The 144,179-nt window shown below is 37.6% G+C and overlaps 1 protein-coding gene across 2 annotated transcripts; it reads right to left on the reverse strand.

Annotated features, from left to right (window-relative positions):
- Positions 1–4,421: 4,421 nt before the first annotated feature.
- Positions 4,422–71,136, reverse strand: LOC124505601 (Putative N-acetylated-alpha-linked acidic dipeptidase). Of its 2 annotated transcripts, XM_047071589.1 has the most exons (19): positions 71,007–71,136; positions 68,458–68,566; positions 64,023–64,209; positions 57,020–57,121; positions 46,594–46,719; positions 45,623–45,809; positions 43,601–43,694; positions 36,663–36,761; positions 36,290–36,375; positions 34,653–34,772; positions 32,185–32,267; positions 26,920–26,983; positions 22,992–23,059; positions 20,264–20,355; positions 18,571–18,661; positions 13,337–13,601; positions 12,983–13,064; positions 8,084–8,176; positions 4,422–4,611 (listed from the first exon to the last, which is right to left on the reverse strand). In XM_047071589.1, exons 1-19 carry the CDS (start codon positions 71,122–71,124, stop codon positions 4,422–4,424), a joined length of 2,256 nt encoding a protein of 751 aa, XP_046927545.1. In that variant the 5' UTR covers positions 71,125–71,136. The 2 variants fall into 2 exon arrangements, with proteins under 2 accessions (XP_046927545.1, XP_046927544.1); XM_047071588.1 differs by lacking the exon at positions 8,084–8,176 and having other exon boundaries at positions 71,007–71,124.
- Positions 71,137–144,179: the final 73,043 nt, after the last annotated feature.

The following is a 144,179-nucleotide window of genomic DNA, read 5'->3' on the forward strand; positions in this document are numbered from 1 at the left end:
CTCATTTTTAAATCACACTCAACAAGAAATATATAACTGCAATTTGTTGAAACACATCTTACAACTATAGTAGGTAGAAATAAACAATAAGTAAATTATAAGGTGCATATAAAAGAATAAACAATAATTCAGAATTTTAGTGTTGGAAATTAGAGTAGGTATCTTCTAATTCAACTGTATCATCATGCTGAAGAGAGAACAAAAAAAAGTGATGCTTATTACCATATTAAGAGATATTCGGAGCACCTGGGTGGCTCAGTCAGCTGAGTGTCTGACTTTGGCTCAGGTCATGATCTTATACTGTTTGTGGGTTCGAGCCCTGCATCGGGGCTCTGTGCTGACAGCTCAGAGCCTGGAGCCTGCTTTGACTTCCGTGTCTCCTCTCTCTCTGCCTCTCCGCTGTTCATGCCTTGTGTCCCTCTCTCTCTCTCAAAAATAAATTTAAAAAATTATTAAACAAGAAATACCATTCCAATAACAATATTAAACATGTTTTGATTACTAATTATATGCTGGGCACTGTTCTAAGTGCTTTGTATGTACCAGCTCTTTTAATCCTTACAGCAACCCTATGAAATATTGTTTAATACCCATTTCATAGATTAAGAAATTTAAGAGTTTTAATAATTTGCCCATAGTCATATTCCAAGTAAAAGAAGCAGCATTTGAACCCAGCAATCTGTCTCCCAAAGCTGTGCTTCTGTCCCTGTACAACCTCCAGTAAATGACAATTAACAATAATGTGTTGCCAACATACTTTATTAAACCATGCAATTGCACAAAGTTTTGGGGGGATGCTTATTGTATGCTTACAACTTAACTGAAAATTCACATAATTTTCAGCACTATGTGGGTTTTTATTCATATTTTAGAATGGTGTTGTTCACCTTGTTCCAGGGCCCATGCATCACCTACAGTATGGTCTGACTGTGTATCACTGACATCAATAAAAGCTTTAGTAGGCATGTTCAGGCAGATCCCATTACAAGGCATTGCTGAAATCCTAGTGCCAAGCACACCACTTTCCAGCCCCACCATTTGCCGAACACATCATCTCCCAGACATAACTTCCTATGCACGCTACCGACTATTCACAAAGGAGTGGTTGCTACAGACTGCATTCTGGTATAGAGGGACCAGAGCTACAGTAATGATCAAGACTTGTCCCTAATGACTGGTAGAGGTAAAGATAGCAGGGAATGGGCGAACATGCCGGAAGTCTTTGCAGAAGAGATGAAATGTGAAGAGTAAGAGGGAAGTCTTGTCTTTTCTGAGGGTGAAGCTCTACATGGCATAGGTGTAATGAGAAAAAATTCAGGTTGTGATATCTTGCTGTGTTAATGCCCTTCCAATCCACGTATGCCTAGGCCAGAATTCTTCCAAAAATGTAAATCTTACCTGCTCTCCCCTGCTTAACTTTACTACATGGCTTTTTTTTAGGCTTTATTTATTTTTAAGAAAGTGCAAGCAGGGGAGGGGCAGAGAGAAGGGGACAGAGGATCTGAGGCAGGCTCTGAGCTGACAGCAGCGAGCCTGATGTGGGGCTTGAACTCACGAACTGCGAGATGATGACCTAAGCCAAAGTTGGATGCTCAACTGAGTCACCCAGGTGCTCCACTACATGGCTTTTTATACAGGAAAATAGTAACACTCCTTAGTGTATCTTCCCAAGCCTTACATGATCTGATGCTAAATGTATAGACACACTCCATTTCTAGAAACACTAAATTCTTTGTATTTCTCTAACCTGCCAGTCCTTCTTATTTCTATTCTCTTATATAATATGATCACTTTGCCATTGGGAATATAGGAGAATAAAACCACTTTGTAACAGTTTCACAGTAAAATTAAAGACGTACATATTTTACAACCCAGACATTTCATTTAGGATAGATGCAGCCCGAAAAGATATTTCTTGTATATTTGCATTGGGAGACATGTTTGTAGGAACAAAAGACAGAAAACATTCCAAACTCCCACCAGCAGGAAAATGAATAAATACATTCTGTTATGTGTCAGCTGTCCAATTTATTGCTTCTCTGCTGCAAACTTACTCTTCATTGCCCGCTCTTTGTAAAGATATCTGGATCCTTTAAAATTTTTTTTTTCTTTTCTGAGAGACATGATGTTAAACTTTGCCAGTAGAAGGCATTGTAGAGACCTTGCAGGAAGGGGCTTTCCTTCCTGGTTCCCATGTGCTCACCTGGGAGGTCTCTGCCTGCAAAGGACTTCAGCGCGTGGCTCATAGAGCATACAAGGCTTCGCCAGTGCTGCCGTCCTGTGGTGCCCCGTCCTGTGGTCCAGGCTGCTCCTCTGGCACTTGCTTCTTGCCATTCATGGCGACCAGAACAGTAGCCAGGAGCTTCTTTTAAAACCACCCATGGTTGGTTTGCTAGTGCAGTGCCTCTGGCAAGACAGTTCCCCACAGTCACAATTCCCACAGTAGCCTAGAGTGCAAATTTCTGAGGAGTTTCACAAGGTCTGTGAGCACAGCACCACAGTGACTTCTCTGCTATTCGGTAAGGCCCGTGGGGTGGGGGAAGTTCATTAGCTGCTCCATCTAAGCCCTAGAGACAGTGACTGCTCCTTGTGTCTGCTACGCTTATATTCTTTAGAGCTCCCTTTGCCTTTTACTAGAAGTATCTCCTTACTGCAATGTTATTGTAACTAATCATCCTTTTAAAAAAAAAAAAACTTAAATCCAAGTTAGTTAACATATAGTGTAATAATGATTTCATCTATGTTCATCTATCTTGTTTCTCAAGTTCCACATATGAGCAAAATCATATAGTTATCTTTCTCTGACTGAATTATTTCGTTTAACATAATGCACTCTAGTTCCATGTTGTTGCAAATGGCAAGAGTTCGTTCTTTTTGATGGCTGAGTAATATTCCATTGCATGGACATTCAGGCTCTTTCCATAATTTAGCTATTGTTGATAATGCTGCTGTAAACATTGGGGTACATGTGCCTGTTTGAATCAGCATTTTTGTGTCCTTTGGATAAATACCTAGTAGTGCAGTTTCTGGGTCATAGGGTGGTTCTATTTTTAATTTTGGGGGGAATCTCCATACTCTTTTCCACAGTGGCTGTGCCAGTTTGCATTCCCACCAGCAGTGCAAGAGGGTTCTTATTTCTCCACATCCTTGCCAACATCAGTTATTTCCTGAATTGTTAAATTTTAGCCATTCTGACAAGTGTGAGGTGGTAGCTCATTGTGGTTTTGATTTGTATTTCCCTGGTAGTGACTGATGCTGAACATCTTTTCACATGTCTAACGAATCACTCTTTATAATAACTTTTCCTGTTTGTGTTGCTGTGTGGTTTCCTTGTGTTAACTGGACACAGACTGATAAATGTTGCATTCACTCAAGTCCACTGGTTTATATCCATGAACTACAGCCATAGTAACACATGTGTGGATGCACCTTCAAAGGTGAGTGAAAAAAAAATCAAGTCTTAGAATATACATACACAGTATGATTTTATTTATAAACAGTTAAAAAACATACACAAAGCCAAAAACACACAAGGGATATATACCATGTGTGGTATAATTATAAATAACAGAAAAACTCACAGAAGATTAAAGGAAGTGAGTATCTCTGGCAGAAGATGAAGGCACACTGGTCAGTGGCACACGGAGGAGTCAAAGATATTGGTAATGTTCTTTTTCTTAATTTGGTTATTTGTGGGGATAGTTCTACAAATGTTCATTTCTTTATTATTTTTCACTATACACGTATTATATATACCCTTTGACATAAATAAAATATTCGCTAATTTAATAAAAGTAATTATCCTTTATGGTACAGAGCGATTATGTTTACCAGCAGTGCGAGTAGACCAGAGTTGTTCCACTGGCAACTAAGATAGTGCTCTCTCAGCCCTGGGTGGCCAGTAGGGCCAACACAAGTGTTGAACTAGACTTGATTCTCTGATAATGTCACATGGGTGTTTTAATATAGTAGATGTTCACCTTAATTTAACATTTAGTTCAAACTCAGAACAACCTTATATTATTTTTATCTACTTATTTATTTATTTTGAGAGAGAGAGAGAGAGCAAGTTGGGGAGGGGCAGAGAGAGGAAGAGAGGGAGAGAGGGAATCCCAGGCAGGTTCTGTGTTGTCAGCACAAAACAAGGCATGGGGTTCAAACTCACAAGCCATGAGATCATGACCTGAGCCGAAGTCGGACGCTTAACCACCTGAGCCACACAGGTGCCCCTAACCTTCTATTATTACAGAATAAAAATTGTCCATCTTTCTTTTTTGATTTGAAGGGAGAAGAAGAAAGAATGCTAAGATGTGTGTGTGTGTGTGCATGTCTATATACATATACATAGTTTTATGTTTTAGTTTATCAATACACCATAGTGATATACCTACCTATTCAACATGGGTTCTATGAAGAACCACCTAGGCTACTTCTCTCAGGGTCCCTGCTGCAGCCCGCACTGTAAAGGCTGCAATAGCAATCTGTCTCTTCACTTCTCCCCAGGCCTTGGAAGGATCATCTTTGTTTTCGATGTCAAACAGAGCATCATAAATTCCTGGAAACGACTCCCCTGCATACTTGTTGTGGCTGCTTGGAGCGTAGATGACATGCCTGTTGATAAAGACAGTGTGTTATCTATCAGTTGTCCAAATGATACACACAAGAGAAAAACAGGATCGCTCTATCAACCCTGGACTGCACAATTGTAATTTCATGATATGAATAAGCCACTCATCAGCTGAATTTCCAAGTTTAGTCACTTCCAAAGACCAGTCTATGAAGTGTGTGTTAATTAACTATGTTTTGACTTTTTTTTGTTTTTTTACGTTTTTATTTGAAGTCCAGTTAGTCAATGGGGCGCTTGGATGGTTCAGTCAGCTAAGCGGCCGACTTTGCTTCAGGTCATGATCTCACAGTACTTGAGTTCTAGCCCCGTGTTGGGCTCTGTGCTGACAGCTCAAAGCCTGGAGCCTGCTTTGGATTCTATGTCTCCCTCTCTCTCTGCTCCTCCCCCACTTGCACTCTCTCTCCCTTTCAGAAATAAATAAGCATTAATTTTTTTTTAATTCCAGTTAATATTAGTTTCAGGTGTACAATGTAGTGATTTAACATTCTATACATTACTCAGTGCTCATGATGAAAAGTGTACTCTTAAACCCCTTCACCTATTTGATCCACCCTCAACCCTCCCTTCTGTTAACCATCAATTTGTTCTCTATAGTTAAGAGTCTGGGGGTTCCTGGTTGGCTCAGTTGGTTAAGCATTCTACTCTTGATTTCCGCTCAGGATATCATGAGATTTCCCCACATCCATGAAATCAAGCCCCACATTGGGCTCTGTGCTGACAGCCTCCTTGGTCTTCTCCCTCTCCCTCTCTCTCTCTCCCCCTACTTTGCATGTGCTCGCTCTCTCTCTCTCAAAAATAAATAAATAAATTTTAAAAGAAAAGAGTCTGTTTCTTGTTTTGCCTCTCTGTCTCTTTTTTTCCCTATTCTCATTTGTTTTGTTTCTTAAATTCCACATATGAGTGAAATTATATGGTATTTGTCTTTCTGACTTATTTCGCTTAGGATGATACTCTCTAGCTCCATCCACATTGTTGCAAATGGCAAGCTTTCATTTTTTTTTAATGTTTATTTATTTTTGAGAGAGAGAGAGAGAGAGAGAGAGAGAGAGAGAGAGAGAGAAATGGAGCACAAGTTGGGGAGGGGCAGAAAGAAAGGGAGACACAGAATCTAAAGCAGGCTCCAGGCTTTGAGCTGTCAGCACGGAGCCCAACGCAGGGCTTAAACTCATGGACTGCAAGATCATGACCTGAATCGAAGTCAGACGCTTCGCCAACTAAGTCACCCAGGCACCCCAAGATTTCATTCTTTTTAATGGCTGAGTAGTATTCTATTGTAGATACATAACACTTCTTCATTATCTGTTCATCAGTTGATAGACATTTAGGCTGTTTCCATGGTTTGCCTACTGTAGATAATAACACTATAAACACTGGGATGCACGTACCCCTTTGAATTAGTTTTTTGTTGTGTTTTGTTTTGTTTTGTTTTTTTATTCTTTGGGTAAAAACCTAGTGGTGCAATTATTGGATTGTAGGGTAATTCTATTCTTAACCTTTTGAGGAACTTCCATACTGTTTTCCAGAGTGACTGTACCAGTTTGCACTCCTGTCAAAAGTGTAAGAGGGTTTCCCTTTCCCCACAGCCTCACCAACACCTGCTGTTTCTTGTGTTGATGATTTTAGCCATTCTGACAGGTGGGAGGTGATATCTCATTGTAGTTTTGATTTGTATTTCTTTGATGATCAGTGATGTTGAACATCTTTTCTTTCTTTTTCTTCTTTTTTTAAAATGTTTACTTATTTGCTTTTGAGAGAGAAAGAGAGAGGGAATGCACAGGGGAGGGGCAGAGAGAGACAGGGAGACAGAGAATCCCAAGCAGGCTCTGCACTGTTAGCGCAGAGCACAGCTCAGGGTTCGAACACACAAACTACAAGATCATGACCTGAGTGGAAATCAAGAGTCAGACACTTAACCCAACTGAGCCACCCAGGTGCCCTGAGCATCTTTTCATGCATCTGTTGTCCATCTGTATGTCTTCTTTAGAAAAATGTCTACTCATGTCTTCTGTCCGTTTTAATTGAATTAGAAAGTTCTTTATATATCGCGGATATAAAACCTTTATCTAATTATGTTTTTATTTTAAACAGATGACTTAACGTGGTTCATAGCAACAAAAATAACAAGAGCCACAATAGTTGGCACCTACTAGGGATCATGCTTGTTATATAATTTGCCTATAATTTTTCTAACCCTTGAAAATAAACTCTACAAAGTTGATTTTAGCATTTCAAAAAGGAGGAAATTAAGATATGAGAGATTATGGGATCAGTCTCAAGTTACATTGCAAGTAAGTACTGACTTTTCACTATCCCACTTTACCCCCTGAAATGTAGCACAGTTGTGATTATCAAAGTCCTGTTTGTGACCTGCCAACTTACTACTGTGTTTTTCTCGTTAAAAAGGAATACACACTAACATGTTAGAAGGCCTACCTTAAAGTATGAAGAACTATTAAAAACAACCTTGAAAGTTTAACATGACCTAGGTAGAAGGTGATGTTTTATTAAAAGACCTATGTCAGGGCATAGTGGCCCTGGGTGGCTTAGTAGGTTAAGTGTCTGACTCTTGGTTTTGGCTCAGGTCATGATCTCACAGTTCTGTGAGCTCGAGCTCCACAATGGGCTCTGTGCAGCTGGCAGCACAGAACCTGCTTGGAATTCTCTCTCTCTCCCTCTACCCTACTCGCACTGCCTCTGTCTGTCTCAAAATAAATTTAAAATCTTAAAAAGAAAAGAAAAGAAAAGAAAAGAAAAGAAAAGATCTATGTCAGTTCATGTAATAGCCCATGAAGGGAAGGATAAGTTCCCAAGCAAAGAGGTAAGAAAAGAGGCACAATCATGCTGCCATTGGGAAATGAGTTACCATGCTTGGATCATGCCCAATTCTGATCCTTTGATAATCTATAAACAGACAGATGGGGCTATTTCTTGTTAGTCAGTGATCTAATTCATTCTGCAACTTTCAGTAGGATCAATCTAATGTTCACCACTGATGTTTATCAGAAATATTTAGGATTGTCAAGAATTAGTAAAAAATGTGAACATTAGGGAAGTAAATATATATTTATTATATACATTTCACATATATTTATTATGTCTTATATACATACATAAACACAAATATATTTAAAATGAGAGAGGGGCTAAAATTATCTAAACCAAAATATAAGCATAAACTAACTGATGGAATTGGGGATATTTTTATTTCCTACCTGTGACTTTGTGAATCTTCTAAATTTCCTACAATGAACATATATTCTTTTATTATCAGAAGTAAAAAAAAAAAAAAAAAGAAAGGTATATAGCCATATTACATTATATGAAGAAATAATATATTTATCATTTACTATATATATTTTGAAATTTTCTATTTGCTTACAAGAAATCAGCTATAGTTTTTCCACAGTGCAAAAAATAAGACAATGATATAACCAATAGTCATATTTGTATCCTTACCTATAGAAAGGCCTGTCTGGTAATCCTAAAGGATCAATAAATGCTCGTTCCAAAAACATCAATTGATCATTCATAATTCTCAATAATATTGGGCTAAAAAAAGAAAATGAATACAGTTGTCACTTCACGAAAATGTGAACACTACACAGCAAACTAAAAATTCAGAACAAAACAGGGTTGCCTGGGTGGCTCAGTCCATTAAGCATCGAACTCTTGACTTCAGCTCGGGTCATGATCTCATGATTCACGAGATAGAGGCCCACATCAGGTTCTGTGCTGACAACGCAGAGCCTGCTTGGGATTCTCTCTCTCCCTCTCTCTGTGCCCCCCCTGGCTCACACTCTCTGTCTCTCAAAATAAATAAATAAACTTTAAAAAAGTAAATAATAAAATTCAGAACAAAACTAAACACAACTAATATATCTTAAATTCCTATGATATGCAAATTAAGAACAGCATACACAGTTACATTTAAAGAAACCTATAAAATACTATTCTCCTGGGGCTTGTAAAAGCACATGAAGTTATACTTTCCAATTGAAAAGATGACAGTAATTTTTATTTATTTTGAAATAATAATGAATTGACAAACCTAGGCATTTAAAAATAGGCAAGACTTTTTTCATCTTAGGTATTCTAGTAATCTACTCAAAGTAGTCACTTCAATATGGAATGGGATAGCTCATGAAGAGAAGGATAAGTTCCCAAGCAAAGAGGTAAAGAAGGATAATCTATTAATGTTAATGTAAGGTTCCTGGAAAATTATACATATTTTACCAAATGACAGCTAATGTTTTCATTGTTATTAAAGATAAACTATAATAAACACAAGAAATGGTGTTTATCCTTTTAACAAGACTGGAATGTCTGCTGTTATCAAATATCAGATACTTCTAGAGGCGCCTGGGTGGCTCAGTCAGTTGAGCGACCGACTTCGGCTCAGGTTATGATCTCACGGGTTGTGAGTTCAAGCCCCGCATTGGGCTCTGGGCTGACAGCTCAGAGCCTGGATCCTGCTTCGGATTCTGTGTCTCCCTCTCTCTCTGCCCCTCCCCCACTCATGCTCTGTCTCAGAAATAAATAAACATTAAAAAAAAATTTTTTTTAAATAGCAGATACTTCTGCTATCACAGAATTCATATTCCAAAGAGGGGGGTGTTATTGTAATAAGAATGATTTGATATCATTGAAAATGTATCAAGTTTTGAATAGTTGAACAATGAGTTATTAAATTCAACATATTAATTCTGCTATAATTTAACTATTGAGAACTGTTAAATAATTTAATTCTTTATTTTGTTATATTTTAGTTTTAATAATAACTACTGATTCCTATATGCCAATTACTATTCTGAATGGTTATGTAATGTCTTCTTTCTTTTCTTTTCTTTTTAAGTAGGCTCCATGCCCAACATTGAACTCACGACCCTAAGATCAAGAGTCTCCTGCTCTACTGACTGAGCAGCCAGGAACCCCAGTAATGTTTTCTTTAATGTTCAGAGCAATCCTGCAAGTTAGGCAGGAAAGCAGTCCCATTCCATAGCTAAGATAACTAAGACTCAGTAGTTAAATAACATGCCCACATTCACAACTAGAAAGTTTTAGAATGAAATAGAAGCTCAGAACTATTCTTTCAACTGCACTATGTTGACAAAAGGAAAAATAAAATAACTAAAGGCCCCATAATCTGGTTTGAGCTATTTTTAACATTTATTTATTCAACATCAAGAACTCAGGTTTTGTGATAGTATCAAGGTAAACTCAGTGTAAACTTTACCTGTGAACACCTCACATAAACTAACAGTGGAGACAACTACATAAAACACAATTTCAGTAAGATACTAAAGGTTTCTGAACCAAATTCATAAAGCATTACAACAACAACAACAACAACAACACATATACACACACCTCTCTCTGGATTTCTGATCTTGAGGCTACCACTGAAAAACCATGCTGTTCCTTGTACAAAGCACAACCTAGTTTGAAATAGCTGGGAGGTAAATGCTGAGAACACGGGACTTAAGTAAATGGGGTTTCTGCATTCCAGAAGTATGCTGACCTTCCCAGGACAACCGAAGAACGAATAAGTCTTCAGGTTGAATACTATGTGAACATGAAGGTACCAAGGAGACAACTTTCTGAATCCTTTGATGGATGTAGGGATTGATTCAGCAGAAGCAGAATTAAAGAAGTGTCTTTTCCTTGGATTTCAAAGTTTGGGTTGAGAAATTCAACATTCAGTTTCATGTACTTTAGCCAGCATTTAGTACTATCATGGGTAATGCATTTTTACAGATGTTTCAGGATTTGTAAACATAGTGCGGAGACACAAACTATACCTTAACTACTATTTAGAGAGGATAGGACAAATACAGAAATATCAAAAGTGAAAGCCAAATGTCCTAGAAAACCATAATCTATGCCCATAAGGCATTGTGCCCGCAAGAAGAAGTATCCTTTTTTTTTAAAGATAAAAAATCAACTTCATAGAATATATGGTGTTTGGAATGTCCTTAGAGTTTATTTCTCGTTGTAGATTTTTTTTTTTTTTACCCACATAAAAAATTTGGAAAGAATTGGAAAGTATATGGAAAAAAAACCCTCATGTCCACCCCAGAATAACACAATTATTATACTAATTGGTTTACCTTGAGTTTTTCTCTATATTTGTTCAATAAAAGTATAATCAAACTCTATTTAAATTTTACATATTTTTGCTTCTTTCACATTTTATTATAAATATCTTACATTATATTTCCTTTATAATCATCTATTTTAATGCTTATAAATTATTCAAATTAGTGGACAACTAATTTTTTTTAGTTAATTTCTCCCCTCTTAGGTAATGACTGTTTGGAATTATTCGGTATTATAATTCCTATCTTTCTCTGAGAAGCCCTTTTTCTCTTTCCAAACTTGAAACTCTTTCCTGAAGAAAAAGTCCAAGAAATGGAAATACTATGCCAAAGTCTAAGAACTCTGTAAACGGCTCTTGAAACATTAGCAGTATGAGTTTGCGCTTTTCCAAAGGTTTTTATTTTTTATTTATTTTCTTTTTCAAAAAGGTTTTCAAAGCAATTCATAATGCTATCAAAAGAGTGTGAGAATGCTGGCTCCAGTGAACCATCTGGGGCAATGTGTATGACCAAGTTTTAAATCATTAGTTGATATGAAGATAGTACAACACTATTTTCATCTGTAATTTTTAACTAGTGGTGAATTTGAAGGTTTTTTGTCTCTGTTTCTGTACTGGTAGTATCTTCTTTTTTAATTGTCTTGCCCATTGCCAACATTTTCAACCTTGTTCTTTTGGATTTTTTTTACCAATTTTCAAAAATATGTTTATGACATTTATTATATTATTCCCTTTCCATATTTGTGGGAAAAGAGGTTTCCCAGTCTTCTATCTTTGCTTTGGATGATTAATTTTCATATTATTAACCATTTAGGTGTCCTCAAACCTCATTGCTTTCTCATTTCCTTGTTGTGTCTAAACTTGAATTTCACTTCCAATAAATTTCAATTTTTAGTAAAGAATTCTTCTATACCCATCACTTATGTTTGCATGTGATGTGAAGTGAGATTTTTGAACTCAACTTCTTATCAGCTGCTAAAAGGTTTACACATCACTATTGTTGAATATGTCTTTCCTCTCCATTTATTTATTTATTTTTTTTTTTAATTTTTTTTTCAACGTTTATTTATTTTTGGGACAGAGAGAGACAGAGCATGAACGGGGGAGGGGCAGAGAGAGAGGGAGACACAGAATCGGAAACAGGCTCCAGGCTCCGAGCCATCAGCCCAGAGCCTGACGCGGGGCTCGAACTCACGGACCGCGAGATCGTGACCTGGCTGAAGTCGGACGCTTAACCGACTGCGCCACCCAGGCGCCCCTCCTCTCCATTTATTTTTGATATATCCTTCATTATAAATACATTCTTAAATGTCACTCATCTATTTTCGGACTGTCTGCTCTTATCTTTCTATGTATTTTTGCATCAGTCCCCAAGGATTTGATATTTGTAACTTCATAATAAGTTTAATATACAGAAGATGTTCACTCTCAAAATTCTACTTTAAAAAAATTTCCTTAATACCTTCCCATTATTTTCTTCCCATCTAAAAATTCTGTTCCAATTATCTTTTACTTCTGCGATTTTATACAGAATTGATCCTAAACGCTTACTACTAGAAGAAAAACGGCTTCACAACACTTGTTATGCTGCATAAAGACCTTGTCAGGTGGAAGTGGAAATGAGGAACTCCGAGGTAGTGACATTAAGAAGAGGGAGAAAGAAGGTGTGCTCTGGGAATAGGAGAATTTGGTGGGAGTATGATGTACAAACATTGAAAGAATGAGATAAAACTAGAAAAAGCTGGGGTCACAGAGCGAAGGACCTTCAGGGCGAAGGTGGGAATTTCATAACTATTCAGCTGATAGTAAAGGGGCACTGGCATTTCCCAGCAGCACAGCCGCCACTCCGAATGTTAGAAATGGGTCTTGGAGATGGGGCACCCGGGTGGCTCAGTCAGTTAAGTGTCCAACTCTTGATCTCCACTCAGGTCATGATCTCACAGTTTGTGAGATCGAGCCCCGCGTCAGGGTCTGTGCTGAAGGTGTGGAGCCTGCTTAGGATTCTCTCTCTCCCCGCCCTCTCTCTGCCCCTCCCCTTTTGTGCTCTCTCTCTCTCTCAAAATAAATAAAAAAATAAAAACTTAAAAAAAAAAAAAAGGAATGAGTTTTGGAGAGATATGGTAGCCCTGTATAGGATGCATTACAGTGGAGACAGAAATCAGCAAAACACTTTCCAAAGACATTTCAGCAACAAACATGTCAATTAGTATCTCTTTTTCATTGTATCTATTATATGCATAACTTAAAAATGTACAACATACTTGTTTTTGTCCAAGCCTTGGAGTCTCTCACTGAACTTAGAAGCAATTTCTGTAAAATTCTTCACAGCAGAAAAAAGTGAATCTGAAATAGAAACAGGCCCTAATGGCATTGATGAATGGCTTATGCAAAGGGAACAATACAGGAAGTTGTCCTCTTTTGCATTTGACAAGGTATTTATAATTAAATATTACAAGATGAGCATCAATGAAATGGAAAGCACTTTTATAGATGTAAACAACGTATCTGATCCCATGGAATGGCAATAATTAATAAATGCACTAAAGTAGGTCATTGCATTTTGGAGATTAAATAAAACCCAGAGATAATGAATTTTGAAAGAGGAAGAAGCTTACCAAATGACACACTGTACATTTTCATTTCTTGAGGATGTTTCATTGAAATATTGTAGATTTTGTCAGCATACTTTCTTAAAACTGTAGCATAATCTCGACAGTCAAATGGGAGCACTGTGGAATCGGCCAGTTCAAACACCATCCCTCCTCGAACCTGGGCCACAGTGAGGTGATACTTAAAAGTTGGATCATAGAACTTCTCCACCAGTTCATAAGTTTCATAGACACTGTGATACAGTGGATAGCTCCTGAATTTGTTTGTTGCCTACAAAAAAAAAAAAAAAAAAAAAAAAAAAAGAAAGAAAAAAAAAGAAAAGAAAAGGAAAAAAACACAGAAAACCAAAAACACAAAATATTTCTCTTGTAAGATAGCTTATAATAAAATGCAAAGTATCATAGTTACTATTAATATTAGTAAAACTGTTTTGGCCAATAACGAATAAATAAAGGAAAGTATTTCAGTGCCTCAATAAGCCACTTACTAATGGGTTAGTATTATAATAGTAAAACACACCCCAGGTTTTTAGTAATTAAAAAATATGTGTATACAACATAAATGATAGCATAAAAATTATTTGGAAAGGCCTAACAGTCTTGCCTTCAAGAACACAGGAGATGGGAAAACGTTTTGAAACTTTAAAGACAAGATAATGTTTCATTTCAGTACAAATAATTTAAGAAGGCAGAGAATTGGTAGAGGCAAGGAAATGAGTATTATATACATATTATATAGGGGAATGTTGCAAATTGTTAATGATTGAAATGCCACGAACGGATCATTCTCTGACAAGCAGTGTGTGAAGTGTGAAGAATGGGCACAGTGAGTTCAGTAATGGATCCAAAGTCTCGCTCAGGAGAGAGAAGGAATGCTCAGACATATCTAAGAAACCAAGAAAATACACAAAAGCCAAGAGGCAAGGACCTTTCCAACTCTGAATTGCTGATTTATGCCTTTTGCCTGTTTTATTTAGCAGCTTATCATTTTAGTTGCTCATTTTTTATTGATATAAAAGAACACTTTATACAGTGGTGTGTTGAAGATACTAAGACTCTAAAATTAACCAGAGTTTGAATCCAGGCTTTAGGATTTATTACCAAATAACTTTTGAGTGTTTATTAACCCAAAGATTCTTAGCCTTTCTTTACTGTAGTTTTCTCACAAGTAAAATGTAGATAATATGAACATCGATACTCATCACTACCCCCATCTAACCTTCCCTAACTTCCTACCCCAAAGGCAGGATTAAAGATTTCCTGTCTGGGGAGAATAACTAGTCCAAGAGAAAAGACATATAGATTCTCAAATTGTTGCCTCCCCGTGACGCAACCAGAATAGGCATTCTTGATCACTCTTCTCAGAAGCTTCCCATTTGACAAGTGCCACCCTTGTATACAGGACTTCAATCAGCTTGCCTAAAAGACAGGTTGCCAAAGATGACCAGGCATTTGAAAACAGCCTTGACATGAAAGATACTAGACCAATCACACAAATTAAAATAAAATCAACTCAGAGTAAGGAGGTACTGTATGGAATGGAGGGAGACTTAATAATAATAATAATAACAATAATAATAAAGATATCACTTAAAAATGAATGACAGAATTGAGAAAAATATTCCAGATGGTAAAAAAAGACACAGATAGAAACAAAAGATAAAATATAAATACAGTAGAAAAGAATCCCCAGGTATTAAACAACTACTAATAGTTCAAAAAAGAGGAAAGAGGGAAGAAGTGATCAAAGGAAAAAGTATTCCCTCCAAATGTGAGACATAGGTTTCCAGACCAAAGGCCCACTCTGTGCCCAGCCCAGTGAAAGAAAAAATGTATTAACCAACCAAGGCACACACATATACCAGGACAACATGAAAGGTATAAAACCTTCCTTTCAAAATATCATAGAACCAGCATGAAAATAGACACATAGGTCAATGAATGAAATAGACAGCCCAGAAATAAATCCATGCATATGTGGTCATTTAATCTATGACAAAAGAGGCAAGAATGTACAGTGGGGAAAATATAGTCTCTTCAATAAATGGTGCTGAGAAAACTGTATAGCTACATGCAGAAGAATGAAATTGAACCGAATTTCTTATCCCACACACAAAAATAAATTCAAAATGCATTAAAGACTTGAATGGAAGACCTGAAACATTAAAACTCTTAAAAGAAAACATGGTCAGTAAGCTCTTTGACATGGTCTTAGCAATATTTTCTTGGACCAGTATCCTCAGGCAAAGGCAGCAAAGGCTAAAAGGTATACATAGGACTACATCAAAATAAAAAGTGAAGGAAACAGTCAACAAAAGGAAAAGACAACCTACTGAGAAAGAGAATATATTTGCAAATCATACATTCATTAATGGTTTACTATCCAAAATACATAAAGAACTTTTACAAGTCGGGGCGCCTGAGTGGCTCAGTCGGTTAAGCGTCCGACTTCAGCTCAGGTCACGATCTCGCGGTCCGTGAGTTCGAGCCCCGCGTCGGGCTCTGTGCTGACAGCTCAGAGCCTGGAGCCTGTTTCAGATTCTGTGTCTCCCTCTCTCTGACCCTCCCCCGTTCATGCTCTGTCTCTCTCTGTCTCAAAAATAAATAAACGTTAAAAAAAAAAATTAAAAAAAAAAAAAAAGAACTTTTACAAGTCAATATCAAAAACACAAACAACCAAATTAAAAACTGGGCAAAGGTGGAAAAAAAAAGGGACAGAGGAATAAACATTGAATAAACATTTTTTCACAAAGTGTACATACAGATGGCCAACAGACACATAAAAAAATGCTCAACATCACTAATCATCAGAGAAATGCGAATTAAAATCACAATGAGCTATCACCTCATACCCATCAGACTGGCTATGATCAAAAAGGCAAAATATAGAAAATATTGGTGAGGATGTGGAGAAAAGGAAACCCTTGTGCAATATTGCACAGAAAGCAAACTGGTGCAGCCACTGTGGAAAACAGTATGGAGGTTCCTCAAAAATGTAAAAATAGAACTACCATACAATCCAGCAATTCCACTGCTGGGTATTTATCTTAAGAAAAGAAAAACAGGGGCGCCTGGGTGGCTCAGTCGGTTAAGCGGCCGACTTCGGCTCAGGTCGTGATCTCGCAGTCCGTGAGTTCGAGCCCCGTGTCAGGCTCTGTGCTGACAGCTCAGAGCCTGGAGCCTGTTTCAGATTCTGTGTCTCCCTCTCTCTGACCCTCCCCCGTTCATGCTCTGTCTCTCTCTGTCTCAAAAATAAATAAACGTTAAAAAAAAAAAAGAAAAACACCATTTCAAAGAGATACATGTACCCCTATGTTCACTGCATCATTACTTACAATAGCCAAGACATGGAAGCAGCCTAAGTGTCCATCAATAGATGAACACACACACACACACACACACACACACACACACACAGGAATATTACTCAGCCATAAAGAATGAAATCTTGCCATTTGCAACATGGATGGGCCTAGAGGGTATTATGCTAAGTGAGATAAGTCAGACAGAGAAAGGCAAATACCACATGACTTCCCTTATATGTATAATCTAAAAAAAACAAACAACTAAGTAAATAAAACAGAAACGGACTCACAGATACAAAAAACAAACTCTTGGTTATCAGAAACAGGAAGGGTTAGAGGGCAGGCAAAATAGGTAAAGGGGATTAAGAGGTACAAACTTCCAGTTATAAAATAATTAAGTCATGGAGATGTAATGTACAGCACAGAAAATATAGTCAGTAATATCATAATAACTTTGTATATTGATAGATGTTAACTAGATATTGTGGGGGTCATTTTGTAATGTATAAGAATAGTGAATCACTATGATGCACACCTGAAGCTAATAGGATATTGAATGCCAATTATATTTCAATAAAATAAAAAAAAAAGCGAAACGATCAGGGATCAAATAGCAACAGATTTCTCAACAGCAATCCTGAAGGCTGAAAGTCATTGAGTGATGAGTTCAAAATTCTGAGGATGTAGTATTTTCAACCAAAAGCTTTGTGCCCAGGCAAACTGAGAAAGAATAGTGTGTAGTTGAAATGCATTTCAGACTGCAAGGGCTTTAGATTTCATACACCCTTTTCGAGAAGTTCTTGTAGGATGTACTCCAAAAACAGTAAAGAATAAATTAGAAAAAGGAAGATACAAAATCGAGGAAACAGAAGATGCGAAACAGGAGAGAAATGAAGGTGCTCTCAGATTTCTCAGTGAAGGAAAATTTCACAGGCAAGGATGTGCCACAGGCGAAGAGAACAAGCAGAGAATTCAGAGTAACAGGAGAAGATTCCAAGGAAAATGAAATCTGCCAGATCGCCTGATGTTTTTAAATATACTAAAAGTTTGTGGTGAACCAGTTATGGATACATGGAGAAGAAAAAAGATATTCTAATCAACAAGTGTGGTATAAGTATATACTGAGAAAATGCAATGAGGGAAAGTACTTGGGAGTTGGGAGAAAAAGTGATAAAGAGCTAAATGCCATCTTCCCTAATGAGATGTAAACAGATAATACATAACACCGAAAAATAAATAGCAGCATGAGAATATTGTCAGCATGCAGACAGATAGCAGAATAAAACAATTAAAAAGTTGAAAAAATCTGAATCTGTTGAGCAGAATCAGAAGTGGGACAAGCATGGATATGGGATAAGGACCACTGTTTTTCATTACACACTCTTACAGACTGTATGACATTCTATGAACTATGTTTCTAGGTTGCCTTGATAAAAATAAAAACTATAAGTGTCATTGTCATCATTAGAAACAACAGTAGCCAAAAAAATTAGGACTTGTATAGGTGTTCATGGTTTATTGTGCTATTCATCATGACAATCTATTGTGATAAATAAACTTTCATGTTTAATGACTGGGGAGCTAATGACATAAAAATCCAAATATTTGCAGGTCTTGATAATAACTAATTTTGAACGATAACAGGTAGAGAGGAATCAAAGACAATGTTGACATTTCTAGTGTAAGTAACTGCATGAAAGCAGTGCCATCTAATGAAACAGAAAACGTATTTAAGGGAGTTCATTAAAGTTCAAGTTCAAAGGCTCAAAATACCAGATGCAGGAACTACTCCATTAGTAGTAGCACCATCTCAACCACATCTGCTTCAAATTCCTCTACTTCTCTACTGCTGAACTCACTTTTTAAAATTCAGAATTATTTATTTAGCTAAAATATATTCATAAATAACCTTGAAAATCTTATTGATAGACTTACCCAGTTTTTAGTGTACCGTGCTCTGCCTGAAGCAATTCCAAGTCTTTGGAAGAACACCTCAAAATCATTACCAGATCCCAACTTGCTTATCCTTATAGGGATTAAAACATGAAATTATTTGAGTAATTTCTTCAGGGAGAACAGATTAAAGATTAATTAAACTCCATTCTTTCTACTATAAATATAATTTTTATTTATAAAAATCATGTTAGGCAAGTAACAACAAAAAATAATTGAGAGGAATATCAATTTTGATCATGGAGTATCTACTTCCTTAAGACTGTTTTGGGTAGTAGTGACCATTGTTCTCTTGGGTTCCTGAACCCAATTCCAACATGTGGAGGGGTGTGTGTGGTGTTTCCCCATACCAGCAACAAGCAATTCTCTGGGATGCCAACTGGGTGTCCTAAAATTCAACTCAATTCTGACACTGAAGATAACACCATACTCCATAAGTGAATGGCTCCATCCCAAAAGACTGCCCCTCCTCTAATTTCAGAAGCCAAAAACAAACCCAGGTGGATTTCTCAACAATGGGCTACAGATTAAAGATTCCCCAGTTCTCCTTCTTGGGTTCGATTAATTTGCTAGAGCTGTTCCCAGAACTGGGAGAAACATTTTATTTACTCGATCAGATCACTGGTTTGTTATAAAAGGATACAACTCAGGAACAGCCAGGTGGAGGAGACGCAAGGGGCAAGATGTGGGGAAAGAGCACAGAGTGCTCCATGCCCTCCCCAGTTGTGCCACTCAATGTGGAAGCTCTCTGAACCCTATCTTATGGAAGCTTCATTAGAAAGTCATGATCCATTAAATCATTGCCCATTGCAGATTGATTCAACCTTTGCTCCTAGGGTGGGACTGAGAGTCCCAACCCTCTAATTATGTGGTTGGTTCTCCTGGCCATCAGCCCTCATCCTTAGGTGGGGATCCAAAGGTCACCCTGTTAACATAACAAGAGGCACCCTTATCTCTTTCATCACTTAGAAAATTCTAAAGATTTAAGTTCTCTCTGCCAGGAAAGGGGCCAAAGATTGAATATATACTTCTTATTATAAATCACAATATCACACCTATGTAAGTTACTTTTTTAAAAAGGTTCATTAACAAAATAATGAAACAAAATAACAAGTTCATTATGCTGGAAAATATTTCCCCTCATTAACTTATTTTACTACCTGTATTTGTTGTGCATGATGAAGTTAAAAGAAACAGAAATTTTTTAGATAACTCAGATGTAAATACTACCCTTAAATTTTTTTTAAGTATTCATACTCTTTAAAGTTATATAATCTCATCTCTAATCAATCTTTATCTCTGAGAGATTTATTCCTGTAATTTGCTGTGAAGACACAACCAATACTGAAATGATGCCTATATTTTTCTTAGAGTAACCAAAATATTTGTTAACTGTATGATATTCAGAAAAGAGAAAATGTATCTAGTAACTGGGGGACAGAACTGTGAGGGGAAGTACTTTCTACCATACTTTTGACTTACGTAACAGGTGTATATAGTGCCTACTCAAAAAAGAACCATTTCTTGATAGCCTACAGATTTAACTTCAAAACACAAGAATATTTTATTTGTGAACCAAAGCATTGCCTTTCCTTTATCATTGAGAGAAAATACACTTTCATTTTCAACACAACCCCCTACTGTATGCAACAGAGACTCTTGTTTGCATGGTTACCTGGGCATGCCACTGAACTCAGGGGAAGGACTTTTTTCATTCCAGCTCTCATAAAGAGATTTGCCTTCAAAGCCTTCATCAGGGCTTTGGAGCTACACAGGTAAAATGGGAAAAAAAGAGAATACTTACAAATCAGATATTTTAAAATCAAAATGTCCATCAGCCAGGGAATGAATAGGTAAACTATATTCAGCAAAACAAGTGATGCAATTCATATTATTAGCAGTCATTAAGAATTACAATAACGAATTTCTGACAATATGGTAAAATGCTCATGCTATTATATACAGGTGGAGCTACTTAAGAAAAAAAAAAAACCATGAAGTGTATAGAAAAGAAGGCCTAATTATTACCAAGCCATCATATTCAAATGAACAGTCCTATTATAAGATTTTTTTGGTCTATTTTTTTCTGAATGCATGAAGGCTGCTCTCAAAAATATACTTCTCTTATAAAAAAGAAAATGAAAGGAAGCAAGGTGGTTAAGAGAAGGTATTTCTTTTAATATCGCTTCTTGCTAGTAAGGTCGCTAAAGGTCATTAAATAATACATAATAAAAACAAATGCATTAATATTGAGTATTTATTGTAATTTCAATAAATACTGGGCTTTAACTACATTTTCTGGTTTTACTGATGAGAAAACTGAGGGAGAAAAATATGACCTATTATTGAATTCTAAACCTATACTTGACATCTAGAACATTAGATGTTATCCCAAAAACATTTTGCAAACTCAACTTCAGTTAATGTTCTATAGTTATTTACAGGTTATTTAATATACATTATATGGTACCACAATTGTTTTTATTTTACATTTAATAAAAGTCCTATGTTCTGTTTTTCAACAAATTCAATTTTCAAAAATTAATAGAGTACCTATATTGTTTAAGACTTTTTGTGAATGCCATGAAAACAAAGCTCAAAAAGACACATTAGATACTTTCTACTAGTGGGAACTAGAAGTAAAAATGTGAAATTCAATGTGCTAGGTATGTGCAAAGGTCTATGGGAATACAAATAAATCTGCATAAGGATGGGGAAAGAATCAGAAATTATGTCAACATCTTAACTTGCAAAATATGAATAAATAAAGCCACAAAATAATTTCACTCGAGCTTATAAATTTACACAAAACCTTGATATAAGGGACAGTACCACTCCGTTTATTCTAGGAAATGCAAATTTAGAGGTTGAGCTTCTGACTTTGGCTCAAGTCATGATCTCACGTTTGGTGGGTTCAAGCCCCTTGTCGGGCTCTGTGCTGACAGCTCAGAGCCTGGAGCCTGCTTAGGATTCTGTGTCTCCCTCTCTCTCTGCCCCTCCCCCACTCACACTCTCTCTCTCTCTCTCTCTCTCTCTCTCTCTTTTTTTGTCTCTCTCTCTCTCTCAAAAATAAACATTAAATTTTTTAAAAAAATAAATGCATATTTAGAATAGTGTAGAAATACATAACTATATTTTCAGTTCATCACTAAAATTTAAAATGCTATGAATCCCTCTCCCCCAATAAACAAAACAGAATAACACAGACCGCCAAAACTGTCAAGCATCGACTCTGACTTAGAGTGCTGCGTTTGCAATTGTCCCTGGGTGCCACCAAACCACCCAGAAAACAAATATAACTGCCAAGCTTCCTCAGCATTTACCTTAAATTACATGAATGGTGAAATTTCTCTGAAATACCCTGTTTTCAGGTATTACAGTTTTTATACATTTCATGGAAACTGATAAAAATTACAGGCAAATGATGCAGATCTTGAGTAATGACATGAATACATTTTTTTCAAATTAATTTGCTTCTATTCCTATAGAGGAAGTTAAGTTATAAGATGAAATTCCATGCTTTTGAAACCAAAGGTTAGTGATATTAAAATCCCTATCTGAAGGGCAATAATTGTGTTTTTCTTGGTATTTATACTTCAGTTGGTAATTCCATTAAATAGGCAACTCTTTTTTTTTTTCCTTTCCAGTTCAAATCAGATAATTAACAACAAAAACAAAAATCTGTCATGCAACAACTTCTTCATTATGACTAACTTTAGTCCCAGTGGGTTTAGGAGCAGGACAACTAAAGTGAAGAGCTGCCTGTCAGTCCTACAGGAATTCGGGCACTGTCTCTCCAGCAGGTTCTGTACCTTGTGCCTCTGTCAGAACTAAGAGAACTTTAGCTGTCAGCCCAGGTCAGTGGGGCTCAGTGGAATGCAGCTCAAGTCAGGAAGTCAGAAAGGGGGGTACATGGTCTCACTTAGCCTCTGCCCCAAATTGATTTGACCTTGGAGTCAGTACTTGGTGTTTTTACACATACTCTTTCTCAATCACTTAGAAACTTTAACTCTTCCTGCATCCTGGGATAACTGGTATCATGATATGAAGGAGTATAAAGCAGTTTTAAAATTAAGGACTTAAACCACAGGACCAAGTCCTGGTTCAGCTACTGCACAAGTTGTGTGACTTTGGTGGCTAATGCTTTTTGATCTCAGTGTTCTCCATTTCACATGGGGATGGTAGACGCAATGCTATCCAAAGGCTGCTTCAGGGCAGTTGGGGGAAATGGGATAACACGTGTAAATAGTTTATTCAATGCAATGTTCTCTGGAGTGGGTATTTGCTCTATGAGAAAAAGACAAGCTATAAAACAAGGCAGCTGCTTAACATAATAATGGTATCTCAATGAAACATCATTTGTAGAACTCAAATTTTCGAAAATGATATGTAATTATTTTTACCTCCTTTGTTAGGCTGTATACCAAGCTGTACATCAGTGGGGAGCAATCAACTCGTAGAGTATAGTTTCCTTAAAGATAAAGAAAGAATGGTTTTTTTTATTTCATTTACTTCATTCTTTCATTCAAAGACCAGTGTTAACTCTTTAGCCAGAAAGATCCTTTTAGAACCTAAGTCCAATCAAAACCCTCCAACTCATGACTCCATAAAACTCATCATGCTTACCTTGGTCCTCAGTTCCATACAAGAAACAACCCCTGTCACCTCTTCAAATCTTCACATCCCACTCTACCCAAGCAGGGACCTTCTCAGGGTCTTTGCACATACTGTTCCTTCAGCCTGGAACAGCATTCTGCATTACATCTGCATGACTTAAAACTCCCCCACTTCACTTAGACCTCTAATGTCATGTTTTCTGAGAGTTGTCCCCTGAACACCCTACCTAAAGGAGCACCCTCTCTTCCCTTCATCCTAGCTACTCTTTCTCTCTTGACCTTGGATTATTTTTCTCCTTATTAGTTACCTCCCACATGTGTTAAATATTTGCCTTTTTATTTGCCATCCTCACAACAGACTGTAAGTTCCATGGGAACAGGTAGTCTTTTTATTTGTTGCCATATCCCCAGGGCTTAGTACAGTCTTGGCATTTAGCATTTACCCAATAAATATCTGTTGTAAAAATGCATTTGTAAGGCAGGTGCTCTCCATCTAGTTGTGAATACAGAGCAGAGATGGGGTTCCCATTCCTCAGGAATTCTATGTCTAATGAGCTTGAGAATCTTGCAAACCAGCCAGGAGAGGTGCCCTCAAGTAGCTGTGGGAGCACAGCGAGGAGAGACTAGAACAGGCTGGGGGCCTGGGGAAGGGGAAGTTAAGACAACTTCATCAAGGAATAGCCTGTACAAATGCCCAGAAATATAAAAGTACATGATGTGCTCAGAGAATGGCCAGAAACTCTTATCTCAAAGCTTAAGATCCATGTCTAGGAACGGCAAAAGTTGAGGCTTTAAAAATAAGTAGACACCCCAGCAGAATTGTTCCTGAAACTTGAAAGGCTGGTTCTAAAATTCAGCTGATGGGGCACCTGGATGGCTCAGTCGGTTAAGCATCCGAATTCCGCTCAGGTCATGATCTCACTGTTCACGGGTTGGAGCCCCTCATCAGGCTCTGTGCTGACAGCTCAGAGCCTGGAGCTGCTTCAGATTCTGTGTCTCCCTCTCTCTGCTCTCCCTTATGCTCTCCCCCCAAAAAATAAATTAAAAAATTAAAATAAAATAAAATTCAACTGGAAGAAGAAATATGCACAAATTTTAGCTACTGCAATTTTTAAAACAGATAAATAGCCAATAAGAGTGTAAACCAGAGGGTCAGAGAGATAGTTTGGCAGCATTTATCGCAATGTATTGCACATATACCATGAGCAAGCAATGATACTGTAGTTCTCCACTCTCGACTTGTGTCGAAAAATGTAAGGCAGGCAAATAAAAAAGATATTGACTGCAACAAATGGAAACAATCTGACCATCAGCTGGAGAACTGAGACATAAATTGTTCTGTTGAATACACTGAAGAAGTTTAATTTTCAAGTGGAATAGATCTATATACACTGACATGGAAAGTTTTCCATAATATGCTGTTGCATGAAAAAGGCGAGATGCAGGACCATTTAGCCTGTAAGATGTAATATGTAATGAAAACCTGTATAAGGTAGTGAGGGGGAACAGAATATAGGGATAAGAAGGATAAAGTTGACCAGCTTGATTTGAGTTTCAGCTCAATCCTTTACTAGCTGTGTGATCTTGGGAAAATTATTTAATCCCTCTGAATTCACAGTTTCCTCTTCTACACAAGGGAGACAATAAAGTACTCACCTCAGTGGATGATTGTGAGTATTAAATAAATTTTTACACATAAAGTCCTTAAGAGAGTACCTCCGACACTGTTGATAGGTTGTGTGAGCTGAGTTCTATATATGAATGTCAGTGTGATGGAAACACCCCAAACTGAGAACAGTAGTACCTTCAGAGAGAGGGCTGAGTTTGACATTTGTAAAGATTTTTGCTTTGTCTGTAAATTTTGCATTTTAACATGAGAAAGCCAGTGTATCACTTATTGTGTTATTTTAAAAAGTCATACTTAATAAGATTTTAAATATAAACCAAAGTAAGGTAAGTGGTGTCCTAATCTTAGGGTAACATAACATGTGTGTCATTTGCTCTGGGTCTTGAAAATGATGGGGAGACCATGCAGCATTTTAAGGCAAGGAGTGACATAATCAACAAATTGCAATGATTTAAAAATATACATTAAAAATCAAATCTTGCAAACAAAGCTAGCAAGAAAGAGAACATTATTCTGCTTTTGAGAAATATATGTTTATGTATTTATTCTGTGTAGCGAAGGGGTTTCATCCTACCATGTGTTTGTTTTTAAGTATGGGTAATAGTTTCAAGCTAATATTTTTGAACTTTTACCCTGTGCAAGGCACAGGTGTGGGAGTTTTGTAAATATTAACCTCTTTTGCCCTTTTAAGAGCCTTTGAGGTATATGTTCTTGGCAACTCTATTTAGAGCTGAGAAAACTGAGACACAGAAGATAAGTAACAAGCTGAGGTCATACAAATAGGAAGTGGCTGTGCCGAGAATAAGGCCACACCCTTCACCATGGCTATAAGAGGAGGGGGAAAGGATTACTGAACTGCACTGTGTGAGCCACCTTGGGGACGATGTAATTTAGACACCTGGACAAAGAAGAAATGTCAATGCCAACATGCCTCTGTCAAAAGGCATTGTCTCAATTATTGTGGATGTGATAAGTTTATCAATATACTACCAAAAAGATTCTCAAAGTCTCCCCTTCATTGACTCATTCTTTGCTGCATGAATGCAACTCATGTGTCTTTAACAAGACATTAGGAAACCAGGAGTTATCAAGAAAGATCCTGTCTGTTACTTGCTGAAGAATATAGCCTAGTAACAGAAGTAGTCTGTAAAGCAAATAATTGTTTAGTAATGGTCATGAGGAGAGCTACAGACATGGCTTCCCTGAAAAAGTACCATTTCAGGAAGACTGTAAGGGTAAGAATGAAACAGATAGAGTGAGTGTGGAACAGCCATCCTAGTACAAAGAACAGAAGCTGCAATGTCTGGGAAGTTGCATGTAGTCAAGAACAGATAGATGAATGGGTATGGAGGGTAGTGACAATGGACTGCTCGATCTTGGAAATAGACCTGAGAATGTCCTTTCGATTGAATCTCTACTTATCAAAAGCAGATCCATTCTTAAAGGCCAGTATTGAGTGTCTATCTCCTTTCTCAAGCCTTTCCTGAACTTGCTACTCTTCTCTCCTCTGAACTCTCAGACCAGCCTCATTATAGCCTTCTTATAGTACCTGCATATATTAGAATCCTAGACTAATTTATTTCCTCGTTTGTACTGAGCCACAAACTTCCAAGTGCAAGACTTACTAACTTCTGATTCCTCTGAAATACTGGAAAATACATTGCACACAGAAGGGCTCAGTAACTATTTCTTGAATAGGAGAAAAAAATATTTAAGAAAAAATATACCTGGACATCAGTATTTCTTCCCAAATCTATCCACATGATATGATAAAACTAGCATTATATTTAAATTACCCTTTTTTGCTACCCCATTCTAAAATCACAGAAATCTTCTGTTCTATGATTTACTGATTCATTTAACAGGTATTTACAATCCCTAGTGCAGACAAGGTAATCTGCCAGGTGAAGCAAATCAGAGAGGGCTGCTTTCCCAGATGAGCACTCTAGGTCTCACAGCTGCTGTGAGGCAAGGGTGGCATCCCAACACATGGGATGGATTTGCCTTCCTTATTAGTGCATAATTTAGGAACTAAATGGCTGCTACTACCATGATCACACCTTTTCCTACAAGACCAATGAGATTCACCTTCTATAGAAGAATCAGCATTAATATAGGCCACACCACGCTCTTGAAGGAGTCTGGAATTCTCCTACAATAAAAAAAGAAAGAAAAGCATAAATATATACCATAACCTCCCCCTAAAACAATCATCTCTAGATTTGCTGTGTGCAGCTTTCTGAATTAAGCTGACCACAAAACTGATATGTAAGATTCTCAAAGCGAGTTTGTTTGAAAGAATTTAAGTAAAGACTACTGATAAGAAATAATAGGCAAAACATTTTTAAGACTAAAAATTAAAATGAACCTTTCCATCTTAATATGGTAAATAGAAAAGGAGTTGATTGCTTAACCATACCATAGTTTATCCTTTAAGAAATTCTCTTAGCAAACATGAATGACCTAAGAAAGAAAATCTGTGAGTGGAAATTTTCCCGATTTTTTTTTAAATTTAAATAGAGATTATTACCCAATTCTCAGGGAATAAATAATCTCAAATTTATGGGTTAAAACTATGTGAGGTTTCTTTCTGGTCTATACTCAGAAGCATGAAGTTCTCCTGTAGGATACCACCACCTACTGGTCAAGACTGATCATTGCACAACTTTAAAATGCTGACAAAAAGTGCAGCAGTTTTTTGAGCTATTAAGTGGATTTGAGTCTTCAAAACATGCAATTTCCTAAGCGTCCTGACAGTAAGAAAGAGAGTGGAAAAGATTTGCAACTGTAGGTGGGGAAAATAATTGAAGGAGATAAATAAACCTCAAAATATTTAGGCTCTTCCTGATGCCACCATAAATCTTTCCTGTCTTTAGGAACACTACTTTTTTTTCCCCCCCAAAGAAAATTGAAGTTTACAGGGCTTCTCCTAATTCCTAGAGAATATAATAGGAGCCAAATACGTTTTAAAGCATTACTGGAAGTAAACGAGATAAATTTTAAGTTTGCCTATATTTACAGCTAATGCTTCTGTTACACAAAGCCAATAATATATGCAAGTAAAATTAATTTATTTAAAATTTTAAATCCAGTATAGTTAACATACAGTGTTATATAAATTTCAGGTGTATAATATAGTGATTCAACAATTCAACAATTATTCAGTGCTCATCATGGTAAGTGTACTTTTAAGTCCCCTTCACCTATTTCACCCATCCCCCCACCCTCCCCTCTGGTAGCCATCAGTTTGTTCACTACAGTTAAGTCTCTTTCTTGGTTTCTCTCTCCTTCTCTCTCTCTCTCTCTTCCCTCATTGTTTGTTTTGTTTCTTAAATTTCACATATGAGTGAAATTATATGGTATTTGTCTTTCTCTGACTGACTTATTTCACTTAGCATTATACTCTCTGGATCCAACCATGTTGTTGCAAATGGCAGGATTTCATTCTTTTTGTGGCTTAATAATATTCCATTACATATATATGTGTGTGGGTGTATATATATATATATATATATATATATATATATGGGTATATATATATATATGGGTATATATATATACATATATATATATGGGTATATATGTGTATATATATATATATATATATATATATACATATATATATACCACATCTTGTTTGTCCATCTATTAATGGACACTTGGGCTGCTTCCATAACTTGGCTATTGTAAATAATGCTACTATTAACATAGAGTGCATTAATCTTTTTGAATTAGTGTTTTTTGTATTCTTTCAGTAATTACCCAGTTGTGGAATTACTGGATTATAGGGTAGTTCTATTTTCAATTTTTTGAGGAGCTTCCATACTGTTTTCCACAGTGGCTGCACCAGTTTACAGTCCGAACAACAATGCATGAGGTTCCTTTTTCTTCACGTCTTGCCAACACTTTTGATTTTAGCCATTCTATCAGGTGTGAGGTGATCCTTCATGGTTTTGATTTCCATTTCCTTGGTGATAAGTGATGTTGAGCATCTTTTCATGTGTCTGTTGGCCATCTATATATCTTTTGGGAGAATGCCTGTTCATGTCTTCTTCTACTTATTATTATTATTTTTTATCAGATTACTTGTTTTTTTGTGCGTTGAGATGTAATAGTTCTTTGTATATTTTTACAAATATCTTCTCCCATTCAGTAGGTTGTCTTTCAGTATCATTCATGGTTTCCTTTGCTGTTCAGAAGGTTTTTATATTGATGTAATCTCAATAGTTTATTTTTGCTTTTGTTTCCTTTGCCTCAGGAGACATATTGAGAAAAAATGTTGCTATGGCCAATGTAATAGAAAGTACTGCCTATGCTCTCTTTTAGGATTTTTATGGTTTCAAGTCTCACATTTAGGTCCTTAATCCACTTTGAGTTTATTTTTGTGAATGATGTAAGAAAGCGGTCTTTGTCAAAGGCTAATTGACCATATAATTGTGGGTTTATTTTTGGGCATTCTATTCTATTCTACTGATCTATGTGTCTACTTTTGTGCCAGTACCATACTGTTTGGATTACTACAGCATGGTAGTATAACTTCAAATTTAGAATTATGATACCTCCAGCCTTGATACCTCAACCTGTAGATTGCTTTGCAGCAATCTGCATATATGTCTATATGTCATCTGCATATAGTGAAAGTTTTGCTTCTTCCTTACCAATTTGGATGCCTTTGATTCTCTTGTCCAATTGCTATGGCTAGGCCTTCCAGTTCCATGTTGAATAAAAATGGTGAGACCTCCTTGTTTTGTTCTGGACCTTAGGTGAAAAAAGTTTTGTTTTTCACTATTTACTATGATGTTCAGCTGTGGATTTTCATTATTATGTTGAAGTATGTTCCCTCTAAACCTACTTTGTTGAGGGTTTTCATCATGAATGGATGTTGTATTTTGTCAAATGCTTTTCTCCATCTGTTGAAATGATTATATATTTTTTATCCATTCTCTTGTTGATATGATGTATCACGTTGATTGATTTGCAAATATACCACACAGGAATAAAACCCACTAAATCATGGTGAATGACTTTTTAAATGTATTTTTGGATTCAGTTAGCTAACATTTTGTTGAGGATTTTTACATCTATGTTCATTAGAGATACTGGCCTGTAGTTCTCTTTTTGTGTAGTATCTTTATCTAGGCTAGATATCAGATTATTGTTGGCCTCATACAATGAATTTAGAAGCTTTCTTTCTTCTTCTATTTTTGGATTAGTTTGAAAAGAATAGGTATTTGTTTTTGTTTTTGTTTTTTTAAATTTTTGGTAGAATTCACCTCTGAAGCCATCTGGTCCTCCACTTTGGTTTGTTGGGAATATTTTAATTACTGATCCAATTTCATTGCTGGTAATTGATCTGTTCAAATTTTCTATTACTTCCTGATTCAGTTTTGGTAAATTATATGTTTATAAGAATTTATCCATTTCTTCTAGATTGTCCAATTTGTTGGCACATACAATTTTTCATAATATCCTCTTATAATCTTGTGTATTTCTGCGGTGTTGGTTGTTATTTCTTCTCTTTCATCTCTGATTTTGAGTACCCTCTCTTTTTCTTTGTTTTTTGGGGTTTTTTTGTTTTGTTTTTTGTTTTTGTTTTTTTGTTGGTTTTTTTTTTTTTTTTTGATGAGTCTAGCTAAAGGTTTACCAACTTTATTGATCTTTTCAAGAACAAGCTGGTGGTTTCATTCATCTGTTCTATTATTATTATTTTTTTTGTTTCTATTTTGTTTATTTCTGCTCTAATCTTTATTATTCCCTTCCTTCTACTGATTTTGGATTTTGTTTGTTCTTGTTTGTTCTTCTTTTTCTCCTTTTGTTTGAGATTTTTCTTGCTTCTTGATTTAGGCCTATATTGCTATAAACTTCCCTCTTAGAACTGCTTTTGCTGCATCCCAAAGATTTTGGACCATTGCGTTTCATTGTCATTTGTCTCCACGTGTTTTTTAATTTCTTCTTTGATTTCTTGGTTGACCTATTCATTGTTTAGTAGCATGTTGTTTAACCTCCATGTTTTGTGGTCTTTACAAAATTTTTTCTTGTGGTCGATTTCTAGTTTTGTAGCATTGTGGTCAGAAAAGATGCATGGTATGACTTTGATCTTTCGGAATTTGTTGAGGCTTCTTTTGTGGCCTAACATATGACCTATTCTGGAGAATGTTCCATGTACACTTGAAAAGAATGGTCCAGTGTGTCATTCAAAGCCCCTGTTTCCTTTTTGATTTTCTGATTGGATTATCTATCCACTGATGTAAATGGGGTGTCCCCTACTAGCATTGTATTATTATCAATTAGTTCCTTTATGTTTGTTATTAACTGCTTTATGTATTTGGGTGCTTTCATTTTGGGCACATAAATATTTACAATTGTATCTTCTTATAACTGTATCTTTTATGATTGTATACTGTCCTTCTTTGTCTCTTATTACAGTCTTTGTTTTAAAGTCTACTTTGTCCACTGTATTACTACCCCAGATTTCTTTTCACATCCATTTGTATAAATGTTTCTCCATCCTTCATTTTCTATCTGCATATGTCTTGAGGTCTAAAATAAGTATCTTTTAGGCGGAATGTAGATGGGCCTTGTTTTTTAATCCATTCCATTCCCCTTTGTTTTTAGATCAGAGTGTTTAGTCCATTTACATTCAAAGTAATTATTGATGGGATGTAACTTATTGCCATTTTGTTACTTGTTTTATGGCTGTTTTGCAGTTTTTCTCTGTTCCTTTCTTTGCTCTCTTCTCTCATGGTTCATTGGCTTTCTTTAGTGAATTACTTGGATTCATTCCTCTTTATTTTTCTCAAGTCTATTACTAGTTTCTGATTTGTGATGACCATTAGGTGTGTGTATAACATCTGCATAAAGCTAAATTTACTTTTAAAGGGGCCTATCAAATATTCTGCAGTGAGACTTTCTACCTCATTTTTAGTATGATTTAATTTAGAGTCAGTCATTAGGATATAAGGAACATAAATCTGAAAAGTATACCTTACTGTATAAGCTCAAGGGGTTATTTTAATGTGGTTAGCTTTAGTAGTTAATTTGCAAAGGGTAATAGAAATGTGAAACCTTATTTTGATGTTTGGTTTCTAGTGAATTATTTGCCATAAAACTCCCAGAAAATGAAAACTAAATTACTTTGACAATTGACATTAAGTACCTATAGAAGTTGAAACAAAACAGTTCTTTAATGACAAAGAGATTTTTCTTTTTGGACAAGGATATGTTGTTTCAGATTTTCTGGAAAAAAAAAAGTCTGAATATGCTCTCACTGAATTCACTTGTTATTTTTGCCTCCTTGATAAGTCCTAACTGCTTTGTTGTTAAAATTTATATTGTAGCAAATTATCAACTAACCTCTGCCCACTCAGTAGAGCCAAGAAGACCAAATTCTTCTGCATCCCAGCTTGCAAACAAAATTGTTCTTCTAGGTCTCCATCCTAAAATATATGTGTATACACATAAATGCTGGGAAAATGCATTATATATCCAAGACACTGTAAAACTCAACAGCAAAACAACACTAAAATTCCACTGTTTGTTTAGAAAATGTGAACTGTAGTGAGAATTTTTACTTATATCATTTCCTTTTGTGAGATGTTAAAGCTGATTTGTCAGTACAAACGAGCACATTTGCACTGAAAAGTGGGGGGGGGGGATGTAGACATACCAAAAATTCCATTAGGTCATAATATTCTAAACAGTTTATAATGATTGGATACACACAGGCAGCCATCTGTGCTCTGCAGCTGCTTGGAGTGAAAGAAGAAAGTGCTAGATGTGGTCTGTGCTCTGAGAGCAGATCGAACCGAGAGAAAATTCCTTACAACTCTTCCACATTCTGGCATCATACACGCAATTGTTCAGTGTCAGCTGGTTGTGTGATTTCACTCCATTCTTTGCCAGAATTAGTTAACAGCAGCTCAGTTAGCAATACTGATGTCTGTGGCTGCTGCAATAATTCAGCATACCTCAACAAGGAGGTAATATGGCTTGGAGTGATAAACACTGACCTTGGAGTTAAAGAAAGATCTTATTTCAAATCCCAGTTCTTTCACCTACTAGCACTATGACCGAGGGGAAGTTATGCAAGCTTCCTCCGCTTCCCTCTCTTCATCTGTACACCAGAAAAAGCAAAGTGAGATGAAGATACTCCTTGATTGTTAGGAAGATTAAATGGAGTTGTGTTTACAAACATAGCACTTCAAACGTACTCCAAAAATGTGTCATTTTTTCCGCAAATAGTTCATTTCTGCTTAAGAATGTGTATCCCTACAGCTGAGTCCAGTGTTTTGTCAATTTGTTAATAATATAATTCAAATTTCCTATGAATTATTATTCCTCATCATTGCACTCTCTTGGCACACTCTATCATTGTCACTGCAATGTTTTGTATTTATCATAGGGAATCTTATTGCAAAATCATAAAATTTTTTGTGTTCATGTTCAACACTACCTAATTTATGAGCTTTGTAAATTCAGATCTTCATAATTCTGTGTTCTTAAAACATAAAATAGCTTTGTGGAAAAAAATAATAGAGCCCCTTTACATTTTGTTTTAAAGAGAGACATGGTTTTGTGGGCTAGTAGCCAGAAATTTGAGTTTTTTTTTTTTTAATTTTTTTAACGTTTATTTATTTTTGAGACAGGGATTGACAGAGTATGAATGGGGGAGGGTCAGAGACAGAGGGAGACACAGAATCTGAAACAGGCTCCAGGCTCTGAGCTGTCAGCACAGAGCCCGACGCGGGGCTCGAACTCACAGACTGCGAGATCATGACCTGAGCTGAAGTCGGATGCTTAACCGACTGAGCCACCCAGGCGCCCCCAGAAATTTGAGTTTAAACCTGGGTTCTTTGACTCTGCCACATGCTAGCTATACAGCCATGGATGACTCACTCAATTCTGTGAAACTTGGTTAGCTTATTTGTGAAATGAGAACAGAAATAACTAAGTAAACTTCTCCCTGGTTGCTAGGAGTTCAAAACAAAGAATACGTGAAAGCACTTTCTCTGTGAAAACAAGTATCGTACAAACTTAATACAGTTTTGCTGTTGGTTGTTATTGCTGCTAAAAAAACACGGGTCACAATTAGAGCCCCCACACCCTGGTTTGCAGGGTCAGTAAAGAGAGTGGACTTTCTGCTCTCAATGTGTGATTTATTTTAGAAAGCAATCATTTGAACTAAGTGTTATCTTTGTTTTCATATAAAGATTCTAAAAGGACTGAAGCAATGGAGCTAGGAGTTTAAACCTAAGTTTTAGGAGAGCACACCAAGACTGAGGATGTGGGGACGCAAACATCAAACTTCTGAGAATCCTATTAGACAGACACCAAAACTTCTCAGAGGAAGCTTCAATCCCCTCCCTTACTTGATGCCCTTGACCTGTTGTGTGAGGCTAGAAGGGCCGAAGGAACTTCTGCTCACAGTTCTCTGATCAGGACACGTGGCCCATGACCTAACTTTGGCTTGTCTTCTGTGAAGAAATGCGTCTCCACCTTCTTTGTTGTCAAGAGCGACCCCTAACAGTATAATTCCCTTATTTCAGATTATAACTTTATAAATATCAATAATGTAAACATTATTATACAAATAAGCAAAAATAAGTAAACAATATAATTATCTAACCCACACAAGAAACATGGCAACTAGTTACTGAAAGCTGTTCTATGCTACTAGGTATTACCAAGCACTTGATGTTTGCACGTATCCTGTCAGTTGGTCCCTCTCTCAGACCCACGAGAAGGTGGTAATTTTACACACTTTACAGAGGACCAAATTGAGATTCAGAGAGGATGATCTTTTCCCTTGCTGTTTACATTACCTTCTTTTTTCAGTGTCCCAAAACTCCTCACAATTTCATGAACAACAGCTGCTCCACTCTGAGGGTCGATGCCTCCAAACACCCATGAGTCACGGTGACCTCCAAGAATGACATATCTGTCTAGGAAGCATCATTGCAAAATTATTTGTCATTCCAGGTCAATAACAGAGCAAACTGCAAGTGAGTCAAGAACATCTAAACACAGAGCACTCACGACTCAAAGAAAGAGCAAGGTTCCTGAAGACTTGTGTAAATATACTATTTTGGTCTGATTTTGATGGACAAATAGAGTAGATGGGACAAGCAAAGGTATACTCAGTGTACAATGTACAATAACAATCATAAACATGTAAGTGACGGGGCACCTGGGGCACTCAGTTGGTTAAGTGTTCAACTCTTGATTTCAGCTCATGTCATGATCTCATGGTTCGTGGGTTCAAGACCTGCATGGGTTCTGCACCGAAGGTGTGGAGCCTGCTTGGGATTCTCTCTCTCCCTCTCTCTCTCTCTGCCCCTCCCCCACTCACTTGCACATGCTCTAAGCAAATGTAAAAAGAGACATAAGTAATAATAAGTAAGTATGGAATTATTCTATCCATCTCTTTTTATAATTCTCTGTCACTCCTCTCTTAGCTACTTAAAACTTTGTTTCCAGTATTTTCAGAGTAAGAGAACACAGTGGCCTCATAGTATGTTCTCCACTTCCTACTCCTATTCAGTTTTCAAGACACAGATCAACGATTTTACCTCTCCATGACCCTTTCCTAGCTTCCCCAGGGGAGAGAATTGCTCCCACTCTCCAGCTCTCAGAGCAATCCTACCATATCTGACAAAGCATTTACCACGCTTGAATGTATGGCTCCTCATCCCTGGCTTATGTCTTCATTTTTTCCCTCCATCCCCAATGCCTAATACAGAGCTGGCACAAAACAGGTAGTCAGTGAGATTCAATGAATTGCCAGTTATATATTATTTAGTACCCTCTGGAAGTATACCAGTATTCTTTATCCCTGAAAGAAAGCATTGGCTGCTTCTACAAAAAATATGTGATTTAACTGTATGCCTGTTAGTCAGAAATATATTACCCTAATCCTTAAGGAATTGAAACACAATGAAGTAAGACTATTTACAGAATAGAGTAAGCTGCAGGGTATCTGAAATTCTGTGGAAATCATGTGTCTATAGATCTCATTAACTTCAATAGAAGATAAGACTACATAAAGGATTCATTAATTCAAGGTTACCTTAATCTTCTAATAGTGTTATCTTTCACATAGATGTTTGTAGTTAACATGAAATATTACCCCAAGCAAACTACGTGGTAAACAAATCCAGAAAACCCAGAGAAAAGACCTCACAATGATCCCTCCCTGACCTTTCTCCCTCGATCCTTTAATTGAAGCATGCACAGCTTCACATTTACTATCCTTGGGCATCTAACCAACTTAGCCCCACGTTTACTCTTCTTCAAACATGTATCCCAATACAAAATTACCTCAATTTGTATATTTTGTGTCCATGTAAGTTCCATTAGGGCCAAGAAGTGCTTTGTTCACCTTACATTCCCAGAGCTCAGAGCAGTGCCCGGCCCGGAAGGATTGCTCAATCAATATTTGCTGAGCAAATGATTAATTTACCTGGTTCCACTGCTCCTCTGAGAGTTCCGATCACATTGTATATTCTGGTTACTTTATTGTTAGAATGGATGTGCATCTTGACTTTTCTAATGCAAAAATAAAGAATGCATTCTGAAAATCCTGGTTAACACTTTGCCACCTGCAATTTTTTAACTCTTACATCATTTTAAAGATTTCTAAACGTACACATGCAAGAATTACATTGTCCAGCTGTCCAATACAAATGATGTAAGTGTATTCCCCTCTACAACCTGTGGCTTTGTTCCCTTTTGGTACCAGATATATTTTACTTTTCCAGTCATCCTCTGTATTTTTTTTTTTTTTGAAAAAAGTTTCCCTTGCCTGAGAGTTACAATAAAAATAGTCTCTTAACTGCGTAGAAAAGTTTCCAATAAAGCCAGGGCCAACATTGTAGGGCACTTGGAGACTTCCTTTCCAGCTGCTGTCTGGTGGTGCTGATCCACCCATTTTCCTATGGAACACAAAAAGTATTATTAGCTGAAGAAAAACTTTGGAGCTATCAGCTAAAATGTCAATGAGCTTGCTTTCTTGAGTGCCTGCTCATGATAGCTTCAGGAGTCAGGGATATGCCAGTTAACCCTTACTTGGACTCTTAGGAGGTAGAGTCTAAGTTCCTAGTCTGAAGTAGACTAGGTTCCTAGTCTGAAGTCTGAAGTAGAAGTTCCTCCTACTTCAGAGATGAGGGCGTGAGGCTTAGAGAGATAGGCAAATTGCTTGGAGTCATGCAGCTGGTAAGTGGTATAGCTGAGGGTCAAACGTTTGGGAAGAATCCAGACTCTTCGTTCCCAGTTTCTAATAGAAAGTCTGTTTAAAATGCTTCCAGGGAATGCTGTGAGGAAAGAGCTCTGATGTCAAATTCTGGGATTTTCCATTTTGTTATTTCTCCTACTGATAAATATATCCCCAAATATGGACATGCTAATCTTTCACAAGGTATCTTCACTCATAAAGAGCAAAGGAAATGATTTTACTTCAATCAACAGTCTGTAAAAGCTTCACGAAATTTTTGTAAACTTTTTTATTTTTATTTTTATTTTTTTTAAGTAGAGGGGCACCTGGGTGGCTCAGTTGGTTAAGAGTCTGACCAGCTCAGGTCATGTTCTCACGGTTCATGGATTTGAGACCTGCATCAGGGTCTGTGCTGATAGCTCAGAGCCTGGAGGCTGCTTCAGATTCTGTGCCCCTCTCTCTCTCTCTCTCTTTCTCTCTCTCTCTCTCTCTGCCCCTCTCCCATTCACGCTCTGTCTCTCTCTCTCAAAAATAAATAAACATTTAAAAAAAAATTTAAGGTAGAAAGATTCAAGCAGACTAGCCAGTACATGCAACTAGCCCTGGTTATTTCTCAGCAGGTGACTGAGAAAGGTAATATGATAGCGTTTATGGAATGAAGGAGTTCTTGTGGTTTTATCCCAACATATCTGCCTTTATTCTTTTTTTTTTTTTAATTTTTTTTTTTCAACGTTTATTTATTTTTGGGACAGAGAGAGAGCATGAACGGGGGAGGGGCAGAGAGAGAGGGAGACACAGAATCGGAAACAGGCTCCAGGCTCTGAGCCATCAGCCCAGAGCCCGACGCGGGGCCCGAACTCACGGACCACGAGATCGTGACCTGGCTGAAGTCGGACGCTTAACCGACTGCGCCACCCAGGCGCCCCTTTGCCTTTATTCTTTTAAGAGCATTGACTTATTCTTGGTTTGGGCACAGAAACCTTTGCTAAATTGCAGCAAATAGAAGAATATGGTTCAAGAGAAAATGAAGAGTGTGGAAAATATCAATCTATTTTTTATGACTTTATCTCTCATCATAGAACTTCATGCACCCTAGGCTTTGCAAAGGAGCATGCTTTACAGTTCCCTCTTTGTTGTGTGCCTACACACAGGCACTGTTCCCTGCCTACCTATTTGAGGAAATGTGACTAGTTCAACTTGACCTAGAATCTAGTGCACACACAATGCTAAAGCAATTGATTAGATTATCTTCTCATGGAAGCCTAATTATAAGTAATATTCTGTTTTAAAATGCTCTATCAGGGAGTAAATCCTTCTTCTTTTTTTCCCCCCATATCACAGAGGAGTTTGGCTAATAAACATAATTTCAAGTAATATAGTATAAAATTTATCTTTTTATATTAAAATTTCACATAAATAGCATCAAGTAATATGAAGGGGCCTTTTACATTGGTAGAAAGCATAATCCGTCAAAACAGCAGAGTACTAAGTATGTAAAAAAGTTGCAGAGCACAGGGGCACCTAGGTGGCTCAGTCTGTTAAACATCTGACTTCAGCTCAGGTCATGATCTCATAGTTCATGATTTCGAGCTTCAGATCAGGCTTTCTGCTGTTAGCACAAAGTCCACTTCAGATCCTCTGTCTCCTTCTCTCAGACCTTCCCCCCCATAAAATAAACGTTAAAAAAAAAAGTTGTGGAGCACAAGTGAAGAAAAATATACCATGCTTCATTATATGTAAAATATTTCTATAATGATATATTATAAGTTAACAACACTAATTGTTCTTGAGGTGGAAATGGGTTAGATGGAAACCTCTTCCTGTATACCCCTTTGAATTTTGAACCATGTAAATGTATTTCCTTTTCAAAATAAAAACATGAAAAATATAACAAGGTAATTTCAGCAGGAAGAATAATAGCCAATTGTATATTATTACATAAGGAAGGTAACAATTAGTCCATATTCCCACAAGATAATAAACTATAAAGCAGAAATTATAGTGTTCCACAAGGACAAGTAAACAGATGACTAGAATAGAATATAATAGCTGAATATAAGAATTTGATGTATCAGTTCAGGAAATATCACAGATCTATGGAGAATAGAGGTTTTAGTCAATAAATGTTACTGAGATTATTAGGAATATAAATTCTTTAGGTACTTCCCTCACTCTATAAATAAAAAATAAATTCCAAGAAAATTAAAAAGTTAAATATTAAACTTCCAAACCACAAAAATTTCAGGAAATATACATGTTGAAATGTCTCTGAAAGGACTTGTTCAATAAATATATGCAAACAGCACAGCATTTAAAATCTATATCCTGTAGCAAATTACTTTTTATGTGTGCATTTGGCAAAGATTTACGGTCTACGATGTTCAAGACATTGTGTTATACTCAAGACATTTGTGTTATAAGGAACACAAATATGCACATGACCTCTTTCCACCAAAAAGTTTAGTCAGAAGTTAGTCAGAAGAAGGTACATATAAAGTCAACAATAATATAAAACAAAGCAAGACCAATGGTAGAGAAAATTCTAAAGAATATAGACAAAAGACAGCTTGATTTAGCTTGTGGGAACATGAACAACTTTTTAGAGGTTTTACTTATCTGAATTTTAAAGGATGAGTTAAGATCTGGGCATGGGAAGAAGACATGGAGAGCATTCTAGGTACTAAGTATGACATGAAGAGGTACAAATGCAGAGAAGTATAGAGCAAGTGTAAGGCATGGTGATTGTTCTGGCTGGGGAATAAGGGATTAGGGTACCCTGACAGAAGCTTGAAAAGAAGTAAGACTGCTTCTGGAAAGATGGAGATGAGCTTTGCCCTATTCTTCTGGTTAAGTACAACAACTAAATTCTCTGGGCCATAAGTATATACAACACACATTAGGCTCTCAAAGCCTAGGCTGGGACTTCAGGGTATAAGAAAAGACAAAGATGAGTTCCTCTGTTTATTTTTTGGCTTATCTATCCCAGACTTGGAGCTGAAGAAGCTGACAAGCCAGAAATGTCATGTGGCATATCTAGAACATGCTATCTGACAAGAGCTGAATGCATGTTCTTCCCAAGCACCTATGGAACATTTTTTCAGGATAGACTATATATTAGGCTATAAAATCAGTTTAAATGAATGTAAATGGCTGCAGTCATGCAACCCTTTTATAAATTATACAATCTGTTTATTAATCCAACCACAAAAGGAAGAATTTAACAATTAAAGATGGGAATTTGGGAAATACATGGAAATATATAGGGAAATCAAAGAACTAACTCCTAAATACACAATGGGTGAAAGAAAAAATCCCAAGAATAATTAGGAAATACTTAGTGATGAATGAAAATGCAGACATGATGTATCTAAACTTATGGGATGCAGCTAAAGCAGTGCTTGGAGGAAAAGTATAGCTGTAAACATCTACATTTAAAAAGGAGAAAGACATTGGGGCACCTGGGTGGCTCAGTCAGTTGAGCGTCTGACTGCAGCTCAAGTCATGATCTTTCAGTTGGTGAGTTCAAGCCCCGTGTCAGGCTCTGTGCTGACAGCTCAGAGCCTGGAGCCTGCTTCTGATTCTGTGTCTCCCTGTCTCTCTCTGCCCCTCCACCATTCATGCTCTGTCTCTCTTTCTCTCAAAAATAAATAAACATTAAAATAAATTTTTTAAAAAAGGAGAAAGACATCAATCAATAAACTAGTCTTCCACCTTAAAAAACGGGACAATGAAGGCAAACTAAACTCGTATTGAGCATAAGAAAGAGAACAATACTGTAACAAAAATAATTACAGAAAAGAGGAAAAAATAGAGAAAATCCATGACACCAAAAGTTGATTCTTTGATAAAATTGACAGATAACTGCATGATAGATGCTATTATTATTGTTATTGTCATTATTATTGTTGATACTGGTATCAATCCTAGTAGTTTCTCAGGGAGGCAAATGAAAACCATACAATCACATTCCCTTCAACAGAGATGTAAAGAAGAATAGAAAAAAACACATGTGTCCCTTTTCCCTCCCACCCAAGTAAATGTGGTTTTGCTTTACTATAACTCACATCTCATCAACTCTTTTTTTAATTTTTTTTTAACATTTACTCATTTTTGAAAGACAGAGAGAGGCACAGCACAAATGGGGGAGGGGCAGAGAGAGAGGGAGACACAGAATCTGAAGCAGGATCCAGGCTGTCAGTACAGAGCCTGATGTGGGGCTTGAACTCATGGAATGTGAGATCATGACCCGAGCCAAAGTCAGCCGCCCAACTGACTGAGCCACCCAGGAGCCCCTCACTTTTTTTTTTTTTTTTTTAATAGGCTTCACATCCAGCCTGGAGTCCAACACAGGGCTTGAACTCACGACTCTGAGATCAAGTCTTGAGCTGAGATCAAAAGTCAGACCCTTAAGTGACTGAGCCACCCAGGCACCTCATATCTCATCAACTTTTTATTGAAATTTGCAACATTCTTGGGCCATTATATGACTTTATATCTCTTCTTGTCTTCACACACATTTATGAAGAAACTTTCATGTTATGATGTTAGCAATTCTTTTCTAATTCATACACAATGCTAAACGGCTAACCTTTTGTGGGCATCTGAGAATTGACTATCAGGGACAACTAGCATACTCCTAAGTGTGCATCAGGAGTAAATTTTCACAGTGAAATTCATAAACAAATGATATGTTCTTTGAAAAAAATATGTAAGACTAAATTCCTGAAGAATATTTCATTATATCTTAGAAAGTATGAAAGATGAGATAGGAGCTGTCTTATTGCTTTTAACATATAAAGATCATCTCCTACTTCCATGTAGATTGTATTTCCAAAGTTCCTTTTAAATTATGGTGTTTTTAATGCAAAGTCCACTTTTCCATAGAAATTATGTTATTAATGATGATTGTATTTACAAGATGGCTTAGAGAAGCTGACTTGAATACATTAGAGATAAACTGCATTTGTGATTTTTTTCTGATCAAGTAATTCTAATACACATTTAGGACCTAGCCAATGCTGACCTAGTTAATCAGAGCAGTCAAACAGTAAACATGGCTAAATACACTTCAAATAAATTCCATATGATCTTCCTTCCATGCATTCTTTTTTTAATTACAAAGATAATACAGGTTCATTTTAAAAAATTAACATAATTGAGATTATTCTGTCTTTATGTATCTGCATATCTATATATAGATATTTCTATAGATACCTAGATAGGTAATTCTGCTATTTTCACTTAGTAGTATAGCATAAGCATGTTTCCATAACATTAAATATTCTTGTACAACATATGTTTTAATGGTTCTATGCACTATCATAGCCAGAGCTACATATCTGACTTACTTAGCAATTTTTGAAGATCAGTGTTATTGACAGTTTTCTAATACTACAAGTAATGTTATAATCACTTTCATCTTTTAAATATGACAAATATTTGACTTGATTTACAAATATGTTTAGACAAATGCATAGTCTGCTGTGCCCTCAAAAGTTGTGCCTGGATCCTGAATTCTAACCACACGGTAAAAGCTGAGAGCCTATAAATAAAAGAGACGAAGGTGCTGTTCCTTAAACTGCCCTTAAATGGGACAGATCCCTCCACTTCTCCGAATATCAACCTCGTCAATTGTAAATAAGAAGGGCATTGTATTAGGTCATAAAAAGTTTTCTTATAGAGACTAGAATAAAATGATCAAGAATGCTTTAAACTCAAATAAGAAAAGGTACTAACTGGCAAGATGCTTCTCTCACAATTCTACTTTCAAAGAAGTCATGTTCTCTCCCTCCTGAAGGACACTGGACAAAGGACCTACAGATGGGACATAGCAGGGCAGGAAAGGAGAGAGGGTTCCAATGTCAGGAAAGCAGAAGGGGAAGAGGAATAAAGATGAAGATAACATGGAATTGATCTCACAATATGGTGTTCCAAGTCATCCAAGTACTAGACAATATGTGGATTAGATGAGTAAGAGATTTATTAGGGGAAAAGCCTGTGAGAGAAATGGGAAGGGGGTGAGGGAAAGCTGAAAAAGCCAATAGACTGCAATGCAGGTCTCATATGAGGTAAAGGAGAAAAGGAAGGAAGAAAAGGGTCATGGGTGGTGGCATCTAGTTGGACAAACCTGTCATGGAATCCTGAGCCAAAGTCTCCCATGAGAAGAGTCCTGGGCCTCCCAAAAATGGGCCTGTTTTAGTGTCCCTGCTGCAACTAGTCACTGACTGGGAACACCAGTAGGAAGCACGGCCTCGACACAAACAGGGTGGTGGATTTCAAAGCACTGTCGCTGGAGTCATTGATCAGTCAAGCCCCCTGCAGCTGGAAACTGAAAGTCATTCTCATGACTGTCACATACCGGATAGCACTACATAAAGTAAATTCCAGAAAATAACCACTATTCTTTAAAATGGTGAAAAAATTGTAGGTTCCACCATCTAACAGAATTTCAGTGTTTCTGAATAGTGGAGAAATATTCAGATGTTAATATTGCCAATAGTCAAAGACTGCCGATAAAGAGAATTATCCAAAGAGCCATCTGTTTGTTTCTTACACACTTACTCCAGGAACTTCTGTGCATCGTAGTATCCAACTGGATGAACGGGAATACTTGGAAGACCAACAGCCTCGGTGATTCCACGTCTGTAAGCATATTCTGAAAGAAGCTGGACATGCTTCAGTACAAACCGAGTCCCTTTCAAAAGTGTTTCTGTAAATCCCATTAAACACATTCTTATATTGCATCTACTGGAACTGTTAAAATAAAAAGACACCTTCAAACGTTAGCGAGTATGTGGAGCAGCTGAAACTCTCATACATTCTGTGCAAGCGTGTAAAATCATACAGTCACTTTGGATCACTCTTTGGAAAAGTAAGGTTAAACAGAATTGTGCATTAGGACACAGCAATTACTCGTAGGTATTTACTCAAGAAAGGAGGAAAATATATGTCCACATAGAAGACCTGTACAAAATTATTCACAGCAGCTGAATTTGGGCAGCTAAACACAGAACACAGCACAGATGTCTGTCAACAGCAGCATGAATAAATGATCTGTAGCCCAGTCGCACAACAGAATTCTACTCAGCAACTAAAAGAACAAACTACTAAGACACACAATAACACGGACAGATCTCAAATCAGTATACTGAATAAGAACAGTGAGCTACAAAAGAATATACACTGAGTCCTTGTATATGAAGTTCAAAACCAGGCAAATTAATCAATGGTGAGAGATACCAGAAAGTGCTTGACCAGAAAGGAGCACAAGAGAACTTTCTGGAATCATGAGAATGTCCTATATCTTATTTTGAGTGACATAGACATATGCAATTTAAAATTTTCATTGAACTAAATTCTTAAGATCTGTGTATTTTATTACATATGAGCTCTACTTCAAAATAAAAACCTTCTGTCATTTCCTCAGATTAAAAAAATAGGAGTTATTTTTCCATTTTTTTCTCCAAATTTTTAAATTATCTAATAAGAACAAGGTGATGGCAAAAGCATATTCATTTTATGAGTAAAATGATGTAATGATACATTACATGGGACTTATTTAAAAATTGTCCTATGTAACAATAAAAAAGGCAGAATAAAGAGATGAAACAAGATTGACAAAATGTTGATAATTATCTCTATGTTTGTGTATTTTAGAACTATTCCAGAATAAAAAGTAAAACTAAAGGGGTAAGAAAAAAAAAAAAGAATAGGGCACAAAAGGAAATTCAGTAAATACAAGCCCCATAGGGATAACATTTCTCCCCTAAAATACTATCATTTAAATTTGAGGATAAGCAACAGATATATTCCAGGTAAGTTCATTTTATGTTCATAAGTTCAGCTTTGTAAAACAGAAATTTAGAGAGGTTGCATTTTTTTTTTAACTTGGGAGTAAAAACCAGAAGTAAGTGAAGTTAAGGTATATTTATGTGATTTTATTACAGGATAACATGTATTGTTTTTTAAAAAAAATCTATGACAGTATACTATGTTCTAAGAAGATTCATAAATCTTGAAAGGACTCTATATTTTAAATGTGCCATTTTGGGGATTTGTAAAACTTCTTTTCTGCTGTCCCTTATCAGCAACTAGGAAATCCAAAAACTGTAAAAGCCATAAATTTGGAGGGAATTTACTTGGCATCAAAACCTGATCTGATCCAAACTCATTTCACAGCCGATCTAATTAGAGCAGACATGTGGCTATTTATATTATTTATTTTTATCATTTATTATTTACCTCTGCTTAGGATGATTATTCATATATTTTGCTGCAAAAGTATTTATATGTCTGCTTCCTGGATTCCATCCCAGCCTCCTGGGTGTTACGCAATCAATGGTATATGCATCACATTACTTTTAAATATCAGAAAATGTCTGGATTCCAAAACCCATCAGGCCCAGGGGTTCCCAATAAGAGATCAGGAAGCTAAGGCAATACTTTTCAGTGTCTGAAACTCTTTAACTTACTTCTTTGATGCACAGAGAATTTTAAAAAGACATACTTTGTTTGAAATCCTTTAATAAAATCACTTTAAAATGTTTTTAAGTTTCCTGTGATGATTAAGGCCTGATCACTCACCATTTGCTGGGTAACCAGGTGTGAGAGGGTCCCCTGCTCCATTAAGATTTAAGATATTTCCACGCTGGACACCGCCACCAGGTAGATTCCAACCATCTGGATAGGACTTCACCCCAGGAGCAAAGTAATCAGCAGGATCTGAGTACAGAATGACTCCTTTGGCCCCTGCCAGCTGGGCATTTTTAACCTGGAAAACACAACGTCTTTTTTATTTCAGGTTGGTTGTTCCAGATTTGATAATATCGGGTTTTTTGAAATTACACTTAAACTTTGTCATTTAGACCTGCAACAAAGGACATCTCACAGAGAACTGGCGCTTGCTTTTTCCTACTTTAAGTTCTAAAAATGGGTTTCTAGGGCTAGATCAGCCCCCACAGCAGCAGATTTGGAAAATGCCCGTAATAGCGATAGCAAGTACTTGCTGTTTTCTTGCATTTAGTCTAGAAGCACAGGAAGCAAGTAGACCCTACAGGCCAGATTTCTCTATCTTTTATGGATGGAAGGGAATATTTTGGAAATTTAATTTCTTACAAAAGAGGAAAAAAATTTACAGGTCAAAGTGACAGTAATTTTTAAAAACTGTTATGTATAAATTGTTTTCTCTGAGTCCCTACAATAATAATTACTATTAAAATTTAATTAGGTAGATATTTTCAAAGATAATATTTAAAACAAAGATACGATGGTAACAAAAAATCCCATTCATGCTTCTTTGTAGACCACAGGCATAATCTGTAAATATGGAAAAATCTGCTCTGTTCTCCCTGAACTTCCTCATTGGCCCAAACTCCAAAGACCCCATTAAAACCCTTATCTATAAGCTAGTACGTGTGTCCTCCCCATAAGGTAGGCATGTTATATAATATGAGAAGATTATAGTCCTCAGAAAGTTTGAAGGATATGTTTCTACACATGTAAGATACGACATAATTTTTTGTATTTGGGGACAAGGAAAAAGAAATGACTTTTACCTTATTTCCTCTGAAAATTTTCCCATATCTGGCAATCACAATCTTCCCAGAGCAATTGATTTTCATGTCCCTCTCTAGTTTAAAGAAGTCTTCAATCCGGCCATAGTTAACATACACTAGATCACCCTGTTGAGATCAGGAATGATTTAGTACAAGTAAGATTTAATACAAGGAGGTTTCCCTGCATGAAGACTGTTTCCCATCTTTGAATGAGGGAAGACGCAAGAGAGTTCAAGGGGGTCAGAAAGCATGAAACTCAAATAAGAGATTCAAGAGAGAAGAACTTGAATTAAAGCAATTGGCTGGGTTAGAGATGTATGAACTTAACAGTAAGGTTTGCTTATATGTCTCCTCTATAGTGGCTATAATGCTATAGAAGTGTTCCCCCCCCCCAAATGTATACAAATATATATATTGCCACTGGCAATTTGAAGGGTCCAGGCTCTCTAGGTTAAGAAACTCTTGATGAGAGCTTTATTCTTTTAGAAGTACATTCACAAATAGTAGATTAATGGGTCTTTACAACCACCAGGTAAGGAAGAAAGGTCAGGTAATTTTTAAGGGCTTTATGGGTCTGGTTTCATATTATTAGTATGACTGTGTGTAAGTCTTATAACATCTCTGAGTCTCAGTACTCTTATTTGCAAAATGACCAGTGTTCTTCATTTTTTCTTACCTACTCCCTAAATTAATTTTGAAAAGTAATGTACTCTCTCATACATTTACTTGACATCTAAAATCATACCTTTAAGTCTAATATCATACCTTTAAGATCTAATATCATACCTTTAAGTCACTATAACAAATGCAATTACCAGCATATTATAAGTATTAACATTTTTAGGAGCAAATTTACATCAATTTTTATATGTATCCAAAGGCATATAAACACTACACTGATTTATTATTCAATATCATCCATTTGAAAACTACAGGAACACACTCTTCAGTCAGAATTTTACCATCCCTTTTCTCCTTCAGCTTCACTTTTGTCCCCCTTTCCCCAAAAAATTTTACTCTAAAGTAAAATGTATTTGTTCTGGACTCTGGGATGTGCTGCCCAGATTCCTCTTCAGTGATGACGTTCTTGTTCCAGTTTCAAGGAAGGCTCTCCGCAGACATCCTTCAATTCTCAAGCCTCTCCAGGGATTGCCTCAGGAACAGACAGCCACCCTGCTCAAGGTCATGCCCTTTCTTAGGATGTCACACATCAGTGACAGATCAGTGTGGGACTATAAAGACTTGGACATCACCCTACTAAAGAATGAGTGGGTCAACCAGGCAATTAGAGAAGAAATTAAAAAATATATGGAAACAAACGAGGGGCGCCTGGGTGGCTCAGTCGGTTAAGCGTCCGACTTCGGCTCAGGTCACGATCTCACAGTTCGTGAGTTCGAGCCCCGCGTCGGGCTCTGTGCTGACAGCTCAGAGCCTGGAGCCTGTTTCAGATTCTGTGTCTCCCTCTCTCTGACCCTCCCCCGTTCATGCTCTGTCTCTCTCTGTCTCAAAAATAAATAAACGTTAAAAAAAAATATATGGAAACAAATGAAAATGAAAATACAACAATCCAAACGCTTTGGGATGCAGCGAAGGCAGTCCTGAGAGGAAAATACATTGCAATCCAGGCCTATCTCAAGAAACAAGAAAAATCCCAAATACAAAATCTAACAGCACACCTAAAGGAAATAGAAGCAGAACAGCAAAGGCAGCCTAAACCCAGCAGAAGAAGAGAAATAATAAAGATCAGAGCAGAAATAAACAATATAGAATCTAAAAAAACTGTAGAGCAGATCAATGAAACCAAGAGTTGGTTTTTTGAAAAAATAAACAAAATTGACAAACCTCTAGCCAGGCTTCTCAAAAAGAAAAGGGGGATGACCCAAATAGATAAAATCATGAATGAAAATGGAATTATTACAACCAATCCCTCAGAGATACAAACAATTATCAGGGAATACTATGAAAAATTACATGCCATCAAATTGGACAACCTGGAAGAAATGGACAAATTCCTAAACACCCACACTCTTCCAAAACTCAATCAGGAGGAAATAGAAAGCTTGAACAGACCCATAACCAGCGAAGAAATTGAATCGGTTATCAAAAATCTCCCAACAAATAAGAGTCCAGGACCAGATGGCTTCCCAGGGGAGTTCTACCAGACATTTAAAGCAGAGATAATACCTATCCTTCTCAAGCTATTCCAAGAAATAGAAAGGGAAGGAAAACTTCCAGACTCATTCTATGAAGCCAGTATTACTTTGATTCCTAAACCAGACAGAGACCCAGTAAAAAAAGAGAACTACAGGCCAATATCCCTGATGAATATGGATGCAAAAATTCTCAGTAAGATACTAGCAAATCGAATTCAACAGCATATAAAAAGAATTATTCACCATGATCAAGTGGGATTCATTCCTGGGCTGCAGGGCTCGTTCAACATTCTCAAATCAATCAACGTGATACATCACATTAATAAAAGAAAAGATAAGAACCATATGATCCTGTCAATTGGTGCAGAAAAGGCCTTTGACAAAATTCAGCATCCTTTCTTAATAAAAACCCTTGAGAAAGTCGGGATAGAAGGAACATACTTAAACATCATAAAAGCTATTTATGAAAAGCCCACAGCTAATATCATCCTCAATGGGGAAAAACTGAGAGCTTTTCCCCTGAGATCAGGAACACGACAGGGATGCCCACTCTCACCGCTGTTGTTTAACATAGTGTTGGAAGTTCTAGCATCAGCAATCAGACAACAAAAGGAAATCAAAGGCATCAAAATTGGCAAAGATGAAGTCAAGCTTTCACTTTTTGCAGATGACATGATACTATACATGGAAAATCCGATAGACTCCACCAAAATCTGCTAGAACTGATACATGAATTTAGCAAAGTTGCAGGATACAAAATCAATGTACAGAAATCAGTTGCATTCTTATACACTAACAATGAAGCAACAGAAAGACAAATAAAGAAACTGATCCCATTCACAATTGCACCAAGAAGCATAAAATACCTAGGAATAAATCTAACCAAAGATGTAAAAGATCTGTATGCTGAAAACTATAAAGCTTATGAAGGTAATTGAAGAAGATATAAAGAAATGGAAAGACATTCCCTGTTCATGGATTGGAAGAATAAATATTACCAAAATGTCAATAGTACCCAAAGCTATCTACACATTCAATGCAATCCCAATCAAAATTGCACCAGCATTCTTCTCAAAACTAGAACAAGCAATCCTAAAATTCATATGGAACCACAAAAGGCACGAATAGCCAAAGTAATTTTGAAGAAGAAGACCAAAGCATGAGGCATCACAATCCCAGACTTTAACCTCTACTACAAAGCTGTAATCATCAAGACAGCATGGTATTGGCACAAAAACAGACACATAGACCACTGGAATAGAATAGAAACCCCAGAACTAGACCCACAAACGTATGGCCAACTAATCTTTGACAAAGCAGGAAAGAACATCCAATGGAAAAAAGACAGTCTCTTTAACAAATGGTGCTGGGAGAACTGGACAGCAACATGCAGAAGGTTGAAACTAGACCACTACTCACACCATTCACAAAAATAAACCCAAAATGGATAAAGGACCTGAATGTGAGACAGGAAACCATCAAAACCCTAGAAGAGAAAGCAGGAAAAGACCTCTCTGACCTCAGCCGTAGCAATCTCTTACTCGACACATCCCCAAAGGCAAGGGAATTAAAAGCAAAAATGAATTACTGGGACCTTATGAAGATAAAAAGCTTCTGCACAGCAAAGGAAACAACCAACAAAACTAAAAGGCAACCAACGGAATGGGAAAAGATATTTGCAAATGACATATTGGACAAAGGGCTAGTATCCAAAATCTATAAAGAGCTCACCAAACTCCACATCCGAAAGACAAATTACCCAGTGAAGAAATGGGCAGAAAACATGAATAGACACTTCTCTAAAGAAGACATCCGGATGGCCAACAGGCACATGAAAAGATGCTCAACGTCGCTCCTCATCAGGGAAATACAAATCAAAACCACACTCAGATATCACCTCATGCCAGTCAGAGCGGCCAAAATGAACAAATCAGGAGACTACAGATGCTGGCGAGGATGTGGAGAAACGGGAACCCTCTTGCACTGTTGGTGGGAATGCAAATTGGTGCAGCCACTCTGGAAAACAGTGTGGAGGTTCCTCAGAAATTAAAAATAGACCTACCCTATGACCCAGCAATAGCACTGCTAGGAATTTACCCAAGGGATACAGGAGTACTGATGCATAGGGGCACTTGTACCCCAATGTTTATAGCAGCACTCTCAACAATAGCCAAATTATGGAAAGAGCCTAAATGTCCATCAACTGATGAATGGATAAAGAAATTGTGGTTTATATACACAATGGAGTACTACGTGGCAATGAGAAAGAATGAAATCCGGCCCTTTGTAGCAACGTGGATGGAACTGGAGAGTGTTATACTAAGTGAAATAAGCCATACAGAGACAGACAGATACCACATGGTTTCACTCTTATGTGGATCCTGAGAAACTTAACAGAAACCCATGGGGGAGGAGAAGGAAAAAAAAAAAGAGGTTAGAGTGGGAGAGAGCCAAAGCATAGAGACCCTTAAAAACTGAGAACAAACTGAGGGTTGATGGGGGGTGGGAGGGAGGGGGGGTGGGTGATGGGTATTGAGGAGGGCACCTTTTGTGATGAGCACTGGGTGTTGTATGGAAACCAATTTGACAATAAATTTCATATATTGAAAAAAAAAAAGACTTGGACATCTTAGTCCAACCCGGGACAGTTCTGAAGGGCTATGCTGACTCCAGCTGACGCTGTCCCAGAGCTGGCATTGAGGGTGACTGCTCCTTCTGCTCCATCTGGCTTCCTTTCCCTCCCTGACACAGGTACTGATCCCAAGAGAATGCTTCTTAATGAATATTTAGCATACTAAATTCCACTTCGGTTTCTGTCACCGAGAATCTGGGAATGCTTGGAAGTCTTTTTTCTTGATCACTGCCCAACTTCCTTGATTAAGAATATATATATGTATGCTTTTACTCATATGTGGAATTTAAGAAACAAAACAGATGAACATATGGGAAGGGGTGGGGGAGGAGGGGAAAAGGAGAGAGGGAAATAAACCACAAGAGACTCTTAACCATAGAGAACATACTGAGGGTTGATGGAGAGAGATTGGTGGAAGATGGGCTATATTGGGTGATGGGTATTAAGAAGGTCATTTGTTGGGGTGCCTAGGAGGATCAGTTGGTCAAGCACCTGACTCTTTACTTCAGCTTAGGTCATGGTCTCATGGTTCCTGGGTTCGAACCAGGGTTTGGGCTCTGCACTTAGCAATGCTAGCAGTGTGGGGCCTGCTTGGGATTCTCTTTCTCTCTCCCTCTCTCTCTGCCTCCCCTCTGCTTGCTCTCCATCTCTCTCTCACAAATAAATAAATTAATTAAAAAACTTAAGAAGAGGGGCACCTGGGTGGCTCAGTTGGTTAGCATCTGACTTTGGCTCAGGTCATGATCTCACAGTTCATGGATTCGAACCCTGTGTTGGGCTCTGTGCTGACAACTCAGAGCCTGGAGCCTGCTTCGGATTCTGCATCTCCTTCTCTCTCTGTCCCTTCCCCACTCACACTCCGTCTCTCTCTCCCAAAAATAAATAAACATTAACAAAAAATTAGGGATACAGTAAATCCCTGTCCTTGGAGGAACTTACATTTATGTGAAAAGCAGAAAGATAATAATGAATTAAAAAGTGAGTAAATTATATGGTATATTAAAAAGTGATAAGTGCTGTCAAAAATTTTTTCAAAGTTTAAATAGAATAGGCAAACAGTAACTAGTACTTGGGTGGGTGCAATGTTAATAAAAAGAGGAAAGTCTACTGAGAAGGTGACATCTGAATCTTTGCTTCAGTAAAGGGATTACTTTTAGCTCTTGTATTTCTTCTTCAGACAATGCAATATTAATACACTATTAATGATAGCACTGTATGTCTCATTTATAATTGTTAGCCTTCTCTGGAGCTCGCTTTTATTCTGTGAGTATAGAGACATTAACCAATCTGATTTCAGTGAATTTTGTTTTAGTGTCAGTGTCCTACCTGAAATGTATCTCTATTTAATATCACTAACTTTGGGGACACTACTTCCTAAAATGTCTATAAATTGTGGCTATCTTTTGATAAATCTGTAATCCTCACAGAACAAATTATGATGGAGGTGGGATTGGAGAAGATATTGGTTTAAAAATGACAGGACACTTTGAAAATGAACACAAGTGTGATAGATATGTCCTCTGGGCACTTCACAAATGCAAGTTGTCACTGTTATTTAGAAAAAAGCTTTGTTTTCAGACAATGACCTTCTTGTAAAGTTTACACTGTACCATTGTTCTATGACTGGGAATAAATACAATCTTGCACTGTCAGCCTAGAATTTTCTGTGTCTTTCAAGCTTCCATCTTCCTGTTCTTGTTAGCTGAAACAGAACTGGGAGGAAAGACATGCGGCTCCCAAAGTATAGTTGTTAAACCCACAGAATCAAGACCTGGAGTCTTACTGGGAACAAACTATGAAGACCTACCAAAACTCAGCGAGGTGGGAACCAGAACCTGTGTTTTATAAGCCTTCTCAATTATCATGATATGTGCTGAAGTTTGAAAACCAAAAATTAGATTACATATATTTTTAAAGTTTATTTTGAGAGAGACGGTGGGAGTGGGGGAGAAACAGAAAGACAGGCGGAGAGAGAGAATCCCAACCAGGCCCCATGCTGCCAGCAGAGAGCCCAAAACGGGGCATGAACCCAGAAAGGCCCGAGATCATGACCTGAGCCGAAAACCGAGAGTTGGATGCTTAATTGACTGAGCCACCCAGACACCCTTAGATTATATTTTTATTAGACATTGTCAAATTGCTCATTTCAAATAGCCTAAAGCAGAGCCCAGTACTTTACACTCCGGAGAATTCAGATGTAGATCTGAAGATAACTTACAGTGAAAAATATTAAGCCCACATACAGACATATATAATTTTAAAAAGAACTAACATTGCACTAGCTGAGTTACAGGTGACCCAGTGAAGCACACCAGCCGCAAATCCATCTAATATTTGAACACAAACAAGAATCTCATGCGGAATCAGGGGATCCTTCTAGCTTTCCATTAATCTAGAAGAGTTTAAATCTACTTGAAAGAAATGAGTTAATAATCTCTATGACTCTTAGGAGTAGAATAATTCTGTCAAAGTCCAAAAAGTATTTGGGGATTTTAACTGATTATACATTAAGCCCACATACTAATGTGGGTATAATTTCCTCCTTATAACACTCTGTCTTCTTATCTAGAAACATAATCTGTTTCTTTTTTTTTTAAGTTTACTTTTGAGAGAGAGAGACAGAGAGACAGAGCATGAATGAGAGAGGGGCAGAGAAGGAGACACAGAATCTGAAGCAGGCTCTAGGCTTTGAGCTATCAGCACAGAGCCTGTAGTGGGGCTCAAACTCAGGAACTGCGAGACCTTGACCTGAGCCTAAGTAGAATGCTTAACCAACTCAGCCACCCAGGTGCCCCCATAATCTGTTTCTTTGTACATAGTATTTTCATTGCTCAATAAATTTCAGTGTTTTCGAACTACTTCACACTCACTGAAGACTTTTAAAGTATATTTTATATTTTATGGCTATCTTAAATTAAAAATTTTTGCTATATTTCCTCTTATTATATACTATCTGTCCATATATATTTAACTCCAATCTGATAATATTAATGCTATTTTTAAATAATTATGTATTAGTATTTTTTATATATTCTGGTTATACAGATTTATCACTGTAAACAATGAGGAGAATTAATAAAGAAAACCCAAAGTTTAAAAACATAAGAACAATTGGGCAATATCAAAATTAAAGATATATTTTCAATAAAGGAAAGCTTAGATAACATGAATAGGTGAAAAATTAGAAGATACTTATAATATTTAAACCAATATTGAATAAATAATTAAAATATTTAAGAAATACTTAAATTCAATAAGAAAAGAGGCTGGAAATTCAACAGGAAAAGGAGAAGGCTATACGTAGTCCTTGCACAGAATAAAAACCAGAACAGCTAATAAATAACTATGTATAGAGACAAGCAACCTCACTGGTAATCAGAGAAATGTGAATTAAAATAAATTAAAACACTTAGATGGGCAAAAATTATAAAGTTACATAATTTCAAGTGTTGATGAAAATATATAAAAAAAGGTTGTCAGTGCAAGCAATAAACTGCTACAGTCTGGATGTCGGGAAATTAAATATTCCTATAAAACAGCAATCCCATACCTGGTTTACCATGAACAGAGAAACCCTGGCAAGCCCAAACAGGGACATGTATGAGGTTACTTGTTGCAACACTGTGGTCATGAAGACTTAAAAGTAAAGCAGTGTTGGCAACTAAAAGAATGGGTAAGTTACATGTGGTGTGCACATATCATGAAATGACAGGCAACAGCAAAAGTGATGAGCTGCTCTGACAAAGCAACAGGGTAGATTTTTTAAAGGACGTTGATTGAAAATAGTAAGAGATGAAGTAAGACCTAAAATATAAAGCTACCTATAGAAATTTAAAGTACATCAAAAACAAAATAAAGTCATATGTTTTTAAGAACACTGTGTACATTGCTAAGGACACAAATACACTGGGGGGAGGGGAAAGGAATGAGATCGAGGATAGGGATGAGAGATGAAAGGAAAAGAAAATACATTTAAATTAGGGATCATACATGGGCCCATGATGGTAAGGCGCCTTAACCTGAGGAACAAGTCTTAGTGATGTCAGGACACGTGAGATCTAAAATATACTATCTTGGGGCATCTGTGTGGCTCAGTCGGTTAAGGGTCCGACTTCGGCTCAGGTCATGATCTCACAGTTCATGGGTTCGAGCCCCACATCTGGCTCTGTGCTGACAGCTCAGAGCTTGGAGCATGCTTTGGATTCTGTGTCTCCCTCCCTGGCCCTCCCCTCTCTCGCACTCTGTCTCTCTCTCTGTCTCTCAAAAATAAACATTAAAAATAAACTAAAAATAAAATAAAATACACTCTCTCCTCATTTCCAATTGTTAAATGCCACATTTCTATCTCAGGTCAACCATAAAATAATTACAATTGTATGCATTCTATTTATGTGCCAATTTTAGAAAGAATTTTTCTGATATTATACCATTAAGTAAGATGTAAACTATTCATTTGAAATAAGTTTCATGAAATCAATAGAAAATATTCTTTGATTCAAAGCTTGTGTTTTTAAATTATAAATAAGCCAGTAAAGCCAATACATCTGAAAATAAAAAAGAGTATTTTTCTCTCTTATTAAAAAATATGGCACTGTTGCCTGATATTAAATAATCCTTATGTTCTTGGATTAAATCCTCATTGATTGGTGAAGACAGACTTTTAAATATTCAACTCTAAATACAATTTTTTTACTTAGGATGTTTCCAATAATAGCCAACTCTTACCCTTCTATCGGGTGGTATTTCAATATACCCAACTGTCAATCAGCAACTTCTCGTAAATATACCATATATCCTAGGCATCTCAACCCAGTACATCCAAAATTGAATCTACTTGCTGTCAAATATTATAATGGGAAAGATAATTTTTAAAATATATTAATAAATTATATTCAACTCTTTCAAATTTACCTTTCTTAGCTTTCTTCTAAACAACAAAGTACCACACAAGAATCGGATTGACTGTAGAATTTCAGATGATAGTTAAATACACTGCTTTATTGAGTAGACCACACAAAATTTTCTAGAATGGACATTCAGGCTCCCCATTTGAAAATGGCAACAATACTCTTATTCAAATTCTTTGAAAACTAATCACTGCCATGCAACAGTAGTAATTAATGTATTTTCATACAATGAAAATTACTTGGCAATAAAAAAGAATGAGCTAAATGCTAAAACGCAGGAATCTCATAGACTCTATGCTTAGTGAAAGAAACTGGACACAAATGATTACATGCTATACAATTCTGTTTAGAATAGGCAAAACTAATCAATGGTGGCAAAAACAAATTGAATGACTGACTGTGTCTGTGTAATACCGATTGAGAAAGGTCATAAAGGTACATTCTGAAGTGACTAATATTTTGTGTGTTAAGGGGTTTGGATTACATAGGTATACGCACTTGTCAAAAGTCAGTAAATGTACATTTTGCATTTCTGCATCTCATTGGAGTAAATTTTATCTTTAAAAATGGTCAACAAAACTAATAGTCCTTTTCTTATAAAGAAATTCTAGTTTCTTAACTGTAAAAAAGGGGTAAATTTGGATTATATGAAAAATCTTATAACTGTTTAATTGTTGCCTGCATATATGAGGAATTCTGTTTGTTATTTTTGTTTCATCATATTGCATTTTTACCTCTGGCATTCCCTGCGGGGAGAAGGCATTAAAAGGTGGCACAACGTCTGAAACATTTTCATATCCTGGAGGAGGTGGTTCAAATAATGATGTGTTAAAAATCTAGAAAAACAAAATACGATAATCAAAAGTAAATCAGGTAAAGTTTGATTGCTACAAGTCAAACACAAGGAAAAAAATGTGTATATTCTTCCCTTTCAGTATAGGGTTAATCAATCCTTCAGTATTTTGCAAATACATATCAAATATCCAGCACTGTGCTAGAAGTTGTGAGGATTTCATCAGAAAAATAAACTATAGACCCAGAGAGGACCTATAAAGCACCAGGTTTGATTTAGGAGGAAATGTTAATACCCAAATAAAAAGTAGCATTGTATTATAAATTTAGTCCCTTATAACTTGCTAAGATGATTATTTAGCAACAAATTACATACTAAATTTATTTCAATAAAAAAATACATTCAAGAAGATCCATATCTAGTAGTACCTAGACACACTGAACAACATTCACACTTGAACTAAAAATAAATTATTATGTTTTTAAGCATATCATTGAATTGGGGCGGGGAGGAGTAAGGACTACTCAGAAGCAAAAAAGTGGCACATTCCCGGATTTTCAGGATTCTCGGGAATCCTGAGAGGTTGCACTAAAGTTGAATCTAACGGAACCTGGGACCCAAAAAGAGGGGCACACGATGTTTAAAGAAAGTCTAGAGATGGTCCAAATAATAGAGTCTTACAAGAGACCCCTGCATAAAGCTGGGTCTCCAAAACACAACAACCTTCAGGATTGAAGATACACTAGAGATAAACCTGTTGGATGTATATATGAGGACTTGTAAAAGAAGAGAATAGAAAGAATGTGAAGGAGCTAAATTTGACTATATAATGACTAAGAATTTTCCAAACTAATAAAAACTATGAACTCTAGGATTCAGGCTGTCCAATGAATCCTGACCAAGCTAACTAAAAAATAATCTACATCCAGACCCATCATAGTTAAACTGTAATATTCAATATAATACTTAATGTTAAAAGTTGCAAAAGAGAGATCACACAAGATACCCAAACAGAATAAAAATTAGATTGGTAGCTGGTATCTCAATAACGTAATGCATAATGCATAAAACATCTTTCCTTTTGAAAATGAAATGAAAGACACATTTTCTACCAAAAAGTAACTGTTTGGAGCCAACAGACATTCACTGAAAACAAAGAAAACTTCTAAAGGTATCATTCAACAAAACAAAGCCTCTAAAAGAAGCTCTTATATGATTCAAAGATTGGTAAGCAAGTTATCGCAAATATATGGAAAAAAATGAATAAATATGGACTGTATGTAATAATAAAAGCAAGTATTATTCAAGTTGAAAAGAATAAGGTTGAATTAGAATTCTGGGTATAAATTGATAGTGCATGACCAAAGTGAAAGTATTCTAAGATGTTTGTATTGTAGAAATATTGATTGAATTATGACATTGTTAAGTAGGGATCAGATGTTTTAGTTTCCAAACTACTAAAAAATAAAACTAATAAGATCAACCACCCAAGACACACACACACAAAAGGGAAAAACAGTTAGAAATCATCATGACCTAGGACATTCCAGAAAGTTACAGACTTTATCTTACATTTTTAGTATGTACAAGTCTGTATAGTTTTAATCTAGTGGGAACCAGGGAGGGTTCTTTCTTTTTCTAATCCTTATGTTTGGAATGCTTCTCTTTGGTTATTTACTTATTTATTTTTAACAAAGCAGATGTACGGTGTGTGCTTGGGGCAGAAATGGAGCCATACTTTAAGGTTTTGCTGAGTCATTTTGATCTTAGTAAATGTTAAAGTATAGCTTCTCTGGGAGCCCAGAGACAGAGCTTACAAACATGAAGAGTTGAAAATTCCCTTTATTTTATCACAACCATAAGTTGAATTATATATTCACTTCTATTTCTTTAAATCACAAGCTTATATTGCCTGTGTTTCAGATTCAGGTGTTCTCTATTGACATTGTGACAGCTCAGCTCTGTTTTTGTCCTTCTGTCCCACCTGCAAATGGTTTTGTACTATCACCATCTCCCAGTGTAGCTTAATTATTGTGACTATTCAGAGCAGAGCAGTGTGGTAAACTGTCAATTTTTGTTCTCCTGCACAACACACACAAGTTCCTCCTTCCACAGGCAACATATAAGACCAGTGTTCTATAGATTCTACCAGAAATGTTTTAAATATATAAACACATTATTTTATTGTGTAGAGATAACATATGATATAGACTGAACTACATACTGCCTTTTTTTATGTCACAAAAGGTTAATAGAGATTTGTGGACCAAAATTATTTTGGTTATATTCAGAAAACATAATTTGAGGCTATATTAGTGAATTTTGGAAAGAGAACAATGCTCTCTGGTATATAACCTCCTTTTGATAAAGTCACCAAAAAAAGTTGTTTCCTTGACTTTAAAAAATGTCTCCCACTCAGGGGCGCCTGGGTGGCTCAGTTGGTTAAGCATCTGAGTCCAGCTCAGGTCATGATCTCACGGTCTGGTCTGTGAGTTCGAGCCCTGAATCTGGCTCTGTGCCGACAGCTCAAAGCCTGAAGCCTGCTTCAGATTCTGTGTCTCCCTCTCTCTCTGCCCCTCCCCTGATCATGCTCTGTCTCTCTCTGTCTCAAAAATAAATTAAAAAACAATTTTTTTAAGTGTCTCCTACTTGTTAGAATAACTCATAAACATGGTCTAAAATTCACTTATTTGGTGATGCTGTAAAACTGGAGATTATCATAAAGGCAAATTGAATGAAAACAACTTGAATACTCCACTGGCTGAAAGACTTGCTGATGTAATGACTGTGTTTCTATATGAATTTGTACTGTACTTTATACTACAGTTTCTTTTGTGATCTTGCCCAATGATTCAGATGAGTTTGTACCTTATGTGGCTCATGGAAAAATTACGGGCTATATGGAGAATGCGGGGATTTTTGGAGGGTAGTGGTTGATTTGGCTTCATTTTAGATTGCCTCGGGAGAGGCAGATATTTGGTGCTCTAGTTAGTATAACGCAGGTCACTGTGTTAGTCAACACAGGTTCACTCCTGGTCTCCCATTACCCTTTGTTCCACTGCACTGGCCAGGACCTTAATTAAGTACAATGTTGAAAAGTGGTGACAGATATGCTTAACTTGAAGGGGATGTTTTCAGTGTCTCACCATCAATTTTGGTAGTTACAGTGACCTTTATCAGGTAATGTCAACTAACTTCTTTTCCAAGTTTACTAAGAGTTTTTGTCATGAATATATGTTTCATTGTGTTAAATATTTAGGGGGGGATGTCTTTTGAGATAAGTATGTAAGTTTTTCTTTTTCATAATGATAATTATGTTATCTATCTATCTATATATTTATTACACATTTGGCTAGTATTTTTGCAATGTCTTTGTTGGGTTATAATTTCTAGATTATACTTGCCTTAAAAATGAGTTGAATTTTTAATATTCTCTGAAATAAGTTGTGTTGTACTGTATTTAAATGATCTTTACAAAAATGATCTTTCACTTTAATCTTTCACACTTAAAAGGAAAACCAGTTGGTCTTGATGCTTTGAGTTGTGGGAATTTTTGAATTACGGATTTAATTTCTTTAATGTTCTAAACCTCTTTGGATTTTTAAAAGTGCATTCTTATGTCAATTTTCATGTTTTTTTCCATTTTGCATTTCATCTCAGCTATAAATTGTTGGCATACTTCTTCCTAGTACTTTTTTATCTTTTTGAATTTTGGCAACATCTAGAGATATGCCTCTCTTTTTTACTCCTTATATTATTTATTTATGCATTCCTTGTATTTTTTTTTCTTTCTTATTGATCTTTGTCATTTGGGGAACATAAGGGGTCAATCAGGTGGATTACCTCATTAGTGCTGACCAGGTAATTCCAAATTGACTAGTCAAAGGCTACATTCCTGGGAGAGGCTGAAACTGTACTAGGTTAGGTATTAAATCTTGGTTTGCTGAAGTGGGGCTTAGTACAATTAACTCCATTTTGGGCCTGTTGTATCTTTTTCTTTAACAGACAAAAATGAATTGAAACACTTATGTAGTAACCCTCTCTATCTCTTAATAAGGTTTTTGACTTTGCCCTAAAATTGACTACAAGATAGACAAGTTTTTTAAGTCAGTATTTGCTTGGTATTTCTTTTTGTTTGTTACTTTCGAACTTGCTGTGATGTTACATTCAAGTCACTCCTTATAAAATAGTACACAGCTGATTTTATTTAGTCTGACATACTATGTTTTTAACCAGTTTTTTCCTTTAAGTTTTTTTCTAATTACTTATATACAGCATTTAAAGCCCTTCTACCTTCTTATTATATGATTAATACTCTTCTTTTTTTCCCCTAATGCTGCTTTTGCTTTTGGCAAGATTGTGTATCCTGCACAGCTGTCTTAACTTGGTCTCAAATAAAACTCTTTTCCTTTTCCTTTAAAAGTTTTTAAAAGGTTTGTTTATTTTGTGTCAACGGTTGAATAGCAACTGCTTCAGGAAAGGGACATAGGGAGGAAGCAAGGCACTTGGAGAAGTCTGTGACTCTTCGTTCAGGGGTACTTGGATGAAAATAAAAAGGAAGATGAACCAATGATATAGCTTTTAAAAAATTAGGAAGCTTTAGGCAGTGTGATATTGTGATTTACAATAAATACATATTTGATCCTCTTTCCTTTTCTGGCACTGAGCTCCTAAAACCTCCTAAAAGGAATTTCCTGATGAGAGCAACAAAGGGTCTATTGTTAGGCTAACGAGGTAACTTTTGACCCCACCTAAGGATGGGGTCAGGTGGGCCAGGAGAACCAACTTTGTGATTAGAGCCTTGGGACTTTCCGTCACATTGCCCACCTCCCACCAGGGAAGGGAGAGGACCTGGAAGTTGCATCAACCACCAATAGCCAAGATTTAATCATCACACTTATGTAATGAAGCCCATAAAAACTCAAAGGACAGGGTTCAGAGAGCTTCTGGGTTGGTGAACACATGGGAGTGTGGGGAGACTGGCACTCCTAGAGAAGGCATGAAAGCTCTGTGCTCTTTCCCACATACTGTGCTCTATGCATCTCTTCATCTGGCTATTGCTTCATGTCATTTACTGTCCTTTGTACTAACTCAGTAATCTAAAATGTAAAATGTTTTTATAAATGTTGATTCACTCTAGCAAATTAATCAGACCTGAGGAGGGGATCATGGGAACCTCTGATTTCTCCCAATCTGTCAGAAGTACAGGTAACAACCTGCTTACACTTGGCACCCTGAGTTGGAGGGAGCCTTTGGAACTTCCAGTCTATAGCCAGTAGGTAGGTCAGAAACACAAGTAACAACCCAAGCTTTCAAGTGGCATCCTGAATGAGTGTGGAAGGGGACACTTTTAGAAGACTGACTTCTTACCTATGGAATCTGACACAATCCCCAGGTAAATAGTGTCAGAATTGAATACAATTCTAGAACAACCCAACTGGTGTCTGAGAATTGCTTATTGAATGCGTGGGGAAAACACTCGCCATCTCAGTAGAAATTGGTCTAGGAACCCAAATGAGAGAGCTGACACCATTCAAGAAAATCTCCGAAATGAAATTTCTACATGATACCTTTATGTTATGTGACAGGCTTGAAGAATTTAATAAATGCTTATAATAGCAAAAACAAATAATGAAATGGAATAATAAAAGCAAAGAAGGAAAAAAGAACTGCAAGTTTGCTATTTTCCTCATTGTATATAGATAATCCCAAATTTGACAGATCAAGACAAAGGTTTAAGTATATGTATATATTTTTTAACATAATATTTTATTTTATCATTAAACAATTTCCCTAAACACACTTTTATAGACTGCCTAGTACTTGATTATATATAGATAGATATGACACCTTATTTAACAACTGTTATGGGACCATATGCTGTACACTGATATTCTACACACCTTTTTTAAAAATACTTTTTATATTTTGAGATTAATATTTTAAAAAGATAAACTATTAACTAGTATAATTTTAAAAAGTAGCTAATATGGAAAATTTTGAATCATGTTAGGAAATTTAGCATGGGATTATATGACTGGCTACAAAACTAACAGCATATTAGCCATTAAAAGATTGATTCATTAGTTGATAGAAGGTGATTGACATATTATGAAATTTTTTTAAATCTATACATATTTAAATCACATGACATTTTCAGTTCACTGATCAAGCTGGACATATTTAGAAGGCCCTGCTAAGAAAAGGGCTGAAGGAAACTATCTAGATTAAAAGAGGTTATTTTAGTTAAGATATTGTACCTTTAAAACTAAGGTATGCTAAATAGGATTAAAGGTATGAGTTTTATTTTATAAGCCTTCACATTGAATATATATCATGATGAGATATACCTCAGTTACTTGTATTATCTCTTCTTTCTCAAGTATGTACCCTAACTTGCAAACAAGATTGTATATTCTTTAGATATCCTTCTACAGACTTGCCATCCAAACTCTTCTCCTTCAAATGCCACATCCAAGTTCTGGGCACAGAGCTGAACACATGATCCTACGAGACATATCATTAAATACCAGTAAAAACCTAATGACTCAAACTGTATACCAGGTGTCCTGAGTTCCCAGATAGCCCCAAACTTATGCAGTTTCTTTTACAGTCTGAACCTATCAAAAATGTGTTTATTTTAGTTGCTTGGAAGTACTAATATATTACTATATATTAGTATGCAATACTAAAAAAACAGGAAATACAACTGTCATCAAGCATTAATTTCTCATAATTTTTCCAACATCACATTAAATTCAAACATCATAGGAAAATAGCTGATACTGGTAATGAGATATGAAAAACATTCACAAGTTTCAATAATATTAATTTCTATCAATAATTAGAGATGGTATAGGGCCATTCTTTCATAAAAGGTACTTGAAAAAAATAGAGATGAGGGTAGTTTCTTATCTCTCCCTTTTTTTTTTTTTTTTTTTTACCTCATTTCCGTCTTCATCAATTATTGAGATGTAGTTGGGATGAGTCTTATTTGGATAGGACAACAGGACATCATAATGGGCTAACTCAACAGAATCCAGGCCAAATTCTTTCCACTGGGATTCAATTTGCTTTGCAAGCTGAAAGTTTTGTTCTGTTCCTGCTAAATGTGGCATCCGTGTAAAATTACTGGTGAACAAAAATTGAAAGTGGTTAGAAATTAATGTTTAGTCAGCCAGCATCCCAAATGAACAACCAAGTAAGGCAGATTTACATCTAAAAATTGCTTTGAAATGTGATACGTTAAAAAAAAACAAAGCAGCACTATTATTGCATCAAATAGATGCTCAAAGTGTATTTTGAAGGTTTCATTCTGTAATTTGTACTCATTCAAGGAAAAACTGGAGAAACTGATCTTTGTAGAGAATTGTTATGGGCGATCCTTTGGACGTGTCCCCATATAGTAAATGAGGAAAGTATCATATCTTTCCTTAAGACTCATGCATCTTATAACTTTTATGGAATTATTTCTTTATTTCACTGTGTAAAATATATTTGGGAGGTAAAAATTATTTTCCTACAAAATACCAAGCTGTGACGTGCCAAGAATGATTGATAATCACATTTATTTTTAAAGACTGAAAGTTCGGGGCGCCTGGGTGGCGCAGTCGGTTAAGCGTCCGACTTCAGCCAGGTCACGATCTCGCGGTCCGTGAGTTCGAGCCCCGCGTCAGGCTCTGGGCTGATGGCTCAGAGCCTGGAGCCTGTCTCTCTGGGCTGATGGCTCAGAGCCTGGAGCCTGTCTCCGATTCTGTGTCTCCCTCTCTCTCTGCCCCTCCCCCGTTCATGCTCTGTCTCTCTCTGTCCCAAAAATAAATAAACGTTAAAGACTGAAAGTTAGAGCCAAGTGAGAAACCTTTTGATTAGCAACCTGTATAAAGTATCTTCATTAAGGAATAATCTAAAAATATTTACCCAAGTTCAGACTGAATCTCTTGTACTCCATTCATCATGCATAGTAATACACTTAAAAATCAATGATGATAATTAGCCTGACCAGGAACATCTTTAATTAATAAACTATGCAGCCAAAATTTTAGCCACCAAAAATATTGTCATGAGTTTATTAATCTCTCATTTAATATATCTATAGAGTGGTGCTTTTTGTTTAAATTTTTCTTTTGTGGAAATATGTTGTTTCTCTGAAAATTCAGCTCATTTGTATTTTCATCTTAAACCACTTAAAGGAAAAAAAATCCGTATGACAATGCATCACATATCATAAAAAGATATTTATTTCTAGATCATGAACTTCTTGAGCTTCATGAACTTCTGGTTCTGAATATGTAGGTTTTCCTAAAATTAGCACATGTCCATCCGTATAGTGAGTTAAAAAAAAAACAACTAATAAATAGGCAACATGGCTATGATGATTCCACCTTCAAATACTTAATTTTACTGTGTATCTGAATTTTTGACTGAAAAATCAACTGCCAAGAATAACTTCCATTTTTTTTAAAAAAATGGAGATTTTGTTAATTTTTATAACTCCATTAAAATAATTTAAGTTGTGTTTACAAAGATGGTATTAAAATCCTCATTCAAAAAATGTTTAAGGGCTTAACACCCTAGGGGCCAAAGGTGGGCTGCCCCAAGATGGGCCATTTTGGCATGAAGATTATTCTGAGCTGAAGGCAATCAAGACCCTACAGGCTCAAAAGAAAGTTTTGTCCCTCCCTTAACAACACAGGAGAATCGAAACTGGTGGTCTTTCCCCAAATAAGGGTTACTAGCAGAGATAAATTTGATCTGGGTGATCCCTCTGTATAGGCAGGGCACACATCTATTACCAAACATCTGTTTTTCTCATTGCCCTGTGAAGCACATTTCTTTCACCTGAAGTCTCAGACCCCTGCCCACTTCTTAGTTCAGGGTGACATGTATACTCATTTTGCCCTGCTTTGGAATTTCCATGTCTGTGTGGAATCCCTGTACGTATGCTATTAAATTTGATTTCCTCCTGTTAATCTGTTTGTGTCAATTTGATTCTTAGTCCTGGTAGAAGGACCTTGAAGGGCACAGGTCATTCTTGCTCCCATACAACCTCTTACACAAAGTTTCTAATGCGTATTTACAAAATGTAGTAACAGAAATACACAATCTTAACAGGCAGCTGAGGTGTCTTTATATCCCTTCAACGCATACCTGCAGAGAAAAGAGAAAAAGAGCCAGCATGGTGCTATTTTTTTCTACATTACACAGATGGCAAACTGTAACATAAGTAAAATGGATGCAGATTCTGCATATTTTCTGAAGTCACAGTGATAACTCTGTCCCTGCATCTAAGAAATGGGGTGTCTGGCTGGCTCCATCAGTAGAGCATGTGACTCTTAATATCGGCATTGTGAGTTCGAGCCCCATGTTGAGGGTAGAGTTTACACACAAAAAAAATGTTTTTTAAAAAGAAAAAAGAACAGTTGCCAATGGGGAGTCTTGAACCTGCTCTCCCCACCACCAAGAAAGAGGGAGGGAGGGAGGAGGATGGATTATTATCAGACCTGGCTATTATGAGTGAAATTCCTTGGAACGGTTTTGTCATTACCAACTAGGATACTACACTGTGCTACAAGCAGGGCTAGAACCCACTCATTTGGAGCAAAGCAGATCCTAATGAAGAGTGGGAAAAAATCCATTTCCAATGATAAATAAATTAACTGGCATAAAATCCTACAAGGAGTGTATTTGAGGTTTTGCCACTAAATTGTGTAATCCTGGCTAAATCTTCATTTTCTCATCTGTATATGGGGAGAATATTGTTCCCTCACTACTTCCCAAAGATCTGTGGCTCAGTTAGGTAACTGATATTAAACTTCAGCTCTTAATTTTTATTATTTTAATCAATTAAGAGGTGTGTTGCAAGTAAGTTGTTGATCCAACTAAAATATCAAGGTTTAATCTCTTTCTTTTGTGCTAATGGTGAAACTCCTTGAGTTGCAAACAGAGGAGCTTGGTCAGGGTCAAGGAGGAATAATTAAGAAACTGCTTCCATTTTATTCAGGGTCCAGAGAGAGAAATTAAGGCATTCATTCTTCTTCTTTGCTGGTCAGTCTATGTCACAGGTTAGGAAAGGAAGAAGGAAGCAGCAGTGACAGCAGCTCTGTCTAGGAAGGAGATTGTATTTTGCCGGAGATTGTATTTGTCCTCCACTTTTATTGTATCTATTATACATAATTATAGTGAAGTAAGTCCAAGAGTCAGAGGAGGAATTTCCACAAAATTTAAGCTTCAGGGTCTCTCACTTGAAATGGCCCTTCCAAACACCTGGAAGGTGCCCTAGCGAATGTTTATTTATGGCTTTAATTCTATTGTAATTAAAACAGACATATGTATGTAGGATCATGTGTGCACACTTATGCTTATTATATGTGTGCACGTAAATATATGTGTATATATACATAACTTCCCTTTATATAAAATCGTAACTTTTATCCACTAAGGAATCCTTCAATCACTAATAGGGACTTCAAGTATTCTGCTTTGAAAAACCTAAGTGTTCTAATCAATTACATACAATCATCCTACACAAGTGTTTTATTTTTAGTTGCTTTGCAAATACTCTTTAAGTTTACTCATTTACATCTTTTGCTTTACACTACAGATAGCTATTTCAGGAACTAGGGAGCTAGTTTGCAAACCCTGTCACATATATGCCCTCTAATCATCCTTGTCACAATAATATCATGGTCCCCACTTTATAGAGGTGGAAATGAGAGCTCAGGAAAGTTAAGTATTCACCCCTAGTGATTTTACTGTCAATAGGCAAAGATGGAATTTAAACTCAAGTATATCCAAGTCCAAAATCCAGATTTATTCTTTTGACTAGAATATAATGTCTTTTAAAACGGCAGTCAGCAAACTATGTTCCCCCGACCAGATCCAGTTAACTTGTTTCTGTACACTCCACAAGCTAAAAATGGTTATTATATTTTAAATAGGTAGTGTATGTGTATGTATATATATATATATATATACACGTGTGTATATATGTGTGTGTGTGTATATATATATATATATATATAGCGACCTATAAATTATATGACATTCAAATTATAGTGCCCATAAAGTTTTATTGAAACTGCCATTCTTATTTATGTATTTTCAATGGCTTCTTCTTGCTACAATAGCAGAGCAGAGTAGTTGTGACAGGGGCTGGTCCTTCACAGATAAGTTTGCTGGGTCCTCCTCAAAAATGGCTCTTGTGATACAGTTTAGCTTAAAGTATAATCCTCTCTAAATGAAATATGATATAAGATTTTCAACAAATAAAACTTCTTTTAAAAACTCAGCTCCTATATATGAAATATTGGATCAATATTTCCAAACAGAATAACAATTTTCCAACAAATTATCCATATAAACTCTCAAGTATATGCTTACTATAAGAACCTCTTGATGTTCTCAGCTTTCAATTCATCCAAAAATGCCTTCTTCACATTAGGCTGTGGAACAATCTTAGTAGGTTCACTGGAGGATTTTATAAACCATCCTGTAAAATATATGCAAATATAGGAATGAGACATGAGCTCATTGACAGGACCTACTTTTCCTCATTACTGTATCTATCATGTAAAACACAAATTATCAATGACGTCCAGTCTTCTGGAGTGTAATTTCTCTTGCCCACTTCCACTGGAAAATAATCATGCAAACACTTTGAAAATACAGATCAGTCACAACATATTTTTAAATACAATTTCAATGACGAGTATTGCTGTTATTCTTTAAAGAACGTTTTATAAGAAAAGGACTACTAAAATATGTTTCAACTAAGGGGGATAAAGAAAATCTCTTAAAGGTTAAGGAAAAAAAGAGATCCACCTACTTTCTTCTGAAACCTTCTATTTTCAGTGACTGCCCCTGTGCTGAGAATAAGCACTTAGTAAATGTTTATAATGAATTAATTATGAATCTATTTCAAGTACATAAATTATTTTAGTGAAGGAAACTCAGACTTGTCATTTGTTCTGTTTCCCAAACTCAAACAAAATGTATTGAGAGTCTGTGTTTCCAGTTGAAGCAGGCTGGAGACGTTGTACTTTAGAAAGCTACAAGGAAACTACAGTTTAGTTTTCCCAATGGCTTTGCAAGATGCCCACTGCTGAGGGAAATGGGGTATCTTTACAGAGTTTATTTGGAAAAATGATATGATCTTGTCATAAAATGGTTACCAAAATCACCCACCCAGCTTTCTTGGAACTTTCCAGTTACAAATCATATACATACATACACACACCCATATATACATACTGAAATAAATGGTTGGCAACAAATGGAAATTTAATTCCACCGGTACATAAAACAAAAGGACTTGGGTTAGAGTGTGGAATCAGGGAAGTATTCATTGGGGATGAAATGCTTGAATTGAGAGCTGAAAAAAATGAACAAAATGAAGAGGTGGGAGGCCTGTGGGAGAGTGGAGAGCAGAGAGTCTTAGGGAAAAAATTAACAAGTCCTAATAAAGAACCTATTCAGGGGACGCCTGGGTGGCTCAGTCGGTTATGTGTCCAACTTTGGCTCAGGTCATGTTCTCACAGTTCGTGAGTTTGAGCCCTGCATGGGGATCTGTGTTGACAGCTCAGAGCCCTGAGCCTGTCTCAGATTGTGTCTGCCTCACTCTCTGCCCCTCCCCCACTCTCTCTCTCTCAAAAATGAATAAACGTTAAAAAAAAAAAGAAAAAAAAATAACCTATTTGGTGTCAGCCACTGAGCAGTGTACACGGAAGGGGCTGTGGGCAACAGTAGGAAGAATAAGATTGCCACCATGAAATGCAGTTTTTAATCCCTGTGCCAGCCTTACCAACTCTATTTCCCAACTCTATTTTACAGCTGAGACCATTGAAACTCAACTTGAACTGTGTCCTAATTACTGAGCGCCTATCTCATGCAAACCCACAACAACCCTGGGGGTGGGGGTGGTTACTAACATCCATACGTTAGTTATAAGCAGAGTGAAGCTCAGAAGTCTTAGTCACCCCAGAAGTCACACAGCAAGCCAAAAAGAGTGCTGGATTGAGCCAAGGTTGCTGGTCTATGCCTGGTCTTCTTAATCCCAGAAGGAGAATCCAGAATTCAGAGCAGGGGTGAACGACATTAGGCTAGACCTGTGCACCAACATCCAATGAGAAGCATCTCCTCACCAAGAAGGCACTAGGAAAAGTGCCAACGCCCCAATACTGGGCTAGAGGGTTCTGGTGCTACTTCATTTGCTATTCCGAATAAATTCCAGAAATTCTCCTCATCATAAAGATTGGAAAACGGAGGCGAAGAGAGACATGGTGAACTGTTCAAAGCCACGAAGAAGTAACAGAGTCCAAATGAAAATGTGAGAGTCTGAGCTGGTCTGTGCTGCCCCTAGTTTTTATGGAAGTTGGGCTAAGTCTGCGAATCGGTACACAGAGAACGCCCCAGAACACCTACAGGCAAAGATCTGTTCAGAGCGCTGGCAGTAACAGCCAGTTCCCACGTGTTCCCCTAATTACGTAACTCTCAAGGACGACGGTATGAGGACGGAAAAGAGTCCCGTGCAGCAATGCCCGGACGTTTACCTACTGTATACATGAAGCAGCCCGGGCAACACTAAAGAGTCCCTGCCTGCAAAGCTCCCTGGACGACCTGGTTCAACTGCCGCCGCTGACCTGCGGGAGTACGTCGTAAGACTTACCAATTGCTCACAGGGCTCGAGCGGGTGGGACCTGCTGAAGTCCAGTTTCATGGGCTCTGCGCTCCACTCCTTACCCGGGGTGACTGTCCAGAATCCAACCCAGCGCCCCCCCCCAGCTGACTCGCGGGGGCCGGTCCCCACTTTCCGCCCCCCGGAGGGGAACGCGCCACAGGACAGGACCGCGCTCGGCGGGCGGCCCGCGAGTCCCGGGAACCGCGGGGCTGCGCAGTAGGCTCCGGCGCGCGCGAGTCCAGCCCGCCCGTACCGAAGAGGAAGCCGACGATCAAGAGGCCGGCGGCCAGCGCCAGCGCCCCGACGCACAGCCAGCGCGGGCGGCGCCAAGCCGCAAAGCTCGAGTCGGCTTCGTGAAGGGGATTCCACATCTCGGCGCGGGCGGCGGGGCCTCCCCAGACCTGCGCCTCTGCTGTGGTCCCGCTGCAGCCTCGCGGCGGGACGGAGGACTCCTCGGGCCAGGGAACGCCTCCGGGCTACTGCAGGCTGGCTCCGCTAGCGGTCCGGGGCTCCGGTTTCCCCGCCCCAAAGCAGCGCTAGCTCACTCCGAGCCAATCAGCTCCCTGAGTTTTTGCAAAGTGCCAACACCCGCAGTCCAGCCACGTGAAGCTGAACAGTTACGACTTGTGAACTTTTCTGTACGCCTATATACAGTAATTAAAACCTTCCTTAAAAAGATAAAGGCAGAGCAGCATCGCATTTTGTATTTCTTAAAGTATCTTGTGTGTATGCATAGAAAAATGTGAGGGTAGGGTTTGGACTGAAATGTTTACAGTATTTACCTCTGGAGGGTGGTAACAGTGAGGGAAGGGAGAGAAGAGGGTAAAAGATGTACTTGAGTTTCTTATTTCCTATACTTCTATGTACATTTCTTTAAATACTAAGCAAGTTTTATTTAGTAATAAAAATTAACAGGAAAAAAACCCCTGCATTTTACTTAAATATTACAAATGTGGTTTTTCTTAAAGTATAAGAAGCTGTTTTCTTCTATGGGAAAGGTATTCTGCTCTTTTTCGTTTTGTTTCGTAAGAATTTATATATAATGCTGTATGCCTATATTTTTTAAATTTATTTGTTTTACTCAGGAATCAAGATTTTCATATCAATACATAGATTATATCCTTTACTGTTTTTAGTAACTTTATAATATTTTAAAGAATAGGTGTGAAAATGCAATTTTTATTCTAAGCATACCAAAGATTTCTATGTGTATCTGATTCACATAAGAATTACATATATTGAGGGGCGCCTGGGTGGCTCAATTGGTTAAGTGTCAAACTCTTGATTTCAGCTCAGGTCATGGTCTCATAGGTTGTGAGATCAAGCCTGGCCTGGGGCTCTGTGCTGACAGTGCAGAGCCTGCTTGGGATTCTCTCTCACACGTGTGCTCTCATGCTCTCTCTAAAAATAAATAAAAAAAATTTAAAGAAGAATTAAATACTTTGCATTCAAGCTGAAATTTGTTCTGGAAAATAGCACCACAACTTTTGTCATGAATAACCTTTTAAGAAGAAGGACTGGCCCTTAAAGAACTTGAATAAGGAGAAAGCTGCTTCTGGACACATGAAGCAGAAAGGGCTTTTTTATTCCATTCATAGCAGAATAACCAGAGAATGTCAGTGGTTTCTATGTGAGAAGAAGCAAGGTAATTGTGATTTGTATGGAGTAAAGTGGAAACTTATTGCGAATTGTTTGGAATATAAAGGTAAGAATGAAGCTGATTGGGAAAAATTTTGGCAAAGGTGGCAGTTTTGAAGGTCTATAATGGGAATTCTGAGAGAAATATTAAGACCTAAACTGAAGGGAATTGAGTTAGCATGTGTCTGAAGAAAGGTCTTCAAAGTTCTTGACAGAATATATGGGAGAGGAAACCGAAAATCCAATTAAAATGCAGTATTATTGAGAGAGAGGAGGAATATGGAATGGAGAGATACTACACTGTTTATATCAAACTAGAAACTAAAAGCTAAAATCTTTGTTTTGTTTTAAATAATTGGAACTCTTGTGCACTGTTGGTGGGAATGCAAAATGGTGCAGCCACTATGGAAAATAGTATGGAGGTTCTTCAAAAATTTAAAAAAAACTACCATATAATCCAGCAAAATTGAAAGCAGTGTATCAAGGAGATATTAGCACTGCAATGTTCATAGCCAGGATGTGGAAACAACCTAAATGTCCACCAATCAATGAAGGGGTTAAAAAACATGTGGTATATACATACAGTGGGATATATTCAGCCTTGAAAAAGAAGGAAATACTGCAATATGTGACAACATTAATGAACATTGTACTAAGTGAAATAGCCAGTCACAGAAGGGAAAATGCTGCATGTTTCCACTTATATCATGTCTAAAATAGTCAAACTCAAAGAAGCAAAGAATAGAACAGTGGTTGCCAAGGAGTTGCTAATCAAGGGCTATAAAATTTCAGTTATGCAAGATGAAAAAGTTCTGGAGATATGGTGCACAAAATTGTACCTATAGATAATATTGTGCAGTATCAATGACACTACTGTTTTGCACACTTAAAAATCTGTTAAAAGGGGACCAAGATATGGAAGCCACCCAAATGTCCATCGACTAATGAATGGATAAAGAAGAGGTGGAATACATATAGAATGGGGTACTATTCAGCCATAAAAAAGAATGAAATCTTGCCATTTGCAACAACATGGATAGATCTACAGGGTATAATGCTAAGTGAAATAAGTCAGTCAGAAAAAGACAAATACAATATGATCACACTCAAATGTGGAATTTAAGAAACAAAACAAAGGAACAAAGCAAAAAGGAGACAGGGATGCCTGGGTGGCTCAGTCAGTTAAGCGTCTGACTCTTGGTTTCAGCTCAGGTCATGATCTCATGGTTCTCTGGTTCGAGCCCTGCGTTGGGCTCTGCACTGACAGTGCGGAGCCTGCTTGGGATTCTCTCTGTCTCTGCCCTCTCCTCTCTCTCTCTCAAAAATAAATAAACATTAAAAAAGGAATACTTTTAGAAAAAAGGAGGCAAACAAACAAACCAAAAACAAAAAGCAAAAAACAGACAGCTATAGGAAACAACCTGGTGATTACCAGAGGGCATGTTAGTGGGGGATGGGTGAAGTAGGTGATGGGGATTAAGAGCACCCTTACCATGATGAGTACTGCGTGATGTATGGAATTGTTAAATCAGTGTACTGTACACCTGAAATTAATATAACACTGTATGTTAGTCATACTGGAATTAAAAACAAGAAATAAAGTAAAAGCAAAAAGCAAAATAAATAAACACATACATATATACATAATCTGTTAAAAGGGTAGATTTCATATTAAATGTTCTCACCACCATTTTAAAAACAAACTAGATGGCAATTCTAAAAACTAAAGGATGCTAAGAGGCCCAAATTATAACCAAAACAACAAATTAACAAAGATTTACCTTCCAAAATGCTAATCTTAGATTAATTCAGCATATTTACCTAATTAAAAAATAAACAACAAAAATAATTATTATTGAAAAGATACAAACATTCCCACATACAAATATGGCAAGTTTGTCTCTTCACAGTCTTGAATTTAAAATCATACATAGTTGATTTTAAATCTATCTCAGTCGGGGTGCCAGGTGGCCCACTCAGTTTTGGTTAAGCTACTGACACTTGATTTCAGCTCAGGTCATGATCTTGCAGTTCGTGAATTCGAGCCCCTCATGGGGCTCTGCACTGAATGTGGAGCCTGCTTGGAATTCTCTCTCTCTGCCCCTTCCTTGCTCTCTCTAAATAAATGAATAAATAAAGTTAAAACAATATATATATCTCAATCGTTCACATAGGCAATTATAGGTAAGTTGTTCAGTCTTCTCAAAATTACCAAGACAGTAGTCAGTTCTCTTTCTCTGTACCCATGACTCACCATCTCTCTGTCTCTCTCTGCCTCCTCTCACCCTGCCCGCTCACTGTCAGTGGAACCTTGGGACACTGTAGAGCTATAAGAGTTATCTAGATCCATAAAGGCAACTGTTCCAAACAAATAGGAAAAACATGATAAAAGTGGAGGTTTCTATCAAGATCACAGGTATTTAGACTTACACGTTAGAAGATATTTTAAATAGCATAAGAATCAAAGAAAATTAATTTTAGTGATATAACCACCTGAATGGGGTTGCAGAGTCTTATGAAAAGAATAATTAGGAACAATCCAAATTTAAACATGTAATCTACATGGATTTTGAAATCTCCACAACCATTTAGTGGTTTGATGCAGGGACTACAAAAGGGCATCACAGGCATAGATGTGAGTATCTCTGGTCAGTATCTCAGGTAACTATGCAAATTCTGTACATCTAAGAGAGTATTCTTGAAGACTCTTTTGATGACAGCTACGTTTCCTTTGTGAAAAAGCGTATTTTTACCTCCAGAATATTTAGATTTAAACATAGAAATATATGGGTAATGGAACTCATTAATTATCAGAAATTTAGGCATATTTAGTATTTCAAAAATGTGATGTGCGATATTTGAGAGGATTTGGAATATTCAGTTAGACTTAATTCTAAATTTAATCTGTATAATAGAATAATTGAGTTCACCTTTTGGATTTTAAATTGAAATTACTTACTATATTTATATGCAGTTTTACTAGAATATATATAAGAAATTAAGATTCTCCATAATTATAAATTAAATTTATTAGTCTTATAAGAATTAATTTTCAGTACTTGAAAATTTTTGTTAAATGATTGAAGTGGTTTAAAATTAATAGAATCCATTAAATGTATAAATGCTATTTAAAATGTTTAACAGTATTTAATCAAGTGTTTAAAAGAAGACTAAAAAAAAGTCTCATAGTGATTGTTAAAATTTATTAGATTTATCAATAGAATAAGGTACACACACTGAAATTAAAGCCACTAAGGAAGAACAAGGTTTTTTAAAATTTCTAACTTAAATCAACCAAATACTGATTATGAAAATCAAAGCAAAACTCTCAATATTTTTTTCTATATAAAACCTGCCCTCAAGAACATTAAAAAAAAAAAAAAGTGTCACAGTGTCTAGCAAAGTTAATTACTAGCTCCCCCATTAACACTTCTTTTCTAGACTAGATGACATCACTCCTCTCAAACTTGTTGGCATTCATGAGCCTCCTTTGCCAGTCCTTTAAATGTTGGGGTGCCTCAAGGCTCTGCCTTTGGTCCTGTGTTTCTTTTTTCTATAGTATCCCTTGAGGTGATTTCAAACTCCAAGTACTATCTATACTCTGGCAGAAATGGGCTAGAGGTTCACCAGACATTTCCCTGTTTCCTAGGCACACAGCTAGACTACAAATCTCAGTTTCCCTTGAAGCTAGGTAGGCCACTTGGGTGTGCAAGGGCTACCAGAATACAGGAGGAAGTGATGTTTGTCACTTCCAAGCTTGGACCTTAAAAACCTCCTACACAGCGGCACCTGGGTTGTTCAGTTCATTAAGTGTCTGACTTGGGCTTAGGCTCAGGTCATGATCTTGCAGATCATGGGTTCGAGTCTCATGTCAGGCTCTGGGCTGACAGCTCAGAGCCTGAAGCCTGCTTCTGATTCTGTGTCTCCCTCTCCCTCCCTCTCTCTCTCTGTCCCTCCTCTGCTTGTGCTCTCCCTCTCTCTCAAAAATAAATAAAACATTAAAAAATTTTTTAATAAAAAAATTGAAAAAAAAAACCAACACAATCTTCCATTCTCCCTCCTCACATCAATCATTTGTCTGACTGCAGGCAATCTAAGAGAGGAATCAAGGCCCTAAAGGATGGTAATAGACTCAGGATGGAAAGGACATCGATTCCTAAATTATTGCTTGGAGGAGTAACCAGTAATCAAGAATGCTCAATTAGACTCTATAAAAGTGAAAAATAAACTTGTATTTTTTTAACCAAGTAGATTAATTTGCCACAATAGCTTTTTACTGATCTTGATGGAATCCTCCATTTTTTCATGTTTATTGCCAGACTAGACTTCACCTCTGAGATCCAGAATTAAATATCTAATTGCTTAATTGAGATCTCTACCTGGAAGTCAATTAGTCCACCCAAACTTCACATGGTCAAAGAGAAGTTGGTTTAGTACCCAACTGTATTAGTCAACGTTTGGCAGAGAAACAGAACAAATAGGATACATACAGCTATGCACAATTGAAGATCTATTGTAAGAATTGGCTCACGTGGTTACGGAGGCTGAGAAGTCCCTCAATCTGCTGTCTGCAAGCTGGAGAACCGGGGAAGCCAGTGGTATAACTCAGTCCAAGTCCAAAGTCCTGAGAAGGGGTGTTAGGTGGGGAGAGGTACCTCTGGTGTAAAGCCCTAAGTCTGAAGGCCCACAATGTACATCCCAGTTGAAGAACAAAGTAAAGGAATTTACCTTTTTAACATATTTTTGTTTTGTTCGGGCCCTAATTACATTAGTGAGGGAAGATCTTTTTACTCAGGCTACGGAATCAAATGCTGATCTCTTCCAGAGACACCCTCACAGCACAGACACACTCAGATGCAATGTTGACCAGCTATCTGGTGTCCCCTATCCCAGTCATGTTGACATAAAATTGACCATCACGTCACCTCCCAACACCACACCCACCTCATGCTAGACTTCCCTGTCTGCCCTGTGTGAATCAACGACACCATTCTCCATTGCTGTTCAGGATGAAATCTTAAGTCCTTCTTTATCTATTTACTTATGCAGTATTTATTTAGTTTGTCCTATGCGTTAGGAACTATTCCTGGCACACCAGACACAATAGTAAGCAAACTAGACCTGGTTCCCGTTACCTCTTGTACTCATAGCCAACTTCTACCAGTTCTCCTAAAAAATAAGTACGGGGGCGCCTGGGTGGCGCAGTCGGTTAAGCGTCCGACTTCAGCCAGGTCACGATCTTGCGGTCCGTGAGTTCGAGCCCCGCGTCAGGCTCTGGGCTGATGGCTCAGAGCCTGGAGCCTGTCTCCGATTCTGTGTCTCCCTCTCTCTCTGCCCCTCCCCCGTTCGTGCTCTGTCTCTCTGTCCCAAAAATAAATAAACGTTAAAAAAAAAAAATAAGTACGATCATTTCAATCTTTGGTTTGAAAATCTTTGCCTTTACTTGTTTTTTTACCCCCTACAAAATAAAGTTTAAATTCTTCCTCGAGATATACACATTTTTCCAAAACCTGACACAAATCTATTCTTGTAGTGGACATCTACCTTGAAAACCTCATGCCCCTGGGCACAGTTACTTGAAGGACGACCAGGCACTTGATTGAGCTTCGAGGAAAGTCTTTATTGTGGAGCTGTTGAATTGGAGTTTGAAGTGGCTGGAAGTGTTACATATGTGGCCAGTCAGCTTCAGCCTACCACCACACGGATCCAATAACAGAGAAAGCAGGATTAACTAGCACGGAGAAGGAAATGAGTGTCCAGAGAGGAGCAGAGATAGTACCCAAAATGGAGGACTCCTCTAATTCCTGACCTTCAATTCAAGATCTTGGTTCCAGTGTTTCTAGAGACCCAGTGTCGTTCCTGCTCTTGGGTTCCATGAAATATTCTTATGTCTCTATAAAAAAGCCCTGCTCCCTTACCCAATCTCCTTTTTTCTTAACTAACTAGAGTTGGTTTCTTTTACTTAGAATCCTCAATAATTAAGCTCTTGAGTCTCATCTCTCCTTCAGCTCTGGATCTCCATTCTCTGCCCACATCACCTCCAGAGGCAGTGCTCATACTGCAGATACCTTTGTCTGGTTGCTCATTGTTCCTGGGGGCCGCTGGGGTGGGGGAAGCTCTCCTTTGGTTCCCTCTTCTGATACCGAACTATTAAAAGATAAACTGAGGCATAATAAAATTTTAAGAGTTTATGTAAGAAAAGTCTATTTGAGTCAGGCTTCTCCAAAGTGGACGTAGTTAAGAAAGTTCCACTGACAGGAGCATGGTGAGAGGTTTTACAGAGAAAAGGTGTAAGGAAAGTAAGGAAATTGCAGATTGACTGTAGCTTAAAGCCCACTGGCTAATTGTGGCTGGTTGTCATTAGCATTTAAGAATTTTTTTTTTTTTTGAGAGAGAGAGAGAGAGAGAGAGAGAGAGAGAGAGAACAAGCAGGGGAGAGGGGCAGAGGGAGAGAGAGAAAGAATCCCAAGCAGGCTCAATGCAGAGCCTGATGTAGGACTCAATCTCACGACTGTCAGGTTATGACCTGAGCCAAAACCAAGAGTGGGACGCTTAACCAACTGAGCCAACCCAGGAGCCCCTGTCCTTAGTTATTTTTATTTCTTAACCTTGAGGCTTAGATTTGGGTTTGCTTACAAAAGCTGCCGTGGCATTAGAACCACATCAGTCTACTGGCCTCTTGCTTAACTTAACACTGCTCATCAGTGTTTGGGATTTGGGGATTCATCCAAATCCAGTTTGGATGGATTTTGGATTCATCCAAATCTAGTGGGTATAGAAAGGGTCTCTTGCCAAAGACAGTCTCTAATGCAAGTCATTTATTTAGGTTTATAATGACTTTTGTTGTTGGAGTAGGAGTTTGTTAACCAACTATTTGAGGGCTCTGAAAAGACTGTGAGCTACCTCACGCTTTGTATATTGGGGTACTCAATGCCCTCTTAAACTAGAATACTTTGTTATTTTTCCTCAGAGATGTCTATTTTAGGGGTGCTTGGGTGGCTCACTCAGCTAATGTCTGATTTTGGCTCTGGTTATGATCTCGCGGTTTGTGAGTTCCAGCTCTGCATAGGGCTCCTGGCACTGACATTGAGATACCTGCTTGGGATACTCTCTCTCTCCCTTTCTCTCTGCCCCTCTCCTGCTCATGCGCTCGCTCTCTCTCTCTCTCTCTCTCTCTCTCAAATAAATAAATAAGCCTAAAAAAAAAAAAAAAGGGAAACTCCTAAGGAGCGTTCACCTTTTCTTCTGCCAAGAGCTGAGCTTAAACAAGATGTTTTTTGAGCTACTGGCCAATATATGCAAATTAGTTCTTTGTGTGGCACAAGGTTACTTGCTAGAGCAGCTTTGTGGAAGAAGGACCTCTTTACCCTTCAGAACTGGCCAGAAAATATGCCATTCCTCAGGACTGGCTTCTCTGCCTTGGACTCTGACATGATCATATGATGATGTACATTAATGTACTCCAGACAATTCATTTCATTGTTTCTTGCCCTTTCTGGTGAGGAATTTAATCCGTTCTGTTCCAGGTCCTCCCCTTCACAGCAGGCAAGTCAAAGAAGAGCAGAGGATTATGGGAGAAGGGCACCAGAGACCTGAGAGTGAGGATTTCAAGGTGTTATTTTCCAAAAAGACTGAAGAATTCTGTCAACCAGCCAAAACACATTTGGATTAGAATTTCTTTCTACATGTCTTTTTGTTCCAGTTTTTAAAAATTTTCTCCTTTAAAAATGTTTTTTTAGTTCAAATTAGATTAAAAAACAAACAAAAAAAACCTGTAGCTTTGTCCTAGCTGAACTGATAGAACAAGGAATGTTTCCAGATCTCAGACCTAAACAGAGGAACAGAGTATTCCCAAGGAGGCAGGCCAGTGGGAGAGGACCCTCTTTGGAGAGCCCAGTAACAAGAAAGTTGATAGGAAGCGGAAAGTGGAAAGGGAGTCTCTCTGAACATAAGCCTATACCCTCTGGACAAGGGCAAAGTAAGACTTGCAACATAGTTTCAGATTCCAGAAGAAATGACATTCCTGCTCTGCCCTGCCAAGATACCATTTTGTAGTTTAGCTTCTTGCTCACAATGCACACTCCTATCTTTCTTACGTACTCTTCCTGTTTCTTGGGAAGCTGCCCGGTTCCATCTGCATTTCTATTTGGATATTTGGAATTTATTTTATTCTCATTAGCATATATTGCCCATATGTTATTCAAATGGATTTTGCTGTTCCGTGGAAAGAACTCTAAGCCAGGAATCAAGAACTGTGACCTTACACATTTATAAGATGTAACAAGGTAATAATAACTAAGTTATTTCTTATGCACTCTATGTCTAAGAATGTGACAAATGTTTACATGGACAGTTGGAAATAAATGAAATGTTAGCTGGGCAACAAACTATGAGGGTAGATATATGTGATAAAATTTAGTTTGGTTACAGAATAAAATATAAATAAAATTATCTATGGTTTATGTGCATTCATTAGTGTACTTTGTGTTTAAGCATAAGTGAAGAGTATTTTAGACAGATGTTGCAATTTTTATGGTTAAGCCAAATTACTCAATAGAAGTGAAATCTCTCTTTATTATTATTTTTTGTCAAGTCTAGGGATCTGGATGTCTTACTTCCACTAAAAAGCTGTACCCACAGCCTGGGCATTGCAAGACCAGAATATTTACTATCATGGATAAGTAACACAACTGAATTATGCCCTTCAGCCAGGGCAACGTGGTGTTATGTAATAGGGTAAAATGGAAAGGAGGGAGGAGGGAGAACATAACTTTACTAGGATGTGAATCTAAGATTCTTAAAAGGGCAAAGTGGTTTTCTCATTTTTAAGTTTCTGTTTTATTTTTGGAGAATTGAGGTCACAAACATTCATTTCCCCTCCCCATTTTCACTATTGACTTTACATAAAGATGGAGTAAGTAACTGACAGAAAGACCCTTTACTGGACTTTGTCATTCCAGGTAAATGCTCTTATTCAATTAAAACTCTGCACACAGGAAAGTAATTTGGATTAGTAAGCAAGTGGGAGAGATGTCTGTGCTAGTTCAATAGGTATGGTGCTATTTCAATAGGTAGGACACCCTTATTATTATTAATTATTGTTATTATCATTATTATTGTAACTTACTTTGTGTCTATACATGCAGTTTATACATTCGTTTGGGTTTATACAGCAAGACTAAGGTAAAGTTATCACGGCCCAAAAATATGGAGAAGTTCTGTAATGCAGGACTTCACAACATTAAGACTTTTTTTTTAAGTTTATTTATTTATTTTGAAAGAGAGGGAAAAAGAGTGTGCAAGCAGGGGAAGGGTGGGGGAGAGAGAATCCCAAGCAGGCTCCGTTCTGTTAGCGCTAAGCCTGAAGCGGGGCTTGATCTCACGAACTATGAGATCATGACCTGAGCTGAAATAAAAAGTTGGAGGCTTAACTGACTAAGCCACCTTGGCAACCCCACAACACAACAACTTTTAGAAATACTAATTAAAGGATACTTTTCTTCTAAATAAAGGAATAAAAACTAAGTATTTTTTTATACCATTAATTTAAATTTCAGTATAAGCTATATATTACTAATGATAAATGATGGGCTTCTATCAGACCCCCTTGGAGCACAGATGCTACCCAGTATGGATTGTGCACCCTGGAGTCACTCACCTTGGGCCCTGGTCAGGTATAAATATTTAATTCTAATTTAGTAATCCCTTAACTAATAATGGCTATAAGAATCATTTATTCTAGTTTGGTTTAATTATTTGTTGCTTGACCTAAATTCTGCAAATTCTTTTCTATATGTCTTCACATTCTGTTCTTGAGCCACATCCTTCTGAATTCAGATATTTCTCTGTACTGAAATGAACTTTATATATGTACATCCACAATTTTGAGAATTCATGTACATACCTAGGGGTATATGTGCAGTGTACCTTTATTTTTCCTCTCAGTCTCTGTTTCTCCCAGTGTGTGTTGATCACTGATCATCCTGCACCATTAAAAATGTAGTTCTCTTCACAGGAGGAGTATATTCATGGAGATCTGAAATGAAAAAATTCCTCTCATTGGACAGAAATGTGTATGACCTGGCACTTCATATATTACAGCATTTATTATCTTCCCTTGATTGAAACAGTTTAGGTTAGGTTGAATTGAATTAGGTTGAATTGAAATAGTTATGTTAACCATTTTATGTCCCATTACATGTTAGGGAAGCATGCTAACTTAACACATATTCCCTACATCCTTGCTATTTTTCATTCTGTTAAACTCTGTAAATATTTTGTAAGCCACCTTGAATCTTTTTGTGAACTAAGTATAGAAATGGGGCCCTTCCGTGCTCCAGCCAAATTATATGTGCCTGTTATAAGTTGAATATTTCCTTCAAGACTTATATATTGGAGTCCTAACCCCCAATACCTCAGAATGCAATCTTGTTTGGAGATAGGACCTTTCCAGAGGAAATTAGGTTAAAATGCAGACCTTAGAGTGGGCTTTGATTCAATATGCAATATGACCATTGTTCTTATGAAAAAGGAAAATTTGGACATAGACATTCAGAGGGGGAGAATGCCTTGTGAGAACAAGGCAGAGATTAGCGTGATGCTTCTACATGCCAAGGAACGCCAGTAATTACCAGGAAACACTGGAAGTTAGACTAGGGGCATGAAATAGATCCTTCTCCCGCTGCCCTTGGAAGGAACTGACCTTGCCAACTCCTTGATCTCGGTCTTCTTGATCTTGGACAGTTGCTAATGTGAGGAGGCTTGAGACAGCTCCAGAGATGTGAGGCAGATCAATTTCTCTTGTTTAAGCCCCTCAGTTGTGGCATTTTGTTGTAGCAGTCCTGGAAACGAATGCAGTGCTTCTATAAAACAATTATCATATTAACTGCAGATTTATTTTCATTGGTGTTTTTTTTTTTTTTTTCCCATCCCAGAGTATGCGTCATCAAGAGAAGTAACCTTGTCTGTCACATGCTTTGCTCTGTGGTAGTTTTGTAGAGGACACAAAATGTAAGACATGGTTCCTACCTTAAAATCCAAAATGTATTCATCAAATACTTATTGAGTGATATAATTATGTTAACTAGCACTCAGTCACCTTGCATGTCATACGGTGGTGGAGACAAGAGACGATGATCCCTACTTTTATGGGGCACATAGTCTGGAAGACACTGGTGGGGTGGAGCATGAGGAATATTCACAAAGGAAAAAAAAAAGAATATACACAGGTAAAACAATTGCATGTTATGTAAATGGTTTGAAGGAAAAGAAGGCAAACAGTGGTTTTATAACAGTAACTTCAGTGCATACAAATACGTGATAATTGTCAAGCAGGAAAGAAACAGCTGTGTATAAAGAACAGGGAACAGTGATCACCCTTGGCCAAGGGATGGTCTGGGAAGGCCTCCAAGGGAGGGCTTCAGAGCTCAGTTTACAAAGAGCAGTTGATTTTGATAGAGCGTGGGGAAAGAGCCCATTTATACTTGTCAAGATGAGAATGAACAAAAACCCCTGCGTCATTAGCAGTCCATTTGTCTGGAGCATAGAGAAGTAGAAGAAGTAGAATAATGTAGCAATGATAGATATTATTTTTTTAAGGCTTACTAAGTGCCAGGGACTGGAATAAAGATTTACATTGTCTTAATTACCTTCATATTTCTTTTTTAAACTTTTTTTTTAACGTTTATTTATTTTTGAGACAGAGAGAGACAGAGCATGAATGGGGGAGCGTCAGAGAGAGGGAGACACAGAATCTGAAACAGGCTCCAGGCTCTGAGCTGTCAGCACAGAGCCAGACGCGGGGCTCGAACTCATGGACTGCGAGATCATGACCTGAGCTGAAGTCGGCGGCTTAACCGACTGAGCCACCCAGCACCCCCCTTCATATTTCTGAGGTAGCCCGTAGTTGTCCCCATTTACAGATGGGGATTGAAGTTTATTCCACCATTGCTTCGAACTCATGTTATTATACCCTGCCAGTTATCACCCAGACTTCTCAAGGATCGCTGTGATTTGGAAAAAGTTCTCTAACTTCACAAGCTGTTTTTTTCCCTGAAGGAGACTGTTCCCCAAAACACAGAGTGCGATTTTAGAACACTCTGTCTTCTGAAAAAACTACACATTTTACTTTATAGTAAACAAAAGGAGAAATAGAGCTTCTGAGAAACAGTAACGTGACCTGAAGACATTAAAGCAGGAGGATATGGGGGGAGGTAAGATCCCTTGGCACTTAACTAAAGGGAAGATCCAGATCAGAAATTTAAGCATGTTATTAGGATGGTTTAGTGTGCACAAGAAACATCTGAGGTGCCTGTTAATAACTCCTATTTTCAGGCACCACCCCAGGGGATTGCTAATGTGAGGAGGCTTGAGACAATATTCTGTTCTCTCCTCGCCAAAGGATTAGGGAGGCAGTGTGCACCAAACTTCCTTCTTTGCAGCAGGCTTGTGGCCTGTAGGGACCAGAATTCATTCATCTTTTCATTCCCTTTCCCCCTAGGACCCAAGATCTTGCTCATTATAAGCATGTGGATGAATTGAACTATCAGAGTGAAAAACTCTTGTCAAAGAAGAATCATTAGGATCGTGTGAATTGAAAAAGAGAACAAATTCAAGAAAACACAATTTGTAAGCCTGGGAGTGAGAACACATGAGGTCCAGGGATGCGACATGTGACCAGTGAAAAAGATTACAATGAAATCTCTAGCCAATTGTATTTGAGTGATCTGCTGCTCAGGGCACATGATTAAGTTCCTAGCAGCTCTTATGTTTGTTGGGTACTTTTCTTCTGCAGACTCTGAAAGCACTTCGAAGGCACTGTGTCACCATTAGGAGACAATATAAAACACCACTTGATTAGAGTCCCCCACTCTGGAAACATGCAGGCACCGTTCTTTCTGCTGAATGCCATAGAGAGGAGGTGAATAGCTTTTTCAATTGAAATAGCAGGAAGACATGTAGGAAAGCACAATATAATTTTCTGAGTTGGAAATTAGAACTCAGGGATATAAATGCCCATCTTCTCTAAACCATGCTGGATGCCAATAGATATGAATGAAACCTATAAAAATGGAAGGATCAAATGAGCTGGGGTCTGGATTTAAGAAGTCCTCATTTATTGACCTGAATAGAGTTGGCATTCTAATAAATATCTGTTGAAAGAATAAATATCTGGTAATAAATAGAAGTAACAAATTTAGGAAATATATACTCTCAAGAGTTCCCTGGTTTGTCGCCCATACCTCCTCTGTCACTGGACCTGGATGTAGAGATCCTTTCTCCTAGTTGACACTTCCAGGTGATTTTTTTCTCTGTCCTCCTAAAAAATCTCCACAGCATAATGCTCATATCATCAGTTTTTATTAGTTATTACTCCTCAAGATTTTATCATGTGTGTATTAAGGTCAGTCTTTACAACACTCCTGTTATAAACCTCGGTAAATGTCCATGGATTAAAATTCCAAAATCCTGACCACTTTCTCAGAGAACTTCCATTCTACCTCAGCTCCCAAGGTCCTTGGTTGTGCCCTAGAAGAATCAGTGGATAATTCTGTTCTGTCCCCACCACATGGACTAACCTGTCCTATCTGTGTATGTTCTTTCTTCCTCTGCACTACTGCAGGGGAACTGCCCACGATTCTGGTAACATTTATGCACTGGATCCCCTTCACTTTCTCTTCAGCAATTAGACTCTCTTCCTTAAGCAATATTTTTTTCATCTCAGTCAGATTAGTCCTAAATGTGCAAGCTTACTGTAATACCTTTTTAAAAATAACACCCTTCTTTAAAATAGTCTCCAGCTATAACCTGATTTCTCTGCTTCCATATACATCAAAATTCCTTGAAAGAGATTTCTTGTATTCACTCTTGGGTTTCTTTTCTTTCTTCCTGTTCTCACTGGAGTGGACTCCAAAAGCAGCTCATCTCAAGGTTACCCGTGACTTTCATAGTTGCCCCAGTGCAATGTTAAACTCTCAGTCTTCACTCTAATTAACTTTTCAGCAGCAGTGATGCCATGGATGAATCTCTCCGGGAAATATTTTCTTCATTTGGCTTCTTGTCACTCCCTTTACTGATTCTTCTCATCTCTCTACTGGAGTTCACTGAGGTTCAGTCCTTACTTCCCTTCTCTTCTCTATCAACACTAACTCTCACAGCCATATCATTCAGTCTTATGGCTTTAAGTATTGTCTGTATTTTGAAGGCACTCAAATGTTCTTACTCTGAATTCGTAATTCTATTCAACTGCTACTGATTGTCCTCACTTCTGTAGTTAAGAGAAATCTTAAATGTAATATATCCTGAGTTGGACTCCTGATATACAGCTCCTTGATATTGATCTTCCTGAACGATTAATGTCAACTTCTCCTTCCAATTGCTTAAGCAACTTGGAGTCACCTATCAATGGACTTCTCTCTTTTTCTCATACATATTTGCTCCATCAATCAATTCCATTAATTATACCTTCAAAATGTATAAATAATCTGGTTTTTCCTATCCCACTGCTAACTCTTCTCTAGGTGGTCATCATCTGTTCCCTAGTAAATACAATACTTTTGGTCTCTGATTTAGCATGTGTCTCCCTCCTCTGGTCTGTTCTGAACATGGAAGCTGGATTGGATTGAGTAATGTTACCCCTGTATCCTCAACTCTACAATGGTTTTTCACCAACAGGCCCTGTGTGATCTTCCCCCATTTTTTTTCCCAGACCTAATTTCTTCTACTCTTTTTAGGCCATTAGTTACACTGTCCTCCTTGGTGTTCTTCACACTCTACATATGCTCCCAACATAGAGCTTTTACTCTTACTGTTCCCCCTTCTCTGAGCTCTCTTCCTCAAATACCATGTCTTTCTCCATTACTTCCTTTAAGCCTTTGCTAAAATATCAATTTCTCAGAGAGGCTTTCACCAACCACAATCTTTAAAATTGCCCCCCCACACACACCAGCACTATCTATCCCCCATCCTTAATCAATTTTTTCTAATAGTATTTATAGCTATCTGACTACTATGTTTTACTTATTTATTTATTGACTCTCCTCTCCTCTAGAATATAAGTACAATGAAGGTATGGATTTAATTGACTGTTTTGTCTCCAGCATCATAGAGAATATCTGACACATAGTAGTCACTCAATAAGTAAGGCTGGAATACTTCAAAGTCAGAGAGTTCTGGGTTCTGGCCCCCCGCTCCTGTACTCACCAGATATAGAAATAAAAATAGTGAGAATATTAGAAACATCTCTGTGTTATTGACCAAAAATAGTAGCATACTCTTCTTTTCTACAAGGAACCAATTGATTACTACTGAAGAAATATAGAGTGACAGTCATACTCATGGAATGACATTTAATAAAAATACATTTAACTGTTAGATGCTTTTTGTTGTATTTGACAGTATGATTGGGACCTTTTGCTTTCTAATTCAGATGGACTCTTAAACCCTTTTTAACAATTAGGTTAATAAGGTCTCATTTTACCTGAAGACTTCCTGATTTCCCAGTCACTCCTTCTTCAGCATATTTTATATTTATCTTCATTTCAGACCCTATCACATTGTATTATAATTCCCTGTAATGACTTTATTTCCCCAACTAGGCAGTGTTGGCCTTAAAGAAAGGGATGATACATATCTATCCTTGCATTCACAGTCACTAGAACTGTTTATGTTACATAGTAGGTTATCATAAATCTTTGTGGAATAGATTAGGTAATTTAGACTCAGATGGCACAAGATTGTCAATAAGTCACTGTTATTACAAATAAGAGAATTATAAAACAAAGCCTTGTTTGTAGACATATTAATGAGGAAGGGAACCGTTAGAACATATCCTCCAAATTTTGGATTTAAGTACCCCAGAAAATGTTAATAAACAAAAATAGAGAGGTGCTTTATTTTTATTATTCCTATATTTTGCATTACCCTGATTTAGTCACCAGATGTCACTAGGAGACTGTGGTCCATGTCAGTCTTTTTGTAAACAAGAAAACAAAGACTTGACATTGAAACAAGAAACAAATCTATTTCCCTGCACAAACGCTTTTGAATGGTAAGCCTAGTAGCTTTAGTATTTTATTTTTGACCTGATTTTCACATAGCCTAGTGTAGAAGAAAGAACACCAGACTGGGAATCAGAAATCAGGGGTTTTAGCTCCAACTCTGGCATATTTTAGTTCTTTGACTACCTGTTAAGTTTCTATACCTTTCTGGACTCTGACAGGTTTCCTCATTTGAAAATAAGGGTAGCAAAAGATGATTCCTATAAACCTTCCAACTCTAACTTCTGATTCTTCTATTCTCTCCTCTTGCTTACTCCATAAGAGAGTAGCAAGGGACCCTTCACCAATAGTGGTGACTGGGAAAGTCAACTCACATGAGAATTCTGGGTACCCTATTATGTACTCAATTTTATTCTAAATACAGGTTCCCCTGGATTGTGACCTTCTGTGAAGCTGGAAAACCTTTATGTTCTTTCTTAGTTTCATACAATCAATCTCCAGATGTTGGTCGACATGTGTGAAATCCCTTTTCCATGTAGGGAATGATCCATTTTATTATAAAAACATTACACAAAATTTGTTTAAGAGGTCACGTAAATATGATACTTTTAGCAACAGCCATGTTTGGGGTTTCACTTTCACTGGGAAATGAATTATTTCTCTTAGGCACTTCTGAATATTCTCCCTCTTTGTTACCAGTTCTCTGCACTGCCCACCCATCCACCTACCTAAAACACATACCACTTAATCTTTTATTCATGATGTTCCACGGCAACCTGCAATCATCAACCACTTCTAGAAGGCTCAGACACTGTTGCTATTTGAATGCCTCATTCATCTCTTTCTGTGCATATTTATGCATTGGTTAGATATTTATATTGCATATAGTTCATTTCATGGAGACGGTTCTCACATTCTCAAACCATTTCTTTGTAATTCTTTTACTCAGAGTTAAGCCACAGAGTAAGTATTTTTGAGAATAACCCGAATTAAATGGAGCCTTTAACTCTCAGAGCCACCATTCTAGTACGAAATTATATAGATCAAGTTCACAAATGTTTTTATAGAATTTATTCATTCCTGGAACATATATTGGTTATTTATTAAGCATTCCACGTTGTTGGTGTTCTGGGATTTAGACAACAAGTAACACATAGTGTGGCATGGAGACAGTGTGAAGAGGCATTTAACACATCAAAGTGTCAGATACAGTGGCGTTATATGCAGCGTGCAGTGAGGCTCCAGGAAGGCAAGCCTAGCCTGTCTGGGGGAACCAGAGAAAGCTTCACAAAGGATTTACAGACTTACCCTTGAGCTGACTTTCATGGAAAGTTAGGAGGTTTGGATGGGAGGTTGGGAGGCTATGTCAGACAGAGGGGGCAGCAGAGGCAAAGAAACAGAGGTACAGGCCTGCGTATTAAACCAGAGAACTGCATGCACTCGGTCTGTGTTTGTTGGTTAGCAGGCAAAAGGGTGATTTGCTGAGAGAGAAGACTGAATTAATAGTACCCATTGTTTTCTCTTTGAAATTTATAAAATGTTATCTTGCCTTTCCTTTCCTCTTTGTGTATTTTGGTACTGTTGAAGGTTCAGTTCTGGTGTTTCTTCGGGAACTGTTTTTCATGATCTTTGTCAATTTACAGAGAATCTACATTCCCTATAGTCTGTGACACATTGTTACTCTTTATATGTTAGTTGTTTAATACATATATGGGGCTCTTGTCCCAGCTAGACAGTGAGTTCCCCCAGGTCATGTTTGCACGTAATAGTCACTTTGAATTATTATTATTACATGGAGGGTGGAAGGAAGGAAAGAAAAGAATGGGGAAAGAAAAGAATATATATATATATATATATATATATATATATATATATATATATATATCATAGGTAATACAGCTGGGAAATCTGCAGTGCATGAAGGTTTTAGAATATTTGTCATTGCCCAGGACTCTCCTGAGCATGTGAAACACAAGGAAGTCCCAGGGTAGTTATACATGTCACTGATACATACATATTGACTATGTTTTTTGAGGTAGAAAGGGAGAAGAGAAAAAAAAAGACACAACCTGATAGAGGGATATACACTGGGCAGGGAATTTAAACTCAGCATGTATGGATTATATAAAATTATATCACATTTTAATAATAGATACTAAAAGAGACCCCTAAAAGCCAATAGTGCGGTCCTTTCATTTCTCTGCCTTAATATTTTTAAGTCAAACTAACTCCTTGAAGGGGAAGCTTCTGGAATGGTAGCTGCCAGAGATACATAAGCTGCCTGGGGGGAAGGGTAGGACAGGCTGAAGTCAGACAGACATGGGGGTAGGCGCTGGTTCCACCACTTGGTAGCCCTGTGACCTGGAACAAAGTCCTCCTGCTTCTCCTGCAAGCTTTAGTTTCCTTGCCTATGAAATGCAGGTAATAATGCCTCCTTCTCTCTGGGGTTTTGGGTTGACTAAATGAAATGGAGCATCTAAAGAACTCAGCACGGTGCTTGACACATAATTAAGTGCTTGGTAAATAATAGCTATGATTATTATTGACAAGTTTGGAACAGTGAAACACAAAAGGCTGGACTTTGGGTTAGAGAATAGGAAGTGTGGGTCTAGCTTCATTATTCGCTTGCTATGTGACTTCAGTCACATATTTTTCCTCATCTATACCATGGAGAACTCTACATATTGTACCTCACTATCACATGAGATAGTGTATGTGAAACACTGTACAACTTAAGGAACCACTTTTATTACTGCCCTGGTTTTAAAAATGCAGTGTTCTAGGGGTGCCTGGGTGGCTCAGTCGGTTAAGTGTCCAACTTCAGCTCAGGTCATGATCTCACTCTTTGTGAGCTCCAGCCCCACATCGTGCTTTGTGCTGACAGCTCAGAGCCTGGAGTCTGCTTCAGATTCTGTGTGTCCCTCTCTCTCTGTCCCTCCCCTGCTTGCATTCTGTCTCTTTCCCTGTCAAAAATAAATAAACATTAAAAAATAATAATTTAAAAAATACAGTGTTCTAGGCCCCCAAGATTGAGCACCTGTGACTTGTTCTGCCTGACAGCCTAGGACTGATCTACTTGCAGAATTTTAGTGCTCTGGTTGCTAAAACAGTATCACATGGCACTGTGCAAAGTACAGTGCTCATTTCATGAGTTTATGAAGGCACACATGCCAAAGTCGAGAGTCTAATTGAAAACCTCATAGTCTTGTCTAGTGTCTTACCAGTACTTTCTGAATGAAAATCCTCATAAGTTAGTGATACGGAGTTTGGGTATCATGATTATCATAAACTTTCAAGTCACAATGGACTGTTACTCATTTGTAGGTTATTTAGTCAATTATTCTACCCACTATTCCTAGGAACTGTTATGATTTAGAGATGTACTTCTTGTATCTACAATTAAGCAAGATGCCCTAACAAAATTTTCCTTTATTATTTTTTTTTTTCAAAATTTATTTTTGAGAGAGAGAGACAGAACATGAGCAGAGGAGGGGCAGAGAGAGAGAGAGGGAGACAGAATCAGAAATAGGCTCCAGGCTCTGAGCTGACGGCACAGAGCCCAGTGTGGGGCTTGAACCCAAAAGCTGCATAATCATGACATGAGCTGAAGTCGATGCTTAACCTACTAAGCCACCCCGGCATCCCAACATTTTCCTTTATTAATGCCAGATCTCACTTGCAAATGTCAGCTTTCTTCTGAATCTTTTCTTCAAATTGTACTTCAAAACTCTCTGAAGTTCAGTTTCCTCAGCTGTAAAGAATGGGTATTCATTTGGTGGCCTCCATGCTTTCTTGAAGCCCTAAATTTATACCAGCTCCCACAGTGATAGTGGGAGAAAGTTAAGTCCCCTTGTTTGTATGTCTTCTCAAATAGATCATATTATTCCGAAAGTAGAGTCCTTTTAAACAAACTTGGCTTATTTCACAACATTTGCATAAAATATGAAGTTAATGCAGTATACATCACTTATTTATTTATTTATTTATTTTTTTTTAAATTTTTTTTTTTCAACGTTTATTTATTTTTGGGACAGAGAGAGACAGAGCATGAACGGGGGAGGGGCAGAGAGAGAGGGAGACACAGAATCGGAAACAGGCTCCAGGCTCTGAGCCATCAGCCCAGAGCCTGACGCGGGGCTCGAACTCACGGACCGCGAGATCGTGACCTGGCTGAAGTCGGACGCTTAACCGACTGCGCCACCCAGGCGCCCCTACATCACTTATTTATATTGTTATGTTTGTTTTGTATTATCTGTAGTAATTCATCAAATACTCATGTAAATACTTTATAAAATAACTCCACATTAATCATTTTATTGTGTCTTATCCGTACTCACGTGAAGAACATAAGGTAGATAAAACTCTATTATTAATTTCTTATCACAAATGATCACATTGAGGTTCAGAGTTTGTACCCTTGCTCAATGCCATATAGCTAGCAAAAGGAGGTGACACTATTTAAATACAGGTCTTCTGACTCTAAGCTTATTTCAATCCACCAAGAGTGTTATTTAAATCAAAATATTATTTGCCCGGACAAATTAAACATGAAATAAGTTAGTTGGTTTTAAGGGATTTCTTTGTTTCGAAGTAGAGGTGATAACATTTTCATTCTCTTCAAAACACTGGTTGTGTGGTGAAACTAGACACTTCCTGTGTCTCCTGAATTAGAATGTCATTAATTTGAAGTATTGTTAATTCTTAAAGCTTTAGACACAGTCATGTTTATGCATAGTTTTGCAAGCTTACTTCAGAGGTAGACATAACATGATTGTGTTTAGATTTTCTACTAATGTCTCCATCCATGAAAGCAGATAACTGAGGGGTCCTTCTCCATACATCATATGCATGGATTTCGTCAAATTATCAACATGCCACTTAACTTGGCTTCCTTGTTTTGGAAATCTCTTAGTTCTTTCATAATACTGCAATATTATAACTCCAGTGGAAAATGTGATTTTGATCACTTTGTGTTTTTACAAAGAAATAATGGTCAATTATTAAATGTTGATTTTATTTATATTGAGTTACCATTAAAATATCATATAGTGATTTTTAGATTATATGCTGCTTCCTTTTAAAAATACTTGGTGATGGGATCACATGTGCAGATTAATAAAATATACGAAAAAGTAATAGTGTTTGAAGAATGATACATGATGTTTGAAAGAAAAGAGAAGAAAGAAGGAATTTCCCCCAAATTTAGGCATTATTTATTCTTTTACAATCATACAATTCTAGATAAAGTGGATTATTGGAGTTTATTTTATTGAATATCTTTTTTTTAATGGCAGAGAAACTAGAGGCATAAGTGTTTTGCCAAAAACTGCACAGTTAATTGGTAGCAGCACCAAAACCAGAACATGAGTTACTTTTCAACTATGTGTTAGAATCCCCTCCAACATCTGACTGCGTCAGTAATGTATTACTTAATAATTAAATAGCATCTAGCAGTTTGCTCATCCCATGTGCATTGCAGATAACTACCATAAATATTGTAAACCACACCTGAGTGCCCATCTTTCCTAACACACCACAGCTCTGAGCCCTTCTTCCCATTCCCAATCATTCTCAGCCTCCATATTCTATGCTTCTTTAATCTGGCAGACAAGAGTGTCTTCCTAAAGTCTTGCAAATTCTCAGAACAAAATCCTCAATGACTTATTTAAAACAATGAATCTAAACTTCTCTAACAAGGTTCTACAAAATCTAACCCTATCCACTAGTTTTATGATAGAGAGGGAAGGCACACATGAGGTGATTTTTAAATTTTAAGCTGAAGAGGGGTAAGGGCTGCTTGCGGGTGTAAAAGGGGGGTCTTAATCCTAAGATTGAAATCAGGCATAATGCATGAGGACAAAGAGGAATCAGAAGCAATGGAAGCATGATACAGTTTTTTCTTCAGAGGAGAAGCTTGAGCTATCAAAACACTCTTTTAAAGGAAAATGGCACAAGTAAAGTTTCCTAAGGGCTCTTCTCCACGTGGTGAAGGCTGGGCCACCTGGTGGTTCCTGGGGACTGGGACCCAGCCATTTCAGTTAGATGAGGTCGCAAGTAAAATGCACACCTTACCTTCCCTCTTAATCTTCAGCCTTTTTCTAAACAAGGGTCACTGAATTCTTGATCAGTAGTAGCTTGGGTTGTTTGAAAAAGTTCTTTTGATCTGTGTACTTCTTAATGCATTGTTAATTTAATCTTTGCCATGAGACCAAACAAAACCTTTTTAGGTACATGTTGGAATAGTTCTTTGAACAAGTCAGAAAAGGAGGATGATACCTGAGGCCAAGAACAGAGGGCATGCGTGATAGGGACAGATTTGCTAGAATGTACACACTCTGGCCTTTTGGACTGAACTTAAGAGGATCTCTGCTCCATAGGCACTTTAGGGAATATACAAGACAATCAGTTGAAGTGTAAAAGAATATATTAGCACTTCTGTGAGTCGTTATTTTTATCTAAAATTAAAATACTATTTAGGCTTGTTAATATTTAATATATATGTAATATATATCTTAATATTATTTATATATGCTAATGTATACTTCAGTATATATGTACATATATTCATTATTCATATGCATGCATATATATTTATTATTCATATATACATATATTTATTTTTCATATATATTCATTGTTCATAGATTCAAAATACATTCTCCAAACTTTTCACTGATCTGTTGAAACAGTTTGGAGACTACTGCTGTAGACCTTCTCCTCATTTGCTTATGAACCCGGCAGAACTATTCATGTCAGAATTTTGGAATGGCACAAATGGTTTAGAGATGAATTTTTTAGCCTCCCGGAGTAGCTAGGAAATGTGGTTGGAAGATAATGTGGGTTTGCCAAAACCAGTGGAACTGAGAGGGCAAAGAGAGGATATTAAAATGCCTTGCTTTTCTCCTAGACATTCAATAGATAACACACACACACACACACACACACGCACATGAGGGAAACTAAGGTCCCTCGAGATGTGTTTATTAAATTGCTTAAGACACAGACCTCATTATAAGCAAAATAAATATTTCAGGTCTATTTGACTTCAAATCCAACATCTTGCTTTGAGAGAGAGAGAGAGAGAGAGAGAGAGAGACAAGGAGAGGGTGCAAGTGAGTGAGGGGCAAAGAGAGAGAGAGAGAGAGAGGGAGAGAGAGAGAGAGAAGCTGGGCTCAGGTAAGAAAGGCTGGTGTTTTCTTTTCTTTTTTTTTTTTTACCCAAAGCAGGGCTCATGTTTATCCAAAGTGTGTCTCAAGGTCACCCAATGAGGGACTCCAGCCTACAAACCCTGAGATCATAATGACCTAGCCGAAATCAGATGCTTAACGACTGACCACCCAGGAACCCTGTTCTTTCCTTTATCTAAATTCTTCCTATCCTGCAAGACTCAGCCCCTCTTCTCCATGAAGTCTTTACTGATGATTCCAGTGCTCTTTAGTCAGTCTCTTTTCCAAACTCCTGGTGCAAATTTTGTTTATTGAAGGTTTTTGTTTATTGAAGGTTTTACTCTACTTCAAATGTATAGGTGTTTAACACAATCTCAAACAACACTATGATTTTTTTTTCTTTTTTTCTTTTTTGTAAACTTAAATTTTAGTTAACATACAGTGCAAAACTGGCTTCAGGAGAATTCAGTGATTCATCACTTACATAAAACAGCCAGTGCTCATCACAAGTGCCCTTCTTAGTACCTATCACCTATCTAACCCATCTCCCACTCGCCTCCTCCACAAACCCATAGGTTGTTCTCTGTCATTAAGAGGCTCTTGTGGTTTGTTTCCCTCTCGTGTCTTTTTCTCCCCCACCTTCCCATATGTTCAATCTGTTTTGTTTCTTAAACTCCACACATGAGTGAAATCATATGGTATTTGTCCTTCTCTGATTGACTTCTTTTGCTTGGCATAATGCATTCTAGTTCCATTCATATCATTGCAAATGGTAAGATTTCATTCTTTTTGATGGCTGAGTAATATTCCATTATATATATATATATATATATATATATATATATATACACACACACACACACACCACATCTTCTCTATCCATTCGTCAGTTGATGGACATTTAGGCTCTCTTCATAGTTTGGCTATTTTGATAATGCTGTATAAACATCGGGGTGTATGGACCCCTTGGAATCAGTATCTTTGTATCCTGTGGGCAAATACTTAGTAGTGCAATTGTTGGATTGTAGGGTAGTTCCATTTTTAGCTTTTTGCGGACCCTCCATGCGTTCTCCAGAGTGGCTACACCAGTTGGCATTCTCACCAGCAGTGCAAGAGGGTTCCCCTTTCTTTGCATCCTTGCCAACATCTGTTGTTTCTTGTTTGTTAATTTTAGCCATTCTGACAGGTTGAGGTGATATCTCATTGTGGTTTTGGTTTGTATTTCCCTGATGATCAGTGATGTTGAGCATCTTTCCATGTGTCTGTTAGCCATCCGGATGTCTTCTTTGGAAAAGTGTCTATTCACGTCTTCTGCTCATTTCTTAACTGGGTTATTTAGTTTTTGAGTGATGAGTTTGATAAAGTCTATAGATTTTGAATACTAACCCTTTGTCAGATATGTCATTTACAAATATCTTCTCCCATTCCGTAGTCTGCCTTTTAATTTTGTTGATTGTTTCCTTCACTGTGCAGAAACTTTTTATCTTGATGAAGTCCCAATAGTTCATGTTTGTCTTTATTTCCCTTGCCTTCAGCCATGTGTCTAGTAAGAATTTGCTGCAGCCAAGGTCAAAGAGGTTTCTACATATATTCTCCTCTAGGATTTTGGTGGTTTCCAGACTCATATTTAGGTCTTTCCTCCATTTTGAATTTCTTTCTGTATTATGTAAGAATGTGGTCCAGTTTCATTATTTTGCATGCTACTGTTCAGTTTTCCCAATGTTTGTTGAAGAGACTGTCTTTTTTCCATTGGATATTCTTTCCTGCTTTCTTGAATATTAGTTGACCATAGAGTTGTGGGTTCATTTCTGGGTTTTCTATCGTTGATCTATAACACTATGGGTTTTCATAGGCAGAACCTGTGAATTTGTTACATGGCAAATGGAATTTTGCAAATTAAGGTGATGAACTTAAAAATAGTGGGATTATCCTGGGTTATTTGGGTAGGCCCAATCCAATCACATGAGTCCTTAAAAGTAGAAAAGAAAGACAGTGAAGTCCATCAAAGATGTAATAGAAGAAGATGCAGGAAACATGCCAACCATGAGGGAGACTTGACCCCCTATTATTGGCTTTGAAGATGGAGGAAGGGTGGGACACATGCGAAGGAATTCATGGTGTCTAGAAGCTGGGAGTGGCCTTCAGCTGACAGTAAAGAAATAAAGACCCCAGTCCTACAATAGCAAGAAGCTGAATTCTGCCTATATCCTGTATGAAGAAGAAACTCCCTTAGAGACTTCAGGAAAGGACACTGTTCTGCTGACATTTGGATTTCCACTTTGTGGGACCCCAAGCAAATGAAACTGGCCAAGCCCACTTGGACATTTGACCTACAGAACTGTGAGATAATAAGTTTGCATTGTTTTATATTGCCAGTTTGTAGTAACTTGCTAGAGCAGCTATATAAAATTAATACAGCTGTTATCTGTAATTTCCAGGTAAAAGTTCAGGCCATAGAGTAGTTAAGTTCACACAACTTCCAAGTGTCAGAATTGGCTCTTTCAAGTATACTCTACTTACTCTTGAACATGCATGTCCCATGGTCTCTTTTACTTAAAGTAGAGGACCACATCTTAAATATTTTATTTTTCTATCTTCTCTGTATTATCTGGTATAGTCTTCGACACACAAACATCCCAGGAGGTGGACATTTACTGTACTTTCTGAATTCCCCATGAGTGAAAGACTCAATGCCCCAATAGCAGAGAGTGCAGTCAGTCACAACCTTCAACTATCATCCCCTTCAGAGACCATCCCAACTACATAGCTACCTTGCCCAAAGACACATTCTTCCCAGAGTGGCCCTCATAAAATGACTAATCCATATCGAGGTAGAAAGACTTAGCTATGTTTACCCAAGTTGGGAGAATGCTGAAGGATCTTTGTAGCTACAGAGCTGTCCATGGGGTCAGCTGATGCTGGTGAGTTTTCCTTGTAAATCCTCTTCTCCCTACTCCATCCTCTCCTATCTTTTTCTTTCCACAGGCATACAGATGTGGATCCAAGGGCATTTGTTAACATTTTGCAAACGAATCTGCTTCTGAGGATCTTTTTCCCAGGAACCCAACCTGTGACCTCCTGCCAATACCTTTGGTTGGTTACCATACCTAAATATTGGATAAAGTTTATTTTACTTATTAATATGGTAAAATATTAGCTTCTTGTCACAAATTTCCAAAGTGTTCGAAGAAACTATTTGAATAGTGTCTGTAAATTCTATCTCTCATTTTATGAATTTGAGGGTTGCAGATGGCAAATTTTGTAAATAATCTCACTTTGGTTAGTGTTTTGATGGTGCACGTGTAATATAATAACATAGAGTATAATATAATAAAGTAGGCTGTATTTTTACATGGTATATCTGTCAGGTACTGTAGGGATAAAGGTGTAAACCAGCACATTCAAACAAAATCCACACATTTTATGAGTAACTGAGAAGATAACATACAAAGTTGATGAATACCCTCTCCCTATTTTATCCCCCACCCCTTCATTTTTGCTGCCATGTTCCTGGCTTGTGAGTGAGCTAACTTATCTGAAGGTTCTAGGACTAAGGGAAGCTCTTCAGCAGACACTTTTTTTTCTTCTATTCTTGTTAAAGTTACTGAAACCATCTTCCCAGTACCCATGATACGCTCCGTCCCCTCCTGGCCTTTGTGGTGCTTGTTCTGTGATCTCTGTACCTCCTGCCTTCCAGGAATCCACTGGCCACTAGGTAACCTTCTACCTTATGCACTCTCAAAACTTGTAGTCTAAAAGCAAAACCCTCTCAAGTGTCACAGCTTGAAATAACAACTCCTTTCATACCATCATTGTGATCTCCTTGCCTTTGTCTCTCTATCATTTTTTGTGTTGTCAATGAAGAGTTTTCTTTAATTCCCTTTGGAGCATCTTTTCACGAATGCTTCAAGAGCCTCTCCTCCTACAGTACAATTTATTAGATATTTATATACATTTTCCCCAGGAGAAATGCAGTTCAGCATTAGGTTTTCATTATATTCAGTTTCTCCTGGTAATTGTGTTATCTACTTTTACTTCACGCTGGCATCAGAATAGGTGGGTAGTCTTACAGTCAGTGGAGAGGAACTTTAAGAATATATATGTCTTCGATGCACTTGTCGCTTTGTACAATCAGGAGGTAGAATCCTGAGACCTCAAGTCAAAGTCCACATTTAAATCCTCAACATTCAGCTTCCTATGATGCATGCAGACATCCCTGCCCTTTGAACACAGTACATCCCATAATAGTTGTTTTTCAGTGAATGCACATTTACTGGAGAACTGAGGTTGTTTGCCAGTCTTCTAATGCCCTGTGCTATACTTCTCAGCAGGTACATCTTCATGGACAAAGTTGTTGCCTTTGTGCTTCCAGTATCCAAGCAGAGGCAGGACTATAAGTCATCAGGAGAGCATTCTAAGAGTACCTCTATTTCTTCCTGTTGGCAGTATATCCCAATAGACTAAATTTTATCTGTTATTTCATCTTATCTTTGGCAAGTCCATTCTGCAAAAGATATATCTCAGCAGCAGCCAAGCTCAAGCAATCAAACTCAGTCTTATCTTTTTAATCCCATTTCATCCCTCCATACAGCTATTTTGGCCAGGTGTGCACTGTGATTGAATTCCTGCTCAGGTTCTAGGTGGTTTTTTGTTGTTGTTGTTGCTGTTGTTTTGCTTTTGTCTAATTATCTACAATTTTAAGATTCTTTAGATTATCTTTTGCTCATTTCTCCTATTCACCTGTATGAAGTCTGTCTTACTCTTGCTCTTGCCTGCTTTCAGAGCATCTTTTAATAACATCCTTATAAATATTCTACTTCAAAATGCCACAGATAAATTTGATCAGCTGCCTCATCGCTTCCATCAAATTCTCCTCCATGCCCACTCTTTCTGCTCCAGCTCCCTTTCCATGGATAAATTGGATGCAAAGGGCTCTCATTACTGAGTACAGGTGCTGCTGTATGCTGGAGTCCTGGAGGCAGCAATTTGATGCTCACAATAGTCTTCAAAGCCAGTGACCGGAAGTTGGGCTGCATTTCTTCATGTAGCACGGAGGAGTATCTTTCTCCCAATTTTAGTATGGCCTTACTCCACATGAATATAAAAAATTTATGTTTGTATCTCAATAATTTACAAACTTTATGGTGAAACAGCTCTTTTAGTTTTTTACTTACACTTCCCACTTTTCCTACAACTTCTTGGCAAAAATACGAGTCCGCAGGACACTGAATAAGAGACCAACCTAAGAGTAAAGCTAACCTAAACGTGCCTAAACTCATAAAGTGTTTCTCTATGGAGGCAAATTCTGGTTGCTGGTGGGCAACACCTGTTTGCTTAGGTCTCCCCTTTATGGTAAGTCTCAGTCTTGAAATGCATGAATTTCATCTCCTCCCTGGGAGATCCGGATGAAAAGTGGCCCTGGAGGAAGTCATAGGGGCCTGAGGAGAACAACCTATAGAAGGACACTATGCAGGGAGTGGGAGGGGATCATCATCAAGAGGCTGCCAAGTACATATCAGTTATCAATGCTAGGAAGCTGTGTAGACACCAGAAATAGACTTGTCACTTGTCTACAGACAGCACTCCCAGAAATGAAGGCACACATCTTTCCTTGAAGGTCTGGAAGGTTCATACCTGTGTCCATCGTGCCTGTGCTACCTATGTCCCACAGGAGAAGCAATCAAGGTAGAGATTATAGCATGGACCCTGGTACCAGATTTAGAAAACTAGCTCTCCTATTCACTGTGAAAGTTACTTAATTTTTCTGTGTCTCTCTCCCTTATTTGGAAAATGGAAATGATAAAATCTGTCTTATAGGCTGTTGTGATAATAAATGTTTATAACCATACCTAACAATCTATTCAATAAATGTTAGTTATTTCAACATTATACAATTTTGCAAACCAAAACATTCCTAATAATCTATCTTATTTTCTTTCTTTTAATGTTTATTTATTTATTTTGAGAGAGAGACAGAGCACATGTGAGCAGGGGAGGGGCAGAGAGAGAGGGAGAGAGAAAATCTCAAGCAGTCTTCATGCTGTCAGCACAGAGCCCAATAAGGGTTCCATCCTATGAACTGTGAGATCATGACCTGAGCTGAGATCAAGAGTTGGATGCTTAACCAACTGGGTCACCCAGGCGCCTCTGTCCTATTTTCAAACCACTTAAGAATATCCATCCTGGGAATTGGGAGGTACAGGCTTTCAATTATGGAATAAATAAGTCATGGGGATGAAAGGTACAGCATAGGGAATATAGTCAATGGTTTTGCAATAGGATTGTATGGTGACAATGGTAGCCACACTTGTGGTCAGTATAACATAATATATACAGTTGTGGAATCACTGTGTTGTATACCTGAAACTAATGTAATACTCTGTCAACTATACTTCAATTAAAAAAAATACTCATTCCAATTATCATTTAGAGAACAGGGTTACCATAGTTTCTCTGTATATTCACTTTACATTTTTCTCCTTATGTTTTACTCTAGCACTTACTTTCTCTACAATCAGTTGGAAACTCTTTCATCGACAAAAATCTTACAGCTATGGTACCTCATCTATACCCTTCAGTATGACATGTAAAATGTGAAAGCCCTACACTAAACTAATCCTTTGCATATTTTATTACTGTGCTTCCAAAGGACTTCCTAATTTCTTATCTTCAATATTTCATGTATATGTCATTGATACAGAGATGGAAGAGGTTTTGCATACCCAGCATTTCTCTTGAAGTCCAGTCCCTTAGTTACTCAGCCATTGATTTTCTAGAATGTGTGTCATTCAGATGTCCACAAAAAGCACTACATCACATCTCTGTTTTTCAGTAGACTCCAGATGTAGACATGCCTAAGAAACCAACAGTTGTAAATCAACTTTTCAGGAGCTAGGATGAGACAATAAGATCACAGTTTGGATTTGTTTCAAAAACAAAACTTTTTTTATTCATTTGTGATGTCCAGGGATATTTCCTCTAGGTCCATATCTTAAGATATTATGTAGAGAGACCAATTAAGCAATTTTAATAAATTAGAATCAGAGAAACATTGGAAGATGCCTAAGGAGACATAATGATTAAATACTATATGACATTCTGGATGAGATCGCAGGACAGAAAATGAATGATGGATAAAATCTAAGGAAATCTGAATCAAGTATGGGCTTTGGTTAATAACAATCCATACAACATTGATTATAACTAATAAGTTGTGTCATATGAATGTAAGATGATAACCATAGGGGAAACCAGATGTGGGTATACAGGAACTCCATGTACAACCTTCACAACTGTTCTATAAATTGAAAACTATTATAAAACAGAAAATTAATGAAAATACATTGAAGTTACCCAAACATTTGTTGACAGGAGCATTCTCCCATCTGTCTTTTTGTTTTTGCAATCTCTCTTCCCATTCTCCTTGCTAATGGTAGGTGAGTATGCTCCTCTCTCATTGACTCTGGCCTGGCCACATGACCTGCCTTGGCAACTGGAATTGAGCAGAAGGTGCATGCACCATATGGCTCAGTGCCTCTAGCTCTATCCCTCTACCATTAAAACAGTATATCCATATAGTTACTCCTTTTACCTGCATTCCAGAATGAAAAAACAGGTGGAGCTGAGCTGAACTGAGCACTCAACGTAATTTGCGTAAGATAAATGTTTGCCGTTCTAAACCACTGAGATAATGGGAACATTTGCTACTACAAGAGTAAATTAATACTCTTGTTGATGCCCTTAAAACTAGATTCAGTTATTGTACTGTCTCCTTCATTAAGCCTTACCTAGGTGTCTCCATTACTCATTTATGCTTTCCAGATTTAGCAAATAAAGATAGAGGACTTAATGCCTTTTAAAAATGTGTATAGCCTAATTTGATTATAAGCTCTTTAAGGCGGTTCCTAATCTTATTCATACATTCAGCAAAATATGTCGTGCCCTATTGTTCCTGGCACTTTAACAGCCTTTGTAAATATAATGGTGTATGAAAACAGACAGGAGCTGTACACTCTCCAAGGTTTTAAACTACTGGATAGAACAATAAACAAATAATTACAATAATAAATGTAAAACTATAGTTCTAATCAATGTTATTTAAAGACACCGGTGCGTGGCCCTTGAGGGTCTGTATATGGGACATTTAACCAAGTCTTAACTTCAAGGGGAGAATAGACTTCCCTGAAAAAACTGACTTAAGAGGCAGGAAGGTTGAGGAAAATAGTCCAGCCTCTGAACAACCCATTGATATAAATAAGCAGTGTGGCTGGAAAAGACAGAAGAATGAAGTTACCATGAGATGAGATTGGAGAGACAGATAAAAGACAGACATGGCATCTTTACCCTAAACACTAAAATCAGTGTCACACACTTAGTATATGGTCAACAAATAATGATGACAGGATGTGTCTTGACTAAGGTTAGCTAAACATTTTAACAAACATACTGGATGCTTGTGGCCAGGTGATGGAAGCACTAACATGAATAAGGCATAAGCCCTTAACTCTAGGGAGTTTATATACTAGAGGCTATAACAATCCAGTGACCATCAGCCACAGTTGAATACTATGTGACAAAAAACAAACAAAAAAGGGGGACAAAGATAAACAAACAAATAAAAATAACCTTCCAACTTTGTGAAAAAAAGGAAAAATGCTTTACTGACTTATGAAATCCAAACACATGTTAAACAACCAAGCTGCAGGGAAGAGATTATAGCTGGTCTTCGGAAAGACCTGAAGCCAGAGACTCTAATGCTGCCAGGATTCTTCCTGTGTCTTGTATCTGTTTTTTCATCTTAGACTAGCTTTCTTCCAATAAGGGTATACTGCTGTCTTCAGTTTGTGAGTTCTACATTTCTGACTTTAGGCATCAGAGAGACTCTAATAAAACTCTTTCTTGTTGACTTTGGCCCAGTGACCAGTCCTTGGAGCCATCAGTCAGGATTGGGGCTACAAAGTTAAACTATGTGAAAAGAAGGAATCCTGACACAGCAACACAAATGAATCTCAAAAAAGATTATGGCAAGTGAAAAAAGCTAGACACACACACAAAAACTGTATATTATGGAATTTCCTTTGTATGATTTTTTTAATGTTTATTTTTGAGAGAGAGAGAGACAGAGAGACAGAGCATGAGCAGGGGAGGGGCAGAGAGAGGGAGACACAGAATCTGAAGCAGGCTCCAGGCTCTGAGCTGTCAGCACAGAGCCTGATGAAGGGCTTGAGCTTGAGCTGTGAGATCATGATCTGAGCCGAAGTCGGACACTTAACCAGCTGAGCCACCCAGGTGCCCCCCTTTCTACGAAATTTTTAAAAAGACAAAACTACATTGAGAAAAAGAAGAAACGGTTGCCAGAGACTGGAGGAAGAGCTTGAAGTATAAGGAGTATAAGGGAATCCTTTGGGGGTACTGGTAATGTTCAATATTATTATTTTGGTGCTGGTTACACAATTTTATAGATTTGTCAAAATCCTTTTTTTAAATTATTTTTTAAGTTTATTTGTTCTGAGAGAAACAGAGACAGAGCTAGTGGGGAGGGGCAGAGAAAGAGGGAGACAGAGAATCCCAAGCAAGCTCTGAGCTGCCAGTACAGAATCTGACACACGGCTTGAACTCGGGAAATCATGACCTGAGCTGAAACGAAGAGTTGGACACTTAACCGACTGAGCCACCCAGATGCACCTGTCAAAATCCTTTTGAATTATATTCTTAAAATTGGTAAAATTTGCTGTATGTAAAGTATATCCCAATAAATCTGACTTTTTAAAAAGCAATAAAAATATGCAGATGGGTGACAAGCAGTCCTAAGAGAGAGAAGACACTGGAAAGATCATACCAAGTGTCCACCACAGATACAGTTTGGTCAGTGGCACACCAATGAGGAAACAGAGGTATGGGGGAGCAGGGAGGAGACACTGAGAGATGGTACTGATTTACATGTATGTGAGGAGGTGTCAAATGTTTGTTTTATCTGTGATTGAGAACAAAGGTCAAAAGGAGCTGTTCCCTTGAAGATTCCTAGAAGTTCAGCAAAACAGGCACTTCAAAGAAGGTAACTAAAAAAAGATGTATATATGGGACATGTTGGAGAAATGGAAATGACTTGGGAGAACCAGAAGGGAAGAATGAACTGAATGAGAGAATTTCTTTCTTCCTTCCTTCCTTCCTTCCTTCCTTCCTTCATTCCTTCCTTCCTTCCTTCCTTCCTTCCTTTGTTTTCTTTTTTTTTTTACATTTATTCATTTTTTTGAGAGACAGAGCATGAGTGGGGGAGGCACAGCAAGAGAGGGAGACATAGAATCTGAAACAGGCTCCAGGCTCTGAGCTGGTAGCACAGAGCCCAATGCTTACTTAAATATCAGCCAGGGAGTGGCAGAAATTTTCTTTTTAGAATTACAAATATGCCGACAACTAACTCAAAACCTTTTGTTTTTAGCCAACACTTCTTTTGTCTCCACGTTTGGAGAATTCTCTTTTTCATTAGGGAATTTGCCAGAGACACTGGAGATCATCAAGAGTCTAGTAGAGCCATGGCACAGCCCAGAACTGAGTTCTATATAGCCAGGCTGAAATTGCTGAATTTTGCTACTCTGGCACTGCCTGTGGTGGTGAATTTATCTTGATAATTGTGTTTTCTAATTCTTTTAAACTTTGCTGCACTTTGGAAAAATTGTGTCGTGTGATTTAATGAGCTCTAGTGCAGGAATCAAAACTCTGGCTTCTCAAGATTGTAGCAGTGCTCATTTCTTCCTTCAATACATATTAATGGAGCCCTTACTATGTGCTAGGCATGGCTCACCCAGAGTTTATGGTCTAACCACCAGGTAGACAAGTAACTATAAACATATATGGTAAAAGCTATGTTTGTGCAGGTAAAGGGAACTGAAAGAGCTAATGGCACAGCAGCTAACAGTGTTAGAAGAAAGTCATGGAGACATCCTCTGAAGTTAAAATCAAGAGAAGAAGAGGAGCGCACCAAGGGTGGAGTGGGGGGGAGATGGGCTGGAGATAAGGAGAATCATGGAGTCTTAAGAAACTGAAAGATATTTCTTGTTTAAGGTGTGTATCTAAGAGAGTTAAGTAGGCAACTTGGAGAGACCATTTGGAGTTAAATTATGAAGAACCTTATGATTCAACTAAAGATTATTGTTTATGCTAAGGGTATCTAGTCTTTTGTCATTAGGACATTGTACATTGGAGGTTGAATCGGACATAGGTTATGTTTGCTCAGCATTTCTTTCCTTGGAAAACCAATCCCTCCCTATGAAGCAGTGGTGTGAATTACCACCACTGCCCTCCCAGCTACAGGCATATGTACACGACTATCAGAATGCCTCATCTCTTTGGCTGTCGTGATTGGTTCAGGGATGAGAACCTGATCCAAGCAAGGCCACTCAGAGATTTCCCATGAAATTGGATATGCTCATGTCAGAGAAAAGGGGTTCTCTATTCTTTGATGGAAAGCTACAACATTAGACTAAGGGGTGCTGCAGTGGCAATATATCTTACCCAACAGAGAGTGAACATGAAGCCAAAATGCAAAAGAAACACTGTAAAGGGAAGGAGAGTTATATCTCTTTAAGTCCCTAGATCCAGCCATGCCCGAAGCAGCTATCACTCTTACACTTTCTAGTTATATGAACCAATTATCATATATATATATACATATATATATATATAAAGTATATATATATATATTAAGGATATATTATAAGGATATTAAGGATATATATATATATATATTAAGGATGAATTGTAAACTCTAAAGAGTACTTGAGTCATGATTACACTTTGAACACAAGTTCATTTGGGCATGGAGGAAAAAAAATTTAAATAATTATTCTCACCAAAGAGTGGTAAGTTATTCATAAAATAAACTCCTATAACAGACTTTTGCATATGCTATGATTTGGAATTATAATTAATTTCAGTTGCCTCTGTGTTGGGCTCAGTTCTAAACTCTGTTCTTTGTTTTTATTAGTGTGTGAAACCATCAAGTATTATGTTTATTCAAATGCTTATGGTCAAGTATATTTAATTACTTGGAAAAAAATTTGTTTCTACCCAAAGAATGTTATTTTAATAGAGAGATTGGGACACTATTTTTCTTTAATATGATTGGGATAACAAAACTGGAAACATGTTTTCACAGCACCGCTTCCTCAGAGATATTTATTTGGTCGAGAATTAAGGGCGTCCCTGGTATTGTAGTGCATTTACCACATCTATTTGCTGTCTTTCCCCTCTCTCCAATATTTCAAGCCCTCTTTGCCAATGCATCAGGAAAAAAAAAAAAACAACCAAACTGTTTATTTTGCTCCTCAAATGGTAGATCATTGGTTCTGTCACATTCCAAGATGCTCACGATACCTTCCTTGGACTCAAAGACAACTGTGCCCGCATTGCCAGTCATTCTGCTGACCTTGTTAGGAAACAGGCTGATAAACTATGTCTGAATAATTCACTATGCCAGATGTTCAGGGAAATGTTTCTTATGAGAAAATATATCTGATATATTCTAGAAATGGAAATTACCCTCAGTTTTCCAGTGTCTGATGTATTTTCCTCAGGTATTTCTTCAGTAAGCTACCTGGATGGAATGAGGATAGTAATAACAGCATTGACTTTTCACTCAAGAGTTTGGAATTTTCCCTACAGACATGAAAATATTTTTTTCCTCATTCTTCCTTGTTAGACGTACACCACTGTAGTGAAGCTGAACATCTCTTTTAAGGGCTTATTACATACATTCTGAGAAGTTAAAATAGACGTGACAGTTTATGAAACAAACTATAGTTTGACTTGCACAACAAACTATACTAAATTATGGCATGCATCATACATCATGTAACCCCAAACTACTTTAACGTCACCTCATTTAGATCCATGTGTTCCAAGATAAGACCACAGGTGAATGGGTTTATCCTAACTCTAAACTCATATTTTTCAAAGAGAGGACCATGATTGTCTCACTAATTTGTCTTATTTATAAATTCTGACCAATGCTTACTAACTTCTGCTCTAAAATCACTATGTCCATCTAATGTCTCCCACCCTCAACATTAGTATAAGTCCTATAAGTACCTCTTCCTAAGATTTCTGTCTTGAGAACCATGGATACCCTTGTTAGCAAGTGCTGTCACTTGTTCAGCAAGCTTAATAAACTTGGCTTTGTGTGATCACCAGGTATCCCTGGGGATCCTTACATAGAGGCTTGGATTAGTCATGCACAGTGGCATTGTTTTCCTCATCATCCATCAAGGTATCCACACTGTGCTCTTTGCGCCTAGAATTTAAGTCCTTGTAACTAGGGATATAACATTTAGTCTCCTCTTATTAGTTAATGGAAAGGCACCTCAGATGAGACGAAGACCGGGGACTGCTTCTTGTTCAAACACTGTTTTTTGACTGAAGTAAATCAAAACTGTGTCATAGTCAACTCTTTTACTTTTGAGCAGTGGCCCTGGTTCTACAGAAACTGTGAAACACAGCCATGTAAAACAGTGATATAGTCATGTGTTCTCAACAAGCAAGCACTAGCCTCTGGTTTGCTTTTTCTTCCAACATGCCCCCATGTTTGGAACAAGGACAAATGTGCAGAGGCTATAGAAAGGGAACCTGAATATCTACGTAAGCAGCTGGCACCTGTTTTTCACTAGCACGTAAAATATTCCTGCTGTGAATAATTATCCCTTTCAGTACAAATAACATGTCTTCTCCATCATGATATGTGTGGTTGGACTACATTATTGTTAGGTCCTTTGCAAACTCAAGTCTACTTGAGGCCATAAAAATTAGAAAGTAGGTAAACTTTGACTTTACTAATTATTCAGCCCATCATTTCCTCACTCACCTCATATTGGTTCTGTTTTGCTATTCTTTACCACTGTTCATTAATGTTTTTAGTGTATTAATGTTGTCTTCATTTGCCCAGAATCCTTATTTTAGACCTGTATCCAAGAGAACATCATTCTTATTCACGTGATTTTATTTCCTGTGCTAGACTAAAAGAATCAGAATTAAGTTTTTGATAGCTGAAGGTTACAAGTCCAGGGGATATTTGATTTTATCAGAATATTGCTGAAAAAAAAAATCGCTGAACCAAAAAGTTGATGTTGGTATTCCATGTGCCATCTATATGTTAGTTACCTATTTTTCATATGCATCATGTCAGCCCTGGACAACAGTAGTTTCTAATTTACTTTATGAGCACATCAAGGACTCAGCCAATATTGTGTCTTTCAATCTAATGCCTAGGCACATTCAAAAACTACACATAAAAATTAGCTGGATTATCTTGAACATAATTATGTGCTAAACTATGAATTTTATATGTTTATCTCATTAAATTCAAGAAACCTGGACAGAATGGATTTATAACCCGATTTTCCAAGTTTTAAGAGATTGGGTAATTTGCTCAATATCACCCATTTGGTTAAGTGTTAGACTTTGCTCTCAAGAAGCTTGCAATCTTGCTGAATAAATAACGATATTCAGGGAACAGTTATGTAATACCATGAAAACAAAAGACGTATCCCAAGACAGTACCTTATTAATTGTCCCACCCGATTTGTGGAATCTAAATTTTCTGAATTCAAAGGAAGAAGAGATGATGAAATAGACTATATTTGGTAAGCTCCCTAAAGCAGATGGATAATTACACTGGATTTCAAAATGTATCCAGTTGCAGAATGTTTTGTGAGAAGAGTTGTGATGATCAGAGGAACAACACATTCTTGAAAGGCGATACTGTCAGGAGCAATGATTTGCATTACCAAATTACCAATGGTATTTTCAGTAACCAGTGAAGTCAGGAGCAGGACATGGAGGACGGAGGAAAATAAGGAACGGATAGCCACTGGTGTTGAGGAAGGTGAAAGTGTCTTTGGTAGCCACGCTATCTCTTCTCCCTGGGAGCCATGTGGTACTATAAAAACATTGACAATTCAGGTTTGATCTAGTGGAATGTACCTGCACTAAGAGTTGCTACAATTTGAAAGAGAACTTGGAAGGATGGCCTGGCAACTTCCCAACACCAAGCAGGATCATTTGTTCATTAGCCTGCCAGTATATTTTTGCTGTTTGCCTTTTTTTCAGTCTTTTGAGCAGTAACAAGACAGAGATATGTACAACGGAGAGTAAGAGAAAGAAAAATCAATAAATATGTGGCTATAATATGGATGTGGCAAATGAGAAGGAAACTGATAGTTGTAAGTGCTTGCTGTGGACATGGTAAGACTTTTTTTTTTTTTTTTTTTTTTTTTTTTTGCACACATTGTTTTACTTAATTGTTACAGCAACTGTTAAGTCAGTGTTATTGGGGCACCTTGGTGGCTCAGTCAGTTAAGCGTCTGACTTCAGTTCAGGTCTTGATCTCATTGGCCTGCTTCAGATCCTCTCTGACCCTTGCTTTCTCTCAAAAAAAAAAATAAATAAATAAAAGTTAAAAAACAAACAAACAAAAGTCAGTGTTATTTATCTTCTTTTTTTTGCAGAAGTGAAAGCTGAGGTTAAGGAAAATTTAATATCCATCCCAAAGTCATGCAGTTACACTAAGAAATAAAGTCTTTTTTTAAAGCCAGATCTCATTGATTGCTAAATCCATACTTTCTCATCAAATAAATCTCTTAAACAAACCAGAAAAAAAAACCTTTAAACTTTAGTGAGCAAGCATCCATAGGAAATTTAATAAGCAAGATACTCAGATAATAATTCAGTTAGTGTTTCTGTTATGTATTGCTATGTTGCACACTACCCAACACCTAGTAGCTTAAAATGAATTTTAATTACTTTTCATTATTCTGTGTTAACTGGGCTCAGCTGTACGGTCCTTCTGCAGCAGTAGAAGGTTCTGTTAACTGGTTCTGTAGTCATCTGGAGGCTCTGCTGAACTAGAATTTCCCAGACAGTTCATTCAAATGGCTGCAGTTGGTGCTGGCTGTTTTCTCAGAACTGAAGTGGAGATGGGGCTGTTGGCCAGAGTGTCATGACTCTCTTCCACATTGCCTCTCCACATGGTTTGGGCTTCTCCCAGCATGGTGGCTGGGTTCCAAGAAGTGTCTGCGTGCACAAAAGTATAAGCTACAGATCTTATAAGATTTGGTCTTAATGTTCACACCCAGTTTCTAATGCCATATTTGATTGGCCAAAACAAGTAATTGCGCCAACCCAAACTAAAGCGGTAGAGAACAAAATTCCACCTCTCAAAGAAACAGGGGCAAGGGATTTGGGGCCATTTAAAAACAATTACAGCTTACTTGTCTGTGGTAATAATGGAGGTAGAGGATAAGAGGAAGGGAGAGGTGAGTATCAAAAGCAAAGCTCTCCACAGAGACATTAGAGTGTGGAAAGTGTGAACTTGGATTCAAGATTGAGACTCCAAATGGATACAGAAACAGGAAATTCCCCAATGACTGGAAACAAGGCAGATGAACATTTAGACAGTTTCTCGTGGTTTCCACACTTAGGCTGCAGGTACGAGTCTAGTTTAGCATATTATCTGTTAACTAAACTTATTTGTTAACAATTCATTGGTTGATTAGATATCACTAGAGGGTTGAGAGATGATGATATTCCTCATATTACTGGTGTGGGACCCTTCTGCAAGGAAATGTGTTTAGTTAATTACATGTGCATATATTCTACCAGTGATAGTATAATTTTTACCATATGGGTAGGAATCCTGCCCCTGTTTTCACAGCACTGTTCATTCTTCATGCTCAATAAATGCTGTGACTTGCCTACAGATTCAACTCATTGAGATTGTTGTAAAAATAAATGCTGCTCAAGAGAGGGCTCCCTGTCACCCTCAGGTAACCTCCTAAGCAAAAGGAAACAGAATGAAATCAGCCAACCATTTTATTTCACAAAGATCACTGTCTAGTCATTTCAAACAACAACCTTTTAGTTAGTATCCTCAGTGCAGAAACCTGCAGCGTACAACAGGGTGAAAAGTTTTATTTTACATTGACCTATCTTGGGGACAGGCAAGCACTTGCTGAAGAAGCAAGTTCTCATAATTAATTAGTAATTCATTATTGCACAGTTGCAAAGAAACCTTATGACCTGTTGAGACTTAAAATTGGCACAATCATCAATGTTTCCATCATTTCAGAATATGAAGCAATTTCAGTCTGAAGTGCACAATTTCTGGAAACTTTCTACATGTTTCTGTTCTTTTACACCAATTTTTGAAAGTCAAGTTAAAAAAATAAAAACATTAGGCTGCTCTGGCATTAAATGATTACTTTTCCTTATTATTAACAATTAAATAGCATTTACTACTAATTAACATTTCATATTTTTTGCCATGAGCATAAATGTATTTTAATTAGAAAAGTCAAGTAACAAAAGTTTAAAATCAATTCTTTGAATTTTAACAAGACTTTGGAGGTGGGATTTTTTTCTTAAATGTGAAATATGTTTGGCAGAGTAAAGAAAGAGCAAATGAGTTTTTAATCCTTACTGGGAAAATGACTATTTATAATCATGTGAAATCATATGATAGGAGTAGGAGGCATGAGAACAGATACAAGTAATAATAAGGAAAGCGTTTGTTAAGTTTTTTCATAAATCGGAGGGCACGTGTTCCAATGAGAAAAACACAGCTGCTGATGATTGTACTTTAATATAAAAAATCATTGTAAGGCATATCAAAAATGTAGCTACTGTTCTTCAGTATCTTCAGTCTAAAAATAGTGCATATCCAAAAAAAAAAAAAAAAAACAAAACATAACCCAAAAGGAGAGTTAATTGTATTGATATACATATACGGAGAGCTTTTGATACTAGTCAACATAAACATATTATAATATTTGATAAACAAGTTGGACATATAAAAATAGTCTGAACTGTTCAGTTAAATCATTAAGGGATTTCTGCTTCCAAAACTCCAGTGAAGTTGTTTCTAAGCCACTGATCCAATAGTTCTGTTGGTTCTTGATGAATTGGAAACCTTTGTTTCCTTTCCACCCCTCTCAAGATGTTCTTCTTCTTGACTTAGAGAATGCCTCTGTGACCTGGTTGTTCTGCTTATCTGATATCCTTTACCTGTACAGTCTTCTTTGCGGGATCTTTTCTCTCCCCAAATTGTGTTCCAGATGCCTATCTTCCAAATTCCACAGAAGTCATTCAAGATTCTTCAAGATCAGCCTCTACTTTGTGAATAGTTTCATCTCTAGCACTCCCAGCCCTTTCACGTTTGTTCCCTAGTCATGGGAGATCACACAAGCTGAAGTGTGTCTCAATACCTTTGTACATGTTCCTTCCCCTTTCTGGAATATTCCTTAATTTTTTTTTACCTGGTTCATTTCAAATTGTGCTTTAAGATCCAGCTGAAGAGTTGCTTCATCTGCAAGGATTCCTCAAAAGGAAGTTCATCATTTTCTCCCATTTGCTACCATATTACTTTATATGCTTCTTAATTATTGCAATATGTTGCAATGTATTTATTTGATTGCATGCAGAGTTCTACAACTAAACTTCACATTCTTGAGGAAAACATCCATTTCTTATTAATCTTTGCATTCCTAGGGCCAAAAACAAGACCTGGTGCACAGTAATCTCCAAATAAATTTACATTAAATGAGTCAATTCCTTCTCTTGAATACTGTGCTTTAGGGTGTGTCAAGCCTGTATTCAAATCTCATTCTGATACTTAGATGTGTGACTTTTAATTATCTCATTTTTCACAATCACATTTTCCTCACCTGAAGAGAATGGTACCTACCTCACAGAGCTGTTATGAGGATTGACATTATATAATGCATGTGAAATACTTAGCACAATGTCTGACATTTAAGTAAGCACTCAATAAATGGTGGTACTTACTACTGTAGGGCTTAAGTTGAATAGGAAAGGAAGTAGACACCACTGAAATTTAGTAATTTGGAATAAAAGTGAGGGATCAATGGAATGAAAGCTCAACCAGATTGAATGAAAGTTTTGTTGGCAATAAAAGAGGGAGAGAGCTGAAAGAAAAAAAATATTGTAGTGACAGAGTGGAATGTCATGGTTTAATATTTCACAGTAGAACATTTCTGTGAGATGAAAACGTCCATGATATGGTCATAAACAAGGATAGAGGAAGTGGATTATAAGTAAAGATAATCAGAGTTGAAACAGACAGGGAATTAAATGTTGTCATATTAAAGTGTTGTCTTTGGAAATTTGGGTATTAAATGGTTGCCAGTGAAATTTCAGATACCAGAAAGGCTTTGGGTTAGGAGGAATAGTGTGAATCAATTGCCAGATTCTTCAAAATATGTTGAGGAGCAACCAAGAAATAGGTAGAAGATAGTGATGAGACTTGGGTGAAGGGTGATTGACACAGGAGCAGAGAACAACGAATTGAAAAGTTCAAATAATTGTGACTCAACCGCTTGCTTTTGCGAAGCAGGGTGCAGGACAGAATGAGAACCCTCTACACTAGAGCAGGCACATTATGCCCCCTAGATCTGGTCTGCTGCCTGTTTTTGTAAATGAGTCCTCACTGAAACACAGCTATGCTCATTCATTTTTGTATTGCTTCTGGTTGTTTTTCTGTTAGAATGGCAGTGTGGAGAATTGCTACAGAAACTATGGCTCACCAAGTCTAAAATATTTACTATGTGGCCCTTTACAGAGGAATTTTGCTGTTTTCTGCTCTAGAAAGATGCAGGCAAAGCAGTATCTTTGAAACTGTGCTAGGATCCAATTTATTCAAAGAACTGGAGAACCATTTGGTATGTAGTTGAGAATATGGAGTGAAGAATGCTTACTTCTCAGAAGCAGTAAGGTTTCAGAAGACATGATGAACCTTTTTTGAGATGGAAATAGGGAAGCAGAAGAAATGGTGTGGGTGCAGGGAGAAAGAGTATTCAGCAATAGGGGAATGAAGGTCCACCAGAAGGTGGTCAAACTGAGAGGTTTATTGTTGGGAAAATTATTCAAGATTCTAAGCATGGCTAAAGAGGCTTAATGGTATTTTATAGCCTCAAGTTGCCAAAAAGGAATCTTGGTGTCAGTTTCTATCAGAGAAAGTGTAGGCTGAAGCCTCAGGTCAAACATGTCCCAAACATGACAGCAAAAATTTGGTTGGTCAATAATGGTGGAGGTCTGGTTCAGATCACAAGCCTGAGGACATGAGAAGATAGATAGAGGTGATTCCACTAGAAAGCACTTAATCCTTAGATCACAAGGCCTTGCCTGTCCCACGGATTACTAGACCACAGACCAATATGAAAACTCTTTGGATATCAATAAACTCCCATTTCATTTCACAGTATAGTATTCCAGAGATAGATAGATATAGATAGATAGATGATAGATAGATAGATAGATAGATATAGAAAAAATATGTATCTATGCATATACAGTAGTTATGTATCTACCTATGTATTTATCTATGCATCTATGTATGTATCCTTAGTCTTGTATATGTATAGAAAATTTTGCTTTGGACATTTTAGCTGATGAATTTGTTGAACTACACCATTAGTTCAACTTACTACAGTTCATATAAATTAGTTCAAGCTACACTGAGAACAAATGAAACAAAAATGTAATAAAATATAAAATGCTCATGACTTCCCTGTAAGTGGTTACTTCAGTCAGCTTAAGACAATCCATTGTTAACAGACATTCAAACCATTGGACCTTACGTGAATTAAATGATCAAAACTCAGCAGTATATTCATTATCTGTACTATACACTTGCAAGTATATTTATTTACCACAGGTTTTTTAGACATCTGTTATTACATTGTGATACTATTTGATGACACTGGCAGAGTGAAAAGTAACATAAATCATTGAAAAGGTTCATTACCTATGATGTGAAACTGGGATAAAAAATAAATGATAAAAATAATATGTATCCAGCAAATATATCTACCAGCATAGACAAAGGGTCAAAGGCAGAAAACTTGAGTCCAAAATTCTAAAAGCACAGTGAATAACCTTGGAATGATGCATAAAGATTCACATTTAATTTTCACTTAGGTCTTAGATAATGCTAAAGGAGAAAATGGCAATGTAATGTGATCAGTCATAACAGGAATAGGAATAAAATGCTGCCTGAGGGAATGACAACAAAAGATTTCAAAAAAATGTTACATTTTTCTCCTAAGAAGAATGAGTGGGAACTCAATACCCATGAAGAGAGGCAGTGTTTGGCTTACATTACTTCTCTCACAAAAATACCAGGAGGAAAGAAATACTTTGAAAGTCAGGTTATTTTTCAAAGGCATTGCTGATTTTGAAACACTTTTCGATTTCAGGTACACATTCAGTGTGTATTGATACAAATCATGGTTTATTCATCTTTACTTCATTCTTTTATACAATATTTTAAAAGTTTTTATTGAGACACGGCTGCGTGCGCATCACAGTGGTAGATTCTGGGTAAACAAAGACAGGATCTTCAGAATGCTCACTCACGTGTTGAGACAGATGATACAGAGGACACGGGGGCCAAGCAATTCCTGGGGCAATGCCACAGGAGAGATGGAGACAGGGACAGTGGTGGTATAGAGGAAGCTGTCAGCATTGCTCAGGAGGAAGTTCTCACTACAGAGAAGACAATTTGTTGTAGCAAACTCATTACAATATTATTTTTTAGTTGAGAAATACTAAATGTTCCTTTTAGGATAAAGCTTTGATAGGAAAAAGACTACCAGAAAATGATGCCAAGAAAGACTTTCTGTTTGCTGCAACAGGAATAGAAGTAATAAAAGTTTTCAAATACATTGCATTCTACTTCAGTGTGGAAAAGGAATTAGTTTAGCTAATCAGTTTTATTTTTTAAAGGTTAGAAGATTACTGCACTTGTCCCATTCAAAAAGGAAATTACTGCTGACCTCTTAAGTCTCTTCCCACACTGACATTCTGCTAGTTAATAACCATTGGAAATGTTAAAAATAAACAATATTAAGTTTTACCTGAGTTTATGCCGTACTGAGGATAACTTTTCTCAGACATCAGAATGTGTTATATTAGAAATACCTCTGATTTTGTTAATATATTTTATCCTATTTTTTTAAAAAGTCAGTAGTATCAAGTACACACACTTGCTGAATATCTTTTTAAAATTATTTTTGAGAGAGAGAAAGGTAGTGTGAGTGGGGGTGGGGGAGAGAGAGAGAGAGAGAGAGAGAGAGAGAGAGAGAGAATCCCAAGTAGGCTCCACACCCAGTGCAGAGCAGGATGGAGGGCTTGATCTCGCTACCCCTGAGCTGAAATCCAGAGTCAGTTGCTTGACCAACTTGAGTCACCCAGGCGCCCCTTGCTGAACATTTTTAACCCAATTGACTTGTAATTTAGAAAGATAAATCATACTGCAATGCCAGTTTGATAAAGCAAATAAAAGAGAAGTAGTGTTATTTTGGCTGTGTATTTTTAAATTAAAAAATACACATTATGTTTATGTTATTTTTGTAATATTTTGGGAGCTGCTTATGTATGGCTCGGTTATTTATAGTAGTCTGGGATCAGACCTAGAACACAATCTTCTTATATCAGAGACACAGGCACTGAGTACAGAAATCGAGTGGCAGGTGCTGAGAGGAAGGGCAGTGTAGAGGGCAGTAAGCAGTACAAGCACCCCTGACAGTAGGGGTGCAGAGAGCACAGAGATGAAATCTTCAAGTAGCAACTTTTAGATGCACAGGAGACCCACCTAAGGAGCACCTGCAGCAGGTAGCTCACTGGGTACCAGACACTGGCCTGAGTTTCAAGGCTGAACTCTGACTTTCAGCAGGGACCCTCGGGGGAGTGAGACAGGCCATTTTCTCAGAGGAGCTAGGGTCTGGGACAGGTGACAAAGACTTCTCAGGTACAAGGAATGATTCACGTGTCCAGCTCCCAGGTACAGTTTATTGCAAGGATGCTGAGTTTAAAGAGAAGCAGTAGTTAATTTCTTAGGGAGGTGGTCTCTCTTTGAACCATAACATTATCATCCCTTCTATATCCCTTTTCGTATCAACACAGGCTGTCCTACAAATCAATGATCAAAGATCAACTCAGATTTGAGTATTTTAAAACCAATACTTCTAGGGTTCTCAAAATTATTTCTAAATTGTCTAAGAAAAATTACTTTAGTTATTCATTAGTAAGAATTTATAAAGTTTACTTTGTGTACCAGTTATGAGTTAAGTGCTAAAAATAACAGGATGAGTAAGATATGACCTTTGCCCTTGAGGAGTCCCTGGTCTAGAAGACAAATAGACATGAAAAGTATAATACAGTAAGATAAATTCCATTATCACAAAACACATGAATTACATTCACCTTTCTAAAATATAATTTTTTTTGCTCAGATATCTCAATATCTCAGAAACTCTCAATATCCCCCATTAATTTCTAACTGAATGAAGGACTAACATACATTTTGCTTTGTCAGTGTACCACGTGACTAACCCTTACCTTTCATCTCCATAAAAATTCTCCTCTTCACTTTCTATTCAGATTCTTGTGATCTAACCAAGCTGAGTCAACTGTCAACTCTTAGACATGATTCACTCTTTTCTGTACCTCCATCTGTGTGGAAATTTTTTCCATCTTAATATTCCCACTTTTTTCCTCTCCATCTTCTGAATCCATTTAAGCCCATAAAAAATATTGTCTTCTCCATGGAGACTTTTCTGAATTCTCCAGACAGGGGCAATTTTTCCTTCATTTAGAGACCAGCATGATAAATTCCATGTTTCCCACTTAATGCTTATAAATATTGACCACTGACTAGATATTATTTGAATTATCTCCATTCAACCCTTATCATTGGATGATATTTAGAAATTCAGAGCAGAAACCATACCATGGTGTCTTTTGATTTTGTATGGTTCTTAACTCACAGCCTAATGTAAGGTACGCAATCAAAAAATACTGTAAATTTCTGAATATAATGCTGTCTTCAAAATTGAGTAAACCTCCAAATTCCCAATGAGAATTTTACAAATGAAGTTATTTTGCCTGAGAAGAATATAAATGTACTTCTCAGTTAAATGTATATGAGGTGATCTAATAATTAGATGTTTTGCTTGATTTATGAGATTAGTTATACTATGACATTTAAACCACATATTTTGTAATCAATATAACCATTAAGAAATAACACATTTCTCCCTCTTATATTACATGAAAAATTTTACTCAAACTCTTACGTGAAACCCCATAATGGAGATCTTTATCTTCAATACTTAATCATCATCATCATTTTCACTGCAATCTCAAGAATTTTTTTTTTTTTATTTTTTTTATTTTTGGGACAGAGAGAGACAGAGCATGAACGGGCGAGGGGCAGAGAGAGAGGGAGACACAGAATCGGAAACAGGCTCCAGGCTCTGAGCCATCAGCCCAGAGCCCGACGCGGGGCTCGAACTCACGGACCGTGAGATCGTGACCTGGCTGAAGTCGGACGCTTAACCGACTGCGCCATCCAGGCGCCCCTCAAGAATTTTTTTAATGTGTGATTCTTATAGTCTCTGGGAATATGGTTTCTAATAGCAGATTCCATTTGTGTATCTTCCAAACAGTCTTTTATTTCCCCCATTTGTTCTGTGGACATAGACTCATAAATCTCCACAACATAAGCAACTAGCATATTTTAAAAAATTAATAGACTATTTTTTTGTAGTTTTAGTTTTGTAGAAAAAAAATGAGTGGAAAATACAGAGCTCCTCATTCCCTCTAGTTTCCTTTATTATTAATATCTGGCATTAAGGTGGTATATTTGTTATAGTCGATGAGCCAATAGTAGTACGTTATTGTTAGTTGAGGTCCTTAGTTTACATTGGGTTCACCCTTGTGTTGTTCATTCTATAAATTTTTGACAAACGCGTAATGAAATGTATCCACAGGGGTGCCTGGGTGGCTCAGTTGGTTAAGCACCTGACTTTGGCTCAGGTCATGATCTGGTGGTTCATGAGTTGGAGCCCGCATCAGGCTCTGTGCTGACAGCTGAGAGCCTGAAGCCTGCTTTGGATTCTGTGTCTCCCTCCCCTTCTGCTCCTCTCTCGCTCACCTTTGTCTCTCTCTTTCTCTCTCTCTCTTTCAAAAATAACCATTAAAGAAAAAGAAATGTATCAACAATTACAGAATCATTCAAAAATATTTCACTGCCCAGTGTTCTATCTATTGAATCGTTCTGTCTTCCTCTCCTGCCCTTGAAACCCTGATCTTTTCCTCCTGTTTCCATAGTTTTGTCTGTTCCAGAATGTCGTGTAGTTGGAACTGTAGCCTCTTCAGACTGGCTTATTTCGCTGAAGAGTATGCATTTACGGTTTTTAACAGCTCGTTTCTTTTTATTGTTGAATAATATTCCGTTGTATGAGTTATTGTTTGTTCATCTACTGAAAGACATTTTGGTTGCTTCCAAGTTCAGTAATTATGAATGAAGCTGCTATAAATATTTGTATGAAGGTTTTTTTGTGGATATGTTTTCACTGTACTGATCTTAAGGGAAGATTTGAAATAAATATTTATATAATATGTAATATGTACAATTTTGAGATCATACTTTCAGAAGTAATTACTGAGTTTGGTTTAATGTCTTTACACTTTTTTAAAAAACTTTCTTCTGTCGCCCTCCCTAAGTGTGTGGTCCAACATTGACTGAAGTCCTTTGAAGCTGTGGACTCTTCACCTCCTAACCAGACAGCTGGGGACTTGCTAGCTAATTGTACCATTTGCAAGCTGTATCCTGTATTTCGGGGTTGTTGAGACTATTAACACAGTAAATGGTAACTCTATTTATTAACAGTAATTTAATCATAACTTAGGCTATAAGGCATATGGGAAAATTCCTAACATATTTTTCAAAAAGAGCAGGGCTTGAAAAATCAACTGGAGCTATGAAAACCCATCTCCCAGAGTCGCAAGAAACCTTATGGTATTGCATAAGACATCCAAGCCTCACCAAGCAAACTCCCACAGAATTGACAGCTGTGCATCAGCACTTAACTTCAAACTTAGTTTCCATCAGAGATGTACAATTTATAGATTCTAAAATCATACACACTCCTCAGAGTATTGTATAATCCCTGAAAAAGTGAATTTTCCTGGATTTGTTTTTATTTAAATATTTTATTAACATATTAATTTTATTCATGTATATACTTACACATGAATTATTTTATCTCTGTTTCCAGGAAAATTATAAGCTGATTGAAGAAGTGAAGGCATAAACTACCATCCTGAAAGGCAATTCTGTGCTGCAGAATAGAAAAAGTTGGGGCTATCTAGGCATAGCAAAACAAGCTGAGTCCCAGCTCAGTGATTTTCTACTTGCATCAATTTGGCAAGTGATTTAACCTTTTGGAATCTCAATTTCCCCCTGTGTAAAACTGAGATAATAATGCTTATCTTCGTGGATTATTTTATGAATGGTAAGTAATATTTGTAAAGTTCATAATAATAAATGATCTTCAAATAGTAACTCTTGCTTGGATCCCCTTATTGAAATCCTTCCTGTGAGTCCTTTCTACCATTCTATTTTTCAGCAAGATATGTAAGTGGCTTAAGAAAACTGGCTCATACAATAGATTTTTAAAAAACAAATTTGTCTTTATATCCTATGACTTAATCTAAATCTACCTCATATAGCATCCCTGAAAATGAGATAAATAAGAATAAACTGTTAAAAACTACAGAATTGTTTTTATATTATTAAAATGTCAATTATTTAAATTTCTCTTTCTCTTCAGTCAAATTTTCTCCCCTGGGCAGCAAAGCTGACTACAAGTGCTTGCTAAACTTTACTTATTACAGTTTGATCCCTAGGAAAAGTTATTAACTGCTCTACATCTGCTTCTAAGTCCAACCATTTCAAAGAAGGGAATTATTTCTTCAGCTTGGGTCATGTACCCAAAACTAGACCAATTAATTGTGTCCAAAGAGATAGCATAGTATAGAAACATGGACAAGTCAGTAGGCTTACAGACTATTGGAACTACAAAAAATATCAATGATTATCTTTCTAATGACTTTATTTTAAAAATTAGTTAACTGTGACAATGAATGTTCAGAGACTTGCCCAAGTGGCAAAACCTGGAATGGAATAAGGATCCAGTGTTTTTCTGATATGCAGGTATTTAAGGGACAATAAAAATAGATGAAGAGGACAGAAAAAGGAAAGAAGGAGAAGGACAGGAGAGGAAGGGGAGGTGGGAAAGAAGGAAGGAAAGAAGGAAAGAAGGAAGGTTGAAAGGGGAAAAGAAAGGAAAAAGCAGCTGCCACTGTGATTATGTTAATGGAATGAATGAGGAAAAAGGTTAAAAGTGGCTTGATGATGGGAAGCAAAGCCACAACCACCTGCATCTATAGACAATGAATAATTAATGCCTTATGTGCCATATATACAGCAAGTAGAATCAATAAATATTTCTATTTGATTGAAATTGTCATTTTTAACTCATTTTTTTTTTCAATTTTGCAATAGATGTGTTTACCCATTTAAACTTTTCACTCATCTTCCCTTGTACTTTGGTACAAGTCTGCAGGCTACTTCACACAAAACTGGCTCTTGGGTGGATCAAACTCTGGGTACCATCATAAAAAGGGAAGACAGTTATTTGGTTCTGCTTAGTTTGGAATATCAGCGTAAAATTTAACACTTATTACCATAAAATTTAACACTTATAACAAGAACTACTTCAATCAAAATGCAAATTTTAGGGATACTTAGGTGGCTCAGTTGCTTAAGTATCAGACTTTTGATTTTGGTTCAGGTCATGATTGGTTTCAGCTCAGGTCATGATCTCACAGCTCTGAGTTCGAGTCAAGTATTGGCCTCCATGTTGACAGTGTGGAGCCTTCATGGTTCTCTCTCTCTCCTCTCTCTCTGCCTCTCTTGTGTATGCACTCTCTCTCTCTCTCAAAATAAATAAGTAAACTTAAAAAAAAAGGAATGTAAATTTCAGCTCTTGCTATTAATAACCTCAGTGACTCATTGGTATAGCTGATAATTACTTGAATTATTAAAACACTACCAAAGAAACACTATGTTTTCTTCCTCAAGGCTCACCTCTAAACATATGTACCTTTGAGATAGTACTGTTTATGTATTGTGGTATTTTCCTTAGAGCCATTCAAGTCTGTCAAATGATTTATTCAACAACATTGACTTCTTGTCTATTAAATGCAAGCAGATGCTTAGGAGTGCAAAGGAAAACAAAATAATTTTTAGGGAATGAGTCTAATGGAAAGAAAAAGTCTTACAGAAGTCAATTATTGACTTTTGGTAATAGTAAACTAAATATTTTTAAACACATTTACTTTATAGCCTGACAATAAAATTAAAAAGAAATATGACATTTTCTTAAAGCCATTAGATAGCTAAGAAAGCAATAAACAATTATAGCACCAATATCTGCAAGAAACAGAAATTCAGAGATAAGAGCCTGGTTTTCACAATTGCTTCTGCTCGGTGGGCATTTGCCAATCCAAAACAGATATCTGACAAGACTGAATCTTTGGGAAGTTTCTTGGGTCTGTGGAGAGTTAAATTGGAAGCCAGTGTTACCAAATATGCTGGACCTGGTAAAGCCCCTGTGATTGGGGTTGGAACCAGAGGAGATACACTCTAGGTATACGGATACATCAGAGGTAATACATCTTAGTTTGTTCAGGTGGCCAAGAAGTATTCATTTCCTGAAATTGGGCTAAAATATGCAAGTAAATCTAAATAAATATTGAGTGTATAAAACAATGATATACTGTCTCATGGGGCTTAAAAATATGTAAATAGTTAATATCAATTTTAAAAATGCATACAAGTTTAAGGGGGAAGTGTTCTAAGGTGGCTGCATTGTCTCAGAAAAGATAATCAATTAACTCAAGTACATGTTATAATATCGAAGAAACCACTACGCATAGTAAAAGAAGTATAAATAGAGTTAATTTACAATGGGGTATTAGAAAATAATGTGCAAGCAAAAGAAGGCAAGAAAAAAGAGAAAAAGATATGACTGGGGGAAACGGAAAATTCAGAGCAGGATTGTAGATTTAAACCTAAATACAAAAAATATTGCATGTAAATAGATTTAGTACTCTAACTAAGAATTAATTATCTGTCTGGACACACACACACATACCTTCAATTTTATACTGTTTAAAAAAAGACATGTTAAGAAATGCATAAAAATTGGGGAAAATGAGGAAAAAATATGAAAATGCTTGACTTAATTGACACATATGGAACACAACAAGAAAATGCACTTATAGAATATGATTCTGTAGGAAGCACACTATTTTTATTCCCACAAGTAGCACTTAACAGCAATTAACCATAGAGCATACTCATCAAATTCAAAGGTTTGAAATCATATAGAATATGTTTTCTGGTCACAATTGATTTAAGCTAAAGATCCATAGGTAGTAAAACAAACCAAAAGAACCAACCTCCCCCCTCAAAACCCCCAAACCAAACAAACAAACACAAGTCTTTAAAAATTCCCATACAGGGGCGCCTGGGTGGCGCAGTCGGTTAAGCGTCCGACTTCAGCCAGGTCACGATCTCGCGGTCCGTGAGTTCGAGCCCCGCGTCGGGCTCTGGGCTGATGGCTCAGAGCCTGGAGCCTGTTTCCGATTCTGTGTCTCCCTCTCTCTCTGCCCCTCCCCCGTTCATGCTCTGTCTCTCTCTGTCCCAAAAATAAATAAACGTTGAAAAAAAAATTTAAAAAAAATAAAAAAATAAAAAAAAATAAAATAAATAAAAATTCCCATACATACAGAAATTAATCACTATACTCCTAAATAACTCATGGGATTAGAAATAAGTCACAATAGGAACAAGAAAATATTTAGAATTGCATTATGCTGAAGCTACTGTACATTGCACTCGTGGCATAGAACTAATGCAGTGTCTATAAACAATTTTATAGCGTCCGTGCATATTTTAGAAAATAGCAAAGATTAATAAATCAATAAGATAATCATTCCTCCTCAGCAAATTAAAAAAGGAACTAAAAAATAAAAAATAAAAGATGGTAGATAATAATAAAGAGCAGAGATTAATGACATGAAAGAAAAATCTATAATTGAGAAAATAAAACTAAAAGAGAGTTCTTCAGAAAGACTAATTAAATTGATAAACTCTAAGAAAGACTGATCATGGAAAAAAGAAAAAGCACAAAAAAATCAAAATCAGGAATGAAAAGTGTACATTAATACTATTCTGCAGACATAAAGAATAAGGGAAGGTTTTTGAACAACTCTATGCCAATACATTTCAAAATGTAGATGAAATGGACACATTCTTTTGAAAGATAATGCATTCTAAATTGACATAAGGAAAAAAAAGAAAAAATCCTCATGGTTTTATATTTATTAAAGCAATCCAATCCATAATTAAATAACCTTCCCACATCTCAGCGCAAGGACAAACTGAAAATGGAACAGAAGAGACAGTCCATAAATATAACATTGCCTGATTTTTTAAAAAAGTAGCACTGCATTGTAGTGGGAAAACACAGTCTTTAAAATAAATGGTGCTGGATCAATTGCATAGCCATTTGGATAAAATATATTTATCTTGGGCCGATTTCACACCATATGCAAAAATTATTATAAGGTAGATCAAAGATCTAAATGTGAAGGTAAACCGTATATATTTTAAGGAAAACAAAGGAGAACATATTGACTTTGGAGCAGGCAGATTTTTTTTAAGCATTAATCACAAAATAAAAAAAACTAATAAATTGGACTATATTAAAACTTAGAACTTCTTTTTGTCAAAAATATATCAAGGGAGTGAAAAAGTCACCCAACAGAAAAATAGAAAAAAGATTGAAATAATCATTTTAGAAAAAAGATCACTAGGGTCTGAATTTTTGTGTCCTCCCCTCCCCCCCCATTCATATTGGAGTGATTTGCCCTGTGTCCTACCCTCCCTCGGGGATCTATGAAACTGAATAAAGGAAATATCATCTAAAATGGTTTCAGGAGGTCAGAAGAGGGAATTCTCACACCCTACCATTCACTGCAGCCCTTTGCAGACCCAACAGGAAGATGCCTACCTTCACTACCCCAGCAGGAGGATGATTTTCTCCCTGCCTGGCAACAGCAGAGCAAATAAGAAACTGTCACAACTCAGCCAATGAAAAGCCACCACACTTCCAACACCCAGTTTACTCCAATGAACTTCTTGCTTATAACAGCCCTCTTCAACTCCCATCTTTCCCCTTTGTTCTCTGAACTCCTCTATGACTTTTGCTGTAGCTTGCCTGTCCCTAACTGCAATTCCTCTGCTATTCCTGAGTAAATACATTTTGCTGGTAAAATAAGTGGCTGTTTTGTCTTAAGTTTGGTAGATACAAGAATTGTTGATTTTTTTAGTCTTTTCAGCTTTTTACTTGTCAGGATGGAGTGGTGATTCCAAGCTCCTTATATGCTATACATGTACTTTTTATACACATGTATATACATGTATATATTTTCCCACAAAGAAAGCAACAAAATCAAATGACTTCAAGGATGAATTCTACCAAATATACAAGTAAGAAATAAGAGAAGTGTTATACAAAATTTTCTAGAGAAAAGAAAAGTTGGAAATACCTTCCAATTCATTTTATGAGGCCAGCATAAACTTAATGCCAAAACCAAACAAGAACATTAGGTGGAAGGAAAGTAATGGGTGACTTTAATTCATACACAGAGAAGCAACAATCTTGTTATTAATACGTGAACCCACTAATAGATGAAAAGCACGGGGCACTTGGGTGGCTCCAACTTAAGCATCCAGCTCTTGATTTCCACTCAGGTCATGATCTCATGGTTCAAGTCCCACCATCGGGCTCCATGCTTACAGAGCAGAGCCTGCTTGGGTTTCTCTCTCTCCCTCTCTCTCTCAATCTCTCTCTCTCTCTCTCAAGATAAATAAATAAACATTCAAAGAAAAAAAGCACAATATATCACATATTGGTTCTATCCCAGGAATGAGGGCCTAACAATAGAAAACAATTAATGTGATTTACTTCCTTACCAGAATAAAGCAGGAAAATCATACACAGTGGAAGCCATTGATATAATCCAACAATCATGTATGATGAAGTACTCTTAGCTAAGTAGAAATAGATGAAAACTTTCTTATTCTAATAGAAGTTTTTAGCAAAAAGCCTATAGCAAATGTGGTTATGAAATGTTGAAATATTTTTCATTGATATACGAAACAAATGCCCACTATATTTATTTCTCTTCCAAATTGCACTACACATCTAGTCAAAACAGTAAGGCAATGAAAAAAATGGTATAAGAATTAAAAATGAAGAAATAAACCTCTCATTAGTTTTGAATGATATGAGTACATGTGTAGAATATTCAGTAAACCTATAGATTGATTATCAGAATTATTAAGAAGTTAGCAAAAACATTGGTACAAGGTTATACAGTAAAATTGGCTTTCTATAAATCAGCAATATACAATTAGAGAAAAAAGGTACTATTTATAACAGTATTGATAAATTATATGCCAAAAGATGTCTCACAATAGCCTTTAAGAATCTCAGTGTAAAAATGTATAAACCATTTTTGAGATTTTTTATATGAGTTTTAAAAAAGAAATTGCAGGTATGTTCATGAATAGGAAGATTCCATATTTTAAGACATCAATTCCCTTCAAATTGATCTGTATGTTCACTGGATAAATCCCATTCAAAATCTCAGCATGCATTTGTGTGTGTGTGTGTGTGTGTGTGTGTGTGTGTGTGTGTGTGCAAACTGATAAACTGATTCTTAAATTATACTGTTTTTGGCTCAAACAATGGTTAAGAAAAACGGGGATGAAAATATTCTCCCTACTCGTAACTGAGACCTGCTGGCTGTCCTCATGAGTAGATCTGCCATATTCCCCTCTCCCTTAAGAGAGGGCTGTAATAGGAAGGGCTGGCTCTGGATAGATGTGATATTGTAATTTATAATAATGTGCATTTGGTTTGTATCCCCATTTCTGGCACAGAGCTCTTGAAATCTTTGGAATTTATTTTTTTAAGTTTATTTATTATTTTTTGAGAGAGAGAGAGTGTGTGCACACATGAACAGGGTGGGGCAGAGAGAGAGAGGGAGAAAGAGGATTCCTCAAACTCAAACTCATGAACCATGAGATCATGACCTCAGCTGAAATCAAGAGTTGGACACTTAACCTACTGGGCCACCCAGGTGCCCCAGAAACCTTTGGAATTTCTTAAGTGAAAAGTGTGACAAAAATGTCTTTTGTTACATTAATGAGGTGACTTTTGGACCCCACTTAAGGATGGGGACTGGTTGTTAGGAGAACCAACCTTGTAATTAGAGGGTTGGGACTTTCAGTATCACTCCACATCCCCCCCTCTCCTCCAAAGGTTGAATCAATTGGCAATAGCTAACAATTTAATCAATCATGACTTGGTAATAAAGCAAGAGGTGAAAACAAAAACAAAAACAAAAACAAAACCCCAAAAGAACAGGGCTTGGAGAACTTCCAGGTTGGTGGACATATGGAGATATGTGGAGAGTGCCACACCTAGAGAGGGTATGGAAGCTCTGGGGCCTTGCCCCTTTCCTTGCCCTATTCATCTCTTCCATCTGGCTGTCCTGAGTTACATCTGGTGATCTGGTAAATAAAATGTTTCTCTGAGTTCTGTGAGCTGTTTGCTCTAGCATCTGAGATGGGGGATGGGTAGGGAAGTTTTATAGGCCTGAACCCTTAACCTGTGGAATCTGATGCTATCTCTGGGTGTCAGCACTGAATTGAGCTCTCGACACACTGCTAGTGTCCAAGAATTGCTTGTTGCTGTGGGAACCCTCCCCTACATCCACTCCACGCCAGTGGAATCAATGACCAGGATCTTTTAGTTGGTGTCAGTGAAGTGGGATTTGCTAGAACAGCCCTGGCTCACAGAAACATGTGGTTTGGGAAGAGAAAGGATGTGGGAGACAAGGAACCTTTGATTCCTGGGTGGCCACATGGTCACCCACAGCAGCAGCTATGCTGAAAGCAGTAAAAGTTGCCAATGACATTTAGAAATGGATACAGTGCCTGAGGTGTTGGTTCATGTGATGCATAAAGAAATGCAAACTAATGGGAAAAAGGCAAAAGACTGTATCTCTTGGTTATGGTTGCCTGTAACAGCTAAACTAAAAGAGAACGCTCATTCAGACCTTGATGCTGGACCCAGCTCAGACTTCAGTGAGTCTGAGTTGAAGCCAGTAGCCTCAGAGCTGTCCCTAAGGGAAACATTATTCAGGGACAGCAGAATATACCTCTAAGAGCTCTCTGGTCACCAAGAAGGTAGTGAACATGGGGGAAGGGCAAAGCCACAAAACTATTGAAAGCAGAGGGTATGGTATGATGGAGTTGTTTCATCTTGTGGATCAGTATCATCAGCTTTCTGAGGAGTTTTAACTGAAATGGATCATGAGAGCAACAGGGGGGCTGTTTTCCATGGTTTTGAATGGTGCAGAGTGGAGGAGCATGTTTAGGTTAATGCAGGACCCAGAACTCACTGAGGAACAATCACAGACAACTGTACATGATCCAGACACACAGGAGGTTACTCCCGAGTGAACAGCCAGCCTGGTGGACTGCATAAAAACCATGTAAGGTCAGTTTACCCTGACAAAGGGGACTGTCTATCTCCCTGTATGAATGCCAGTCAGGTGGAGTACCCCAGATGAAGTAGCTAATATGCTTTGTATGCAAATCTCATGGGACTGGAGTTACAATGACCATGATCTTCCCCCACTGAATCTTCCAGTTACTCAGGTCCTGGTAAATGCTATTGTTAGAGAACCTGGCCTGGATCACCAGCCGGAAGAACTAAGCGGCACTCAGAGATCTTAGAAGGTAGGAGGTTTATTTCACATCTGCAGCTGGCTCAGAGGAGATAACTCTCCACTCTCCAGAGGTCTGAGCCCCTCACCCCCCCAAAGCATAAGCAGAGAGAACAACTTATAGTCTGCTACTTCCGTATTCCATATTAGTAGTAATTTGGTGGGCATGGCAAGTGGGGTAGGAAGAAGAACCCGGAAGGGGAGTCTTTGGTCGGGGACTGGAATTTCCCTATCAGTCCTGTCGGCCATATTATAACAGATCTTTCCCTATCACTATGGTTAAAGAGGGCCCTTTCACACAGGCACCCGTGGTATTGCAAAACCAAAACAGAATCCTGGAAGCCTTATCAAATTTGCTGTCTTATTTTCTTGAGTCTCCCAGATGCTAATAAAAACAGTAGGTTAAATAAAAAGAGAACAGGGAGAGGTGGACCAGACAGTCAAGAAAATCTTCCCAACAACATGGAAATTTTTAAACAGTTATTAAGATAATAGGTGAAAAGGCAAATTTTGATAGGAATGGAACAAAGAGAAAACAGAAAGGGGTTAGTCATGAAATATGTCCCCACAGAGTGAAAATCTTTAGGTGGTTAATAAGAAATGGGATAAAAGGGCACCTGGGTGGCTCAGTCAGTTGAGCATCTGACTTTGGCTCAGGTCATGATCTCATGGTTCATGAGTTCCAGCCTTGCATCGGGCTCTGTGCCTGGAGCCTGCTTCAGGTTCTGTGTCTCTCTCTCTCTGTCCTTCCTCTACTTGTGCTCTCTCTCTTTCAAAAATAAATAAACATTAAAAATAAGAATAAGAATAATAAAGGAGTGCCTGGGTGGCTCAGTTGTTTAAGCATCTGACTTCGGTTCAGGTCATGATCTTATGGTCCATAAGTTCGAGCCCTGTGTCGGGCTCTGTGCTGACAGCTCAGAGCCTGGAGCCTGTTTCAGGTTCTGTGTCTCCCTCGCTCTCTGACCCTCCCCCGTTCATGTTCTGTCTTTCTCTGTCTCAAAAATAAATAAACGTTAAAAAATTTTTTTAAAAAGAATAAGAATAATAAAAAGAAATAGGATGAATAGGAGCACTTGGGTGGCTCAATTGATTGAGTGTCTCACTTCCGCTCAGGTCATGATCTTGCAGTTTGTGGATTCGAACCCCACATTGGGCTGCCTGCTGTCAGCTCAGAGTCATTTCCAATCCTCTGTCCCCCTCTTTCTGCCCCTCCCCAATTGCACTCTCTTGAAAATAAGTAAAGATTTAAAAAAAAGAGAAATGGGATGAATAAAATGGACATTGATGGTGTTAAAACAAAGGGTGTAACACAACACTACCAAAGCTTTAGTGGGGGAGCAACATGAATCCCGGTTGGTCCCCAAACTTTAAAGGGATCCAAACAGGCCTGCTCTATTTACTGCAATTTGGAGACACTTGAAAAGCTGAGAGGCAGAAATCACAATGAGAAAACTGACCAGCAATCCCTTGGGGAAAAAATTACACTGCTTAATCAAAGTAAAGAGTGAGCAGTGGGACAGGTTCCTTGGCTCAACCCTTGCTGGAGACCCAGAGACTTTTGCACAAGAGTGGGTGAAATGGTCAGGGAGTAGAAAAGGGGAGTTTCTAGGAAGTTCTAATATAGAAGCCCCACAAACTGTGGTACCAAAAGCCACTGGTGAAGCTGTGGGAGGAGATCATGGAGACGGCGTGACCAGCGACTGACACATTAGCTGGCACTGGGCAATCAGATGTCCCTCACCCCCATCCTGGTCCTTCAGATATGCTTTTCACCCACCGTCCCCACAGCTGGAGTGATTTTTTAGGACAAAGCCTTGAGAGAACAATGTGCCATTGAGACCATCTGGACAGTACCTGTGACTCAACCGTGTTAATGCCTGTATATAAACTTGTAAGATTCTGGCATCAGGTACAGAGACCCACTCATCTTGCAGCCATCTAAACAAGCCTCGTGAGTAAGTGCCATCCACCAATCTGGAATGTTCTGTCTCTTTCTTCCATCTCTCATTACCTTCCTTGTACGTGGGCCAGTTTGCAAACCGGTATTAAGTCCTGACTGGGGTTACAACTGACATGTTAAAGAACAAAATTCAACAGAGTAAATTAGTAAATTAGAAGATCCAGTTGGTTTTATTAAATGACTCATGAGTCAGGTAGCACACCCACCTAACAAGTAGAGGAAGTAGAGGGGAGCTTGGAGGAGTTGTGTAACATGGAAGGTTTTTATAGGAAGGGGGATGGAGCAAGCTGTTAATAGCCAAAGAAAAAGATTATTCCAGGAAGGTCACTTTCCCTTAGTGGAAGAGCAGGGAGTCTTATGCAGATTACCTCATCTTCCTTTGGGGGGCAGAGAAGGCCCTTGCTGCGGATTACTTTATTAGCACAAATCAGAATTCCTGAATGACCAGTTAGGACATATTTCTTGGGGAGGTTGGAACTGCAGTTAGATTAGGTATGAAACTCCAGTTTGGTGACTTGCTTCAAGTGATGTCATTTCAAGCCTGTGGCGTTCTTTCAAACAAAGAGGTGTTAAAAGCAACAGGGTTGATAGGATTATGAAAATAGGAATGTTTGAGCAGGCTTTACAAAAAGAAGTTGTGTCTTTTCCACCTGGCTGTTTTATGGGAATGGATATGTCTGGTTGAGGAACATTTCCCCTACCTTATTTTATAAAACTGTTGATGAAGTCCTAATAGAGGCTAAAGGTGGGAACATAAGCCTTGTTGGAATTAAGGTAAAAGCTAGTAGGAGAATTGGTATTGAAAGAGGACTCAGTCATTTTAACTACCTCAGTTGGTACTATGCTGTCTCTTCTGATTGGATAGGGCCCCCAAATGTGGGGTGACCAGATCCCTGATCTGCACATGAGGCAGAACAAGGAAGATAGAAGTTTATGGAATACATAGCACAGGAGCAGTGGGCAGGACAGCAAAGCAGAGACTGTCTGCAGTGAGGCAGTAGGTGGGGTCTGTATGTAAAGGGGGAAGGTGACGAGGTATGGGAGGTATGGAATTTTCCCGTTTTGGGTACCAGTGCCTGGGTATAAGTAGCCCATTGGTTACTTAGGGCCTATGGATATTTTGAGGTGGGTCCCCTGATGGACCTGTTTGTAATCACCCACAGGGTCAGTATGGGTCCTTTTGCTTTGCTCTGTTGGAGAAGTGGATAAAGTACACCAAAGAGGGCTGATTGGACTGCAACAAACTCTGGTCTCTAGCTTAGAGACCCCTCCTCCGGTTTCTTCCTTTGTTTGCTGTGTGCGCGAAAACCCCCACAGATATGGAGGCTGTTGGCTATAAATTACCCTCCCCACTTGCATTCGGGCTCAGACCTTTGGAGAAACAGTCTCCTCTGAGCCCACCGGTGTAAAATAAATCTCCAATCCACCAAGATCTCTGAGTGCCGCTTGGTTTTTCCGCCAGCATTCCAGCCTGGTTCCGTAACAGCTCTACATTCCATTGCTCAAAGTGGTCTCTACATGTACTTTTTGATTAAGTTCTTCTTTCCAGCTTATCTTATAATGTAGGCAAGAGACCCAGCAGGCAAAGTATGATGGGAACCAAAATTACCCCCTCAGGTAATAATGATTGACCTGATGTGAGCAAGACCCCACTTGATTGTTCCCAAGACAATGATGGACTTGATCTTTACTGCCCACCGGCTCATACCCACCAACTTTGTCCCACATTTTCCTTGTATAAACCTTGAAGTACTTTCAGTGCTTTGGAGACAGCTGTTTCCCCGTGCTGGGGTCACTGAAATAAATTTTCTTGTTTCCAAGAAACATGTCTCTCTGCCTTTGGGCTTTGTCAGTGGCAAGCGGCCAATTCTGGTCTGTTTGGGACCCCCAGAGCCAGGTGCTCTTGCACCCTTGGGACCCAGTGACAATTTTTGGCAAGCCAGCCAGGAGCTGTGCTTCTGGTTTGTCCCACCCTCTCCGGACTCCCCGGGACAGAGCAGCTGTCCCTGGTAGGGTGCCAGGGCTCACCCCTCCTTTTCCTAAGCTAGTGATTATGAAAGGTTGGAGCTAGGTACTTGTGGCTAATCGACCCTGGGCAAGGAGAGTGAGAACAGTCCCTTGCAGCTCCTGAAACTTGTTTTGTTTTGGGGAGACTCTTTTTCATTCATCCTGGACCAGCATCAACTGCCTTAACCACACTTGGTTAAACACACTTGGAGAAACAAACTGAAGAAAAGTGTGGGCTCTAGACATTTGGTTCCTCATAAGTTCCCATCCTTCTTTGGTTTCCTGCCAATTGGGTCCCTAGAACCATTTGTTTCAAGTTTTCATAACACATTTGTTCAGGCTTGCACAGCTTGTTTGCATGTTTTGTGGTAGGGACCGTTGTAAGCTGTAATCTGTAAGATACCATTGGAAAAAGAATAGCTATATGGTAAACAGGAAGGCAGGAGATATACATGGAGGTTTCTGTTGGAATCTATGAGAGTGTGTGTGTGTACAAGATGGGGAGTGCTAACCCTATCCCCTCCAAAGCCCCCTAGGGACAATATTGGCTGACTGTTCTACTTTTAGTTACAGACCGATGACAAAGAAGATGACTTTTTTTTTTTATTGTAATACCACCTGGCCTATGTATATGTTAAGCTCAAAAGAAAGAGGGCCACTGAATGGCTCTCTTAAATTCCTTCCTCCCATTCAGTTGCCCCCAGATAAGCAGTTTTGGTTTGGTTCTCTCAGCCTATCTAGGAAGCCATTTGGTTCAGTTGGGGAAGCCCCCAACTTTAGAGGAAGAAAAAATGGTAACAGAGGCATTCTGGGCTTCATTTAGTTATAGTTTTGTTTCTTTTATGTTCTTTCTGAACCTGTGTCTGGGAAGATGGGGAATAACTGCTCCCAAAGATAGTCCATTAGGAAGTATTTTGAATGAATGGTGCACAGGGCTGAAAATCAACCAGAGGAAAGCCAGTTTTGCAGGAGGGAGAGTCAGGAGATGGAGACTAGGGAATGTTTGTCCAAGCTTTGAATCTGCCTCAGCCTTGCCTGTGGCACCCCTGTGCATCTGCCTCTGTCTCCTCCTTTTCCTCTTCCAGTACCACCCCTACTGTGGGTCACGTAGCCGCTCCCATACCGTCCTCGGTGCCTCCAGCACCACCAACTCCTGCTCCTCCTACCCTCACAATTGAGGGGCAAAAAGAACCCCAAACTGTTGGACCACCTCCTTATGAGGTTCAAACTGAAGCACCTCCCAAATCAACTTGAAGGGGCCCAGGGACTTCCCTGGACTTAAACCACCCACTTCAGATTTCCCCACAGGAGCCCCAGGTGAAATTGGCATTGGGGAACAAACTGACTTTTTTAGTGGATACAGGTGCAACATATTAGAGCTAATTCAAGGTTGTTGGTTTAAATAAAATAGACATGTCTTTTGGAGTTATCAACATCCAATGTGTTATAGATAACCAACATTTATTCTGCCTGAATTTATTAGTTAAATTCATGTTGCATCCGTTGCAATCTGTCAGCAAAAAGATGACTTAAAATGATGGTTAATTTCATCTGTCTCATAAGTTTTCATGAGTAATTGTTGAGAGCACATAGGTTAAATAAATAAAAAAACTTTATAGCTTCCAAAATTTTTGGTAACCTAAAACTTTGAAGTTTTGCTAAGTTAAATGATAAATTGGGTTGAATTCATTGGAAATCTATTTTTTTCAAATAAGATAAAATATCAAGGGGGTGCCTGGGTGGCTCAGTGGATTAAATGTCCGACTTCAGCTCAGGTCAGGTCATGATCTCACAGTTGGTGAGTTCGAGCCCTGCATCGGGCTCTGTGCTGTCAGCACAGAGCCCCTTTGGATCCTCTGTCCCCCTCTCTCTCTGCCCCTCACCCGCTCACTATCTCCCTACCTCCCTCAAAAGTAAAACAAGAAACATTTAAAAAAATTTTTAAATATCAAAACATTACTTACTAACCATACATAGGTTTATCCTCTTTTGTGTTATTGCAAAGAAACTGAGGATACTTCGGTCTGTTAGCAAACATGTTTTATACTTTATCCAAACTGCTACTATGAAAAAAACACATGTTTCCGGAAATTATAAAGTGTATACATAAATTTGTCAATCTAGAGAATCTGGTGTAACAGACAGTTGACAATTGGCTACTACTTGGTTAATTCTAAAGTTTCTAAGAGTTAAAATCCTGTTAAGCGTAATTAAGACTGCTAGAAAATGATAAGGAAAGCAACTCTATGTAGGCAAAATAAGATGTATGTTTGAGAAGAAAGTTATAAGAAATGGGAATACATTTTTGTTGAGGAAGAAGGAAGTAATCTAGTCCTAAAATGAGACTGGTTATTTACAGAGAGAAGGTTTAGAACAAAATCTGTATGTGGAAAGTAAGTTGCAGAAAGTTTGTAAGAAGGGAATATTTGGAAAAGATTATGCTTTGTCAGGAGTGACTAAGATTGGAATGAATGAATTTTAGAAGTATACTTATAAAATATTGGAATTTGTTTTTCTTCCTTTCTGTTAAAATGACAAAGTATTTTAGGTTATTGGTTTTCTCTTAATAAGAAAGTATAAACAAAGTTTGTTTCTTTGTTTTATCTTCCCCCAAAACCAAAGTTTCTGTTTTCTATTCAATTAAGAAAGTTAAAACTTCCCAATATTAAAGGAGCTAAGTTTTACGAACAACTATATAACCTTCTTTGGGTCTCCTGTTACCACCTTGGTTAAAGAGATAATTAAATATTAAGTTTTATAATGATCTATAATCCTATTTTGGCATATGCTTTAAAATCTTCTAAAGTTTTTAACAAAATTTCCCACAAATTTAAATTCTAAGTGAATTCATTTTGACTACATAGGCTTATTTATTTGGTAAAAGTCTCATGGGAAGCATTGTCATACAAATGATGGCAAACCTTTTTAGGTTATACTGTATGGGTAAATGCTATAGCTGTCCTAGATATTACATGAAATACCTAAAAATTTTAATATGTCCTGGCGTAAGGTCACTATTTGACATTCTAATTATCGAAATGTTGTGTGTCACAAAAATAACTGGATTTCCTTGTCAACTGCATTATAATGAACTCTCATCAGTCTTCAACCACGTCTATATTTTAGTCTTTTGTCATGTATAGTTACTGTTTTGATGCTCTTGCAAAATGTGTTCATCTCCAAGAAGATTCATGAAAAGGACTTCTGACAAATACAGGTTTCTGATATCTTTGAGATAATAAAACTAAACTAAGTAAGAGTTTCCAGAACTAATGCAAGAGCTACATTCAAACAGAACAACAATTAGTAAATTAATACTGAATGAATTGAGGAAGATAATTTGTAGTTTTAAGGCTCTTGTTTGAAACATTGCTGCTTCTAGATTTAAAGTAAGTTTTTCTTTTAAGGTATCTGACTTACAGAAATATGAGAAAATATTCCTTTGTGAACAAATTGAAACATTTATCTTTTCTTTCTGCTTGAACCCACCAGAACTCAGAAACTTTCAGTGAGTATTCTTTCTCTCATGGCTATTATAATTATTTGAATAATTATAATTATTCTTATTCAACAAGAATCTGTTCTCCTTGTAAAAGAACACCATTGAAAACATTGGTCATTTACCAAGGCTTTGATTAAAAGGTCATATTGATCAGATATGATCAGCTTTATGGAAGTAAGTTTCTCTTGATGAGACCAATAGAGCCCTCTGGAAATGTTGGCCTGATACATTGTTTACAGAGGTTCCCAGCAGCCATAAAACAAGGTAAGCAAAGAAATGTCACTTTCTGACAGGCGCAGGAAACTCAGGATATACTGGGGATCTCAAAACAAGGAATTCACTCATCTATAAGTATTGCAAATCTGATGACAAGTATTTGGCTTGGCTTCTGGCCTTGAGAGGCTATTAAAGGTTAAATCTCAAATTTCTTATAAAAAGTTCCAGCAAAGCAGATTTAAAAAGGCTTACATGGTCGATCACTATTCTTGTCATGCTTATGAAAATAATTAGGCCAAGTTTGTTAGAATTTGACTTGTTTTACAAACAGATTAATCTTAGTTTGGCTCTCTTTGATGGAAATGAAGGTGATTTTTGAGAGAAAAATTGTGTTTTAATAACACACTTTTTTGGATATTAGATTCTACTTCTGATTGTCTTTGAATATGTATTATTTGCTTAAGCTAGATCACTTGAAGTTAACTTCAGAGAAATTGTCACAATAGCTCATGTATAGACAATCTTTGTGCTTATTACTCTGTGGGGATAATAAAAGGACCCCATGAACACATGATTAGTTGAACAGCTGGACAATGGGAGGCACTTTCTTATTAGGATTTCTTACCACTCCCTCTCAGTTCACAGTAAGTCTGAAGTTGTCCATTGGACTAGCTCTCTCAAATTATTCACCTGGGTCATGTGGACCTCCCTGAGGAACTACCAGATGGAGCTGAATATTTCTTTGGGTATACTTTGCTCTCCTGAAGGGGAATTTGCAGCTCATCAACATTTAAAAGAACAAATACACCCCACCCCAGTATGGGATATGTGGTACACAGTGGAGTTGGGTGGCTAACTGCCAAGCAAGTCCAAGTGAATGAAGCAGCCTCCTATGTATTAAAAAGTTAAATAGTGCTCAGGAATCCTCCCAGGCATTGGAATGGACTCCGTGACAATTGTGTTACTCAACTACCACCTTGACCGATTCTATGTGACTGAGATGACCAAATTGCTCCTTAAAAGCCAGAGCATATCCCATTCCATGGACTTGTGGAAATAATGGATGATGCGACTTTTCTTGTAATTGGATTAGATGAGGGACTGGGGACGCTCAGATCTCCCGGGACAAGTCATCTCCAGCTTGCCAGTAATTTCTTATAATTGGGATTATCTTAAAGCTAGACACAGGGTAAAGATGGCTTCCTGCTGGTTCTATCCCTTAGCCATATTTGTCCCAGAAACTACCTGTATCGACAAAGAACTACAGGTAGAGGCCCTGGCCAAACATACAGCAGCCACCTTTAACCAAATCTGGCATGCAGTCACTCTCCTAAATGATGAAATCACATAAATATGAAAAGAAGTCCTCGAAAACCAATGGCCCTTGATATCTTGACTTCAGTTCACTGTTGTGTGTGTATTCCAAGTTATTAAAAAAGTGTGTCTGAAGCCATGAAAGATTTAAATAAATACATCACTGTTATGGATGCCCTACCTCGGATCCTTTCAAGCAGTTGGCTAAATCCAACACCTTCCAAGTGGAAATATGTCCTGCTAAACACTGTTAGACTTCTTGTCCTTTTTTCTTTTTGGTGGTTGTTTGGCTTTTTGTATTTGTCCAATGGGAGTCTGTGGTGTTTGCCTTAGCTTGGAGTTACCCTTGCTGTTTTCTTCAGCAGGAATGAAAAAGACAAAATTCACCCACCCTGTCAACATCTTCTATTCCAAAATTCCTATGTTGTCCCCAGCCAGCAAGAAGTAGTTACAGAAGAGATGATCATCACCCCTTGTGCCTTTTATAGAAATGGAATGATGATTTGACAGCAGAGATTTGAAAGAAAACCCAGTCACCTTAACTACCTCCATTTTTTTTTATGTCAGTCTGTACTTTCTAAGTGATTGAGTTCTTCTTACCAGCTTATCTTTTAACTCAGGTGAAAGACCCAGCAGGCAAAGCATCCCACAATGGGAACTGAAACTATCCCTCAAGTACTAACTACCGCCCTGATGTCAGCAAGACCCTGCTTGATTGACCCCGAGGCAATATCCACCTGATCTTTACTGCCCAGCTGCACATACCCACTAATCTTTGTCCCACGTTTCCTTATACAAACCTAGAAGTATTTTCAGCATGTGGGAGACAGTCTTTGAGATGTAAGTTCACTATCTTCCTAGTGTTGGCCCCATTGAAATAAATTCCTTTCTGGTTTTACCTCCACTTATCTCTCTGTGCTTGGATTGGCCAAACCTGGCCTGTTTGGGATCTCCAGCCCAGGTGCTCTTAAACCCTTTCAGTATGTTTGAATAGACTTTATGAGAGGTGGGTGCATCTCTTTTACCTGTTTGTATTATGGGGATGGACATTGTATTTGACTGGGGAATGTTTCCCTTTCCTACTAGAAAACAGAAGGCATATAAATCTGCCCTTCAAGCAATACTAATTGGGCATGCTAAGGGGGAACCACTAAGATTGCCTGAGCCTACACCATGTGGAATAGAAGCTTGAGTTCTGGGTGGACAAATTCTCTATGTGATGGCTCTATGTGGTACATAGACTGGGGTCTATGGCAGGAGCCTGTCAGCACCTCAGGTGATGACTACAGGTCTTTTGGACTACTGGTCATAGGGGCATTTATTACCTTGCTATATGACATTATTCATTGAAGCTACAGGATCATGTTGCCTGGGGAATGCAAGAAGGACATATGAGCCAGGATCCTCTTTTCCTGTAGGACTGACTCTAGAACTGTGGGAGGAGCTGCTGCAGTTGGAGAAAGTGAACACAAAGCAGCTTGGTGGGTTAAATTGCATGCTTTTTTCCAAGTAGTGATGGAAGGATTGAACAGTGATAAAAGCCCCTGTGTTTGGCTTTTTACTGACTCATGGACAGTGGCTGATGGTCTGCCCATATGGTCAGGCAGGAAGGCAATGGAAACCAGACCTATTAAAAGGATGTACGTGCAGGGTACAGCATGTGGAAATTTGAGACGTGCGTTAAGGTAGAACATGTCAATCCCCATTAGAAGAAATCCCCTCTGGGTTTGGAAGATGACTGGAATTGACAAATGGACACCCCCGTGTACTCCCTTGAGATGGCCACCTGGGTCAATGAGGCAGGGGATGCTGCAGCACTGCAGAGATGGGCTGCATCTAGACATAGCCCTTTTGCAGTCTCTGAGGCATGAAATGCCTACAAGAACTGTGCCAACAGGAGAGACAGAGACTGCAGATAGCCGTGCGGTGGGTTCCCTGGTAGGAGAGCCCTGATCATAGCTAGCAAGTGAGACCAATGCTAGTAGCCATGGGGTGGGGTGGGGGGGCTACATATGGGTCCTAAGAGGACTAGGCACTGAGTCTGAATGGAGCTTTGCTTACCTGGTGGTAGATATAAATGCTCAGAGTGCTGTGAAAGAACCAGAACAAAAGATATTACACCCATTTGGACAGCTGACCATCATTTCTTCAGACAAGAAGCACACCTTACAGCCCATTGTGTCCAACATTGGGCTGAGAAATATTTTTCTCAGGGTACTAGTTTGATGGAGAATTGGAATGGGCAATTAAAACATTGGCTGTTTAAAGAGAAGGGAAATAAAAACACGAAGGGCTGGCTTACATGGCTTCACCAATATGTGCTCACACTCAACGTGAATATGAGCGGGGCTATGTCCCCAGTGGAGAGGTTTCTTGTTTTTCTGATGGATCTAGGGAAGAGGGGGTGTGGAGGGTGCTGGTATTCTTTCTTTCTCACATAATCTTTGCTTTTTTGTTGTATCCTACTTGGTGGAGTGGTCACAGCACTAGGGCTACAACTACAAGGGCTGGAAGCAAGATGATTCCTAAACACGAAACTGTAACTATGTTTTAAACTTTATGTCAGAATTCCTAAGGAGCTGATGGGGCAGAATGTGCCTTCACTCCATCCGACAAAATTGGAGCTAATGGTGAATGCAGTTATATTGCTTAGTGGTAAAGATAGCTCTTCTCTAGTTCTCCACATGTGTAACCTGGATAGAAGTGGGATGAGGACAGAACATGCTAGATTAGCATTGTTAATCTGCAACCTAGACCAGCACAGTGACTGAACCTAATGTCCCTTCCAAGCTGGAAAATTTGGGCACAAATGGAGAGAAAGAATGATAGTAGTTATGGATAGAACCTGACAAGATTGAATGGAAATCTGCAAACCTGAGTAAACTGCCCTAGGAGACATTTTCATGGGGTATGATGAGGTACTGGATAGTTATTAATGTGATTTATAATTAAAAATATATATATTTGATCTTCATCCCTGTTTGTGGCACTGGGTTCCTAAAACCCCTGGAATTTCCTAAGTGAGAAGAGGGACAAAAGTGTCTTTTATCATGTTAACTAGGTAACCATTGGATTGAACCTGAGGATGGGGGATGATTGTGCCAGGACAACGGACCATGTGATTAGAAGGTGGGAACTTTATGTCTAGGGGAAGGGCCTGGAGGTTGAATCAATCATCAAGGGTCAGTGATTCAATCAATCATGCCTATGTAATGAAGTCTCCATAGAAACCCCAAAGAACAGGGTTTGGAGAGGTTCTGGGTTGGTGGACATATGAAAAGGTGGCTAGAGTGGCACACTCTGTATAACACTATAGCTGAGTTATAGTTGGAATCATACAGTATACCACCTTTTCAGATTGCCTGCTTTTATTTAATAATATATATTTAAGTTTCCTCTGTGTTTTCTCATGGCTTGATAACTCATTTCTTTTTTTTTAACACTAATTTTCCATAGTCTGACTGTACTGTGTAAATTAATAATTCCTTACTTTACAACATTTTGGCTTACAAAAGTGTTCATAGGAATGCTTTACTTTTGGATAACAGGGGAAACCTGTAATATTCGAAGAGCCACACAGTGGTCAATCTAAGATTGACCTAGATTTTGAGTCCTAGGCCAGCATTCTTTCCATGAAAATAAACTTATTTTTCAATTGGGTTTGCTCAAAAATGGGTTGAATACAGGTCTTCCTATACTTTTTTCCCCCATGAAAAACAATGGACCAGAAGGCAGTATGCTGATGTATACATCCATGTTGATTATTAGGGGGTATTGATGAGAAGAACAGCAGGGGAGTATTGTCCGTTTCTGTCAAGGTAGATACATGGGCTCCTAGCTCAGCAATTATCCCTATGACAATGGCTATGGACTACATGAAGGTGAACTGAAGTCTATAAACCTGGGAATTTTATGTTGAGGTCTTGATTAAATGTTAACAACCTCCTGCATTCAGAAATATATTACAGGTAAAGGCAGATAAAATTATACAGTAGCCAAAAGGTGAGTTTATTACCAGTTCTTTTAAATTAGAGCAAGGGATAAATAATCAACTCAATGCAACACTTTTGCCACTGGTAAGATTATTGTCTTTCCAGGAATGAATTCCTCTTTGGGGTTTTTCTTTATGATTCTGAAGTTTCAGCTCCAATGTTCAAGCATGTGCTCACATCTACTGAACTTATGTCTCTAACTGATCGAGTGGAAGTGTAGCACATAGGTACACTAAATTTCAAAATTATCTTCTTCATCTCTTCATGATGATCTATGTTACAAACCAGAGATCTAACTACTTATCCTTTATTGTAATTATTTTTCAATCTCTAGCTCTTTCACTTCATTTCATTTTAATGGCTCTTCTCTACTTCTAAGACTATCCTTCTGCAGATTCTTCTCAAAGTTACTGTCAGTGATGTATTCATTACTCATTTCTTTGACTAGAACTCATTAGTGCCTTCCTACCTGTACTTGACTGATTGAAGACCAACACTTTTACTTGAAGTCTTACTTGGATTTCTCTGGACTGATTTCTTTATTCAGTACTTTATTTAAAAAGTATATATTAATGTTCCACATTATTCCATGCACCAGACTAGTTAACAATGGAGTATTGAAAAACAAAAAACAAAAGCATGGGAGCTCTTCTAAGAAGACTATGATTTAGTGGTAGAGGCAGAATAACAAATAAATAAAATATAGTTAATAAGTTCCATAATAGTACTAATTTCATAGATTATATATTAAGGAGTGGTCCATTCTATGGGGGATACTATGAAGGGCTTCATACATTAATTCATTTTTGCACTGGGCCTTGACAGATGACAAGAAGCCAACCATGTGG

Source organism: Lynx rufus, unplaced genomic scaffold (genome assembly GCF_022079265.1).
Source record: "Lynx rufus isolate CCGP_SWC_20201006 ecotype Redwood Valley unplaced genomic scaffold, mLynRuf1.p SCAF_9, whole genome shotgun sequence".
In the NCBI taxonomy this organism is placed as follows: Eukaryota; Metazoa; Chordata; class Mammalia; order Carnivora; family Felidae; genus Lynx; species Lynx rufus.

Bases quoted from the DNA above. Each gene is read 5' to 3' on its own strand.
- LOC124505601 (XM_047071589.1), bottom strand. From the start codon at position 71,124: ATGTGGAATCCCCTTCACGAAGCCGACTCGAGCTTTGCGGCTTGGCGC. The intron at 68,567-71,006 runs GTACGGGCGGGC...TATATTTTACAG, and splicing joins GATCGTCGGCTTCCTCTTCG to GATGGTTTATAAAATCCTCC. The intron at 32,268-34,652 runs GTAATGTAAACA...CATATATTTTAG, and splicing joins TGGGACACTGAAAAAAGAAG to GATGGAGACCTAGAAGAACA.